The following is a 142,806-nucleotide window of genomic DNA, read 5'->3' as shown; positions in this document are numbered from 1 at the left end:
ACCCCCCCTCTCTCTAACGTCCCTCTCTCTTCTTCCCCTCTTTCCTTTTCCGTCCGGTCCAACACCAAAGATTTTCAAACATGATTGAAATTAATAAAGTTTGGCCTCAATTACAAAAGGGGTTTATTCAGACATACCTTTGGTTTGTCTGAAGATTAATAACCCCTCTTGTTAAAATAAAATATGTCCAACACAAGAGGCCCTCAGCTCTCATCTGTCTGCCTAGCTGTTGGACAGGACTGCCTAGCTGTTGGACAGGACAAGTTAAAAAAAAAAAAAATCTGTTCTATGTTTATTTATTGTCAAAGTTAGAATCTTGAACAGTTCTTCTTCCTCACATCCTGCACTTTAAAATGTGTCAATAAGCTACATTTAGTGTCAAACCTACATAAAATGTTGATTTTGCACAAATCGTTACAGCTTCAAGAAAAACTGCAGAACACGAAATGTCTGTGAAATTGTATCTATTTTTCAATCCAATAAACTTTTATCACCTTTCAGTCTTTTGTTTCCTATTCTTCCTCCACACGTTTCCTACTGACAGCTGCACATTATAGGAGACACCAGCATTGCATGTGTGGCCACACCTGATGGAAAATGTGTCCATGATGGAGGCCCTCTCTAAAATACAGAAGCTGCTGCTTCGGCTTTCTTCCTCTTCTGATGATGATGATGATGATGATAATGATGATGATGGCAGGAGCAACTTCTCTGACTTCAGCAAAGTCAAAGTGCTGTCCCACCTGAACAAAAGACAGTCCTTTAGCTGTAACAGAACAGCCCTCACCCACTTTTACTGCCAAAAAGACAACCTGGAGACACAAAAGATAAAAATAATATCAGGCTGTAGAAGCTCCTGCTGCTGGTGATTGTATCCTCTAGTTTAGTTGAAACAACTGAACATCAGTTCCCCAGCTCTGCCTCTGACGTCCACAAAGAACCAGGAACCAGTGAAACCTCAGGACCCCTCCTGAACATGTGGAGGAAACAGAGATGGCTGCAAACAGCCGCCACCAGGGGGCGCATCAGGCAGTTTGACGGACCTTAGTTGAGACAAGATTTAATTTCTGCACAGAAAAACTCCTTTCTGAGACAAAACAGAAGAAAACACCAGTGGAGGTTCCGGGTTATTGCAGTTCTTGTGCTTCATCATTCATGACAACTGTTCACAGCACAGAAAAATAAAGACTGTTGCTGATGTCGCCCATTCTTTTCTGTGTGGGGAAGAGGGGGAGAAGGTGTGGACGGTCGTGAGTTCGAGCCCCACCTTGGGCAATCAAAACAAAAAATAAAATTGTGATACTTTACAGACAAATCTGTAAAATAATCACAAAGGTGTTTGAAATGATTTCAGTGGTGAAAAAGGTGTCATTGTGTGAATTAAAGGGACACATGATGTAACTCTGAGGGTGACAGGTGTTGGATTGAGCTGCCTTGTCTGACCTAAGACACAATCAGAGCCTCAAAGTGATGTGAAGTCTTTGTGATAACAGTTTGTAATGTTTTGTGCTTCTTTTTCAGATTTATTCAGGGACCTGAAGCTCCCTGAAGGGATGCAGACTTTTAAAACGTGTACGCTTTGCGAGAAGATGGAGCTACAATTCATCAGGAAGACTCTTTTTGGTGTTTTTCAGATGTTTTCATCTCTGCTGGTGTTTTGCTTCAAAAATATCATGTACAGTTTGGAAATGCAGCTCATATGTCTAGTTTAATTGCAAAGATTTATGTTTATTCATTACATAAGTTAGAATGACTTCTGTAGAGTTCTTCTTCACATCCTGTTTTGTTTCAATAAACTATGTTGTGACAAACCTTCAACCTTATTTTTACCCAAATTTTTACCTGTTTAAATAAAAGTACACAAGCTTTGCAGCAACGTTTTCAACGTTTTCAAAAAAACGTTTTCAAAAAACTAAAATATATAATACATTTAAATATTTAAAATATATTTTTTAATAGTCTTTAATGGTCCTTGGATCTTTTCATTTCTTCCCTCCATTCCTCCACACTCTTCCCGTCTGCAGCTGCGCAGTTAGGCGTCCCAGAAATCCGTTTCTGCAGGTGGTCTGCACAACCTGTCGGCGGACTTCTGTCCCTGCTGGAAGGTCTTGCTCTGGTGCTGCAGCTGCTGCCTCCAACACTTTCCTCCTCCTGAAGGCGGTGGTCCTGGGCACACGCTCAGGAGGAGGAGGAGGTGATGGTGGTGGAGCCTCAGGGGCGGCTAGGATTCATCATTGGAACGTGTTGCTGCAGAGGCGTCTTCTCCTCTGGCATCTTGTCGTCGAAGGGCTGTCCCGCCTGAACCAAGGACAGCCCTTCAGCTGCAGGTATAGGCTGCAAGGAAACAGCTGGAGCAGCAGGAAGGAGTCCAGCTTCCTGCTCAATCACAGCCCTTTCCCACTTTTTCTGCCGGCTGGAGAACTTGAAGACACAGAGTATGCTGGTCCCAGGATGCTGGGATTTAGGAAAAGATACAACATCAGACCGAAGAAGTTAAAGGCTCTCACAACTGTGAGCAGAAAGTGAAAGTTTCAAAATTTAAAAGCGCATCTTTTAATAAAAACACAAACATTCAACATCGTTTCAGCACTTAAAACCATCGATTTCTCGTTAAATCAAAGGAAAAACAGCACTTACGTCCAACCAGGAAGACGGCAGTCATGACAGTAAAAGAAGGGGGGCGGGGGCGAGAAATTGGAACAAATCCAGCTCTCTGATTGGACCCCCAAAGTTTCAGAGTTGAAATTGGAACGAATCAGGCCATTTGATTGGTTGAGAAGTTGGAACATTTGGAACATGTAATGAAAACATGATGAGTTTGAACCAAAAATACGTCAGCTGCCCTGGACACGGCATCTCTGGTGCAGCAGTCGCGGTCCACATAGATCAGCTGGGGGGAGGAATCTTGGTGAATTGACACGGCCTCATAAGCACAGTCGCCATCCTAAACAGACCCTCGTGTTGTAGCCATAAACCGTGAGCAGTCAGAAAGGCAATGGAAGAACGGGCATAGGTGGAGGTGATAGAAATTGCTCCCTCTCATTGCTTCAAGCCAGGAACGACTCACAGTGAGTTAGTTAGTGAATCCTTCTTCCATCAGCAAGAGCACTAAAGATGAAAGGGGGCTGGGTCTTTTAGCATGACAACGATCCCAAACACACTGCCCGGATAAAAAAGGAGTAGCTTCTTAACAGCAGTTCAAGGTCCTGGTTTGGCCTAGCCTGTCAGATCGCAACCCCCATAGAAAATCTTTAAAGGGGAATGGGCTAAAATACCAACAACAGTTTGTGAAACCCTTGTGAAGACTTACAGAAAACGTTTGACTGCTGTCATTACCAAAAGAGGGTATGTAACAAAGCATTGAGTTGAACTTTCCTTAATTGTTTTTTCTCATTTAGTCTCTCATAGTTGAGGTATCCCTGTGATGAAAGTTACAGGTCTTTCTAATCTTTTTAAGTGGGAAAACTTGCACAAGTGGTGGCTGACTTTTTTGCCCCACTGTATCGGAATAAATTGATATAATATAGGCCCTTTTATGGGAAAGAAATGTCTAAATGTGGTGAAACTGAGACATAATTTTCCTGAGGTTAATTTTTACATTCGGCGCCCCATACCCTTTAAATGAATCCCAATAAAATCTAAAATTAGTACATACTATTCCTCGGACATAAATCAATTCTTTGTTTCCAAAATAATGCCAGTGTAACGTGAAAACATTTATATAACTTTAAAATTACATCTTTAAAAATTAAACAAAAAATTACAGTGCAATTTGAGTTTGTTGTTGAAGTTGTTGTTTTTTTGCTGTCATTTCTTTCATAAAAAACACAGGCCACGTTTTCCCGACTTTGTAGGTAACCCTTGAAGCCGCGAGGTGGCGGTAATGCGTTAGATCTTTTGTGCATTGCCCTCACTAGATTCCACGAAGAAGATGAAGCGCCCATCTCAGCTGGCCCTCTGCTAGTTTCTGACAACAACGCGTCTTGTCTGCCGACAATGTTCACACGTTCGTTCCATAGTGACAAAACGGCAATCTTTTTTAAAAGCGCTCCTTAAATTTACGTTTTCGAGTTGATTCATGATGGAGCCAACCGCGCCTAAAAGGTTTGTAAAGATTCCAATTGTTCAAACTTTAGCATAATCGGATGCTAGCTGAGCCCCTACTAGCTAATGCTAAGCTAACTCATTTAGTCGTTAAACTCCAGTGGTTTTGTTTGAAACTTTCTATTTACATGGATATAGGCCCTACTATTCTGTACTTCCTCACTTCAAAATTGACGTTGAAATTTCGAAACGGTGACACATTTTTAATCACAATTTTAAGGAACAACAAAAAAGTGTACATTTTATAAAACGTCTTGCCTTTTGTCCCTACAGGCAAATTTAATGTATTTAAAACGTGCGCGTACAGCAATTAAAATAACGAAAACAGTAGCAAATTTTATTTACAAAATGTAATTTAATTTATTGCGTTCTTCAAAACCAGTTAAGTATTATTTTGTTATGCAATTACATCATAAGCATATAATGTACTTTTCTGTTTGGCATTATATTTTAATTTTAAATACATTTGAAACTTTAACATGTTCATAACCTAATATTTATAGAAATATTTTCTATCTGCTGTTTTTATTAGAGCTATAGTAACAAGGTAATTTCCAATTTTTGTATCAATAAAGTTTAATTCAGTTGTATTTTGTTGTATCATATACAGTACAATACATAAATCAGACTTTGCACACACAATTGGCTTTTTTATTTGGTTGCTTTGTTGGTTTTCCTCATTTTATTGAATTTTATATTTGAAATTAAATGTGAATTTTACTAATACAGTATCATTGTGTTGACAAAATAAGTTAGGTTTTAATACTTTTTATGGTTGACAGTAATCCTGAGTGAGTGAAACTACATCTTCTTAAAACCTTTTCACATGACGAGCAAAAACCCACAGGGCCTTAATCAAGTAACATGAAGTCACTTCCTGGTCATTTTTGAAAGCCGTTTCATTGGAGGATTTCTAGTTGTGCTGTTTTTAAGCCTGTTATTGAAAAACTAAGAAAACACTTCAAGTCTTAACTATTGTGTTGAAATCCATACTGATAGCAATAAACAATTAACAAATCTGTCTTTTTTGGTAGACATTTTATTTGTTTCTTGCTCTCTGTTAAATATGGTAATCAAAGCAAAATTAATTAAAACGTATTTATATTAATTGAGTAAATAAATCTCATATTGTTCCCTCTGCATTACCTAAAACTATCTGGGCTATTTATTATTTATATTGTCTATTGATGTCAATAATAAGATGACTTTCTTTAAACTGCAGCAAGCTGAAAAAGCTGAGCGAGGACAGCTTGACAAAACAGCCAGAGGAAGTGTTTGATGTATTAGAAAAACTTGGTGAAGGGTAAGAACTTTGATTCCTTTTTTCTTTTCATCCTGTACTTTCCTTTTTTACAGTTGATTGTTGTGTTATACATTGGTTTTGCGCACCCTGGTGTGGTGTGTGACTAGCTTTGGTGTGTGCTTAGTTCCTATGGCAGTGTCTTTAAAGCCATTCATAAAGAGTCAGGACAGGTTGTGGCCATCAAGCAGGTTCCAGTGGAGTCAGATCTACAGGAAATCATCAAAGAGATCTCCATCATGCAGCAGTGTGACAGGTGAGAATTCCAGATGTCTCTGCAAATGCTTATCCGTGTCATGTGGAGTACATTAGATGATCAAAACTATCCAAAGAATTAGTCAAACTCAAGCTCCTCTGCACTCTGATGTTTGCAGGAATACTTCCCTTTTTTTGAGGTTTAAATACAAACTTTGCTCTGAACCTCTTTCCAGCCCTTATGTAGTGAAATACTATGGCAGCTACTTCAAAAACACAGACCTTTGGATTGTCATGGAGTACTGCGGAGCTGGATCCGTTTCTGACATAATCAGACTCCGCAACAAGACGGTGAGCCTTTTAAGTTTATGGTTAGAATGTGTTGTAAGATTGATCTGTTAGATTTCTTCCCTACTTGAAAAGAAACACTTAAAAGAAGCAGAAATAATCCAATTTTGACTACAGTTAGTCTATTTGGGCTGAAGAAATAATGTATTTATTTATGACTACCCTGATCTTTTATTAACACCAAGGTTTATCTCGCCCTGCCCTTTTTTGTTTTGTTTTTGCTTTGCTTTCATGGTCCAGCTGACAGAAGATGAGATTGCCACCATCCTTAAATCAACCCTGAAGGGTCTTGAATACCTTCACTTCATGAGGAAGATTCATCGTGACATCAAGGCTGGAAACATCCTTCTCAACACTGAGGGTCACGCGAAACTGGCAGATTTTGGAGTAGCAGGACAGTTGACGGTAAACAAGAAGAAATGATCCACTTATGTTTATTTGATTTGTGTAACTTGGTCTGGAATTTTTTTTTTTGATCCACACAAATCATACTTAGATCTATTTTAAACATGCTCCCAATAACGATAAAACTGTTTTCAGCCAGCCAAAATCCAAAAACCTGTGTCATTTCCTAGGACACAGGAAATTCACCTCTGAGTTGCAGCGTGGAGCAACGCCCCCATTCCCCATCACCCATATCTGAGAGCTGTTTGTACTCTCCCTTTTGCTTACACCTCCTCACACCCCTAACCTAACATTATCGCTGCAACAAAAATAGCGAGCAATATTGGAACAATCCAACCGGACCAGTTTTGATCTAGATGCCAGCTCAGACGAGGAATACGAAGACGTTCGTGGATGTAGTCGTCTACAAGTGGATGCATCAGAATTAAGCAGAGCAGGAAAAAAGCTAAAAGAAAAACCCACCCTTTTCATCAGAGCATGACTTTAAAGCCAAATGATGTTCTTGTTTACTTACTACTGAAGGATACCATGGCAAAGAGAAACACAGTGATTGGTACCCCGTTTTGGATGGCACCAGAGGTGATCCAAGAGATCGGCTACAACTGTGTTGCAGACATCTGGTCTCTGGGCATCACATCCATCGAGATGGCAGAAGGCAAACCTCCATATGCCGACATCCATCCTATGAGAGTGAGTGCTAAAATGTTTGTTCGTAATCTTCCTTTTCCTTTGTTTTTGTTTCTCATCATTTCCTGTAAAAAACGTTCCCCTGCAGGCCATTTTCATGATCCCCACCAACCCTCCTCCTACGTTCAGGAAGCCGGAGCTTTGGTCGGATGACTTCACAGACTTTGTCAAGAAGTGTTTGGTGAAGAATCCTGAGCAGAGAGCCACAGCCACTCAGCTGCTTCAGGTCAGAAGAAGGAAGATAAAGCCCACGTGTAACTTTGATTAAATTATGCAGAACAATTTGCTTTAAGCAATAATATGTTTTTTTGTTTCGTTCTCCAGCATCCATTTATCAGCCAAGCCAAGCCTGTCACAATCCTGAGAGATCTCATTACAGAAGCTATGGAGATGAAAGCTAAAAGACAGCAAGAGCAGCAGAGAGAGCTGGAGGAGGAAGAGGACAACTCTGTACGTTACCAAAAAAACCAAACAGTAGTGATGTAGTTAAACTTTCCCATAGAGAACCTTATATGGATGGTCTTTTTTTTTTTTTCTTTCCATCTAGGAAGAAGAGACAGAGGTGGACTCGCACACTATGGTTAAATCGGGCTCAGAGGGTGCAGGGACCATGCGAGCCACTGGCACGATGAGTGATGGTGCTCAGACCATGATCGAGCATGGCACCACCATCCTGGACGACCTGGGCACCATGGTCATCAACACGGATGATAAAGAGGAGCACGAGGACCACGGATCCATGAGAAGTAAGAAAACAGAATTAACAATTAGAATTAACATAGGACTAAAATAGGAGTGCGCAGAATATAATTTTGTCAAACGGATGTTTGTTTGATACTATTCAGTGTTTTAAAGAGAACTTTGAAGAGTTGATGGAGGGATGAGGTAAAAGCTATAGGCCCCTCCCTCCCCCCGTTTGGTTCTGGCTCCTGGTTCTAGAAGATGACTGTTTCTTCCAGATCCCAGTGGTCTCATTGGGGGGTTCTTGAATGTGCATTTAGCCCCTGGTGTTCACACTGGACAAGCAGGGAGGGGCTTCTTATTTATCTACTGTTTACTAACGCATCTCCGCCACCTACGGTGGGAAGAGGCTTGGTGTGAAATGTCAAAGGGTTGCAAATCGCGTGAATTTTGCTCCAGGCTTTTTCTCCTCCACAGCTCTACTCTGCTATATAAAGGACTTGGTGTCATAGAATTCTGGCCGTGCACAAACCGTAATTATTCATTCCTCCTCCATCATCAATTTTCAAACCGTTGGTCGCCATCACTGGCGAAGATAGAACCGGTTTAACTTTCAATGGGTGTTCCATGGCCGAATTGACATTTTTTCAGCTACTGTTACTTGTCATCTTTTTACACAATAAACATAATTCCGGTGGAGAAAAGCAGCCTTCCACTGATATGTAAAACTTTACAGTAGTGAAGTTCATCCGTAATCAATAAGCTGATTCAGGAAAACGCGGCTTTGTATCGATAATGTGTTGCATATCGGTGCAAACCTACTTTTCTCTACGTTAGAATCGGTTAAATCAGGGGTTTTTCATCCTTTTTTGAGCCAAGGTTCACTTTTTGCAGTACACCAGCAACTAAAACTCCTTTTTAAAAGAGAAACTCCTGTTGTCTCTATTGATCTACACCAATGGTCCCCAACATTTTTAACGCTGCGGAACGCTATGACAACATAGAAAGTTTTCACGAACCGGCCTTTTAAGACGATTATTGTAGCAATACTATGATGGAGGAACAGAGACATGACGAGATGAACTCTGAGCTTTTATTTTGAAAGGCATTTCATTGTACATCGCACAGGTGTCATCATCCTCTCCCCCTCCCACACTTATGGTGCAAAAAAGAAGTACTCTCTATTGGGAGTTTGCCTGAGTTTGATTTTAGAAATAATCTATCACGTGACCGAGAAGAGCGCCTTGTTCTGCGTCAAGAGTGACATAGACGGATGTAACAGAGAATCGGGAAATTTTTTCAAAATAAAACATCTTTCAGATTCCGAAATAAATCAAATTAAATAGTTTCATTTTGATTAAATGCGTCTGTGGGACACTTCACCTTAATGCTGATTCTTTGATTTTGTTATTACTTATATTTAGGCTTAACTTCAAGTTTTTCAAAAGTGAAAGTAAAGGATAAAACTGAATTTGTCCTCCAATCCAAACATAAGAAAGCCGCTGTTTCCTTTATAAAGCTGACTTGGACCAAACACTGGAATCTCTGACTGTAATTCTTCGGTTCTCAAAACAAACTTGAACTTTCCTGATTTCAGCAAGAACATTTACAAACTGTTAGAACAGATTCTTGCGGTTGTTGTGCTTCATGATAGCAGCGCAGTAAGAGAAACATTAACGCAATGCATCGTGGGAGTTGTAGTGAAAAGCAGTGGTTGTGATGCCGGACAGTCTTTGAGCTTCAGTATTTTATTTACTTTTTACACCGTCTGAGACGGGTCCCCACGGGTAGCTAATAGGGTTCCACAGATGATTCTTGATCCGTACGGATCACTAGTCCCGGTTCTGCACAGGCGTGTGCCGCGGACACCGCCCACTTCTTTTAAAACTGTTGTCTGTTTACATCGAACGTGAGTCACGCATCAAATTCGCGGCCTCCAAATTTGAGAATGCAAGTGGGAGGAGCTACCGTTTTTCTCAGCCTCCATATGAAAGACACAGACTCTAAACTGCCTTGCTGAGCACACATACCAGCGAAGAAGATAGACGCCAAGTAGCGTCTACACAGCCGCGAAGAAATAATGACGGACATTCTAAAATATCCCCGTGTTTTCTTTGTATGATTCTGACAAGCGTGTAAATACTTGCTCTCTTCTTCTGAGTGAAAAGCGACTTTAAGAATCGTAAAGTTGCGCAGCGCCACCTTGTGTACAGGAGTATTTCTGTTTTACATTAAGCGCCATCTAATGTCAGGGAATGAAATTGCATGTTCGCTCGGCTCATCGTCAGCGAAAATCGCCTGGGTGTGAACACAAAAAACGTGGCGAATAACGCCTGGCGAATATTCGTCCCGGTGTGTACGGGCCTTAACCCTCGCAGCGCACTGGTTGAAAATCACTGAGCTAAATCAGGTTGATAACGTGATCTGTCAAAGAGTGTTATTTAGGTGTCACCGGTGACGTTTGGTGGTAAAGGGTTAACAACTGCAGTTTTTAAAGAAAAGGTCCTGAGTACCATCAAATAATTTAAGAGAAAATATTTGGCAAAGTGTACAAATAGCAAATTGTTTGCAGTTATTTGTCTTCAATGTTTTAACTCTAGTTTCCATAAATGTTTATACTCTTTTTTTTTTTTTTTTTTTTTTTTTTTTTTTTTTTTTTTTTTTTGGTACAAAGCGTAAAAAATGGCCAAACCCGTTTTAGTAACAAAGGGCTTCTTCCAACTTCCCAGGGAATCCAACCGCCCAACAGCCCATCCGTCCAGCCTTCATGGACTACTTTGACAAGCAGGACTCCAACAAGGCAACCCAACAGCAAGAGAACTACAACCACAACCAGCTGCAGGAGCCGTCCGGCTACCACATCCAATCCAAAAACGTCTTTCCAGACAACTGGAAAGTTCCTCAGGATGGAGACTTTGACTTTGTGAGTTTCTCAGGTGTATTATTCCCCATTAAAAAAAACCTCATAAATATCGGGCTCCATGATTTTAAAAGGGCACAACAAGTCAAGTGTTCTTACAGTTTATTGCTGTTTTTTTGTTTTGTTTTTTTGGTCAACCAGTTGAAGAACCTGGACTTTGAAGAGCTGCAGCTGCGCCTGAGTGCCTTAGATCCCATGATGGAGCGAGAGATTGAGGAGCTGAGACAGCGCTACACTGCCAAACGCCAGCCTATCTTGGATGCAATGGATGCTAAAAAGAGAAGACAGCAGAACTTCTGAGGGTTTCTGGCCGTCGTGTGTTCCAAACCAGCATGAAACTTTAGATCCAGCGACAGTGGAGTCGAACTCCCTCTGCTGTCCAGACTAAATGCTAACTTGTCTTTGAATGAAGTTGGGATTCTTTCTGTCCATTTAGTTAACGAATTTCCCTTTCAGCAGGCGGATGTAGTTTGGAAAAAAGACAATTGTGTTCTGTGGAGCTGATTCTGGCTGAAAAGAGAAGTAACTCTAGGCCTCTTGACACCCGAGAGTCTTGAACAGAACTTCCTGTTTTCAGTTGCATGCCTAGTACAAAATGAAGTGATCCACTTATATGTCTATTTGATTTGTCAAATGTAAATATAGAGCCTTGCTTAAACGAACCTGCATTTAAAGCTGTGGAGCTTCGTCCATGACCAAAGATGAAACAAAATGAGGAAGCTGATAAAGCCTTAACATTTTTAAATTGAATCTGTCTTTAGTTTCACCAATTTGCTCTCTTGTAGATAAGTGGGAAGAAAACTGCTGAAGCAGCAAATCTTTATTAGGATGAACACAAATATAGAAGAATCATAAAAGTTTTTTTTGTTTTTGTTTTTTTTAGGTCTGAAAAAGACACCAAGTATGTCAGTGCCTCTTGAACCACTTTTCCCAGGTTACTATCAATCTTTAAAGTGACAACTTTAAAGACATGAAAATGAGAAGCAATGGTATGTACTATAGTTTCTAGGTAATCACATGATGGGATGATTTCAGTGTCATGTTTGAGCTTTTTCCTGTTGTGGGACTGGATCCTTCACATCAGGGCTGCTCAGCTGTGTTTCTAGACATCTACCACGAATTCTTCTCTATTCACTGCTGACTACCTGCGTTGAGGATTTGCAGGTTCTGATTGGCTGGATTCACCTGATCCAGATAATTGACAGTGGACACGAGCAGAGCCGTGGATCTCAAAGACCTGGATTGTTCAACCCTCCTTTACTTCAATAATGGGTTCAATGACCTAAACAGAGCTGTAGCAACGGTTCTATTACTGTGGTCGTAAACAAACAGGATACGAAAAAAAACATTGCTTTTGTTTTTATTTCTTTTTTTTTTTTTTCAGGATAACTTTAGATTTCAACAATAATACACAAGTGTGTTCTCGACTTGATGTGTTATCCATTGACTGAATTCCTGCTATGTATGTCTTGTGTGCTTTTAAATACATCTCTTATAACCTGAAAACTATATAGCTTTTTATTTGCTTCCTAGGAATTGTCAGGTAAGTTTATTTGAAGATTACATTTCTAATGACCAAGTAGACATTGGAAAGGCTTCATACAGACAACCTGGCGTGTGACTATTTTCATATCACGGAGCCATTGACCCATTCATTTTCACAGAAAATGCTTTCTAGTGTCTAATATTAAGGAATTATTTAATCTAATTTATGCTTTTTTTTATTCAAATCATAACTCGATTGAATGCACAGCATATCTGTCGTTTGTTGTTCCACATGAATGTGATGTGACTGTTTTTGAACTGTTACACGTCTCTCTGGCTTTCTGAAGCGGCTGTTTATGTACACAACCAATGCTGTAAAATAACCCCGTGTTCTTCGTTTTCATGACATAGAATACGACTACATTGGATTTGAAGTCTACTCACTATGTTTAGAGTGAAAGCATGTTGTACAGAAAGCATAGTAAGAAGTACTGCAATTACATTTTGTTTTTCTAATTAAAGGTTTGCTCCAAAATATTAAAAAAAGAAAATGATGTCCTAAAGTTTTGGCTGGGACGTACTGTTTAAAATTACTTTTTTTTTATTACCAAGCTTTATTAACGTTGTCATTTTCCTTTTGTGCTGATATAGGGGTGTAGAGCCTATGAAGAATTTACATTTCAACTGCTTATTTATTATATTTTGTTTGCAATAGCTTTATGATGTAATAAAAGTTAAAAAAAAAGTTTATGAAGAACTGTTTACTGAATTTAGGTTTTATACATTTTTTCAATTCTAATCAACATATTTGATACAGCCCAGTTTTCTTTTCTTTTTTAATGTAGATAAATCTGCAATAATTTAATTACAAAAAATCTATATTTACTTATGAAAGTTGCTATCTTTTGGAAATATAACATCTGAACATGGCTGCCTTTCTACAACAGAAATTAAACACATCAGCAATTTTTTCCCATGTCTGCAAAAGGTCCATATTTGAAGTGATTTTCCTCCTCTGTCCAGCTCATCTCAAACCATGGCTACTCCAGGTTTAATATCTTGTTTTTTCTTCTTCAGGTTATTAGAGATTAGTTCGGATTAGTGTTTTAGATCAATATTTTTCTATAGGATGAATCAAATTTCCCTGCAAATGCCCCATCAAACATGCAGCTTTAGGTCTCCTCTTGATTTGGGCTGACTGGTTACTACAACTTTTAAACTGTGCTTGAAGCAGTGATCCATGTGACGCCTATAATGCAAGCTGGTAACTTTATATTCCTCTGACTCATCTGTGGCTTTACATCTGACAGACCTCTTCCTGTTAAGAGTTTCGCCCCAGAGTCTGAGAACCTCACACTTTTGAAGCAAACTATGCTCACCAACAGTTTGAGTTCCTTTAGCAAAATGTAGTACACCATGTAGTAGACCATTTATGTAGTAAACACCATTTATGTGTTGTGCAGGAAGTACTAACCCAATACTTCTTCAGACTAAATTGGAAGTTTTTAGTTGACAATATATAAGATATATTAAAAGTAGACTTCTGGTATACTGCCTCACTTTTAATACATACTGAGTATACTTGAATAAACTACTTCTTGTTAAGGGTTTCTCTGAAGGAAATGTAAAGTTTTATAAATGCTATGGAGGTGTAAATTATTAATTGATTTATTGCAACACACTTCTCTAGGTCAGACAACAGCAGCCTACCGTTAAACCAAAGCTCACAGGTGTATTCCACCAAATTTGGACCAGACCTGCTTTTAAGCAGAGAAAAAGGGCACTAAGTGATCAAGAAATGTTATAGCACTAGTTTGAATTAGCTTTCAAGTCAGGAGCGATCTTTTTTTGCATCTAAATAAATAAACAAAAATAAATAATAATAATTAATAAAATATACACGCATATATTTCAGACTCAAAACTGGGAAAAGAAAAATGTGCAAGGATTAACCCTTGTGCTATCCTATGACCCCACTCTTGCATTGATGTGTTCTCCCTACCATGACAAAGGTGGATAAAGGTGGAGAGGATTTCATGTAATCCATGGACACCAGTGAAGATCACAAATCATTGAAGAAAAAAGGTTCAGAGCACTGTCTAGTGGGTCTAGATGACCCAACTCCCAACGATTAAGTGCCTGAGATAGCCCAAGGGTTACTCGACTGGGAGGAGATGCTATGAGCAAAAATCTGAACTATTTTTCTTTTACTTGAAAACACTTTTATTTGAACATAAAAATTGCAAGCAATGATTAAGGGTATGATAAAAATATTTCAATACTGTGTACATTCCATTACTAAACGGAAAGAGTTTTCTGACAATTTTTTCAAGTATTTATTCAAAAGGCATTTTTAAGGACATATAAAAACTGTGGAGATTTAAAGTGGTTTATTGCCAAAAAAAATAACAGAAATTAAAAAACAAAATATGTTAGGGAGAGAAATGTCTCTTCATGACAGCCTGCTGCAGCAATGACAACTACTAAAATGTGTTACATTATTCAAAAGCTCATCATTGCAGAGTCCAACTTTATTACCAATTGATCCAACAAAAATAGAAATAGGCCAAAGTTATTTTTCTTCTTCGTGCAACGCAAATCGCCGTATACGCTCACTCTTTCAGAAGGATTTTGTTTCCATTCCCTATGTAGTTCCTCATTGGAATAATTTAGTTTATCAATTAGAATGGAAAAATATCTGGAATTTAAAAGCAAAATACTTTTTAACCAATAAAGTGAAAGAAATCTCATTTAAACTAATCCATAAATTCTACCCATCCAAACTATATCTGCAAAGATTCAAAGAAGATACTGATCTAACCTGCTCTTTTTGTCAAGAACACCCTGAAGATGCTGTACATTTATTTTGGTTGTGTCCTTTTTCCACCACTCTCTGGTCTAAAGTTTGTCATTTCATTTCTGCCCACATTGACCCAGACTTTCGCCTGTACTTAGAACATGTTATGTTTGGCCTCCCCCACTCTCCATCTCATGAAAAAGAACAATTATAAATAATGAACCTTTTATTGTTTTTATGCAAATGGTACATTCGTAAACCCAAAGTTACAAATCATAACCCCTCATTTTTCATACATTTATCAATGAGTTCAAACATTACATGAACACAATAAGAAAATCTGACCTCAAAACATTTGATCTGTGCGTCAGTTTCAATGTATTTGTGTAAAATGTAATAATAACCCCCTGGCTTGTTCCTTCCTTGTTGCTGTTTTGCATTGTTGTGTATTGAATTGATACATTCAATAAAGTTTGGGGGCAAAAACAACTACTAAAGTTTTTTCGGAGATTTTTTTTAATTTAACCTTTATTTAACCAGGAAAGTCCCATTTTGATTTAAAACCTCTTTTCCAAGGGAATCCTGGCCAAAGACGAGCAGAAACGTTGAAATAACATACTATTCTTTAGATTTTTTCTAGCATTCAGAAAATGTATTTGAACAAATGCTGCCGAAACTTAGATTTCTATTTTCCCTGTGTTTTTGCTATGTATTTATTTTTTTCAAAGTTGTACCGTAAACCGTCAAATTTTGTCGAAAATCATGGAGGACTTTGAAACACACATTGCGCATGCGTCCGTGTACGTTTTTTACTACCACCTTTTCTCCAAAGTCCAATACTGCAGCTCTGTCAGCTCTTAAGCTATCAGCTTCCGTGCAGTTTTCACTGGAAAAGTAAAAAAGGAATATCTTCGCAATTCTGAACATGTCTGCACTTAACAGGAAATTCATTTACACCACTTCAGCTCCGGCAGCGATTGGCCCATACAGGTAAGAATGAAAGAGAAATGTGTGAGCATAGGCGGGCCTTTCTGTTCACTGAACTCATGTTGGCCTTGAACGCAGCATAAAGTACAGAAAGTTAACTTTTTACAGAGCAGTAGGAGCTCAGATTAGGTTGAAATGGCAACTATTAAACGACACATTATTTTCACGCCTAAAGCTCCTATCAGACAGGGGATATACAGGTAAGGATTTACCATCTGATTGATTCTCTGGTATTAAAAGAAGAAAACTTTAGTCATGTTTATAACAATAAAAATCACCAGCCAAAAACTCAATAGATCAAAGGAAAACTTAGGTGATAGGTGCAAAATAGGTTGATACATTTGTTTTTATTATTTGTTATTGACTTTAAGGCTCTGTTTATGTTACTTAAATTAATTAGATCAATTTGCTAAAAAAAAAGCATATTTGATTTAGAGCTGTTATGATTACTATTCAAATATATTTACATACAAAAAACATTGTCGATCTATTAAATCTACTCCTATATTTCTTGTATTATTTTAGGCAACTTACAATACAAGACAACATTTTTGTTGTTAGTTTTTAATGAAAAAATAAAAATAATTATACTAACAAAAGTAACACTGATATTTAGTCATGTCTTTATTTTTTTTTACAATAAAGATATTGTTTTAAAATGGAAAAAAAACAGTTTTGAGGAAGCAGCTGTAACATGTCCTGTTGTCTAATTTCATTTTTTATTACTAAACTTTATTGACAACATTGTCATTTTCCCTCAGTGCTGTAATTTACATTTCAGTTGCATATTTGTTATATTTTGATTGCAATAGCTTTATGATGTAATAAAAGTTAAATAAAGGTTATGAGGAACTGTGTACTAGACTTAAAGTTTATAAATATTTACAAGTCTAATCCACATATTTGTTCCAGCCCAATTTTCTTTTTGTTTAAGTTTTAGATGTATTTCAAATCATGATCAAATGAGTACTTCTACATTGCCCAACCTTACTCTCCTTGTATTTTTTTTGTGAGCTTGTGTTTCCCTGCATCCACAGCCAGGGGGTGCTGGTGGACAGAACCATGTACATATCTGGTCAGATTGGAATGGACGTGGTCACTGGTCAGCTAGTGGTGGGAGGAGTTCAAGCACAGGCCAAACAGGTAGGAGATGACCAGATTGAAAATACATTTTTTGTGTGAAATTTTATGCATTTATCAATGTTTTGCTTTAGATTATTTGCCAAAACTAGTGGAAAACTGAGAAACCGAGATTGTAATTGTAGATATATTTTTCTTTTTAGGATTTATGCAGTAGCATTAATCAGAGTTCCTAAAAAAAGTAATTTGAAATTTAACATGTTTAAAAATGTGTGATTAGGTTTTATTTGAGTTGAAAAAAAAAGAGATTTATTTGTGACTGAGTTTATATTTTCCTTCTTCATCAGGCTCTGACTAATATGGGAGAAATCCTCAAAGCTGGCGGCTGTACCTACAACAATGGTGAGATTTTTCTTTATTCATTTATTATTTATTACACTTACATTTTAAAACGTTCAAATTTTTTATTTTAGTTGTGAAGACCACTGTGCTGCTTAAGGACATCGATGACTTCAACAGTGTCAATGAGGTCTACTCTTCATGTAAGCCCTTTTCGTAACCCTTGTTCTATCCTAGGCACTTTCACATTGGGAGTGGGGTCATCTAGACCCACTAGACGGTGCTCTGAACCTTTTTTCTTCAATGATTTGTGATCTTCACTGGTGTCCATGGATTACATGAAATCTTTCCACCTTTATCCACCTTTGTCATGGTAGGAAGAACACGTCAATGCAAGGGGGGGGGGGTCTTCTAAGATAGCACAAGGGTTAATCTGCTTTATTATCGTTATAGTTGATTGTTCATCTAAAACTAACAACAGCTTGGCTTCCAGCTGTTATCTGTGCTGTTGAATGTTTTTTTTTTATCGCTTTAACTGATCTTAACATTCCTTTATTTTGATTTTATATTAATAGTAATAATAATCAACTTTATTTGTAGAGCACCATTCAAGATAAAAGTGAAAAAGTGCCTCACAGTAAAACACGGTAAAACACAGAATATAAAAAGAATTATAAAAAAGCCATTTAAAAAATATGTTTTTAGCTGCTTTTTAACCATGTCTCATCATTTTAGAAGTCAACATTGGACATGATATTGACACGGAGGCAACTTTTAGTCCAGATTTTGCACAGCTTAGATTATCCATTAAGCCAAATTTAAATTAAGAAAACTTCAGGTGTTTTTTTGACAGTTGTTTAATCAGAACCTACGGGACACAGGTTGTGATTTTTTCAGGCGCAAATCAATCAGATTATTTTCCCAAAAGCATCAGTGAAACCAACTTTAAGTGATCAGAAAAATCAAATAACAGCAGAGCCCAGTGATAGGCCTTATTACACAAAGCTTTGTGTGTGTAGCTATTGTAAAAAAAGTTACAATTACTTCGCTTAAAAATGTTATCTGGATTTACTTGATGAAAATTGTCTACGTTTCTTTAACAGTGAAGCGATATTCACTCATTCACTCATTTTTTTGGAAGTCAAACTAGTTTGGTTACTTCAGATTTCTCCTGACAGCAGTTCAAAATGTGTTTGTTTTTGTTACTGTATGAGTTGAGCAGTGAGTCCTGGCTTATCCTTCTTGATCACAGCAGTCAGCTGTAATGGATGCTGCACTGTCCAGTAGGTTGTAAGCAGACACCGCTGCACACTTAATGCACAGGTGGAACCTTAGCCTTCCCAGCAAGCACTGCTGCTCAGTGGAATAACTTTACACGCCTCGGCTCCTGCCTCCTTACAAGCGGGGGGAACTTTCTCTGACCCTGGAGACGGGATGGAGACCATCTGTTTGCTGTGACTTACGTGGTTTTAATTTTGAACGTAGATTTCAGTTTGAAATGTTTTTACATTTGTGTTAACTATCCACATTAATTTATATTGATAGGCACTAATGATATTAGTGACATTTCCTTTATAGGTACATTCAAAAACACCTTTTTATTAGTAAAAATATCTTTTTTTAACCATCAAATTAATATGATACATTTATGAAATACTAAAGTACATTTTTTTAAATAGAATTTAGTCATATGCTGTCAATGAGAATCACCCTTTTTTAAATTTAAAAGTTGTTGCTTTTGAGGCCTAGGCAGTTGTAGCAAACAAATTAATACGCGTTAAACCAAAAAATAAATTGACATAGAGGTTGAAATGTAATTGTTTGAGGAAACTCTTGATTAAAATATGCTGTAAAATAAATGTGTCATAAAAAATAAAAAGATAATCTAGATACACTTAAAATATAGAATGATACCTTTATTGGTTCTTTGTTTAGTAAAAAAAAAAGAAGCTTTTTTTGCTTGGAGTTGCTGCATCAATATAAAGTTAATAATATTAATTTAAAAACATTCTGTTGTAGTGAAAATATATGAATATATATTATATATTTTTAAAGACATACATAAATACCGGTAATTACTTTTTCTGCAGTTTTCAGCAGTAATTTTCCTGCCAGAGCTGCTTACCAAGTTGCTGCTTTACCCAGAGTAAGTACAAAAAACATCCGCATTATACACAGTTATTATTCATTTATTTTTGGGTTAGCTTGGTGTCCATCACTGAGCTGGGGGTCAGAAAATGAATTCATTTATAAAATAAAGTTCCTACATACAGTTTCACTATCTGGAATGTAGTCGTTTAAGTGTTTCATATGTTTTGCTCTGTGTTCAAAGTGACCTGCATGTGCGTAAGACAACATTAAACACAGCACACTATTTTCACTGAAGTAAACATGGATGTTCGTTTGGGAAGTTATCTTCTCCTCTCGGGACGGGGGGGGGGGGGGGGGGGGGGGGGGTAGATTTCATATGTGTCCAATTCAGGACCATATAAAAAATCATTTGTGTTGTTTAGATTGTTTTAAAATATAATATGAGTGGCTCAATCTCCCCAAATAAGAGCCAGTTTCAGTTTAGAAGACAAATTAGGTAGTCTGCTTGTTGATTTGATGTCAAAGTGAGATAAAAAAAAAACACTAGTTGGAAACAGAGCAAAAGTCATTTTGTTTTATATGATGGAAATACGCTGTTTTCTTTGTCGTTCAGGGCGCTCTGGTGGAAATTGAGGCAGTTGCAGTCCTGGGTCCTCTCTCTGACTCCTGACTAGGCGACCCCATCACCAACAAGCTGTAGCCTCACTTTTAGATGTGATTGAAAAAAAATAGTCTCCAACTTTAAGAACAGAACATTGTCTTCATGTGAAATTCTTACCAAGTAAGTAATAGCAAAGTAAACTAAGATTTGATGTGTCTAAGTTTACTCAAATCTGTCCCCAAAAGAAAAGCCCTCACTAAACATTGTTTGAGTGCTGCGCTTTATTGACTTTTCTGACGGCTCTTTGTGGATTCAAGGTTCATCAAAACCTTAAGAAATCATGAAATTTAGCAAATAAATGAAGCAGACAGCACTTTTACCTTTTTTTTGGAGTATCCTTATTACAAATACAATCATCAAATCAAAGCACACCACCTAAAACTAGCATAATGAAAATAAAAGTTGGCTTTGGTTTTTATTCAAATACAGTAAAAGTCAGAAATAACTCTTCAAGGAACCCTTTAAGTGACATACACCTTTGGATTTTAACATTCAGACAATAAATAGACATTTCTATTGATAATCCAATCTTTTGTTTTAGATGGTAATGTGCTATTATCAAAATAAACCCCCCACAATAGATCCATGTACAGCTTACTCCATTCAGGGGAAAAAGGCACAGTGGTGACTGAAGAACTGACTCGTGGTGCTCACCACAGAGTCAGCTTCTTGGCAACAAGACGGCGTCTATCACACACACACACACTCACATTCATGCACAGTCATGTATCGCTCACACACGCAGAAAGAGGGAGGGAGTTTTTCAGTGGAATGCCATGCTTCACTTGTTGGAATCTGGAAGCACAAAGAGAGAATAGGAGATCATATAAATGTTATTTTGAGGATCTGGTGGTGTTAAAAAATGAAGACCTGCTCACCTGCCGCCTCCTCTTTTGGCTCTGAATCCGCCGCAGCAGCTTCTACAGGGAGAATTGTACAGATGAGTTGTGGAAACATGGCGAACAAGTTTGAAGGGATTATCAGTGGCCGTATTCACAAAACTTTCTAAGATTAAAAGTTTCTCCAAGTGACTAAATGTAGACCTCAAACATATTAAAGACTCTGTTCACCTCAGAGTTGAATTTTTGATGAACTACTGCCGCTATGCAGAAATTATGTCCCTGAAAATGACACAGGCTTTTGATTTGAGCTAAAAACAGCAAATCACAATTAAAAGACCACCGGTAAAGCTTTGACAAAAGCTTTACGGAGTGGGACTTTTGCACCTGACCAGTTTTTTTACAGAAAGTCCCAACACAAATATTGAAGGTGAGATTCAGTTGTTTGAATCACATCTACAAAAACAGAAACCTTAAGACAATAAAAAGACCATTGTTTCAAGAAAAAAATTCTAATTTTATGTCTTGCAAGAAAAAATAATGTTATCTAGGAAGTTTTTAAAAGCAAAATAATCTTAGTTTAAGAAAACGTGTCTTAAAAAATCTTGGTAGACTATTTGTCTTGCTTTTTTAAAGAAAATCTGCCAGTCTGGGGTAAGAATTTGTTGACATATTTCTTAGGGGGCTGGTTTTGCAGTCTTTCTTAAATATCACGCATGGAAGATTTTCAATTGTGAATTTAAAAAAAAGGTATCTTTAAAGTAATAAAGGGATCAGATGCCGATTTAGCTCTGCTTGTGTGACACTCAATCCTCTGACTCCCTTGGCTGTTAAAAGGCGGCAATGCCCGACATGGTGGACGCCCAATGCTTTGGCGTCCTCCTGTTTCTCAGTGGACTCAGATTGCACCTCAATGAGACCACAGACAACAAAGACTTAGCAAGAAACGCAGAACAGCGAAGCAGGCCTGTGCTCAAGCTTGAGCTGAGGATGAGTACGGTTGGAGGCCACAGGGGTCAAAATCAAGAGGAGAGAAAGGATTTGGATTTTGTTACAAAACAGAGGAAGTGGAGCTAAAGCTGCAAATGACGTTTTACCACATTTAAAACATCTTACACAATGGGATGTTACTGAAAGTCATATGCATAATCAAATCAAAGTAAATTACTGAGGAAATCGAAAAGTAGAATTTGTGTATGTCCAGAATGGGAGGGAAAGGAGCGAGGCATAAGCAGCTATACGCAGAATAGTGATGAAGGGACCCCAGCTTTATCATTTTTAGTCTTTTATATGATGATAGGATCTAAATCAGTGATGTTATCCAAATTTGTCTGATTGATTTTCACCCATGAATCTTTTTTTTTTAATTGTTGACTGGTAGCATTTTATGTCTTAGACATATAAACACTGCATGGATAATTTAACCCTTGTGCTATCTTGTGGGGTCCAGATGACCCCACCCTTACACTGACGTGTTCTCCTACCATGACTAAGGTGGATAAAGGTGGAAAGATTTCATGTAATCTATGGACACCAGTGAAGATCACAAATCATTGAAGAAAGAAGGTTCAGAGCACTGTCTAGTGGGTCTAGATGACCCCACTCTCAATGTTAAAGTGCCTCTGAAGCAATTCATAACCACCAGGAGCAATGTGGGGCTCTGTGTCTTGCCCAAGGACACTTTGACACAGGAGTGAAAATGGCAGGAACTGAACCTGGGATATTATGATCAGAGGCCAACCACTCTACCTCTGCACCACGGCTCCCCAAAACAAAATGTATGTTTATGTCAGTTTTAAAGCTTTACATTGTTGTCGATGTAGAATTGCGTCCTTCTGCAACCTGCCCCCAGTGGTGTTTGAAAGAAACTGTAACTTTTGATCATTCCTGGTTTGCATCAAATTTGGGATTGTGTGGGCTTGGTTTGTGGGGAATAGTGTCTGTTTCTACTCTTCCTACATTATTGTTTTGTCTGCAGCTTCAAGGACAACACATCAAAACGGATTTCTTTTTTTTTTTTTTTTGCTTCAAAAGTGTTGTTGAAGAAACCATTTAAAAAATTGAAGAACACAATCTTTCTCTTCAAATTTAAACCATGAGAAAACATTCAGTTTTTTTCTAAACGAAATGTTTTGTTGTTGTTGTTAATGCTTAGAATTTTTCCCTATAACCCTTGCTCTATCCTACGGGGTCAAGATGACCGTTGACGTGTTATTCCTACCATGACAAAGGCGGATAAAGGTGGAGAGGATTTCATGTAATCCATGGACACCAGTGAAGATCACAAATCATTGAAGAAAAAAGGTTCAGAGCACTGTCTAGTGGGTCTAGATGACCCAACTCCCAATGGTAAAGTACCTAGGATAGCACAAGGGTTAACTCCAACAAAAAAAGCTGGTACGAAACCCCGCATTGTCGTGTCCTCTGTTTCGACTTACTGCCTTTGTTTGAACACAGTGACAGTCACTTTGCATTAGCAAAAAAGGTAAATTAGGATCTGACCTCACAGACATTTGGGTTAGTTGTCATTTGCATCACGAAGCACTAAATGAACAGATGGGAACGAAAGCCTTGACTGCACTGTTGGTGTATAACAGCTCCACATGCACCACACCTTTATGTGCCTTTAACGCTGCAAACAATGTGACCATTACGGTCAAAAGCATTAGTCTGTCTAAAAACTGTCGGTGAACTGGTATAAATCTCAGTGAGTTTTATATGAATTTAAACGAAAAGTCCAAACAACTCCATTTAAAACCTTTTTTTTTTACTCATCGGGATGATGATTCATAAAATGAAACACAATCCGATGACAGCTTTTCATATGATAACATAATTAGGAGTTGTGGCTTAGAAACACATTCCAGCGGACCCCCTGCTGTGTTCATTATGAGCTCGACTCAAACCATGTGTTGTTAGATACTGCCTGGTTACTGCAATGAGGAAAGGTCAAACGGAAGGCGGAAGGGACAATATGTAGCTGAGCAAAAGGAAGGATTGCTCAGGTTACCGTTGATCAGAGGAAAAAACCTCAAACGAGGATGTGTTCATGTTGACCAGTTTTACCAAAACCCGCAGAGAAACATGCATGTCCTCCACATCCTAATCTGCATTTATAACCCCCCGGGAAGTTGGTGGTTTGTCTTTGACGATTTGCATTCTGGGAGTAATTTGCGTTGAAAATATTGTGCATAATTAAGATGAGGCCTTCAGCTAACAGCTTTTATTTTTCAGTAAACTCACAGTACAGCAATGAAATTGTTAAGTTTTTAACAAAAACTGAAGAAAAAGTTTCTGCTTCTCACAGTGTAAACATTTTTGGCAAAAATGTGAAATGTATTGACCCTGTAAAGACATCAAATAATTGAAAAAAATAAACATTTTTACTGTCATTAAGATGTTTATAAACCCTTTGATAAAATCTACAAAAAAATACTATACAAATCTTTATTTGATAGATCAAATGAATTATTATACATTGGCTGATTTGGTAAGTTTTTGTTCATAATAATGTTAGTTACAGTTGCTAAAATACTGACACGAGTGTTCAGAAAGCGCCATATTTACCCACTCTCTTAAATTTGACACAATAATTTTTAATACAGTTTAATTGCATTATTATTAATTATTTATTGACAAATGTTGCATCTTTCTATACAGCAAGTAGTCATTTAAAAACATTGATAACAATATGTGAGCTATTCTTGGCATAACGATTTGAAAATAAGCAAAACTTTTCCTGGCAAAAGTGTTTTTGAGATTTCAAGGAACCTGCATTTTTAAAATGAGCAGGAAAAGCCCCTCTACTGCCCCTAGTGGAATGATAATGAACTACAGGGCAGAGTTTAAATGGAACGTTTTGAATACTAATGAGGCCAGGGTCTCAGAAATGTGTGTATCAAATTTGATACGAATGGTTAACTGAACGCACCTTGCTCGGGAGCTGGAGACTCTGAGGAGCTTGCTGGTGGTGCTTCTGCCGGTGGAATATCTGCTGAGGGCGGAGAATCCTCTCCTGCTGGTGGGCTAGCAGAAGTGCTGCCTGCAGTCGTGGCTATTGCAGCAGGCTCACTGTCCGGCTTCACATCACCGCCTTCTACAGGCGCCTGTTCTGGAAGAGTTTCGGCGTCTTCAGCTACTTTTCCATTCTCATTGGCTGCTCCTTTGGGGAACAAATTCATGACACAAATAAAAAGCAAACCCAACAACGATTTTCCACCAAAATGCTGGAAATATCACAATTTATCTAGGACGCAAGAAAAAAGTAAAAACTTTTGTCTTTTATACACTTTAAAGTCTGAATCAATAGTAAAATATCTAGGCTATGTCCGAATTCCCTCCCTACTCTAACTAGTAAAAAACTATATAGTGCAGGGACTATATAGTGCAATCCGGAAGTATGATGTCACCAATCTCCTGAAGTAAAAACTTAATAAATAGGAACATTTTGCGAAAACTATTTATGAATCCACTGTGTTCTGATGATGAAAACTTGAATGGTTTCTAAAAAAAAAATTAAAATAATTTCCCCCCACAAAATTCCTCAAACATTGTGGTTTATATTCGCCAGCCTGGAGAGCATTGATGCACACTGCCTCTATGCAGACTTCTGGGACATTTTTATGGCACTCAATAAGTACTCTTGTGGCTCGATTTTGGAGTAGATTTAGACAACACTACTAAATGGCACTACATAGAGAGTAGTGACGGAATTCGGACACAACCCTTTTTACTTTTTATTATCTGTCAAACAAAATGTTTAGTTTTTTATGGTTTTCCATGTTGAACCAGCATACCATTCAAATCATGGCAAAACAGGTGACTGCACAAACACAAAGCCAATGTGTGGGAAATAAATGCTTTAGTAAAATGTTTTAGTAATATTTCCTGCTTGATGTTCAAGTTTTTAGTGCCAACTTTATAAGAGGTTTGCATGCTTGAATAAATCGAAATTACCTGGAAGAGTTTGTTCATGGTTCATTCCCAATGGCTTATGATTGGCAGTCTAAACATAGATTTATAAAGAAAAATACCTGGATCCTTGGTTATAGTGTATTTGTTATTTAAATCTTCTATAGGTGGTAAAGCATGCAAAGAACACCCACACTTCTTAATAAATAATTTGAAAAATGCAAGCCTGAGAAGATTAACATCGCTAAGAAACAAAGATTTTTTTCTTCATCCATTACTTTACCATAATCAGTGAATTATATTTTGTTGCTGAGATTTTTTGTAGTTAAATAATAACACGTTCAGAAAAAAAGCTGTTTTTAACAAACATTAACCACCCGCTCATAGTTCACAGCTCTGTGAGCAAGTTGCTGTGTTTCTGGTTTCAAGTGGCATCACTTCCTTGAAGACGTTTTTGAAGGGAAACAATTTGCATTGAAGGGTATTTGCATGAATCGCAAAATTATTCCCTTGAAGGTTTCTAAAAAGCCAAAATTGTGTAAAACACACCACAAAAAGGCTTCAATGAAGTTGTTATTGACAATTGATGACTGGGAACTTGAATGTGCCAAATGCATTTTGAAGTGACTGAACTTTGTGTTAATACGTGTCTTTTGAAGAGGACACAATCTAGGGAAATTCACAGGACACATGTGCAAAAAAAGAAAAAAATATCCTGACAAATATCAGCTTGACCTCTAAGACAGTGATACCAGTGCGACAGGAATGCTGCTCATTGTCATTCAGCTGATAAAGTCAATGTGTGAAGCTTAAAGTTTAATTTTATTTGGTCACTTTTTGCAGGAAGATCTGAAGTATGCAGTTTCCTGTTGCATGAGCAGTCGAAATAGCAAATTAAAATAAAGAGCAAACATTTCTGAAAAAATGTTAAACTTTCCGGCAAAAAAAGTCTACCACACTACATCTTACCAACTCTAGGTCATCTCTGACCCCACTACAACAGAAAAAGTGTTCACAGGAGCTTCTCGATTTCCACCTGAAACTGTAGACTGACACCAAAGCTGCCCTCAAGTCCCACTTGGTGAAGGACACAGCCAGGAACCACGGTTAAATAATGACAGTAAACTTTCTAATCCGGTGGAAATGCTCAGGGAAACCCAATGACAAGTCTCCCAATGATCCTTATCTGAGAGGGATAATTACTGCCATAATAGAATGACAATGCAGCTCCCAAAAGGGAGACAGAGATACTTTCATGACTTGATGGAGGCTATTTATAGCATTTCTTCAACTTTAAGTAGCACCTATTAAAAATTGTCTTTTTGCATAATTGCATCAAGTGTTTTGTACATTCAACTGAAAGTACTTTTAATGAGCCAACATAACTGTAACACTGCTATAAATAAAGTTTGGTTCAAACATTTTATTTGTATACTTTTCTTTTTGAGGCACATCAAAGGGGGGTAAAAAGACTCACCAGTGGTGCTGGCACCGTTACTTTCCTCCGGTTTGGGTAGAGTAGTATCAACCGCTGTCGTTTGAGAGCTGGTGGAGCATCCCATCCTGCCTGATACCGCAGCGGAGTGCGGGAGCACGCAGGGGAACGCTGCCGCTCACTGCGCTGATGACGTCACGCACGCGGGTATCTGTAAGCAAGCAAGTCATTGACCTTTCTGGTGTTTCGACTTTCCAACTGTCCAACTGCTTTACCTTAAGAACAAAAATTAAATGCTGTAAAAATATGTCTCAGGTTGAGATTTTTTCACCCCAAATTACTTTTTTTTAAGTGTGTAATGTTTCTTCTTCTGTTTTTTATGTTAAAGTATATGTACTTTTGTCCATTATTAAAAGAGCTGAGGTGTACACAGATTTATAAATATTGGGTTTTGGGACTTTGAAGATTACGTTAGAAATTACTGAATTTACAGTTTCTTTTAACCGCATATTTACCTGGGAATTCTCTAAAAATGAACACAATTTCCCTTTGATAAATCAAGTGTTATAAAAACCAAACAACTTCGTTCAAAGAGTTCTTGTTGACTGGTAGATGGGGTTTTAACATAGACTGCCAATGTTTTTTTTTTCAAGTCTAAACACAGCTCAAACTTTCAAGAAAAATACACCCTACTTTGTAGCGAATTGCGCATGCTCAGGGAATGATGTTGACGCAAAGCACCATGGGACTTCCTTTCGCTGCGGGGCCATATTGGAGTTAACTTAACGTAAGTCGAGCTCTGGATTTTTCATTTAAACTTCATATTTAGCGGATATTTTCTCACAGTTTTAAACGTATTTGGTTCCCCTGACCTTCCTGTATCCGCAGGTTGACCGGTCCTGACTAAACCGCAAACATGGTGGCCGCAAAGAAGACGGTAAGTGGAAGTGGCTCGGGCCGAAGCGCACGCGCTTCAACGGGCTATGCGGCTTCACGTGGAGTCGTGTGTCTTCTAAGGCCTGCTAGTTAGCATCGTAGCTTTCCACATAAACACGTATTTTCCTATAGTTGTAGACAAACTTACGTGATCAGAATGTTTGCACGAATTCCTTTATGGTTTTCTACATTACAATTATTATTGGGTGGCTGTTGGTGGTGGCGTCTGCTTTTTCATAAACGTGCTAAGCTAGTTAGCTAAAAATCTGTGTTGGAACTAAAATAAGCGGTTTATAAACGTGGTTCTGGTTGTATGGTTGCTGTTGTTTTCATATTTAATGACTGGATGTTCGACATTTGTGATCGTTTAGAAAAAGTCCATGGAGTCCATCAACTCTCGCCTCCAGCTGGTGATGAAGAGTGGAAAGTACGTCCTTGGTTACAAACAGTCCCAAAAGATGATCCGTCAGGGAAAAGCTAAGCTGGTTATCCTGGCCAACAACTGCCCTGCTCTCAGGTACCCAAAGATTATTGATATTATTAATGCAACCCTAATTCAACTAATCTATGATCACAAACTTGGTGTAGGTTGCAGCTTGAATAGGGAATTCTGCACAAGGCTGGTTATGTGCAAACCTAAAATGTGGAACATGAACACAACACTTTGAATTAAGGATCTAACTTTGGAGAGTAAAAACAGAGCAAGGGAGCATTGAATTCTAGTAGGCATTGTCAAATTTCATCTACATTTAATCACAAATACCCTACAAAGTTTGAGTTTCAGGCTACACATGGAAAAAAATAAAGATTCTATATGATATTAAGTAGTATCTACATTATTTTGGATATAATCTGTTAAAATGTCATTTAAGGTAAAGTGTAATATGAAAAATTTAGTTAATAAGAATAAAATCTATTTAAAAATTGAACATCACTCTGCAAATCGATCATGCCATGTTGATTGATTACATTTGCATAGGATGCCAAGTGGCAAAGTCCTGCCATGTAAAATCACCTGCATTATTTGGTTGAAGAGTTTCTGGCCTTAACTAAAGCTGTGTAAAAGTGAATCATGTGTTTCAATTTAAAAATGAGCATTAATGCTTGCATGATGTGTTTATTGGGCTGCTTTTGGTTTTTAGTCTTCTTTTCTGTTGTTTTTGTGGATATAGACCCAACTTAAATAAATATGATCATTTTTTTATTTTCTGAATTTTAACATGAGATCAAAACTGATAAAAACGCAAAGATTTAACTTGTCACTTAAAACCCTTTTTTTCTGTCAACCTCATGGTTAAATTCAGCAGGAACATAAATGACATAAAAAACAAACATCATTGTTGTTTTGAATCATTGAAAACGTAAAATCCTGAAAATGTTCTGCAACATTTTTTGTTCTTAAACATTGTACAGTACAGTCCAAAAGTTTAGACCCACCTTCTCATTCAAATAAATGGGAAGGTGGGTCTAAACTTTTGGTCTGTACTGTATATTGCTGCAAATCCAGAACAAGACGCCGCTTCAGTCGGTTACCTTTTGAGTTGTGTTAATTCCGTCAACGGTTGAGAAGTTAGTGGAATCAGAAGAATGTAAACTCTGAAGCTAAAGCTCTGATAAACCAGATCAATATTTTTCAGAACTTCTGTCAGTAAATGGAACTTCAGGCTCACTTTTCAACTACAAAAAAAAAAAAAACCCACAAGGTTGTTTTACTTTGAAAATGGGAAACTTCACCAACACTTTATTTTTTAGTTTGTAAATTTAAAATCCAGCATTATTCTGTATTTTAGAACAATAAATATATTGTGCTTGAATTGTGTTTTTACTACACTCCATTGTGTTCATAAGGATCGCAAATCAACATTGTTGGACGTCAAAAATACTTATACTGGATTGTTCTGGAGCAGATCGCGATTATTTGAGTACTCGGATACTCGTTATAGCCGGCAGGTTTATCCTCCAGTTCTTTCTGATAAAAATCCACATGTTCCGCTGCTTCGTCAGCTTAAACTGAAGCTACCCAGAGGAACTAGCAGAAGTTACGGGGGGCGAGGGCTGCGCTTCGTACGCTTGTGTTTTCTTTCTCGGACTCTTGGAAGTTGCTCCTCTTTGCTTCCTGCTGCTGTTTTCACATCTGTGCTTTGAGAGAGACCAGCGGACTGACTTTACTCCCAACAACAGAAGACCAAGAGAGCAGAAAATAAAATCTCCTCTGTCCCAAAAATAGTCTAAAACAACAAATTCAAATTAATCTTTTTCTTCAATTAATCGCCCCAATTTTCAGAATTTTATCTTGTCATTTTGTTCTTTTTTTTTGGTTGCTTTTTACTGATCTGAAAATTGAACCGTTCCTCTAAAACTCCAAACCGTGAATTTTGTGATGCGTTGCACCCCTTTTAAAAGGTGTCAAAAGGCTAGCTTTTAAAAAATAAAATGTTATTTACATCTTTAAATCTGCTTTATTTGCACCAGAGATTTAGACTTTTATTTTGTCTGATCAGAAAATCTGAGATTGAGTACTACGCCATGCTGGCCAAGACTGGAGTCCACCACTACAGTGGAAACAACATTGAGCTGGGCACCGCCTGCGGCAAGTACTACAGGGTGTGCACACTGGCCATTATTGACCCTGGTGAGTACCTACGTCATCTCTACTCCACAGTGCAGATCAAATGTCTTTCAAGCTCATCGACAATCTTTTGAAATTATGATTATGTAAATTGGCTAATTATGATCCATCTCTTTGTTGACAATGTGTGATGTCTGCCCTGATTTGACTGTGTTCCACCTTACCGGATCATGCACCATTATACAGTCAAAACCAAGTCGGCCCAGCATAAAGAAAACATGTTTGACATAAAATGAATTACTTCATTTGAAAACTTTGACCATTGTTTTCTTTGCAAATTTTTGCGCCTGATGGACCCCCTCCCTGAAGTGGTCCAGTGCAGGACTAGTGGTTTGCTAGAGTGAAGCCAGTTGGAGCACGACGTTAAACTGCTGTCTAGACAGTTTATGATGCTCTGCCAGCGACATTTAACTTCCTGTTATAGACTTTTCCTTTTTTATTTTCATAACCAGTGGAAATGCATAATTTCTCACATAGTACTGACTGGTGTTTTTTGTTTTGTTCAGGTGATTCTGACATCATCAGGAGCATGCCCGATCAGCAGCCACAGCCTCAGTAGAGCTGTTTCCTCACAATGTTAATAAAAAAAAAAGTAAAAGAAGAGCAGCTTTTGTCATTTTCTTTGTTTCCTAACTGTCCAGAACTTTTCTTAGCTCTGTGAGAGATTCTGTCAGCTGTTATGAAAACTACAAATTTACCCTCCAGGAAATGTAATAGAGGAAGGATTTGCACCTCTAGTGTGAGACATCAGGAGCTGATGGATTTGCCTTTAAAGTTGTGCAACCGCTCAGCTCCTTTATTAATAGTCACATAAAGCTGGGGGGTGAGCCACAGCCGTGAGAACTGTAGCTTGTTTGAAACCTGTAAACAGTCTGAGGCATCAAAAGCTTTGAAAGGTGATGACGTATTACATTTTCAGCTCTAGACTAGAAGAGTTTGAACTGGATAATTCCATTTTGGTTAAAAGTTGTTTTCTGAAATCCCACTCAGGTCAGGTCGTTGCTACAAAAATATTCCACTGTCTGTTTTTATTTTTATTGTAGGCTGTTAGAATAAAAAGTTTAATTCGCAGAATCTCAGGAGTTCAGAGTTTGGTTTAATGACTAAAGGTGGCTCAACAGCTGCTCCTGTAAGTTTTCCGGCAGGTGGAGCTAAAGGGCAATGTGGCAACATTTAAATATCTACTGAAAAGAGAATTTATAACAAAATACATATTTGAATGTATTACTTTATAAACTGCATCATAAATTCTCTTTACTGGAAGTTTTAGATTTAAAATGTGTTGTGAAGGTTGGATGTTCAAAGCATGAAAGCAGTCTGGCTTCAATTCAATTCTCCCATCATCTGCGGGTCCCTTAAATTAGTCTTTTTTCAGATTAACCTATAGATAATCTGATCAAATGAAGTTTTGAACAGAAAATCCTCCTTTTGATGATGTGTTATGAGTGAGCCTGTTGCAGTCCCATTCCTGTTTTATGTAGCTGTTGGGATTAAAGGTTACTGACATTTTTCTTTAGGGAATTAAGGTTTGTCACCATTGAAACTTTTAACAAAATAGATACTCCACCTGAAAGCTTCCCGACATTTTGTGCAAAATTCCCAGGATAACTGATGTTCTGCTGAAATGTCAAAAAATAATCATTCAGATTTAATGTCAGCTCTCATCTCTGTAAGCGAGTCTTTTTTTACAAAGGTTTGTAGGGTTCGTCACCAACATCAGCAGGAAGAGACAGAATGTGACCTACATTTCTTTTCAAGCCCCAAGCGGGGCAGAATGCATCCGTCTGGTATCCTCATCAGGCTCAAGGTAAAGCCGCCGGCCTTCACTGGGATGCATTAATCCCTTCTCCCTGCAAACGCCCAGACAGTGAAGCAAATACCTTTATGCATTTTCTTGGGTGGTATTTTCAGAAGCAAATTCATTTTTATTGTTTTCTTCTAGCTCATCTTTCTTTGAGCCAGCCCTCTGTAATCAAATTCATTCAGAGGTGTTTTCCATTTTTCTGACTTTTGCATGTCTTTCTCCTCTCAAACCAGAGTTACAAAGAGCCTGACGATGGCATTTTTCTACTTTCTTTTGAGAGCACAATCATGAAACCGATTTATTTGTAACCAATACTTGAGCTTTTAGTTACAGCTGAAAAACAGTTGGATTAAAATAAATGACAAGGCTGAAGGAAATTGTAACTAAAGCTAAAAATGTATTTGAAATCTGGGCAGAAAAAACAATGGGTGAACAAAATCAATTTTTTGACTGATCAAACACATGAAACCATGCCAATGTAATAAAAAATGTTTTAATAAAATCAAATTTTAAACTGAACAATGGTGGAATTTACCAACAATATTTTAAAATCTTACATTTTTAATCACAAAAAGTTTTAAATTAAATAAAGTAGATATTTACTCAAAAAACTGACCACATAAATTCAAGGCCAGTCTTTTGGGAAACCAAACCCAACCCTTCAGTAAATAAAGTACCGTATACTTGGGAGTACAAGTTTTTTTTTTAATATAGTTTGGCCGGGGGTGCCACTTTCTTTTAACCCTTGTGCTATCCTAGGCACTTTAACATTGGGAGTGGGGTCATCTAGACCCACTAGACAGTGCTCTGAAACTTTTTTCTTCAATGATTTGTGATCTTCACTGGTGTCCATGGATTACATGAAATCTTTCCACCTTTATCCACCTTTGTCATGGTAGGGAGAACACGTCAATGGAAGGGAGGGGTCATCTAAGATAGCACAAGGGTTAAATATGACTTTTCCTTATTATCCATTTTTCGGCAACTGTGGCTTATACCTTGAAACGACTTAGTCCAAAAAAACCACAATATATGGGAATAGAAAAGGTGTGGGTTTTAGACTGTCACATAAAATAAAACAAAACTGAGACGAAACAAACTTGTCAATTTAGCGTTTTATTGTTCAGTTTAACAAATGAGCTCATGCAGATCCAACGACGGGGCAGAGGACAGGTTTCACATGAATTATGAACAAAAAAATGAAAGCCCAATACACTGATCCAATACAGGGAGAAAAATCAGTTGATCACATAAAAATCTGTTGATTTGTGTCATGATTGCCAACATGTCAGGATCCAGGCCTAGGTGGCTGCAGAAACTGCTGAACTACAGCCTGACATGGAAAATAGACGTGAATTCCCAGTGAGCCGACACTGATTGTAAAGTGCATGTTTACTCGGATCATTGAAAACACAGCAGACAGATTTCACACAGGAAAAAGAACAGCAGAGATGTCCGATGTGTTGTCAATGGAAATATTAGTAGAATAACATTTAAATCCATGGCATCTGTGTTTCCACAACAAATACATTGGAGAATGCACTGTTGCATAGCTGGAATGCTAAAAGCAGTCATCTATCCCATAATTTTCCTCATCCGATAACAGTGAGCAAGCATTGCTGAACTAGCTTCACGTATGGGTTGCTGAGGTCAATAAATGCAAAAGTAATAGGAAAAAGGAGTGGAAGAGTTGCATCATGTCACACAAACCCTGTGTGTGCAGTTTGTGGGTTTACAGCAGTCGAACAGTTTGCAGCGCGGCAAAAATCAGCTCAACTTCAACGGTCAGAGTGGGACTTCAGATCAAGAAGGACCGTGAAGACGCAGCTGTTGCTGCTGCAGGTTGGTGGGCGGAGTCAGAAACCTGTCACTGCTGCAGGGGAATTGACTGTAAGAGAACTGGATCGAGTGATTGACATCATCCATGGAAAACAAATCACTTCTGGCTCCAACAAAGTCAATCAAGGCGCCAGTTTTTTTGCGATACGGACGCCGTGGAGCCAGACGTCATCAGTAAGCAGCGGTTGGTCTGAGTCAGTCAACGTTTCTATGGAAACCACTGAGGAGCTTTGTTGGAAGTCCACACCCCTACCGCTAGAAAGCATTGAATTGAATCAGACGTTTCAAACATTCCCTTTGAGACCACATCCTTTTATTGAGGCATCTGATTGGTCAGTTTATAACGTGAATAACATGCAGCAGGTACTTCCTATTTAGAACGCCAAGTGGGAGGAGTCAGTCCAGCTCTCATATACTGGTAATGTGCAGGGGCTGAATATTTAAACACTGTACAGTTTTCATGAGCTCTTCACTGGTTAATAAAGGTTATAGATCAAGAAAAGGATCAGAAGGCAAGCTGGAATATAGCAATAAAAATGAATTCACTGGCAGTGGATGGGCTCTAAGTTTACAAACTGGACCAAACAGAAGGAAGACGGTCGTTTTTTATGCATAAAAAACAAAAACAAACAAGAAACATTAGCAGACGAGGTGTTACCGTATCACAGCCTTTCACTTTTCAAGTGTTTCCTCTCAGTTTTCACTTTTATATAAATGTTCATACAAAAATACCCAAACGTTACATTCAGTAAAAGAAATCTGTCAATTTCTGATAAAAAAGTGCTCCTGATAACCGTCGCTTTACTGGCTGTATTCCACCTCTAAAAATCACCACGATTCACAGTAATGGGGGTTAACAGTTGGTGGCCAAACAGCTGCACTTGTAGATTACAAATGTGCACGTGGATTTGGGGGGTAAAAGCACGTAAGGAAGTGCACGCTTGGAGAGGAAAACTGCACCAGGCCGGACAGAGGAAGTCACAGTTAACAGGGAGGGAGCCAGCATCTAACTTTGCATTCGAGTTTTTAATGTGTTACAGACAGAGTCGGGGTCCTACTGTGGGGAGGGAGATTATGTGGGGTCCATAATCTTGAAGTGAGGGTATCTCTTAAGCCTGGTTGTACTGAGGAGGAGTGTCCTTCGGCGGAATGGCTACGGCTTCCTCGTATGGTGGAAGCAGAACCTGCAACACACACATAAGAATCCCAAATCAGCTCCCTGTTTTCTGTGGATAAAAATACTACAGGTTCCCGTTTGTGAATCCTCTTCAGGGGGAGACTGGCTCCAAGGGCAACGCTGGCCGAGGCCAGCTTGTGCCGAGGCTGTCAGGAGTCTTTCTCCTCTAATGGTAAAAATGGTAAATGGCGTATACTTATATAGCGCTTTCTACCTTCTTACGAAGGCCCAAAGCGCTTTACAGTCACAGTCCCATTCACCCATGCACACACACATTCACACAGACATTCACACACTGATGGCGGCTCCGCTGCCGAACACTGGCGCCAACCTCCCACCAGAAGCAAGGTGGGGTTCAGTGTCTTGCCCAAGGACACTTCGACACATGGGCGTGCAAGGCGGGAATCGAACCTGCAATCTTATGATCATGGGTCGACCGCCCTACCGCTGCACCACGGCCGCCCGCATCTAATGATGTTATAAAACCAGCAGTGCTGCTAATTTAGCGAGGGAATCTGCTCAGAGGGGATGGAGACGGCCAGGGAGGCCCAGCAGGCACATCACAGGGGATTTGAAATGAAGCGGACAAGCAGACACTTATGTAACCTTCATGAAGAAGCCAGGATGGACAGAAGAGGGGGGGGGGGGGGGGGTGACCCTTGTGTGTTTTATTTAGCATTTACAGAAAAGAAGGACAGATCAGCAACAGCAGCTGGGTACTTGATGTTTTTCTATCCACTGCCGCTACTTTCAAAAGGAAAAAAGGGAAGCACTAAACATGCTGATGTCGTTTTTCCTTCAATGCAAGTTTTTGGTTTTTTCAGTCGTGTATTTTCTCAAAGACTTAAAAACAAGTGTAGCACATCTAAAAAAAACAATTCAAGCACACACTCTGATCATCGTTTGATTTTATTTTTTAAGCATTTGCAGTGGTCTTTTTTTCATTATTACGCCGTTTTTAGGCAAAATCCAAAAACTTGTGTCGTTTTCAAGGACACAGTTTCTGCAGAGCGGCAGGAGTTTATTCGAAATTCACCTCTGAGTTATGTTCCATAGCGTTCTACGTCACACCTACAAACTCTTTTAATCAGACTGGCTCTTTAAATCTAGAAAAAGGAATAAAATGGAAAAGTAACAAAAATGTTCTAGAAAATTCCAAAATAAAAACATTTCCATTGCTATATGCCTTAAAGCTGTATTCAAGTTTGATTGAATTTTATTTATTGTTTTATTTGGCAACACACAAAATGGCAATCATTCAAACCAAATCATCAATAAAAGGTTGGTTGATTATAAAAATGGATGAAGTTTGCACTGTTTATGAGTTTGTCCCTTTGTTTCACTTTTCTTTTTACTTTTTATTACTATTAAAAGTGTTGTTTTTCAAATCAGCTGAATTTTCTGTGGTTTTCAACATTGGATTTCCTTCATCCCGCCTGCGGCAGACGAAGCGCATGTCCAAAACGCTGAATGGCAACGCGTTTGAGTGACATCAGAGCTCGCTGGATTACCTCCAGGGTGTCGAGTCTTGTTTTCGTCCAGAGAAAATCGTCATCAGGGTGAGAGGCTATTACAGTACAAGGGCAAAGTGACAGATGGATGGAGTGTTGCATACTGGGGCGCCGGGTGTGAGGCTGATTAATGTCTTATCTATCAGGATGGAGGATTATACACAGGACGCAGCACACAGGCCTCTCAGTGACACTCATGGTCAACATGTAACAGGCAAAGTGGGATGAACGACATCCGGCTCTACTTGGAAAGTCGTTCACACCCACAGAGAACCCGCAGAGGCTCAACAGCTGTGGAACAGGCAGAAAAACCCAGCAGCAACAGCAGAATCTATTGGACAGGAACCACAGCCTGACACCTTCAAGGTTTGCTGATCAAATCAATTGAAAAATTATTATTTTTTGCCTAAAAAATACAAAATCCGAATACATTTGTTGAAATAACCAAATCTTCTGGACTTTTGAATTTATACCAGTAAAACATTTCACGCAATGAAGAACTAAACTCCCCAAGTTCAGCTCCAAATGGACCAAAGGCTGAATAAGATAAGAGTCTGAACAATGGAGATTGCTTGGCACTTCCTAAAGAAAATACTGGGTATTTCCCACTGGAAAACACCCCAAAAAAGCTTGTTTGGAAGAATTGGCCCATTTAAAAAAACAACTCTTTAAATGTCATAATGATTAATCAAATACATGAATCATTTAAAGCTTTCTTTTGGCTAAAAAAAGCTATTAAAATAGTATAAAGATGTATTAGTTGAACTGTGTTGAATAGTAAACGGAATGATCTTGTGAATAGAAATCAATTTGCAATGGGCACATCAAAGCATGATGATGGGACACGTGATCTGGAACACTAAAAGTCTCCCGTCTCACACAGAGTCAGGGATCATAGTTTAGAAAAAAAAGAGCAGAGGGGAAAACCTGAGGCTGGGGGATTAGGAGCTGCTGGGTGAAGGACAGGACTCACCGTGTTGTCGTTGGTCGTGACATAGACCAGGACTTCAGTGGTTCCCCTGCCGCTCACATATCTGTAGCAGTTCCACACACAGCCAATCATGTAGGCCTGTCCCAGATAAAAAAAAAAAGCAACCATTTTTAAAACAATTTTCATTCATAATAATTCTCCTTGTTGTGATTCATGCTTCAAGATGAGTGAGGATGACAGGAAAGGGCATTTTCCCAAACAACGCAGCTCCTCTGGTTCTGCTTCCACTATTTCACCAGAAGCAACTTAACAGGCATCTCTTGCTTCACTGAGCTTATGTTCTCACTGAGGGGAGGGGGAGGGGGGGGGGGGGTTGTCCGACTTGGCAGAAGAAAAGGAGGTTCTTTGTATGTTTGCGCATGTGTGCCTGTGGGTTTGTGTGTGAGTAGCTTGCTGAGTTGTTGCTTGTGCCAGCACGGAGGAAAAGAAATAAATATAAAACAGGAAGCCAAGCAGAATGCCAACCAATCACTTTACCATCTGCTGAGTTGACCTCATTCTTTGTGCGGCACAAGAAAAAGGTCAAATCATCCAGTGAGCATCTTTCTATCCACATTTGAAATCTTCATGTTTTGTTTTGGCTTTAATGTCTTTATCTTCAGAATTTTTATTAAAAAAAAATGTTTAATATCCAATTGACTGTTTTTGCTTTAAATATATGAATAAATGAATGACTATGATTTCATCTAACAGCCTTTTTACATCACAACAGTGGTGTCCTTGTCTAAAAAAACACACGTTATCATCTTTTTTTAGCACCTTCCTCTTTCTTCCTCCAAACCACTTCCTCACTGACATTTCCTTCCTCGTCGTCTTCAGTCTCTTCCAGCTTGCTCCTTCTCTTCCTGCCCGTCTGTGTCATGTACGCCAAGATCGGTCAAGTGAAGGATGTTGGCTTCAAATGCAATGGCAGCAGGTGTGTCTGCACCTCATCTCATATGCACTGCATATGAGATCCAGACTTAGCGACCCCTCCCCCTTCATATATTGCCAATAGGAAGTACCAACTGGCTCCAGGAAGCCAAAACCCCATAGACTTCAATAGAGAAATAAACAGCCGATACTCAGTTATTATATTTGTCTCTGCTAGGGTTTTTTTTTTAAAAACATGTTCTTGCATATTATTTTCATGGTATTTTTTTCTGTCATGTACGTTGTTCACGGTATAAAATAACCAGATACTCCAATAAAGTACCGTATATGATTTGAACTTCAAAACCTTTGACAGATTCTCCTCCTTTCAAGTGATAAGGGTGTATACTTCTAACAAGTTCACTTTTGACTGCTGAGAGTGGTTACCATAGAAACCTAGACTGGCCTGGACCAATCACTGCTACTGACATCGTGGCAGAATCCATACCACAAAGAAATGGTAAATGAATTGACTCCATCATGTTGGAGCCTGAGCGTAAGTATGAGTGACATCAATGTAATGCTTTTTTCCAAATCGAACATGTGATGCGTGTTCTAGAACGTGCTAAATGTACATCCTTGAACACCTGATGCTAACGCATGTCCGTCTCCAACAGTTGGAAGAGGTTTGGTTCGAAATTTGGAAGCCGCACAAATCTCACGAATCTTGCTTCAGACTTTTTCTTTTACAGTTTTTTACGATATATGAAAGACTTTGTGTTACTATATAATCCCAGCAAACCAGAACGCTTTAGTTCTCCTCCATGATCAATTTTACAAACGGTTGGCACTTCCGTGAATAAAAGGGGGCACCATCCATAGGTCACTACTAAATCCATGTGACTGATTGGTCAAAGTTCAAAATTCAATGCGTCTTTAATGGCCACGCGTTTTATAGTGCCCAAAAATAGTCGTAGAAACTTGGTTAGTGAGGCATGAATGAGACCGTTTTGAATGTGGAAGCCCAAAAAGCACATATACAGTCAGGACCATCAATATTTGGACTGAGACATTATTTCTAATTCAGTTTCTGTACATTACCACAGTGAATTTTAAATAAAACAACTCAGATGCCATTGAAGTGCAGACTTTCAGCTTTTATTCCATGGGTTGAATTAAAAGATTGCATATAAATGTGAAAAACTAAAGCATATTTTAAACACAATCCTGTGACTGACATCACAATGGACAGTTGTATTGTCGGCACAACACTGGTCAGCATAGCTTTACCTGAAGGATGGTTAACATCAGTCCCACAACTAAAATCTGTCACTCTGAACCTCACTTTGCCAAAATGACTTCCAGTATCAACCCAGAAGAAAAGCCACTTGATTTAATTGTACAGATGACTGCAGCTTTCTGCTCCATCTCCTTCAAGAAGCCGGGAGCAGCGCTGTGCCAGGAGGATCACCCATGCGTTAAGGCAGAGCTTGTTTGACAGGAGCTGTTCAGCTAACATCTCTGACAGGCTGCTTTCTGACTGTGCGCTCAACTCCCAATGAAAAAGGATATTCGGAGCAGTAGAAGCCATTGGAGATGCCATCTGCTTATTGCTGCTCTGAAGGTTAGGAGGCTAGATTGAATGTAAATTGCTCAGCTATGTAATGCATTTATTTTTGCATAAGCCTGTTAGATTAATACTGTCAGAGTGGTTGACAAACTAAAGACGTGCAAAACACAGAAGTCTTACCTTGAAGCAGAGAATGCCGCCAATAAAGAGAAGAACTGCAAGAACTAGGCACATGTTGTTGGTGGACATGATGTCCTCTTTGTATGGGAAGGTTCCCGGCTGATAGGAAACACAAAACATAATAAATTGAAAAATTTCAGGACTCAAAATAACACCTGATCTAATCATTGGTTTCTGGGTTTTATCCATGTCGGGCCCATAAATTAAGTGGTTAACTCAGAAAACGTCCGTTTTTATATCCTCCTCACCAGTTGATGGAGGTAGTCCTGCACTGTGTTGGGATAAACCACCACACTTATGGCTACCAGTGTGTTAAGGGCAAAGTCGAAGATTTGGTAGCAGAAGAATGGAATGATCCAAGCAGCGTGTTGCTACAAAGAGAGACAATAATTAGGTGAAAACTTCCTCAAATCTATAGGTTTGCTTTTGCCTCTCTGTTGCATCCTTACCTTAAAAGCACCGTAGGTTGCCATGCCACAGATGAGGATCATGAGAAGGGATATTGCAGTTGCAATGCAGATATCTGCAGGGAAAAAATGCAGAAAAGGGTATTTAAAATGACTTTTACGCATTTTTGTGAATACAAAGACATTTGTTTTAAAATATATATATATATATATGTATATTTTTAAAACCAATGTTTTAGGACGAGGTTGTTTATTAGAATACTCTTCAAATGTAAGTGTGTCCTGCAGAGACCATATTGTTTTTGCAATCCTTTCCTAGTGAAAGACCCCCCCCCCCCTTCCCCGCCAAAAAAAAAACAACAAAAAAAAAAAAAAAACTACTGTAAATAAAAGGATGACGTCAAAAAAAAAGGGAAAAAAAAAAAAAGAATGGGGTCAAAATCTCTTATGGGCCTCCACTACCCACTAATAAAAATAAAACCTCCAAAGGAAGCTTTAAAATTATTATGGGATGGTCACAGTACCTATGGCTTGGCTGCCATTTGTGGCAAAATTTGGTGATTTTCAGGCTTTCGGCACAACATGGAAAACTATAACATTTATTCAAACTTTACAACATTTCACACACAAGCCGCCAGCATAAGTCTACAACCACAACCGATAATTCTGTTGACCTTTGGCCTCAAAAAGAGGCTGCCATCTTGGATTTTCAAAAAGAAAAATCCCCTTTAGTACCAACTACAAATTTAAACTGCTCCTTGGGCTTTCCATCTATCACCTCCTAACTCCCCGAGCATCACTGGGCAGCAACCTGGGAAAATGTTGGGTTTAGAAGAAGATTTTAATGGGGTTCATGTGGCGAGATCGCAAAGGTGGCGTTCCTCTCTGGCTCGCGCTTTCTTTACTGAAACATTGTGACAATATATTACACAAATTGAGCTGATTGAAATGATATAACATAGGATATGAACATATTAGGAATGTGACCGTCGATAGCAATAAAACCTCTGTTGCTAAGGAAATAGAAAAGTTTACTTTAGCTGATTCTACTAAATCATCCACAGGGGACCCAAAATGAGGAGATAAAACCAACAGAAAAGCCACAATTATGATTTTTTTTTTCATGAATTTGCCTTCTGCAGCCCTGACCAGAAACTGAAGGGCCAGAAACAGCCGCTCTACTAGTGAATGCAGGCACAACTGGAGTACAACGCCGCTCACAGCTTGCATTTCATTTTAAGATTAACAATGACGCCATTTAAAAAAAAATGACATGTTGTTTTTGCAAAACAGATTCACACAATCAGTCAATGCCAAGTGCCAAATACACACAAAGCAACATCCGCATAACTGAGATGTATGAGATGTATGTTATCATAAAATAAAAATAAACAGCCGTAAACAATGCTCCTCTCATCAACTGTCCTCTAACTGATACAGCAGAGGCATAAAAGCCACAAGGGGATGAGCTAGTCAAGATGGCCGCTTTAATCTGACGAGAATTAGAGCAGTCATTTTTAATCATCTGACAGTGATGGTGTCTGAAGCTGTCCAGAGGCGACTGTGATGACGACAACAGCTGACTGAGGACGGAGCACCAAAAAACAAGAGCACAGCCAAAGAAAGCACCCCCACACGCAGTGATTTGTTGGGGGTTTTTCACTCACCACATCTGTGCAAAGACAAACATCCTCCGAAAAAGATTCCATAATCAAAACTTCCTATTTGGTAATATCTTAAAGTTCAACCATGATTTTAATATGTGTAAAGAAGGGAACAAAAGAGGACCCCTATAGATTTAGTTAGTCACACTTACTAGCATCATCCATGACATCAATGTCAGTCCCCAGCTCAGAGCTTGTGAGGTGGTAGCGGTACTGCACAGGGTCATTGAGAGCGGACAGCAGAATGAGTAGGACCACTGCATTGATGAGCTGGGGGGCAAAGAAGTCCACGTGAGTTAGGGCTGCACGATATGAAGAAAACTCGCGATATGCGATATCAGTGATTAATATTGCGATAACGATATAATTTGCGGTATATAAACAATTAGCAAAACAACCAAAAATATTATTCCTATTCCATTACAACAGCTTAAAAATTATACTACAAATGACCCTTGTTGACGCAGGAGGCGAACATACAACATAATAGGGCGCCATCCGATTAGTTAACAACGTGAAGGGGTCCATCTGATTGGTCAAATGCAGAAAGGGATTCTTTCAATCCATTAAACACTTCAAGCTGCTATAAGATTGTTTGGCCACATATAAGGTAACCAACTTATTGCAAATTTGCTGTCTTTTGCGATATGCATATTGCACAGCTTGATATTGCGATAACGATAAATTTGCGGTATATTGTGCAGGCCTAACGTGAGTATTGCATTACATCCCCAACCTGCACTCTTAAATGCTTCAAATTATACCTCATCTCGGTTTGGACTTCCAAGAAGTTAGATATATCTGCAAATCCTTTGCTAAATATTGATTCTAGCCTTTTGTTATCATTATGACAAATGTGTTTGTTATGAAGCAAAAAATCTAAAATACCCTCTCTGATAATAAAAAGAAATTGGTTATTTCAGTTACAGAGAATATAATAAGCAATTTGGAGAAACTCATGTTTCTGTATATGTTGGTAGCTTCTCATAACATCTGCAATAAAAACATGTAAACATTTCAAATCTTCATGCAATTCATTCATCTTCTGCCGTTTTATCCCTTTCGGGGTCACAAGGCTGCTGGAGCCTATCCTGGCCACACGTGGGCGAAGGCAGGGGACAACCTGGACGTTAGCCAGTCTGTCGCAGGGCCACAATCACACACCCATTCACACTCACACTCACACCTATGGACAATTTACATTAACCAATTAACCTATGAAGCATGTTACATCTTATTGTAATATGTTGCTAATTTGCAACTCCCCGTTTGATCAAAAACTCAACTAACTTAGCACCTTAAAAAGGTAAAAAAAACAAAACATGATACAATTATTTTTTAATATAATTGGAAATCGTTTTTTAGTTGGAATTGGAAAAAAGGAGACGTATGTATATAGATACTGTAGATGTATTAAACTTAAGATGATTAGTAGTGAAATAACTGAGGGGAAAAATAAGTGCATATATATATATATATATCTATATAGAATATAGATATATATATAGATGTGTGTGTGTGTATACATACACACACACCCACATGCCATTATATTAACTCTCAATAATAGATAGTCATATTTGTACTCATGCATACAATAAACGACACTTCGAATCATTAAATATTAATTTTGTCAAAAAGACTTTAAGTAATTGCTTAAAAGAGTGGGCATGAAAAGGTTTTGACATTATTTATAAGTAAATAGTTAATAGATAAAGGAATGGTTAGTTGTTAGTAAAACATAGTTGTGTGGGAACTTTAACAAATCTGAAGATAGCGTTTCGTGGATTCTGCCATCCATAATGAAAGCATGCAGTTTTTTTTAAACGTAAACACACAGGTGACCATCTTCATTAAGCTTTATAAAACCACATAAATAATCTATTTAGAAAAGAAATGTAAGGTTGTAATCTATTGTTTCGTTTCAGTCTCATGTTTTACACATCCTATTCAGATGATTCAAATGTTTATTTTAAAAATAAAAAAATAAAAATAACAATACAAATATTAAACTCTCAGTTATAAAACCATTAATGTAGAAATATGAAAATAAAAGGACATCATCACAGTTCTCAAAGCAGGAGCCACTTTTTAACCTGATTTGTGGGAAGGAAGTCATTAATGATTGTTTATTACAGCTTTGGCTGATGAATTGCACCGTTAATCACTAACACTTGGCGAAAGCTCAGAGATTTACTCGGATTAATAAACTATGTTTAAACTGCAGGAGCGAACTATTCTTGATCCCAATGACCAAAGTTCAAAGAAAATGGGCTGGAAATGTTACCTAACTAAAGATAGACTGCTAATATTAATAAAAAACTAAAAAGAAATCAACAAAAGAGGATTTGTTACAATAAGTAACAAACAGTATAAAAGTAACGCTGAGTAGTTGTGTAACGAAAAAAGGTTACGTGTTCAGCTTAGATACACAATGTATGCACTAAATAATAACGCATAAATATTTACATTTCGATCAGTATTTTTAACCTAGTTGATTCCACATTCCTTTACAGTCGACGTCAGAAAAAAAAGCCTTACCATATACCAAATACCCAGAATAATGGTGCCCGTCCGTACGTGGCAGCACAGGCAGCAACTCGTCGAGTACCACCGGTCCCACGGCGAAATCATCTTGAACGCCGCCGTTAGCAGGTTATTTCATGAAGGTTGCCCCAAAGAAGTCCGGTTTTTCGGTGCTACGACGTCCCGAAAAGATGGAGCGGTTGGCGCCACATCCAGCCTGAGTCTGCACGCGGGACTCGGAGAGAGCCGTTAATCTGCTTTCTGACCCAGTCACGTGACCACAGGATGGATTTCGGGTGTTTTTGGAGGAGGAGGGGGGGGGGGGTGATGATCAATCCTGAGCACTTTAAAAATCTAGAAGCCAGAATAAATGACTAAAAAATTAATAGTGTTACTAAGACCCGATTCTTGAGTCAGATTTAATTAGCCTATGAATGGTTTTGCTCTTTAACCCCTCCATTGTGGCTCTTTGCCTAAAAAAAAGCCAAAAATTTGAAAGAATCCAAGGTTAGTTAGTTATTTGATACTGGATGTCTTTTATTTTGAAAGGAACGTTTATGTTCTGGTGTCTAAAAGCAAATTAATCTAAATTTGACACATAAAAATTACCAACACTGCTATGATTCAAATATTGTACATTTTTTAAAGCAACATTTTACATATATATATATATATTTAGAAAAAGGCTTAATGGGCACAAAATTTTAAGGAGTGCTTTTTTTTTTCAAACGGTGAAGTGGGACCTTTGGCTTTCGTTGGGTTTGGTCAGAAAAAAAAATGACCCAAATGGCTCTTTTTCAGCGCTAAAGGTTGCAGACCCCTGGTTTTGATTTGCAATTTTTACAACTTAAAGTATTGTTTTATTTTATTTGATCAATTTCTTTTCATAAAATAATTGTGTTTTGTTACACGAGCTATTGATTTAATCTGACCAAAAGTGCAACTTTGAATAATAAAACTAGAATTTATTGTATTAAAAAAAAGGAAAGTAATTGTTACCTTTAAAAATACTGGAAATAACTTTCAAAGAAAATAATCCATTGGTTTGATGCATCTATCTTGCATTGAAAATGAACAGAGTTTGATTGGATTAATCAGTGTTTGAACCAAAGCCTAAAGCTATGTAAATGTGACGTTTTAATTCACAACATCAGGACCAAGTCTTTTATTTCCACATATAATGTACTAGCCTGTTAAGAGTGAGAAGTTTTCCCTTCTCTCTGATTAAAATCAATTGTTTTGTGGTTAACTGCACACACTCTGCCCGGACAAACTGCACGTCAGCTTGTTTCTCTCAGAAAAATCATGGAGCAGATGGGACGCCAGGGAACACGACCCTAAGCTCTGGCGGGTGGACCGCTTCAATCACATTGGGGATTTTCCTCCCTTGACATAATGACTATTTTTTTAAACTGCAGCAGGAATTCTCAAACACATCGTCTCGTGTTTAAATTTACAGCGTTCGATTATTCCAACGTAAATGTGACATCATGCAAAAACAGGGCTGCCACAAAACTTGAAAATTCAAGGACTTTAAAACTATCTTAAGATGATAATTATATACAACACATGAAGGGTGAAGAGTCACATTTTTTAAAAATAAAGTTTATTGACAATAATATGAAGAATGAGTGCTTGGCTACACAAAGGCCGGTTTATTAAATACCTATAAAGCAGGATTTTGACAAACCATTATAAGGCATTTTTTAAAGAGCGTACCCCACTTTAGTGCAAACAGATCCAGTTTTAAAATGCAGATGGGACAATGACGAAAAAAGAATGAAAATAGAAATCAATGTGATGCCCCACAGAAGTGTAGTTGAATATTTGCTGAGGCAGATTTGCAAAGATTAAAAGCTGGTAAATCCTAAATGGACAGAGATGAAGGATGGAATGAGATAGAGATCAGGCAAAGGAGGTCAGTCGCTGAAAGTCTGACAAACTAGCAGCAGCAGTTCAGCCTGTGGAGGCTCACTGCAAGCAAAAAACAAACAATTTCAAAGGCAACAGAAAAGACCTTCAAATAAACAATATTGATCTGACTGCTTGTGTTGACAACTTTGAATGTTTTTAATTTGCTAGGGGGGAAAAAAATCTACGCAATCAATGAAGGCCCTAAAAATGGTCTGAACCGGATCATTTGTGGTTCACTGATTTTTCTTTTTTTAACTACAAGAAAACAAAATTATAAAGAAGTTTTCATTTATCTGCAGTTTTTACCTACTCGACCGTAAAGATTAATTTCCTCAAAAAACATTTCTAAAAAAAAAATTAGAAAATGTCATTTTTATCGGTTCAAAGGAAACCAAAGGGCAACAGAACTTTAACTTGAAGTGCATCAAGACAGAACTCTGGGCTGGACTCAAATACAGAGTTTAGAGCTTTTAATCTCAGGTAAAGGCTTTTGCTGTGGCACGGGATAAGACCAGACACACTGGCACAGGACAAAGGGAGACTAGACTATTTCAGACATGAGGGAGGGAATCACAGGTGGAAAGAATCAGGGAGGATTAGACAGTCACACCTGAAGGGAATCACACCAAGGCAGGAAGTAATGAGGTCTGCAACAAGAGGAGACTTAAGTGTTTCAAAATAAACCAGGAAGTGCAACACGAGACAACACAGGTGGCAGACATTGACCAAACGTACACAACTCAGGACATAACATAAGACTGACGAGACACAACAGTGTGGTTGTTGGGGCCTGACAGGCTGGTTTGAGGATTTCACAAACTGCTGATCTACTGGGATTTTCACCCACAAGCATCTCTAGGGTTTACAGAGTCAGAAAAATAGAATATATCCAGTGAGTTGCAGTTCTGTGGACAGAAACGCCTTGTTGATTTCAGAGCAGAATGGACAGACTGGCTCCAGCTGACAGAAAGACAACAGTATTTCAAAGAACCACTGGTTCCAACCGAGGTCTGCAGAAGAGCATCTCTGAACACAACATGTCCAACATTGAGGCAGATGGTCTACAGCAGCAGAATACCACACCAGGGGCCACCCCTGTCAGCTAAGAACAGGAAACTGAGGCCACAACACACAGACTCACCAAAGGTGGACAATAGAAAAACGTTCTCTGGTCTGATGAGTCTCATTTCTGCTGCAACATTAAGATGGTCGGGTCAGAATATGGCCTCAAACACATGAAAGCCTGGATACATTCTGCCTTCTATCAGCAGTTTACATTGGTGTTTGTGTCATGGTGTGGGGGATGTTTTTTTTTTGCACACTTTGGGCCCCTTAGTACCAACTGAGCATGGTTACAACACCACAGCCTACCTGAGTATTGCTGCTGACCATGTGTATCCCAGATCTGAACCCAATTGATCACCTTTGGGATGTGGTGGAACGGGAGATTGGCATTATAGATGTGCAGCAGACAAATCTGCAGCAACGGTGTGATTCTGTCATGTCAAAATAGACCAAACTCTCTGAGGAATGTTTCCGGTACCTTGTTGAATCTCTGCCACCAAGGTTTAAGGTAGTTCTGAAGGCAAAAGGGGATCCAACCCGGTTCTAGCAAGGTGTTCCTAATAACAAAACAATTACAGACAGTAGCGGTTTTAGGCACGGGCCATACGGGCGATCGCCCGGGGCGGAAAATGACGGAGGGGCGGCGCCAGCGGCTCAGCTCTTGTAAAATACTTTATGCACCACTATTGGTTTACTTATATCACAGAGTTTGGCTACGTTCACACTGCAGGCTGAAACGACCCAATTCCGAATTTTTTGCCCCTAAGCGGCCCAATTCCGATCTTTTCATGACAGTCTGAATGACACAGATCCGATCTTTTCAATTGCGACCCAGGCCCCGTGGGTTTGCCGTCCTGATTCCGAATTGTAGCCGTTCTTTTCAATTGCGACCGCCGTCTGACCGGCCAGGCGACTTGATTCCGAACTGTACGTCATCGACACGCAACAAACGTCATCAATTTGCGTTGAAGTAGGCGGGAACGAGAACGTAAACATCAACCATGGTGGACGATGCTGCTGAGATCAGTCAGTGGAAGGGAAGGGAGGTCACTGATTGGATTAATATTTGGGCTGATCGCTCTTTCCAGGCCAAACTCCAGGGCTCTTATTGCAACTGGGCGGTTTTTGAAAAAATTTCCAGATAAATGGCTGAGCGTGGTGTTGAACCTTTCCCGCGATGACTTTTTTTTCTTTCTCCCCGGCCTTTCCGACCGTGCTCAGAAGCGCGGGGGACCCGAGGCGATCCTCCTCTCTGTTCTGATCCTTAGATTCTCCAGAATGGGTTAATAAAGAGTCCATACCATTTATTTTGGGGGAAACCTTCTTTTATTACCGTCATCCGTAACACACAACATGAATGCGCGCCCACACTGCCCCCCCCCCCCCTATTCTCTATCGCGGCACGCGCTTGCACACACACACACACACACACACGGGGGGGGCGCGGCCCCAACACATACACATTCCTCTTCCACTACAGTGGGTCCAGACGATCCCGACTCCATTACCTTCTTAAAATGAGAAGATTGTAATTGTGTTGCTCCTTCGTGAAAATAAATTTAATATTACAAAAAGAGCTCCGCTTTTGACAACACTGTTGTTGACATCCATTGTTAACGTTGGCTCCGCAAACAAGAAGTGACGTCGTTCACCGTTGAGTATTCTTCTGGCTTCTGCGCATGCGGGTCTCGTTTGGGTCGTGTCACGGTCACACTGGAGATCACAAAAGTTCGGATTTACTTGGAAATGTGAACGGTCTAGCAAACAATTCGGATTTTTTGAAAAAATCCGAATTGAGCATTAAGCCCTGCAGTGTGAACGTAGCCTTTGAGAAGTAGACGCAAATGTGTGTGAGAAGGAGATGGGAGGGGGCGCGAGGTGAAGAAGGAGAAGGGAGGGGGCGCGTGGTGAAGGGTGCAGGCTGAGAGGTGAGCACGGAGCGCAAAACGCATGCGCAAACCTGGCTGGATCTTCTTCCAGGGGGGCAACGGTCGCGGGCCGCGGCTCAGTGCTTGATGAAAAAATAAAAATAAAAATTGCGCCGCCATGTAGCGAATTGGCGCCCCTGGAAATGTTTGACGAACGGGTGGGGGGGGGGGTATGAAAAAGGTATAAAAAAAATCATGCTTTTTTGGTTATTTTTGTGTGAAATGCCCAAATAAAAAATGGGAAAACAAAAAAAAATTCTTCACTTAGATGACAGTTGGTTTAGTCGACAGACTTGATACCTATGTCAGGACATTTATGCTAAATGCAGAAACATCTGAAATATGGAGAAAAAAGGTCAAAGCTGGTGCCCAATTTAGAAAGAAAAGAGAAGAAGAGGAGAAAAGAGACAAAGAAAAGGGTATTATCGCATAGCTGTGATGGTAGCATGCTGCTGATGCTGCTGTTAACTTTTCAAAACTCCAGTTGATCAAGTCATACCTGAGATCACCAATGTCTCAGGAGCAACTCACTAACCTGCTGTTGTTAGTATCAATCATTCAGGGGGGGAGCAGATTTCATATGATGACGTTATTGACAAGCTTGCATCAGGAAGGCCACAAAGGTTAAGTTTTAGTTAGTGTTTTCTGTTCTTAGTGCTGCAGTTACATTTATTCTAGTGTGTTATTAGTGTGATTTGTAGTTTATAATATTTATTTCAGATTATTTGTGTTTATTAAATATTTCCTAACTGTATTTTCAGTTACAATAAATGGACAAAGTGACTCTATTGGGGGGGGGGGGGGGGGGCGCCAGAGGAGGGTCTCGCCCGGGGAGTAATTCAGGGTAGAACCGCCACTGATTACAGAACAGTAAAAGCCCTCACAATGTGTACATGTGGCCAATCTTTTTAAAAACATAATTTTACTACAAAGCCTAAAAAACCAAAAATTTGAAAACTCAGAGTTCTATAAAGAAGTCTTCAACATCAAAATAGTAAATAAAAAAGTACACAGCTTTATTTTCCGTCTGTTTCATCCTTGCTTCACTTTCTTTAAGTTAAAAAGAGCACAGTGCCCCCTGGTGGTTATACAGTGAGATTAACTCAATTCATCTGTCAAAAACTTCCAAAATAAGAGTTTGGACAAAACACATGAAATTAAATATTTAGAAACTAGCAATATTTTTGGAAGAAATGACACGTAATGGACTTTTGAGATTTGCACTTTGAAATTTTGTGTAGTTACATCAAAACAAGTAAAACTTTATGTCTGGAGAAACCCAAAAGTTAAAAATACTTGGAAATTCTTGTAAAATGGACATTCTTTTTATAAAACACACAAGTCGATGCTGTTAAGTGTACCAAATAAAGGGACCAGTGAGTGTGTACATGGTAAAAAGAAGAAGAAAATAAGCCAAAGTAAATAAAACTACAAATGTGCAAATACCCCAGTATATTTATGCATTTATTTATTTACATCATGTGATATATTTCTGAACAAAAAAACAAAAGTCATTTTGTTGATTTATTTTAAATTTATTTCAAAATAAAAGTAATCTGGGGGTGATGAATCTTTTACTTGGGGTTTTAAAGTTAGAAAACATTTAGGAAGCTTTGCTATGATGCACGTAATAAATAGAAAGAAAGGAATCAGTAAGCGCTGAAAAACTTTATTCTCTTAACACATAAAAATGTGTTTGACATTTTATTAACAGTGTAGTATGTCACTAACAAAAATAAACTGAAAACTCTGACTTTTGCAGTTGGAAAAGTTGAGTTGGGACTTGTTCACGAATGTTGAGGAACAAAAGCAACCCTTTTAAAATGAAGAAATACCTATTGAAGTGTCTTCTGTGTTTTAAAAGTCTGCATCAAGAGTGAATTCCCCGTCCAACATATTCGACATCACCCCAAATCTCTGATATTCTGCTACTCTTTTCTCAAAGAAGTTGGTTTTCCCTTCAAGCGAGATTGACTCCATAAAGTCAAATGGGTTTTCCACTTTGTAAACCTTGGAAGAAAACGGGGAAAAAAAGGTCAGGAAAGGGAGTTCTATGCGAATAAGACAATTATTGTAATTTGAATTACACATTTCTAAATTAAATTTACATTTTAAACTTTCAAATAAAGTCTATTCCTGTAACCTGTTTGTAAAAGTTCAGCTTTAACTGTTTTACTAACATTACCTTGTCCAGGTCAAGATCGGCGAGCAGCCGGTCAGCCACAAACTCAATGTACTGCTTCATGAGGCAGCAGTTCATTCCAATGAGATCGACCGGCAAGGCCTCCGTGAGAAACTCCTGCAGCATCAGATGGAGGCGATCCATGAACCGCTTTTACAGATCTAATTCTGAAACGTATTCTTTGACATCCATGTGGAGGGAGTAAAAAAACGGAAACTGACCTGTTCGATGCAGACGGCCTTAGTTATGATCCCCCTGACCCGGTCCTCTGACGGCTTTTTCACCAGGTAGCTGTACAGCAGGCAGGCAAAGTTACAGTGCAAACCCTGAAAAAACCCAGCACAAACACAAAAAAGATTATTTATGTATTTATGAAAACTATAATAACAGTTTGTTGTAAGGGGCTTTGTTACTTCTTGTAGATTTTTTTCCTCTGTTTTACTTCTGCAGATTAGTGAGCCGTCCTCTGATTTACAGTTGAAATATCAGAAATCTTTTATTTTTTAAAGAAGTTACAGGTTTCACTTGAGTAAATTATAAACAAATACTGATAGATAAAATATTTGAAAGATGAATAACCTGGAAATTTAAAATCTAAGGACACTGAAATAGGGAAAACTATGAGAAGTTCAGGACTAGCGGATCAATCTTTCCTCAGATTTTCTATAGTAAAATTCAGAAATTTGGGTAAAGAACTCAGTGTTATAATCTGTATTTCTTTGATAAGGAAGGAATCCTGCAAACAGTGACAGAAATGCTTGGAAATATTGTTTTATTCTGTAATCCTGGAGTTATTTTTCTATAAAGGTTTGAACATTGAGACGTTAAACAAGAGGTAGAACTGTGAAAATGTTCACGTCTGTCTGGGAAAAGTGTAAAAAGTGTTCAGTGCTTTACAACCTTAACACATCTGTAAGACTTGGCAGATTTGACCTATTGCAGCTTATTTAACCCCACAATAACCAAGGGAAAGCTGTTTTTAACTGAGCTACCATGAAAATAATCCTGCCTCTATACCAGTAACCTTACTTAAAACTACAGTGAAAAGTTCCTTTTCATAGAATAAGAACATTTTGTTGACCTCATCCCTGCTGATCAGCTCATTGGAGTAGGTTAGACCGGGCAGGAGTCCTCTCTTCTTGAGCCAGTAGATGGCAGCAAATGACCCAGAGAAGAAGATGCCCTCCACAGCCGCAAAAGCCACCAGTCGCTCTCCTACCATGACAGCAGTTAAACCCGACTCACCATGATAGAAAAGTGCCTTTAAGCTACAGAAGTTCTGGGTTTTTTCCTGGACGTCCTTACCGAATGTTGATTTGTTGTCGTTAATCCATTCGAGCGCCCAGTCAGCTTTTCTTTTCACGCAGGGCATGGTCTGAATGGCATTGAACAAATAGTCCCTGCAAAAGAAACAATTATTGGTGATAGATTACCGTAGAAGAAGATCTGAAAGAAGTAGATCTGTATTTCACATGTTAAAGACTCACTCAAATCAAAATTGGGTTTTTAACATGTACCTGTGGCATTTTTCCAATGATATTCATATATACATATAAATTAAGATTAAAATTGATTCTGATTGATTGATTATTGATTCATTCAAATTTTTATAAATAAGGAGCGAAAAAAAATGCAGTTTGACAAATATTATATATATTATATTATATTATATTATATTATATTATATTATATTATATTATATTATATTATATTGTATTTATGGTGCAGAAAATACACTGGACGGGCCACAAGCTCCCTGCTGCGAACCCCCCTTAACAGGGAAGGGGGGGGGGGGGGGGGCACCACGCCAACGACCCCGCTCACAACTCAGAGGGGAATTTCTGATTAACACTAGCTGCGTTTACATGGACAAAAGTAATCGGAAAGAACGCCCCTGTGACGCCTGGACCCTGCATGGCGCTTCATACTATTCATGACATTAATAAAAGAACGTTTGGAAGATCGTCTCGTATATTACAGAGCTGCTGCATAAATGTATGTGTCAGCAGTTTGTTTACAACGGGACTCATTTCCTCTTCCGGTATTTTCAACACTACTGCGCATGCCCAAATGATTTATTCCGACTGAAAGTGTGACCATGTGAACGTTTGTTCTAATCGGAAAAAGGTTTTCTGATCCCATGTGCACGGGTGAATTTTAATCCGACCATTGATCCAATCAGATATTTTACTAATGTAATAGTGTCACTCTGCAGAAAGTATGTCCTAGAAAGGCTTTCTGTGTGTGTGTGCCTAAAAACAGCATCATCGTAATTAAAAAACCACTGGGAATGCTTTTAGGGATACATCAAAAGATGATGGGAGTACAACTTTGAACATCCTGAATCGATCATGGAACATCTAAAGCTCATTCAGGTATTTCTAAATATTCCTGCTGCTGCAGATTTAGCTGTAAAAAAAAAAAACAACAACCGATAATGACTTGAAAGTCACGTGTGTGTGCTCTGAACTCCAAGGTTTTCGAGTGCAAGACATGACGGAAAAGTTATTCTGATTAAAGTAGACAAAGGATTCAACTGCTTTTTCATTTTCAGTGCCTTGTGAAAGTATTCTGCCCCCTTGAACTTTTCAACCTTTTGCCACATTTCAGGCTGCAGACATGAAGATATAAAACTGTAATTTTTTGTGAAGGATCAACAACAAGTGGGAGACAATCATGAAGTGGAACGGAATTTTTGGGATATTTCAAACTTGTTTAACAAACAAAAAAACTGAAGTATTGGCACTGTAATGGTTTTCACTTCAATGTGAAGCCATTTTTACAGCTGTGGAAATGTTTACCACTGGGAACCACATTAAATAGTATCATCTGTCAGTATAAAGATACGGTTTGTCAGCTGCACAGCAGACGAAAGGAAACAACTGAAGGGCTCAAACAGTCACACTCACAAATGTGCACTACTTACAGATTTTATCTCTTATAAAAAGACACAAATACAATATCAAATATTTTATTATGATCCCCAAATAAGTTTATTTTTATCTGAAATGCTTTTTGTGCCACTTTTGGAAAGTCTGTTTGGAGACTTTCAGTGTTTCTTTAACGAATAGCAGAAATCCTATTTAATTTCTGGCTGATTAGAGTAAAACACAGTTTACTACAAACAAGCTTAAAGTTTGAGCAGATGTGTTTGGCTTTATAGGTGTAACTGACTGCTGTGATAAGTAAAAGTAGGAATAAAAAGAGAATTACAGCTGCAATGGCAAACCAAAACAGAACAAACTTGTCCATATACTGTATGAAACGATGCAATAAGACTGACCTCTCCTTCAGGTCCCTGATGTAAGTGTTGATGAGCAAACTGTACATCTCTGAGTGAACGGTCTCGATGAGGATCTGGAAGCTGTAGAAGGAACGTGCTTCAGGGACCTGAACCTCCAGGCTAAACCGCTGCACCTGCAGCAAAAACAGTTAACCCACATTTGGTTAACCATGTTTCATTCCGCTGCACATCTTGCGCATTGAAAAAAAACAAAACAAACTTTTTCTCACTCAAACAAAACCGAGGAGCATCCTCGTCCCCAATCTCACCAGGTTCTCGTTGACTATGCCATCGCTTGCAGCAAAGAAGGCTAAAACATTGGAGATAAAGTGTTTTTCATCAGGCTTTAAGCGATCCCAGTGCACTAAGTCTTTGGATAAATCAACCTGAGAGAGGAAAGAAAAGAAGGTGCAAAGGACACTTGGATCACTGCTGTTATATCTCTTTAAGATGGTGAATTGTTGTCAGAAATAACACTAAAAACCACTTAGATAAAAATACATTAGAATCAGTGGTTAGAATGAATTAAAAAAAACAAACATCAGCATAAAAAAATGCATATGCAAAATCCCAGCAGCTGCTGTACCTCTTCCACCGTCCAGAAGGAAGCCTGGGCCTGTTTGTACATTTTCCAGATATCTGGGTACTGGATGGGGAAGATGACAAACCGTCTGGGGTTTTCTCTGAGCAAAGGTTCGTCCTCGGTTTCCGACCCATTCGGGCAGCCGGTATCGTTTTCTTTCAAACCGTTCTGGGGGAGAAAAAAAAGGAGTCTATTATAGAATCTACACTGCTGGGACCCTCCTTTTAAAACTAAGGTTTCGTTTAATTACAAAACAAACCACTGCGCGTGCGCACAAGTAGCTTTCATAACAAAACCTCCGAAGATTTTTTTTTAAACCTCATAAGAAATATATTTATAAAAAAAGGACATTTTACAAGATATTTTCTACTACAGAAAATAAACATATTACCGTTACAATATGCATTTAGCTCCTTATTTAAACAAAAGCCGTTTAAAGGCACAGCAACTCAAATTTTATTGTTTTCGACTACGCTATAGTTAACAAGTGTCGAATCTACAGTCAATAAACGGTTTCACTGAATAACCTTAAACACCACATATAAGATTAAAATAAAGAGGTTCAGCATAGAATTCGTGACGCATTATATACTAGAGGACGGATGTTATATATTCTACAATAATTGGGAAACGATTGAGAGATCGGCCAAATCAACACAGCGAAAACATTAAATTTACTCTTTTTTTGTTTAACTTTAAATAGTTGACTTACACTGATATGATGTGCATCTTGTGAGGATTTCTTAACGGTTGGCGTCATTTTCTTGTTTCTTCTCCGGCTAACTCCGTCCCATACCCATATTCCATTAGGCTCTGTGGTTTAAATTGGTGCTAAGCTGTCAACCACTGAGCGCCACAGCGCCCCCCAGCGGCCACACACAGAACAATTCCCTTAAACACTACCTAGATGGAACAACATTATAACCAGGATGACATGACACACACATATATAAATACCACCTTTCTAGCAATATTAATTTTTTTATTTTATTTTAACAGCTTCTATAATGACAAAAATTGCATAAAAGAACAACTCTGTGGAAAAATGAATGACACATTTGTTAGGTTTGGAATGGTGGATACAATACCATTAATTGAATTAACATTTTTTTTTGCCCTTTACACTCTTTACTTGATAAGCATTGAGAAACTTTACATTTTTTCCTCTTGAAAGGCAAGGATAACTAAAAAAAACAAACAATGCTGTCAATGACTGAACTAAATCCACATTGCTACACTGGAATGTTGTGAATCCCCAATCGAAACACGTCGTTTGTGCAGACCCATGCATTGTCCTGGAATTTCAGCATGAAAACCTGATGGAAGGCCATGGGTGGATCATCGTCCGCCTGTTGCAGAATAAGTTGAGTGAGATTCTGATTAAAAAGTTCCCTGCTCAAATCTAATCAGATTAAAGTGTTAAAATAACATTGAGATGAGGAGTAAACATTGGACAAGCTAGTTTGGATCAACAGGTTGTTTTCAGATTAAATGGACAAATCTGCTTACTTGTAATTGTCCGAAAGCCATAATGAGGATGCAGTTATCCATTGTGGGTTGGAAGTCTTGTTCGGTGATTACGTGTTTGATGCGTTTGAAAGGCAGGCCCTGTGGATTTGGTGAGAAATATGAAATAGAATGCATTACAATGCTGGGAATATAAAGGGGATCATCTTTTTATTTTTTAGTGAGCCATTTATTAAAGGATGCTTACTACTAGTTTTGCAGCGATTGCTTCCCTGCCTTGAACTGGAGATCCTTCCCAAGTCAAACATGCAACAGGAGACTACGGAATATACAAATAACAATAAATAAACTGAATTTGGTCCCCCATGACCAGATGCCAATGTAACAGTACTATACTTACATATAAGTTAGCAATGTCCATCCTGTTGGTGTTATCAAATTGGTTATAATACTCCTGGATAAAGCTCTCCCCAATCTTTTGCCATATTTGTTTTTCAGCCATGTTTGAATCTTTTTGAAAAGAAAAAAGTTATGAGAAAAGCAGTTTGACAAAAGAACTACAGATCTTATTCCTGTTACATTCTATTACACAAACTATACAGTAAAACGAGGTATAAATACAAGAAAAAGGATTTGAGGTCCAATAACCTGGCTCTCCTAGATTTTAGATTATTATACAGATTAAGTAGTAGAAAAAAACAAGATGGCACGTCGATAAAAATTAACCTCAATATTACATACAAATAAAGACATAGTTAACATTGTTTTTGTTTCTCTATTAGAGAAAACAGGATTATTATGGATTTTTTTAAATTAAATTAATTACTATTGTAAACTTAAAGTTTTAAATATAAAAAAATAATTTTATTATGATACAACTATTAATGACGTGTCAAAACTAGGATCTAAAAAACGATGATAGCATTATATTCAATGAAAAACAGTCGAAGCCCACTGAGAGGACTATTATTGGAATATTGGACTATATAAATAAAATTGAATAGAAACGAACAATCTAGAAAAACAAGGCATTCTAACCCTCCCAAAGTAGGGACAAACTGAGTATCACACATGACATATAAAATATTAAGTCATTACAAAGAAGAAGAAAAAAAGGGGTTTTGGAGAATCAAAACTGATCCCATAATCCAACATAAAGCCATTTTAGTGTTAAGTGGATGAAAGAGAACGAAGCAGATGTCTTTTATTTTGAAAATATTTCAAACGTTGTTGCATTCACGGACTAGGCAAGTTAACAAAGGACTAAAAAATGGAAAGTATTTATCTATCATTGTGTCCATCTCTAATATTGTATATGGTAATGTCAGAACCACTGAAAGGCTAAAATAATACAACCTGAGACTACGTCCAAACGTCTAATCCGTCCTAAAAAACAAATTATATTTTCAGAACTGTTCTTTCGCTGACATCCCATAACGGAACTTAAAGAAAATATTTTTCACTTTTAAGTCGATATTTATATTTTATAACTTGTGTATTTAGTGGATTAGAGTCGCACAATGAAGTAAACGCGTAGTTGTTAACATGAACATAACACGAAAAGGTGAGGTCAGTTGTTGTCTCGGAGTCATTCAAATCTCCGTTTAAACATAGCTTTCGTTACACTAATCTTAAGAATATAAAAGAAAATTAAACTATACAATAAGTTTCGAATATAGTAGTTACTTTAAACAGTTTAATATGTTTACTTACTTTTTCCAACGGTGGGAAAAAAAACGTGCCAGACCTGCACTATTTCCCGCTTCCTTTTCGGTCTTCTTCTGCTGCGAGACGGGCTGTTGGCAGAAAACATTCTATCTCAATACCGCCACCTACCGGTCAGAAGGGTTAAGGACAACTTCAGTCTGCTCCCCTTTTTCCGTTTGTGGCTGTTATTTATTTATTGAAAAACGGTAATGTCCTTTTTTAGGTGCTTGTTTCCACCTAAACTTTTTTTCTAAACGAGTGAAGATGTAGAACAGGGGTGTCAAACTCATTTTCACCGAGGGCCACATCAGCATAGTGGCTGTCCTCAAAGGGCCAGATAAAACTTATACATGTAACTAAATGTAAAGAAAAATAAATGTAACTACACCTTAATGTTAAAAAACTCATTTATTTGCTATAACCTTTTAAATTGACAGTTACAGTTGCATAGAAAACATATGTTTGCTTGTTACTCTAGTATAAATCCTTCTAAATTTTGTCCGCTTATTAAAACCCACGATCAAAGTGAACAAAGAAAAATTACATAAAACTAAGCTAGAAACAACATGTATTATAGTGTAACATTTTACGAAAAAAGGCTGCACACAGCCTTACATCCAACTGATGGTTTGATGACAACAATTTGTCTGCATACACACATAAGATCTGAAAACATTGAATAATCACAACAGCAGCTACACATAAATAATATGTTATCAACTAAAGAAAAATGTTATTTTAAGAAAAACTTTATGCTCTCGCGGGGCACATAAATTAACACGGCGGGCCACATTTGGCCCCCGAGCCTTGAGTTTGACACATGTGATATGGAACAATCAGAAGCAGTAGAATATTAAGATGGCTGATGGATTGTTCATAGCTTTTATTGTTCTTTATCCTAGTATTGCCTATTTAATATTGTGTCAATTATTAGCTGCATATCCCCCCCCCCCCTCCTAAGATTTCAAGATTTTACTATGACAACTCCTACTTTTTTCCTTTATATCATTACTTAATTAAAAACACATATGTATTACTTAGTTAAAAATATAGGTTTGGCTGTTTTTAACCCAACTGCTAGGTCAAGAAGGAACTAACTTTTTGCTCGTTAATTCTAACTCGAGAATAAAATAAAATTCAAGAAAAAAAGCATGAACTTGATAAAAAATTAGAATTGCTACAAAAAAGTAACCTAAAATATATCCTAACAAGAAATAAACAATGTTTCTATATTGTGTATTTTCCTAAAAAACCTGGTTTTGAAATTAAAGTAAAAAATAAACATTTTATCAAATCAAATTATGAACATTCGAGACAAAAATGGAATCAATTTTAACCAGAATACCCCCCTAATTTAAAAGAAAAAAGAAAAAGGACCAAGCAAAATTGAGTGAAAAATATTTATCTTTAAGGGGCAATTTTATAAAATATTTTTTTCCCTAACTTAGTTATAATTTGGCACATTATAAACACAAATATTCAAACTCACAATAGTATCTTAATATACATGCTGCCCGAATAATTAACGATTTTTTCAAACAGTGTTGGAAAACAGAGTAATAAGTAGAGATGAAACCAAAAAATGTCTTAAATTCATTTTTATTATCATTTTAAAAAAATGTAAATCAAAACTAACATAGAAATGAGAAAATTGTACCAGCTTTTTGGCAAATAATTAAAGTACCTTTGCTGCTTTGTTTGGTGTGAAAGAATGCAAAAAGATCTCACTATAGGTCCTCTGAAATAATAAAACAAAAGTCTTTGTGTCTGTGCTCATGGTTTTTTTCTTTTCTTGTAAAAGGTGCTATCAAAGTATTAGCCCAAAATAAGTGAGGCAGCCGTCAACCATTGAGATAAGGCTAGAAATAACATTTTAAAATGGAAGACTTGAATGCATCATCGGGCAAAACCCACCTTTTCTCTGTTGAGAGATGATCAGAAATTGAAATTAGGTCATAAAAGCGTGCAGGTCTTAAACACATGTATGCATTTTGGAAAAGGGCAACATCTACAGATCTTTACAGACTCTTCTTTTAGCATTTCTCCTCCACACACACTTAGGCACTTTTAAAACAAGTTCAGTGCTTGTTGCAGCCAGAAAAGAAATCAAAATAAAAAATTCAAAAGACACCCAAAAATGAAGCGTCCTCTCATTTCTGACATCCTGGGAAGTCTTTTATAAAGGCTACTATTGCTGCCTGGAGGCCACCGCACCATGTGATCTGGCAGTAAGAGTTGTCTGTACAGTTCCCGCCAAAAGCCTCTTTTGAAAAGAGCCAAGAAGTGTTACTTTAAAGTTCAGCTGTGTCCTTGTTCTGGCAGTGATGTGAAGTAATCATCTGTCCGGAACACGCTGGGGATTTCTTGATGCTGATGCGCTGCTGGTCTTCTTGGACTGGCTGGTTTCTGTGGGGGAGCAGAAAAAACACAAAGCCAATTTCTTAACAACAACAACAACAACAAAAGACACATATATATATATGTATATCAGTCCAAAATCTCCAAGCGTCATAAAGGAGCTCCTACGTTTAAAAAGCCCGGGGAAGTCACTGAACGGAGGATCTTCTTAAAAGTACTGGGTAGTGTTCCCAGTTCTCCCTCTGCCTGAACCACCTGCTCCTCCATGGCGCTGACATTGGCTCCCACCATCTTCACGAAGGCCTGCAGGCGAACCAGAGGAGTCACAGGCAGAGGACAGAAGATAGAATCAATATTCTCAAAAATGTTCATCACATAGGGCTGCTACTGCAGAAATACCAAACTCATACATTTAAAGTTCAACCTCCAATTAACAGATGTTGTTTTGATCACTGGTAACTTTAAGAGGCTGGATGGCTCAGCGTGTAGGATTGGCGCGTGGGAAACAAGGGTTCGATTCCCAGATGTGGCGATGAGCTTCATCCAGTGTGGGTTCTTGGGCAACCTAGCCTAACCATGTAGCAACAGGGGGGCCCCCCCCAAGTCTGGGTCCACCTGTGCCGGTCCCCAGCCAGGATAAATACAGGCTTGTGTCAGGAAGGATATCCAGCATAAAGCTTTCTGACAAAAGACTGAAAGCTGCTTCACTGTGGGACCCCTGAAGGGATATGCCGAAATGTAAACAACAATAAAAACAACTTTAACATAGACAGAGATTTAAATTGAATACATGAGGAGACTTCATTGATTAAATATGGCAAATTCCTCAAAAAAACCGAGGGGAAAAAGTGATAAACATCGATTTAAAGTATTATAATTAGTTTTCTTTAAAAAAAATAAAATAAAAACAACAACAAATTACTCTTAGATATGAATTCAAAGCCAAATTGATTTCTTCAATGAATACTTGAATTTCTAAATAAAGACAAAATCAATTCAAAATATTTGATTTTTTTTATGAATTCAATTAATTGCAATAATGAATCAGCACCCAATGATGTTTAGACGGAGAGCTTCTGCAATACAGTTCCTGCTTCAAGATGAAAGCTGCTATTTGTAACTGTTGCCTACAATAAAAAAGGCGTAACGAACGATGAACCAATTAAAAAAGTTGATTTTTTAAAAGGCGCCACGAATGTTTGGTCAAACTACTTGAAATGAGTGTTGCACTGAAAGTTTGCCATGGCCAATGTTTTATTCTCCTGCATTATGTTATCTTTAAAAACAACAACAGAAAGTTAACAATCCAGTGTATTAACACTGGATTGTTAACTTTCTGTTATTTTTGTTTTAGTATTCAAGTAATTTTCAAGTATTCAAGTATAGTATTCAAGTATTAGTATTTTATTTTAGTATTCAACAAGTACATCTACTTGACTGCTTTTTCCTGGTTTCAATGTGGAGTCTACTTGCTCTCATTTGGAGAGAATTAAAAAACTAACTCAATCCGCCCCCAGTGTCAAACACAGAGGAGGAGGGATGATGGTTGGGGCTCTTTTTGTTCTAAGCAGGACATCCGTCAGCCACTTTCTTTTGGCAAAAATGAATCAGCCATTCCATAATTCAAAGAATATTGTGAAATTAAAACAAATTAAAGACTTAAAAACACAAAGATGAACTAAAAATCAATTGAGGCAAACAGTGAAGTCTTTACATGCAGAAGTGTACACTTTTTTTCCCCTTGATAGAATAAAACTTTTATGGATTTGATACATTTACATATTTATAGACGTCAAGTTTCAGGATTTAGTAGGGGGGGGCATTTTAACACTACTCTTTTTAGATTTTTAAGGCCTCCAAATCCTTTCATGACTCAGACAATATCAAGTAAATGATGTGAATTAATCATATTTCCTAGTAGATCTGAACATTTCAGAACAAAAGTTCCATCTCAATGTCTGTTAGGGTTACATAATTGTCATTTGCTTACACGCTATAATCACCATGATATGATTGCTTCAGTTCTATCTTTCAGTAAGAAAACAATGACGTGAAAAGTGTTGTCTATACAAGATATGATGTATAAGTTGGAAGCCACACATCAGACACATACAAACTAAAGTCTCAAAAAGTATTTCAATCGTAAATAAATCTAAACATAAATTAGAATAAAATAATAGATATTTATTGTACTGTTCTTTAATATTACCATATTTCACCTACTGTATAGAAATTTGGGGGAATAATTATAAGAGCTCACTACATCCTCTCTTTTTACTTCAAAAACGAGCCGACAGAGTTGTTCATAAAGCCGGATATCTTGATCATACAAACAATCTATTTTATCAATCTAGACTTTTAAAACTGTATGACCTTGTGGATTTTTACACTGCGCAACTTTTATACAGAGCCAGTGGGAAATCGTTACCATTCAACATCCAAAAACAGTTCTAGGAAAATGAAGGAGGCTACAGACTGAGGGGATGTAGGAACTTCAAGATCAAACTGATAAGAACCACAAAGAAAGGTTTCTGTGTGTCGGTGTGTGGCACTAAACTTTGGAACAGTTTAAGTGATGTGCTCAAAAAATGTTCAAATATTCAAGAAAATGTATAAAGAAACTCTTATTTCAGGATATGAAGATAAGAAGATTTAAGGATCAACAGGTGTTTGAATAATTCCAAATCCATGTGTGAACTTGATTGTGGTGAAATAATCAAAGCTCTTTTAATTACAACCACTGAGTGTTACATTGTAATGTGCATTATTATTATGTGCATGATTACTGAAATGTTTGAATTACAATCAATAAGCTATTGATTTTCTTTACTTGATTGGCCATGTGTAGCAATAATTACTGGTTTAATGTGATCATGTGTTCTAATGATAATCAATTATTATTACATATCGGTATCGTTACTGTTTACTGAAATCATGAATGAATGTTTTCTGAAGTTCATCAATAATTTCTAGGCACTGGATTTTGTTAGTCAAGAGAATCTATCTGATCAGAACCGGATTTAAAACTCTGTAAAACTATCAAATGAATGAACTCACTAGGGGTGGGATTATATAAGCTTGCTTCGTCCCACTCCTTTTCAAGCAATATATCAAACTCTACTTATACTTCAGTTAATGATCACTGTATTTAATTAAGCAAATGTGATTTAAGTGACATTTTTGTTTTGTTTTCTGTCTTTTAAATCTATGCATTTCATCATTTCTGTAATGAGTTTGATAAATATGTGTAAATTCTTTATTGCTTTGACTACAATGCTTGAAATAAATCAATAAAATCAAAAATCAAATGTTCCTGTACTGCTTGACTGAATCACCCATTTTCATGTCATCAACCCCGGCCACCAACAAAACCAGACCGGAGGTCACTTAGAGGTAGGTTTTCTGCAATCACAAATGAATATTTAATGGCACTAGACGTTGAACTGATGACTTACCTCTAATTTGTCGATTCTTCTGTAAATTTGTCTCATCTCATCAGACTTCTGTTGGATTTGAGGTAGATTTTCGTTCACTATCTGGGAGGTATCATTACGGATCTGTGAACGCCCACAATGATTCGATTAAGGTGGTTAAAGTGATTCAAAAGTGTTCAAGCTTTATTGCCTCTTCAAATAAAGAGCCGTACCATATCCAGCATCCCAACGAACTCGTCCACTCTTGTCAGCATTTCTTCCAAGCTCTTCTCCAAGCACAAGATCTACAAGAGATGTTTTCAACGAGATCAAGTACGTTTAAGTTTGGTTGTGGGATCTTTTCATGTCTGCGTCAATGACGTCTGAGCCCAAACACACTCGCTTTTACGGACAATCTGGGCATTTAAGTGACGCCGACTAGTTGGGCAAAACCTAAAACAGTCCAGTCTTTGTCTTTTAATGAGCATGGTCTGGGGTCACGCCGCTTCACTTAAGCTTCATTCATGAGTGGCGGCGTGCTGGTTAGCCAGGTTTTCTATATGTGAGCTAAGAGGGACACAAGTCTTTTAACCCTTGTGCTATCTTGTGGGGTCCAGATGACCCCCCACTCCCAACCAAGGCACATTAACGTGACAGTGACAGGACAGTGCACTGAACAAGCCGATGCCCGTCTTGTGGGGTCCAGCGGTATCGGCTTGTTCGGCCCACTGTCTTGTGGGGTCCAGATGACCCCCGTGGGGTCATCTAGACCCACTAGACAGTGCTCTGAACCTTTTTTCTTCAATGATTTGTGATCTTCACTGGTGTCCATGGATCACATGAAATCCTCTCCACATTTTATCCATCTTTGTCATGGTAGGGAGAACACGTCAATGTGATGTAACATATCTTTGCGGATCCTGTTCATTCGGCTACACATTTTAATTACATTTCTTAAATAAAGGTTAAGCATCATTCTCACTGTAAATGCATTTTGATGGTTTAGAAAAAGTGGAAGTGAGACGCTGATGTCACTTCCTTTATGGCTGTCATAGTTAAATGCAATAGAGGCAACAAGCACAAAATCATTAAATATCTATTAAAAGTAAAGATTTATTGTTGTTTAACTGATTTATTACAATACAGTTTATTTACTAATATATCAAGGGGGGGGGGGCAGGGAGGTTATAGTGCTGCCCCCCGCCTCTGTAGACGCGCCCCTGTTTGTAGGTTGGAAAACAAAGCGAAGGTTTCAGCAGCGACTCTCCTCCCTCCCACTAACTAACCTCTTCTCCAGCTGTCACTCTGATATAGGAGGAGTAATCGAGCGCGGCTTGTCTCAGGACCCCTTCGTCCTCCTCGGGCTCGTCCCGTACGCTCGCCTCGTCCGCCGCTGCCTCGTTGGGGCTGGAGGAGCTCGGCGGGACGGCTGCCGCCGGGGCTCCAAAACTGGGGCTTTGCGACACGGTCCCGCTGCTCAGAATGTCGCTCAAAACCGACAAACTGCTCGCGCTTTGGGAGACGACGCCGCTGTCTCTGCTTATCTCCGCGCTGGACTCCTCCAGGGGGGACAGGAGGCCCACCCTGTCGACCCGCTGATGCTCCATGTCGGCGTTTTTCTTCTTATTGCTTTGTTTTTGCCCTGTCAAATGACTGGTCACGTGGAGCGCGCTGGAGACGGAAACCTCGGAGGGTCAAAAATATTAAAATGCAAAACTAAGCGATTTAAAACGTCGATGCGGGGGAAACAAATAGATACAGTTGTGCTTCCATACAATTACAAAATGTATTTCTTTATTTATTTACGGTGATAGCTCCAACCTAGGTCACACATTTTGTTCCGGAGGCTAACCTGAATGCAGTTCTTCCTCAAAAGTTTTCTGAATTGAGCAATTTGTCAAATAACACCAAAATCTACACAAAAAGACTTTTAAACTATACATTTTATTATGGTATGGATTTACGTGACATCTGCATTGGTGGATAATAACGGATATAATTTGGTTAGAAAGAGTATCATAGTAAAATGAGCCATGTTGTTCAGTGTTTTGCTCAATCTAAAACGTTCAAGTGCTATTTCAGATGAAAAATAGATCTTGGAGTTTACTTTATATTTCACCCTGATTATTAAAATGTACGAGATATTTTTACTTTTGATTACTCTCCATTTACCACAATTGACATACCTTTTTTATTTTTTTATTAACAAGTGATTTCAATTGTCTGTTATAATAATTTGTGCCAGCAGGTGGCAGCAGTTCTTATAAACACAGGAGACTTTGACAGAGACTTGAACTCAGTTCTTAAGCTTTGTTATCACATCATTCAGCACACAAATAATAGTTTGTACTTTGGAGCGTTTATTTGGAAAGATTTAGTGGATTAATTCCACTCAGCTCAACATATGCACACTTGAAGGAATGTTTAGGGGAGTGGGTGGCTTTGAAGCTAAACTGTATTTTCTTTGTTTTCAGCAATTTTTCCACTTAACCCATATGTTTTTTTTAATTAAAAAGTCAATTTGGGTCATGGTTATATAAAAATAGTTGCTTTGGTTTTAAATATATATTTTTACTGATTGACATCCTGTTCGTGCTTTTATTTTGGAGCTTTCTCAGAGTAAACGCAGAAAATCCAATAAAAATTAAATGCAATCCAAAATCATAGAAAAGTAGAACTCCCAAACTACAGGCAATCCTTCCAAAAACCGTCCAATTATACTTTCTGAAATCTGAGAGAAAAAAATATATGTATCATGGAATATTTGACAAACCACATAGATATTAAAAACGTAAGAGTTGATTAGAACGTTTAAGAGTTTAAACTCAAAAATCTTTTTTTCAAATTCAAATCTTTGGAGCAAAAATTGTCACATTTTGCATCTATAAATTTGCAGAATTTAACATAGATCGGTGACTTACTTGCATTTTCTTTGGGATTCGATGAAAAATAATAGATGAGGGAATTGTGTATCGTTTAAATATTTCATTTTAGCAGCTGTAAATGAAATACTTACTTCCCCAACAAAACTTGTGTGCGAGTGAGCTGATGGCATTCTGGGACAAATGCATTTGAAACAAAGACTTCCAAAGGTCAAATTGGACATTTAAATTGATGCAGACGCTAGAGTAGTGTTGCTTTTTTAAAGACTGCTTGGGTTTTCTATGACATTTGTCTTTCAGATAGAAAGCAAGCCTGTTTTTTTTTTCATTCATCTTTAATGATGAATGAAAATAGAAAGGCAAATATGTTCTAAATTGTCATAAAAATACCTCAAAGTGATGCGCTTTTCAAAGAAAATATTAAAAATCAAACATTTTATAACCAGAAACATCATATCCTCAAGCTTGCATAAAAGAGATAGAATAATTTATTGAAAAAGAAACATGATTTGATCACAATCATCGATGCATAACAGACATTAAAAACATAATCTACACAGCATTCATAAGAATATACATTTACTCTTAAAAAATAAAAAAGCCCACGTTGGTCCAAGAAATAGGAATTATAAAAGGATCCTGATCAGTGGTCACTCAGAGACGAGCTGTCAGTACATTCAGATCTGGAAGCTACAGTGGAATCCTCTAAAAACAGTTGTTTGTTCTGAAGCTTTAAGAAAATACAGGATCTTCTCTTGTTGGACTAAGAGTGTTTTTAAAATACAACACGTATTTACACTGTAGTTGCGGGAATCTTCCTATAATCTAGTACAAATCAACAGAAGTGTGTGTCTGAAGTGAAATGCTGGCGTTTCCAGTTGAGTCTGTGAGCAGCTTTGATGTTTCTGTCTGTTAGCGGGCATTATAGGGTAATGACGGTGCCATCCTCCTCCACCCCTCCCTTGGGGAGGGCGAAGCTGTGTCGTGGGTCCGTTTTCAGGGAGTTGAGGATTTTGTGCAGGCTGCCGTTGCTGTGTCGGAGGGCGGGGTTGCTGCTGTGGAGCTGCGGCTGACCGGGTTTCTGCTGCTGGCTGTGCTTCGGCTCTTTGTGGAGCTGCTGGTTGAGGCTGCCGTGGTGGTGGTGGTGGTGGTGGGGGGACCCTCCGTTCAGACTCGTCTGGGAGTGGAAGGACGCAGTGAGGACCATGGAGGAGGGCCGTGTGGGGGGGTTGCGGTGGGACGGCGGCAGCTGCTGCTGCTGCGTGCGTGATGCGCTCGACGCTAAAGAGGAGCTGGACCGCTGAGACGGCCGCTTTAGGCTGCTCTCGATGACGATATCCGTTTCCTCGTCGCTCTCCAGGTCGTCGTGGTAACCGTGCGCTCCCGGGGGCGTCTCCCGCGCTACGGCCATCGACAAACTCGGGTAACCGGTCGACCCGCTGCTGTCGGACGACTGGCCGGAGCTGCCGGAGATCCTGCTGCTGCGGACCACGTTGTTGCGCTGGTTCACCGGCTTGACGGTCACGATCAGATTGTGGCTGTTGGCGATCATCATATCCGTCACCTGATCCAGCGACTTCCCCGACACTTCGATGCCGTTCACCTCCAGCACCTCGTCGTTGATGGCCAGCAGCCCGGTGCTCTCGGCCAGACCCCCCGGCACCATGCGGGATATGAAGATGCCCGGCACTTTCTCCACGCCGTGAGGCGTCACGCGCATGCTGGTGCCGTCCCGGATGTAGAATCCCAGAGGCTTGTCCGAGCCGTGCCGGTACAGGCGGACGCGGCGGTGAGATTCAGGCAGGATGTCCACGTCGATGATGGAGGAAACGGGCCGGAAGTCGTGCGGCATGCCGATGTGGATGTTGGGGCGCCTGCGGCTGATGTCGCTGTTGCGCAGCGCCACGACAGCCTTCTTCTTACGCGTTATTGTGTTGGTGCCAAAAGTACTGTAGTCCACCTCTTCTGCAACAGAAACGAGAAAAACAACAATGGCGTTTGAAACGTTTCCACCAAAAAGGTCAAACAACAGTCCGTGCATGATTCCTTCATAAACCAAACCATCTGCCGTACCGCCAGAAACCTTTGGTCCAAACCTCACCCAGATGTGGCCGAAAATGACTTCCACATGAAAAGCGCGCTCTTCATTTCATCCCTTTCCATTCCAGATGTGAGCAATAAAAAACATTTTGAAAGTGGACAACAAACGGAGAATCACAGAAGGAGATGTCCGTTAACCTGAGCAGAGCATTCCTCTGCTCACTCAGCGCTGCGGCACGTCCAAACACACACCTGTGGCGTCCCGCACGCGTCTTCCTGAAGGGAATCCATCGTGATGAAGATCACCAATGGTTAAAACATTCTGACGTGTTCTGAAGAACATCACAAACCCATCCAGACTGATGCTGGGTTAAAAAAAAAGTCCCATCATTTTTGATCTATTGTAAATGTCGTCTTTTTTAAGAATTATACTTGTGTTGTATTCTAGGACATAGTTCCTGCAGAGCAGCAGAACGTCACCTCCGACTGTGACTGTTAGTGTGGGGCAACTCCGCCCCCTATTCCCTTCCCCTGTCGCTGGGGGCTTGTGGCCCCTTCAGTGTTTTTTTTTACGTCACACAAACTCTTTTTCAAACTGTATTTTTTCCTGTTTTACAATGATTTATATCTAGAAATATTCCATTTTTAGCTACATTTTCTTTATCTATGAAAACATTTTCATTGCAGTGGAGCTTTAAAAAATGCAGAATTAATCATTGGCTTTACACGTGTGAGTTTAAATAAAAAAAGCCCTCAGTGGCAGAAGAAACTTGAATCTGAGGCATCTTCCTCTCCTCAGGCGGACAGGAAATCTGCACACAGCGACGCCTGATCGGACAGGAAGTGAAGTTCCACAGCGGGACCATCAGCTGCTGCACATTCAGGTTTTCTCTTCTGTTTTTTAGGTTCCAAGGCTGGATTTCACCGTCGTGAACGGAGACTCCCTCCGGTTTGTCCTCACACCGTGAATACACTGAACTCCTTCTGAAAGCCGAGTGTCGACTCAGCAATAATTTCCTAATCCAGCAAATTTAAAATAACTAATTAGAGAAAGAAGAAGAAGAAAAAAAAAAACAAGAGGGATAAACTGGGTTTTAAAAGACCAACACTTTCTCCGGTGTCTAAATAAATGCTCCCTTTCACTCCCCTGAACGCCAGCGAGCGTGAAGTTTTCCAGTTTTCCAGTTTTCCATGCACGCTGTGGCAAAAGTTCACTTGATTAAATCCAGACCGGCATCTGCTCCACGGCTGGAATTTCTGCTACAAGTGCAACTCTCCTTTTCTCTGATGGGAACCATTCCCCGGCATGATGGCAGCGCGCCTTCATTACAGGGTTCTTCGGTGCAACACCCTGTGTCCACACCCTCCCTCTGGTCTGGTTCCGAGACCGCACCACCCCATCGGCAGGGGTTCCAACGGGACGGAGGATGTTTTGGTCAGAAATCCAGTCAGAATTGGGCTTTAATGGGCCCAAATGTCTCACAGCTGTTCTTCACAACTCACTAGAAGGCAGTTTTGACATTTTCATGACAAAAAATACATTTTTTTTAAGAAGTGTTGTGGATGAGGATTGTGTGAAAGTACTATGCATTACCCTGCATGTCTTTCTAGACAAGGAGCCCTGCCACATAGTTTGCCTGTACTAGAACAGACTCACACGACACTGGAAACAGCAGCAGGAACATCTGATCTACTCAACAGTTTCACGGTGAAAGAGAGGAGGAAGTGCAGAGCGCTCCTCCGTCCCGTTCAGACACAATGACATGCTTCACTCTTGATTGGCAGCTTCTCCAGCCCTGCTGTTGGCCGTTATGCAGATGCAATGTTGGATTATTCATCCAGATTTTTTAAAGTCCCCCTCCATTCATCTGTTGATCTATTTTCAAAGTGTTTCCAGTGGTCTTTTAATTCTCATGATGCTGTTTTATAAGCCAAAAACCTGTCTTTTTATAGGACACAGTGTCTTTATCTGCTCCTGAGTCACAACAATTTGAATAAAGAAATACGGTCATGCTTTATTTTCTTTATACATTCCTTTATAAATACCACTAAACATGTCAAAAACACACCAAAAAACCCACAGTTTTCATCAAAATGGGTCTTTCATTTGAGATGCTGAACACAGCAGTGACCTGTTGGAGGCACAGGTCGAGTGCACAAACTAAACAGAAAAGTTCTGCTTTGACAACAAATGAAACTGTGCTCTATTCATCCGAAAAATTACTTTGTTTTCCAACTCTTTAGCAGCAAATTTACTGAAAGCAACAAAAACTGAACTCACCCTAAAGGTTCAGCTTTCGTCAAAACTGCCCAAACCTGTATCGAGACCGTAGACGACTCGGTGATCCCGTCGTGAGAATAAAGTTCATGCAGGTTTTCTACAGGCGTGCAGCGGGCGACAGGACGTAGCAAACACTTAAACAACGCGTTAGGTGAGGGGTAAAGTTGGTGAGATGCAGGCATAACGTAGGCATTTTTTCAACCCTTTGCACGGTGCAAGCAGCCGGTTAGGGCTGTTCCAGTGATAAGTGTGGCTCCGTGCGTGCAGCTCGTCTGTTAGAAATGAGGTAATTAAACAGTGTAGTGTAGTTTGCGATCCCACAGGCTCTTGCGTATCACGTGGACACCCGGCGTGCAGCATTTGCAAGCCGTCTGTAGGAAGCCAGCACACACAACTTACTAACAACCACAGTGTGGCATGAGGGTACAACACCGTACGACGGCATCTCCCCAGCGAGCAACGTGCATTATCCTTCCTTCAACAATGGTACGTTCCATTTTCATGACTTCTCTTGAGGTGGCGGCATGTGAACCTGCCCTCCCCCTTAAGATGCGGCCCGTCCTGTCTACATGACTCTCAAGGGGGCCAGACGACCCAAAAACCTTAAGCACAGGTACAGGTGACTGAGGGGTTAACGGTTGGAGCTTCGATCAGAGAGCAGCACTGAAATCCAAACTGCCCTGCAACAGACAGGCGACCTGTAACCCCGCCTTCGTCCGATGGTAAGTTAGGCTGCGGCAACCCCGTGACCCTGAAAGGGATTAGGCCGCTCCTGATAAAAAAAACGGATGGATGGACGGAGAACCAAACTCAGCCATAAAAATCCTCATTTAATCCATTTTTGTCATAAACATCAAAGCTAAAATCAGCCCCACAGATGAGAAGGACACCACTTTAGCTCAGGGTCAGGTGATGAGGGGTCAAAGGTGAAAAGGCGATTTCTGGACGTCTTCGTTGGCTGTGCAGACTCACACTGCAGGAATGTGCTGCTAAAAAGAGCTGGAGATATCTCCGGGCAGGCCGAGGATCTGCACAGCTTCTCCAGACAAGTGGGAGCTGCTGCTGCTGCTGTACCCCCCCCCCCCCAAAGCAGCCTCACACCTGCAGCAAAACGGCAAGAAAAACTGTTTTTCTATCGATTTTAGTTGAAACATCCGTTTTCTTTAGTCATCAGGTAAACTAATTTGCTGCAAACACCCATCCTTACGAGCGTCTTCACTGCCGAACGCCCCATGCTGCTCATAGCTTTTACAGCTTCAAATGTTCAGTCTGCAGCCCATCTCTAGTGAAGCAAAGCTGTGACAACAAGGCGCTCCAGAAGCTTTCTCAGTCCCTCATAAAAACGAAGCGTCTAGGAGTTACAGGATCAGCTGGTGGGCCGTTTGGGGACACGAGATCTTTTTTGAAATTCACCACAACTAAAAACAGAATGACAGATCAAACAACAGCTGTTTCAAATGCTTTAGAAATAAAGTTTTATGATGTTTTGTTTGATTTACGCCCAAAAAAGGCAGCAGTGCAGATCAGTCGTTTATGGGAAATGCGTGCATCGAGAGGGTTTTTTTTTTTGTGAACACACGTTTTTTGATAGACCTTTATAGACATTCAAGTTTGTTGATTTACTGGAGTGAGTTTGTAATACAGCAGCTACGTCCTGCAGCGGCGCCACAAGCAGGAGTCCAGGTTAATGACGTGTTTGGGGCCCAGAGAATCGTGTGATATTTCACACGGGGCTTTGTGAAAACTGGCAAACTGGTTGAGAGCACAGACACTAAAGAAATGTTGGGATACACAAACAGTAAAAAAAAATCAAACAAGTTAAATGAAAAAAATGGCAGGGCTCGTGGAAAGTTATGTAGAACTAAGAGAAAGGATTAGTCTGGAATTTCAGAAAATCATTTGAATTAAATGCAAATACAAATGGAGGATTCTGTGGCAGCAAAATATGGTTTAAAAAAAGGTTAAAAAAAAAAATCTAAAAGCATTTCACACTATAGCCAAAAACAGGAAAGAGGCAACAATACAAAAGAAGAGAAGACCTGACAGCAGATCAGCAGCTGAGACACTAAAAGAGCCATTTTGACCAAACCCAGAGAGAGCCGCAAAACTCCACTTCACCATCTAGAAAACGAAAGACCCGGATACATACTTTACTGACCGTTAAGCAATTCTAGGTTTTTGATATTTAAAATTCCTTCCATTACTAAAGTGAACATATTTTTCTAAATATAAAGGTTTACATTATTTTACTTTTGACAGCAGCACATACTAGCTCCTTTCAAAATAAAGTACTCTGTCAAATCACATCCTCCTGCTGTTGCTGAACAGAAAAAAAATAACATGAACTGAACTTCAGACTACTTTTGGGAGAAACTGGAGCACTTTGGTCACATTTTCGAATGACATTCATGCCCTGTTGGCAAATAAAAGTGTAATTTATCCGTTATTTCTTTAGAAAAATAAAACAAATATTGAAAAGAGAGCCTCTTCCCGAAAAAGACTGACCAAATCTAATTTTCAGAAACAATGTTTACACTTTGAAAGTCTTATCTTGACCTTGGCCTTTCAGAGTAGCTCATTCATAAATGATTCGCCTTATCTCTTAGATAACTGAAAATAAGAGCATTGTGACACATTTATTGACAAATATGATTACTTAATAGCAAACATAAAACAGGCCCTTTTCAGTAACACAACTTCTATTTTTGGTATTCCCAGTTTTGCTAAATTACTTGTAATGGCAACAGATGCCAAAATGATTCCCTTTCATTGTATTTCTCTTTAAAACATTGCACTTTTGAAGAAGCATGTTAATAAAATGAGGGATTTTTTTCTATGCAAGAGTTCAATTTGAATCTGGGACCTGGAGTGAATTTACAGGTTTGGCTAAAGTAAAGCGGGTCACTTTTGTCCATGGAACAGTTTACCAGCAAAAATCTTGACCAAGCTCTCAAACTCCAATCTCTTCAAGAAGTCGTGAACTTACTCGACTTTATGTCAAATAGATGTCTATAAAACGAGGCGTTCGTGGGCAGCCCTTTTGCTACTTTCATTGGTACCATGAACGGCCTATAGTCACTGTCACCAAAGCAAAGGATGATTATAATGCTCACTGCTAAAACAGGCTCCATAGTAATGATTCAAATATTCTCAAAATGAAAAAAACGTTTTTTTAAATAGGCAAAAAAAATCTGCCACTAGGCCTAGAGATTTTTTGCTATTGAAACACTTTCTTGATAAGACCATTTTTCTTGAAACATGGGTCTTTTACCTTCTAAAGAATCAGTTTTTGTTGAAATGACACTTGTGGTGAATTGTCAAAGCCAGAAGGACTTTTTGTTCCAATGGAACCATTTTCATCTTTTAAATGTGAAAAACAGGGATTTAACAGCACAAACATTTGACTTTTTAAAAAGATTATTTTAGTACTTATGAATATTGCTGCCTTTAAACGGGGTCTTTTTTTTAAACCAACTTTGAGTTTTTGTCACTAAATACCAAATCCCACCAAAGTTTTGCTATTTTTAGCCAGTAAAATACTAACAGTTTAAATGCTCTTTAATTAAAAGTAGAATTTGTTTACTGAAGACGTTCCTAATTTCCTAAATGGGCTTGTGTATGAACAAGATATGTATAAGTAAGATGAACTTGACCATGGCGGCATTATGACTCACTAAGACATCCACCTATTTATGTGAAATGCTTCATAAAGCCTAAACTTGGAACACAATTTGGGGAAAACGTGTTGGTCCAAGGCAGAAACTTTCCTTAGATTTTTATGAAACAAACCCCAAAAAAAAATGTTAATCTCAAAAATAAAGCCCTACAGTTACAACATTGTCCTTTCCCTGCTTACTGGGGCTCAGGCCATAACAAAAATAGTCTTAAGACTTTAGCGGAGGGAGAGAACCCAAAGTCCACACAGAAATCCTTAGCTGATAATCTTGCTATCAGGTAACAGCACAGTTTAAATTCAAATATTCATTGAAAAAAAATGCAATTTTTACAATAGACATACTCACCATGCCCGTTGCAGGGTGTAGCATTCATTTTTTATGTTTTTATTAAAGCTTATTAAATGCCAGACAGCAACTTAATCATTCAATTCTTTAAGGACACAGATGGAATATTTTTAACACCATTTTTCAGTTTTGAGGCTGGTTTGAAAATAAAAGTAACCACTAGGTGGTCTGTTACTGGGGGGGTTTCATTTGTTTTAGGGTTTTATTAGTAAACAATCCTTTACCTTGAAACTTCCAGCCTGAAGTCAAAAAATTGTTTAATAGTCCAGTTCTTTGAAAAAACAGAGGGAAGGACGACCAGAGAAATAAAAGTTTACATGTTGCAATAGTTGTTTTTTTTTAAACGACTGGGTGTTGTGTATTTATATTACAAAAGAAAAGTGGAAGATTAAGGTATAGTGCATTAAAGCTTAAAACAGACTGACTGTAAAATTGACTGTATATGAGAAGTGGACCCTCCAGAAGTATATATATATTAAATACGGAAACCGACATGTTGGAGCCAGACGCTGTCAATAAGCAGTGATTGGTCCGTGTCAGTCAGAGTCAACGTTCCTACGGCAACCACTCACACCAATCAAGCTTGTTGCAAGTAAAACTATTGGACGTCTACACCTCTACCACTTAAAAGTGGGATGAACGTTCAACTTTGGGCCATCAGGCACCACCTACTTTTATTAAGGCATCTGATTGGCCACTTAAATAACGCTCGCTACAAAAAAAATTAGGATAAGTAAGAAAAAAAAGATGGCAGAGCAAGATTGGTTTTTCTATCAAATATGATGACTGAGTAACAATAGTTTATTTCTCAATAGAAGTCTATGGGATTTTGGCTTCTTGTACTTCCTTTTTAGAACATGAGGAGGGAAGAGTCGCTCAGTCCAGTTCTCATTTACAGTCAACGGTTCATGTATTTGCTGAAAACTGACACTGCATTGATTAGATCATGCATCTATCCGTGTTATGTTGATTGGTGGATTTCCTCTGAGACGTGCCCGCGTCACTGATCTTAAAGATTTCTATAAGTTATTAATAACATTTTTCATGTTGTGAGACACACAGTTTAAAACAGACTTGAATACAATCTTGTGTTGATAGTGACGTCTGCTGCGACCTTGGACTGGAACTCTGTGATGGTGTGGATGTGCGATATTGTGCAGCATGGAGATTCCAACATTACAAAACTAGCTAGTACCACCGACATATAAACACCCGCCAGAAGAAGAAAAAAATAAAGCCATGACCAGAATTATGGACAAATACGAGGTCTTTACTTCATTCTGTCAATCGTTTTGATTGACAGGTGACCATCATACCAGCAGCTCTACAGCTAAATTAAAGCACTCCAACAAATATCAAGCTTGTTTTGGTCGCCATTTTACCCTATATTTCTTTATTTGTTTATGTTTTGTTAAAGGAAGATTGGGTTTGGTTACATCATAACCGGTAAACATGGCAACAATTCCAACCCTTAAAATAAGTAAAAAACTAACTAGTGGATGATGCGTCTGTTCAACAGTCATTGGACTGTTTCTAATATATCAGAAGGTCGTCACAACAGTAAGAACACAGACCGTTAGAGCACTCTGGTATGAAGAAAGGCTCTGTAACCTCTGTCCTGCAACTTGGCCAAAAGCGTATGCAGCTACAGCCCATCAATGCATGTGACATTCCTGCTCCTCGACAACCCCCGAGCCCCCCCCCCCAATAATTGTCTTCGTCTAAGCATGACAAAGTGCTTAGTGACAGGACGGACCACAATCACGAGAGGGGAGAGAACAGTGAATAGTAGTGGAGTCTGCTGCCTTTAGCATTAGGTCACTGGATGCTGTGGCAGCAGGCCTCATCACAGAGACATGCACACAGAGCTGGAAGCTCCACACTCGCCATAACGTGGCATGAAACCCTCGCACGGCAGACCAAACAAGTCAAGGAAGTCCTGGGCAATGCAGCAGCTAAAAACTCACACACATCTGCTTTTTTCTGACATTTGGACTTTATCCTTTTTTTATGTTAGAAAATACCCCACAGTGGGTCACAATCCATGTGGCCCTGCTTTCCCCAGAATCTCAATCGGCCTACTTTAGAATAAACCGAGCAGGAAGTGTCTTAAACCAAAAAACTACAGTCTCGGTGTTCGGAGGTTGCCAATATTTTCAGTGAACACAGAGAAAGAATCCAGACAAAATAAAAAAACTTTTTTTTTTTTTCAGACATCCAAGCATACTTCACATTCCTGTAGGGGAGGTGGAGGCAGAGCCCGAGTGGAAATTTGGAAGACTCAAACAAACGCACAACAAAAAAGAAACAGACAGAAGAGTTGAAGGTTGAAATACTTTCTGTGCTGCATTTTGCACAGAAAAGAACACGAATAAAAGGAGAGAACTGAAAGAATTGTATATAATTCAAAAGAATAAAAATTCATTAATCTTCTGCTGTTTTATCCCTTTCAAGGTCACGGGGCTGCTGGAGCCTATCCTGGCTACTTGTGGGCGAAACCAGGGGACAGCCTGGACAGGTCGCCAGTCTGTCGCAGGGCCACACATATCACACAATGTGAGTGTGAATCTCCCCTATGGACAATTTAGAGTAACCAATTAACCTATGAAGTATGTTTTTGGACATTGGGAGGAAGCTGGAGAGAACCCACGCATGCACAGGGAGAACATGTAAAGTCCACACAGAAAAGTCCCCCATTGTTGTTCTGTTTTAGGTCCCCCAGGCGGGACTTGAACCGGGGGCTGTGAGGCAAGAGCGCTAACCACTGCGCCACCATACAGCCTAAAGGCCTGTTCACACCGGGACGAATTTCGCCGGCGATTTTCGCCGACGTTTAACGCCTCGTGACTAAACAAAGGGCACCAACGAGAGTGTGCACACCGACGCGAAAAAACGCCACGCGTTAAAGCGTCAAAAAAAAAAACGCCTCGGGTTCGTTTTTTTTTTTTCGACGCGTCGCGTCGAAATCTACTCGACCAATGAGAACGGCGCTTTTGCTCACGTGTCTGGAGCTTCTGAAGTTACAGTAAAACACAACTTGGGGGCGCTCAAACACAAAACTGCCTTGCTGAGCACACATACCAGCGAAGAAGATAGACGCCAAGTAGCGTCTACACTGCCGCGAAGAAATAATGACGGACATTCTAAAACATCCCCGAACCAAGCACCAGTTGGAGCTACTGGTGCTTGAAATATTCATGTTTTCTTTGTTTGATTCTGACAAGCATGTAAATACTTGCTCTCTTCTTCTGAGTGAAAAGCGACTTTAAGAAGCGTAAAGTTGCGCAGCGCCACCTTGTGTACAGGAGTATTTCTGTTTACATTAAGCGCCATCTAATGTCAGGGAATGAAATTGCATGTTCGCTCGGCTCATCGTCAGCGAAAATCGCCTGGGTGTGAACACAAAAAACGTGGCGAAAAACGCTGGCGAATAACGCCTGGCGAATATTCGTCCCGGTGTGAACGGGCCTTTAAACATAAAAAACTGATAAATGATTTGAAATGATGTGAAATAAACTCAAATTCATATTTTTTTTGTTGTGAAAATTCTACTTGGGAATCCATTTCAAATTTTAGGACATTGATTAATGATAAAAAACTACCTTTACAAATGTATTTATTGGAAAGTCAAGTCAATCAATAGGATTTTGCTGGTCACTCTGGTCTAAACATCAGCTGATCGGTGGCGTAGAGGTCACAACATTGGATTTTTTTGATGTTCTAATGGAGCAAACCATGATTCAGGTTCAAACTGTGAACCACCAGTCATTTTGTTGATCCATTTGACATGTGGTTGCCTTCTAAGATGACCAGCTTTGGTATTCAAATGAGGCAGATACCGCCCCACAGCATCACACTGCTTCTCCCTATGAATGTTACTGCATGGTTGCAGGAATCTGCGTTTACCGTGTATTCTCCACGTCTATGACCAGGTCAAACATGCTGCATAGAAGGGCTATGTTTGTGCATTCATACATTCAAATTTTAGGGGAAAAAAATTCCAAAATTTCCTGTTTGGGCGAATTCCTTTTACTAAAACACATTCAGGTGATACCAAAGTATTAACCCCTTGATGTCTGAATTTTTTTCCAGCTACAAAAAAAATTAAACAATAAATACAAATAATTGATGTTTATACTTTCAAGTAGATGCTAAATAAGGTAATTTTGGAGCTACTGTGGTTTGATGCACATTTGTATCAAAAAGCATCAAAGGGTTAAAGACAAACTGATGAAAATTGTGTTTTTGGTGTTTTTAAAATGTCCTTCGAGGCATTTTTTGTGCATGTGCATTTTTCTTATTATGAAGGACATACATAAAAGATTAAGCTCAAAATTGCATTTTTTTATTCAGTTGTTGTGAATCAGGAGCAGACAAAATGCTCTTGGAAAAAGCTTGTAGGTGTAAGGTAGAAGCTACTACGGCGGGCCACACGCTCCCTGCTCTGCTTCATTCTGATGCATCCACTCGCAGTCAAATAGATCCATGTACGTCTTTGTTTTTTCCCCGTCTGAGCTAACATCTAGCTCCAAAATGTACAGCTTGATATTGCTTGTCATTTTGGCTGCCCCACCCATAACTGAGGTGAGTTTTTAAAGAGCTCTTGCTGTTCTGCAGACACTACGTCCTAGAAAACGACAAAAGTTTTTTTATTTTTGGCTAAAAACAGCATAACCCTGAATAAAAGACCACTGGGAACGCTTTAAAAATAGATCAAAAGATGATTGGAGGGGGACTTTAAAGCTTCAATACAGCTTTCACTTGAAACTGGAACCGCATTAATCTACTCATTCCACAAGAAAGGAAAAGAGCTTAAAATCTTAACCATCACAAATTTGAATTGGCTGAAAACTAAGTTAAAAAAAAAGAAATCCTAGGATTACATGGGCTAGATAAGTCTGGCAAAAACAGCAAATTGATCTTGTGATGAAACCAGACCAGAGTCAGACGTCCTCTCCTGCAGTTTCAGCATAAACGGGGCAGCATTGTACATGCACTTCTCTCTGTTCTCTCATTAAACCAGCAGTTGCTGCTGCACATCTGGGATACGTTCAACAGAGCTGCCGTCTCTGCACCACTGGTCTGCATGTTGGGGTGCAGTTCAAGCTTTACTGCAGGTATCAAACCCTCTTCCCTATTACAAGCATCACAACCCCGCAAGCCCCCAATGTGTAGATTCTGTTCAAGATCAAAAATGAGGTAAAGGTTGAGGGGGGGCATAAGGAAATCAATCTGTTGGAAAACATGGAGAGGGTGGAGGGCAGACCTGCTGCAGAGAGAAGGTGGAAGATCAAAGGGAGAGGGAAAGGAGAGCGATGGAGCAGGCAGCGCTTGAGAATTCCTTCGGCAGGGAACGAAATACACCCCATTAAGTGTTCCTGCTCATAAAGTGCTCCTGGGGTTTCAAAAACTTTCCTACTTCCACCTTTCTCTGCTCTTAAAGCAATGGCCTCTCTGCAGGATTCCTGGCCTTCAAACAAATCCTGCTAATTTAAGCTTCACCCCGATCTCCTGCACCATATGACCTACAGGTACTCCAACCGTGTTTACTTTGGCTTTCGTTCATTAGAAATACATATACACTACTCACAAGTCAGGGACTTAGTGTAAAACTCAGTGGATGTTGTACACACAGATTTTCGGGATAGGAGTCAATTGTACTGGGATGATAGAATCCTTTTGTGTTTTCCATTGTGACTTAATTGATTTCTTAGCGAGAGGCAAACAATTCTAAAGGAAAACTCTTTTCAATGCAGCATCAATTTCAACATTCTGCGGGTATAAAAAGCTGATTTTGCTAGTAAGTCATTAGAAGTTCATCAGTCAAACAGCCATGAACACACAACGTCGCTTAAGATGATCAGCACCACCTTGACCATAGCTTACCTTTGGGTTGGTAGTAGGCAGTCATATTTGGCATATTTGTCTGAAACTAGACCTCCACAATAAATCGCGAATTTATCGTTATCGCGATATCAAGCTGTGGAATACGCATAATATTGCAAAAGACGATGAAAATTGTTATCTTAAATGCACTAAAACAATCTTATGGCAGTTTGAAGTATTTAACAAATCAAATTTGACCAATCCGATGGAGCCCTTCATGTTGTTGACCAATCGGATGGAGCCCTTGTATGTTCGATGCTCGCCTCCTTTGTAGACTAGGGCAGTGTTTTTCAACCTTTTTTGAGCCACGGCACACTTTAACCTTGACAAAAATCCTGCGGCACACCAGCATCCAAAATTGTAAAAAAAAAAAGAAAAAAAAAAGGAGAAACTCAGTCTGTATTGATCTACAGTCCCTCTGCAATCTCACATGCATTTTTGTGATAATTGTGGTAGAAAAAGCTGGAAGCTGCAGCTGTTTTTTCTAAAAGATGTAATAAAAGTTAAGTTAGAAGATTTAAAAACTGTTTGTGTGTTCGTTGTAGTTTCAAGATGTTTAACAAGGAAGACTCATTGTGTGCTGAGACGCTGTCACTTTAACCCAATGCATCATGGGAGACGTAGTGCAAACAACCGCCAAACACAGACAGACTAGCGTCTCTGAGTTTCATTGTTTTGTTCACTTGTTCCACGGTCTGATACCGGATTCTGTGGAAAGCTACACCGCTAAAGACGAGCTTTAGCTGGTATTTTTGTTGGAACTGAGCGACTTTATCAGCAGAATTAAGAACAAGGAAGTGAAGACTTGAACCACTTCTGATTGGTCAGACTGATGACGTGTGATTCAGCCTCCAAGAATGATTGGTGGAGACAGTTAAAGGGGCGGGACTTTTCCGAAAACAGCTGAAGCTACGGCTAAATCGCTGTACCGTCATTCTTATCAAAATGTCTTTAATAGAATCAACTCGACACAAAGAAATAAGTATTTTATGATCTTTTATATTCCTAACTACTCAGTGTTTTATTAGGGCCTGTTTGGATGAACAAAGAGCTGATATCCTGGAGATGGTAAATGTTTTAGATGAGTTAATGAGGGCAATTCGTGTGCCGCGGGAAAAACACTGGACTAGGGTTGTTTAGAGTCAAATTTAAGTTGTGTTGACTCTTATTTAAATTAAACTGTTGCAGTGAAATGGAAATGTTTTTGGTTGTTTTGTTGTTTGTTCATGTATCGCAAGTTATATCGTCATCGCAATATTGATCACTAATATCACAAATCGCGAGTTTTCCTCATATTGTGCAGCCCTTTCTGAAAGTGTCATCGGCAGACTTGCATCAAGACACAGAACTACTGGCAGAGTTTGTGACAGACCAGGAGTGGAGCCACAACCATTACCAGTACCCAGAACCTTTGATTTAGCAATCGCCACATAGCTGTAGCCCCTTTACCAGATGCGAGGGGTAGTAGAGTTTCCAGACAATCCCTTCACAACTGACTCCACTCTGCCTTGAATGAAAGACAACTGACACAATGTTCACCGCCATGAACGTTTGCAGTGGGCATCGATTTCAAATGCCGCCAAGATGATATTTATTTAATTATTTATGAGCGTCCTTCAGCGTCTGACTCTTGTTTTCCACTTAAACCCCCGACTGCTAGTTGGGAGCACCGCACACTGAGCCTCTTTGAGCAGCTCTACACCGCGCCAAAACAACAAGATCTTGTGAGAATCGGCTTGTGTTGAATGCTAAATGTTCAGTCAGCCTTGCAGTTTTTGTTTTTTTGTGAACAACTTTTTATTGAACCATTTCAAATGATAGTTCAAGACATAACTTAAACGATCCAAAAAAACCTCCCCCACCCTCCCATGGCATCAGCCCCCCTAAGGGATTTCCTACAATAGAAATCAGTCAAAACAAAAGAAATGACAATGTTTTATACGTACACATATAAATACACACTCATATTACTAATAATAGTTAACTGTGGAGGGGAAATAAATAAATAAATGAATAAATAAAAAGTAAAGGTTTGTGATATGTAGCCAAATAAAAGCCAACAAAAAATAGATATATGACAATATAAATGACTTCATCAAGACAACAGTGCTTATGAGTCCAAACAGTTCGGATGGTCCTACTTCAGCAGCAAGGCTTGAGGCAGCTGTTCATTTGAAGCAGCTTGTTGGGACAAACAGGGGGACAAGCTTTCTCAAGTTGTGTTATTTATGGTTCTTCAATAAAATGAAAAACAACGAGAGAAAACACAGAAGGAAATGCTAAAGTGAAAAGGGTGGGTTCCAGAGAGAATAAATCCACATTTCAAAAGAATGCTGTGGTTGCTGTGGAGGGTGGGAAGGCTTGAGAGATCGTCTACAGTAAAAGCCACCTCGATTTAACAAAACCACCAAGACTTGCTGAAATGCATTTTTGTCTTTTGCATCTGGCGCCCCGACTCCAAAACATCTCAACAATATCTGGAAGCCAGACATCGGGAATGATGGTGACTGTTATTAATAAACTGCTGGGCTTTTCTGCTGTAATGGCTTGTTATGGTGTGATTCTGGATTTAAGCATAAATCTAACCAAGTCCAACATCTTTATGAGACAGCAGCAGCAATAAAAGGGCATCAGCAAAAGCGATGTTATCCATGGGTGCACTGGATTGACTACCAAATGAACCCTGGAGCAGATCGAACCTGCAGCTGTGAATGCACCCTAAGGGTTCTGGATCAATTACAAATGTGTTCTCTGGTGCGGCTGACTCCACAGATGAGCTCTATGTGAACCACAGGGAATAAATGATGTAAGTGCCATTAATTACAAACAGGTCACAGCTCATTCAAACAACTGTGAATCATGAAAATGTTTCATAAATCTGTCCCTCCAGGATCTTGCACGACTGTTTTTTATATAATTGTTGCACCACAAAAATATTTTTCTAAAAAGTTGCAATAAAAGATTCAATCATAGTTTTCAACTAAAAGCTTTAAAGTGATTGTATTTTTCCTGTTTTATCAAAGTACAATTGTATGTACGGTCAGAAGAAATGCACAGCAATCAGGAGACTCCCTTTTAAATAGTTTTCTATTAATGTAAAGCATTAATTTCTCTGTTTGTGCAAGAGAAACTGTACAACTAGAACAGGGATCGGCAACCGGTGGCTCCGGGGCCACATGCGGCTCTTTCCTATAAAAATAAATAATTCATTCATTCATCTTCTTAACCGTTTATTCCCTTTCGGGGTCACGGGGTTGCCGGAGCCTATCCCGGCCACTTGGGCGTAGGCAAGGGATACCCTGGACTGGTCGGTCAATAAATAATTCAAATATCCTGACAGCATTGTGAAACAATACAAGTATTGCCAAATGACCTGTCGCGATGTATCAGCAAAAACATTTTTTCGAACACATCTAGAGTTGTGACTCCCTGTGCTTTCATCTCAGTGGGAAACTGATCCAAATGGATCTTTGAGAGGTTCAGGTTGACGACTAGAAGTAGAACAATTACATAAAAACAGCAGTTTTGTAAATCTATCACATCAACGATAAACATTATATGCATGCAGAACAGTTTCTCTTTTTCAGTTTTCCTTGTTTACATCAAAAAATTTAGCTACAAAAAAATGTTTATTTTTATGGAAAAAAAATAGTGTTAGCTTTAGTTTTTGGTGGTTGCTAATGGAAGCAATTCTGTAGCATAATTAAAAAATAAAAGTCAATTAAAGAAATGCTTTTTCATTTTCAAAATGAACACTGCTTATTCTGTCACTTAATAAATGATAAAGAAAACGGTATTTGACATTTCATTTTCAAAAAGTTCCTTGCAGCGAAGAAAAAAGCACTGACCGCACGGATTTTAAAAAGTATGAGCGAGCAGGCCCTTAATCATAATCATAAAAGTAATAAAAGCACATTTAGAAGATAGTCTCCTGCACCTTCGCCCTGATTTTGCTGTTCGATGACAGCTGGAGCCCCATCAACAGCTATAGCAGATTTCGCCATGCTAAACGTTTGCTGGTTGGGCCAACACGCTTTTTTCTTTGCTGCAAGGACCCGAAAGACGGGTTAGCATTTGGCAAATATGTGCTAAAAACATTAGCCGTGAAGGTACTTGAAACTCCATGCAGGCAATGCCGCAATGAGCATCTTGGATGTAAATATGTGGGAATTACATCATCCCTTATTTTGTTCTGGACACCACTGGAAACACAAATTCATATGATGGTTTCTCAGATCGTAGCAGCACTTCCGCCTTCGGCGATCTGGAGCTTCGGATCGCGTGGCTTCGCGCTCCGCTATGTGAAGGTGGCTGCTGGTCCGAAGACAAAGCTATTCCGGGGGGGAAGTTTCGACGAACCGCGGTGCATCCGAAGGAGGACCGCGGAAGGCGGAAATGCTGCTACGAAGTCCCGAGAAGCTGTGTACAATCATCAGGAGAGCACAACCATCACAAAGCCCTCTCCTCTGCCGCTAACACAAAGCTACAAGCCTGGCTGCACTGCTCCTAGCATGGGTCTCTTAGCAGCCAGACACACGGAGAAAGCATTGATGTCATCGCCCCGCCTCCCCTCTGGAAACGCTAAGTCGAATTGAATTATGCAACACTTCGCAGGGTGGATGTGAAAATGAAAAAGCATTTCTGGTATTGACTTTTATTTTTAATTATGCTAGAATCGCTTCCATAGTTGTTGGTTACTCAGGGTGTATTCAGACTGGAAACATTTGTTGTTCTGCTTAATTTGTTTCGGATGGAGTCCCAAACCTTGTGTTTGGTCAGTATTCCGACTGGCATCAAGTGGACCTTTCTGTTATGGACCAAAGCTTGTAAACAAAACCACATGACTAAAGATCTCTTCTGTCATTGGCCAGGAACAACAACGGCGGATAAAAAAACCCCAGACTGACTGACAAGCTGCGCTTTACAATTCTTAACGGGACTGTTAACTTATTAAAACTTTATATTTCAAATTACCAGTTTTGAACGTCAGGAACAAAACTTTTTACTTAATGCTTTGGTGCGGCAGAGGTATGCTTCAAAACGGTTACTAGCAAGGAGACGTGCCGTGTGCGCTCTAACGCAGAGGATGCTAGCAACTGCAATGATGAGGGGACGTCGGGTATGAAGGTACGCTGACAGTGTTTATGACATGCAGATTGTCTGGGGAACAGTGAGAGAAGCGATGTGTGTCACGTTTTTTCATGAACCTGCATTCATGCGATCACATTTCAATGAGTTGCCATGTCTCATCGTTGTGGTTTTGTCAAGTAAACTGCAAAATAGCATTTAGGGTGACGTCACATCAGCATGTGACAGAATGAGACAGAAAAGAATGTAAGAAGTTGTTTTTAGCTGTGTTAAAATAAATGTTCTAACAAATAAGGAGTCGGACCCTTTATTCCTATTTGATAAAATGACAATCGTTGCTTTACATTTGTCTGTGGCTCATCGGTTGCTACATTCCGACTGTTTTTAGATCACGTGACCAACAGCTACGGTGGCTGTTTTGGTCCGGTTGTTACGAGGGCAGATTGTATTCAGACTGAAGAATCTCAGAGCGAACCAAAGCTCAGTCCGACTGGAAACGAACCGAGACCACCTTGAAAGATGGCTTCAAGAGTGGTTCCTAGTCCCGGACCAGGGGCTGGTTGGATGTTTTCAGACGGAAAATTCCGGTTTTCTAGGAAAACGAACTCTTGTTCACTTTAAGCGGACCAAATGTGTTCAGTCTATATACACCCGTAGTAATATTTAATCTTAACTTTCATTTTTCTATAAGGTACTAAAAGTATGAAATTAATTTAGTCGTTTACCACAAATATTTGAAAACAGCTGTTTCCGTTAGAATTATCACTTGGTTCTATGCCTGTTAATCAAACCATTTTTTAAACATTAAACGTGCACAAATTATATATTTAATGCTTGTGTTACAAAATGTTTGCCATTAGCTTTTCTATGAAATTGTTTGACTCGGTGTTAAAGAAAACAACAGTTTCTAAAAACAACTATCCAAAATGAACAGAATTTCAAATTACTATATTTTACCAGTAGCTCATAAGTTGCATCACTGGCCAGACTATGAAAAAAACACAACTTAAACTGTGGAAAATTTTCCCATAACTATAAAATCCTCTCAGTCGACACATCCAAGTGCCGCCTCACAATGATATGAAAAGCTGTAAGAATTATGTTTCTTTTCAATTATTTGATAAACCTAAAATAGTTTTTAATAATGCATATAAAGTGGCCAAAAAGAGAATAATAAAAAAAAAGTAACTAATAGAAGCAACTTGTGCCTAAAATGGACCCTATACTATAGCTATCCAAAAAACGATCTGTTATACATGAGGATCTTTAGTAGATTCTTTCCGTGTTTTAAATTTTGCTTTCAATTCTTTGAGGTCAACTTCACCATTAGTCTCCAAATTAGGTTAACACTAAATCTGCTTGTTTACACCACTGGTAGTTTCCTAAAGATTACTGCAGGGCAAGGTGACACTCAGTTAGCTGTCATGAAAAGTAAAAAAGAGATTTTACAGACATTTTCTACTTGATTACAATGAACTGAAATTAAGTCAGGTGTGTCAATAGTTACTTCTTAGTTTCATTTCTATTTAAAACCGGGTTTGACGGTTGAAAACCTTCCAGTCAGTAACCTTCAGCGTCATTTGCCTCCTAACACAGACTGCAGCTGAAATCACATTCTAATCTTATCAGCTGCAAGTTACAGACAACAAGCAGACTAGAAGGATTATGGCGTCTTCTGGTGTCTTCTCATACACCCCCACAAACATTTTGTAACCCAAAAGGTAACAAATGACAGTACAGGAAGTAAACAAATGGTATTAGTTTTTGTAGGGTATTTCACTTTTGTCTAGGCCTGCACAATATACCGCAAATTTATCGTTATCGCAATATCCAGCTCTGCAATAGGCATATCGCAAAAGACTGCGAATATCGCAATAAATCGTAAACCCAAAATGTGTTAAAACAATCTTACGGCAGCTTGACGCTTTTAACGAATCAAATAAATCCCTTTATGCTTTGACCAATCAGATGGACGCCTTCCCATTGTTTACCAATCAGATGGAGGCCTATTATGTTAGATGTTTGTCACCTATGTCGATGAAGGTCATTTGGAGTATAATTTTAAACTGTTGCAATGAAATGGGAATGATGTTTTTGGCATTTTTCAATTTTTTTATATACCGCAAATTATATCGTTATCGCAATATTAATCTCTAATATCGCATATCGCAAGTTTTCCTCATATCGTGCAGCCCTACTTTTGTCTAATAGAAGTTGTAGCAAAAAATGCAGAGACAGAGGGTGTGGCTTCAAAAAAAATCCACTGTGATGTTTCCACCAAGAACTAAAAAATAAATCATTAAATTAGACCCACATTATTCCAGTGTTATGATAAAATATGACTTCATTAGCAAATGTAAACCATCTATTGAACTATTTTAAAAGTGTTTGGTTTTTAGTCAAAATTGAAAAACCTGTGTTGTTTTTTAGGACATAGTTTCTGCAGAGCGGCAGGAGTTTATCAAGTTGTGGGGGGGACTGTTGGCCGTGTGTAAGCCTACCTTCATTTCCCATCAACCCTTTGTTTACACTAGCCTACAGCCCCTCACAAGCCCAACCTAACATTACTGGTGCAACAAAAATGGCGAGCAATATCAAAGATATCCAGACGTACAGTTTAGAGCCAAATGCTAGTTCGGACAAGGAAAACCAAGACGTACATGGATCTATTTGTCTGTAGTAGATGCATCAGAATGGAGCAGTGCAGAAAGTTTGCGACCAAGTGCTTGTAGTTTTTTCAAAGAACATTTTTTTCATCTGCTCCCAAATCAGGATTTAAAGTAATATACAGAAATGCAATTTTTATCTAAATTCTCTTTATTATGATAAGAAAAAAAAATTCTACAAAAACACAATTTTCGTTGGAAAAAAATCGTATTCATCTTTAATGTACCGTTTCTAGATAAGAAAGGCTAGATCAGACATTCCTGTTGCACCAAAATCAAGGAAGAGGAAAGCTTACGCAAGCTACAAGAACAGGTTACAGCAAGCTAGAAACATTTGAGTGTTTCGTAGAGCGTGACTATCATAGCATGTGATCAAAATTCTGTAAGCCTTCAAGACCTGCCCAAAGGTGTTACCATGACACACCAATATGAGAACTGCTCATTCCCAAACGGAGCACAGATGGGAAAGTGTCGAGCAGGAGTTTTTATCCGGGTTTAAAATTTGTGCAGGTGAGCACAAAACCAGGGTCAATAAAACAGCTTCTCTCTAGCCTCCGGGTGTTGGCCCATGTTGACTCGGAATTGGCAGGATTTGAAATCCTTTGCAAGCTCGAACATGCCCATATTCCCTCACACCTGAAACATCAACTCCCCCGTCTTGCACAACCACGAAGTCGAACACCTCTTCCTGTGTGTGGTGACACATATCCTTGGATCTTCCTGCTCCTGCGATGCTCCACTGACTCCCTTCGCGGTCAAGCTTGCACTCTGTGTGTCTTTAGCACACACGCGTGGTTAGGATTGCCTGTGGGAGTACTTCCACATGAGCTGTCAGTGTCCATTGTTTTAAAGGAGCCTCGTATCAGGACAAGAGTCACAGCTCATTCCTCGTTCTTCCCCTCCTCCATTCTTTTCCTTCCTTTCCTATCCTGAACTGCTGAGTTGGCCTTATTCAACCTCCAACTTGCAGTACACATGTTTGGGGGAGAAGGAGGGTGAATGGGAATGAGGGATGTTTTCCATGGTGGATCTTTCTGCAACTTCTAGCAATCCAGAAGTGGATCAAAAACATAAGGAAAGCTTCAGTTATAAAGCCTTATAAAAATGTAAATAAGAAGTTATGGTGACCAGGCAAAAACACACTGTATGCAAGATATTGATCAATGCACTTGCTTAGGGGCCCAATATGTCAATTGCAATAAATAGGTTAATCGCAAACCAAGTGTGGGTAGATTGCGGGACAAGAGCTAGATATCTCAAATACTTTCCAGAGTCGATTTGATTAGATTCACCAGAGCCTGGATCAATTTTTGATTCATTCGATCCACCCGATTAAATTAAATTTTAAATTTGCACGGTTTACACATTTAGACATATTTGTATAGAAATAAAATAATCTATTATGTTTTGAAGATGTTCATATTAATCTGATATGGTTCACATACTGTCAAATTGTACAAAAGGAAAAGCTCCAAAAAACAAAAGTACATCATTAACACTGTAAAGGCTCTAAACTTGCTTATATTACAAATTAATGTTCTGCTTCTCCTGGAGGGTGTTCCAGTTTGGGTCCTAGGTAGAGCCGGTGCAATAGCATTATACTTTATTCCAGAAGATTTGAAACGGCGTTTTAGACCACAAATGGTTACTTTTTAAAAATGTTTCCTTAAAAGAGTTTGGAAAATTCATGCCTGTGAGTAGGCTTGCACAATATACCGCAAATTTATCGTTATCGCAATATCCAGCTCTGCAATATGCATATCGCAAAAGACGGCGAATATCGCAATAAATCGCAAACCCAAAATGTGTTAAAACAATCTTCTAGCAGCTTGAAGCATTTAACACATCAAATAAATCCCTTTATGCTTTGACCAATCAGATGGACGCCTTCCCATTGTTGACCAATCAGATGGAGTCCTATTATGTTAACCCTGGTCCTGAAGAGCCTCAACCCTGCCTGTTTTCCAGCTCTCCTTAACCAGCTTGCTGTTGATTGGCTGACTCAAGTGATTTCACATCCTGATTGACTGAACACACCTGATTTTGGTTATCATTATCGAGCAGTCTAGGGAGAATTGGAAAACAGACAGGGTTGAGGCTCTTGAGGACCAGGGTTAGCCACCCTGAGGTTTGTCCCCCATGTCGATGAGGGTCATTTGGAGTATAAATTTTAAACTGTTGCAATGAAATGGGAATGATGTTTTTGTTTATTTTTCTATTTGTTTATTTACCGCAAATATATCGTTATCGCAATATTGATCACTAATATCGCATATCGCAAGTTTTCCTCATATCATGCAGCCCTACCTGTGAGTATACATATAAAGCTGTTCAGTAAGTCAGCAATGTTAGCATGTTAGCATTCGTTAGCATCAAGCTAGCGGACTTTCGCTTAACTGCTGTTTTGAGTTAGGTCACCAGAAAAGGAAAGGCATGAAAGATCGATCTCCACTTTTATGGAGCACATCTTGCCAATCGAACACCTTCTGATACATACATCAGTGCACATGTGCATTCCCACTCAACTGAGGGCCACACCCCGTTAGCAGATATGGAGTTTTTCTACCTCCTAAACTTAAGCGTCAGACTCCTAACCGTAAATGTGGCTACTAAAGCGCCCTATCCTTTCCTCGACTGGCCCGAGGTCATTCACTCAAAAAGAACCTTAAACAGAATGCACATGGAACGTTTCTGTTGTTGGTAAACCGTGTGCTGCGCCACCATTGACATGACAACTACCAACTCAACACGCTGTTGTGATCTTACATATTCATCTAAATACATCAATTTAATTCAGAATAACTGTCTGATTGACTTTAAAATCTGGGGTATATGGGACAGCCGTGGTGCAGTGGTAGGGCGACCGACCCCTGATAAGAAGAAAAAAGGCTCAATTCCCACCCATGTAATGTCCTAGGGCAAGACACTGAACCCCACCTTGCCTCTGGTAGAAGGCTGGTGCCAGTGTTCAGTCAAGGTGATGAGGAGACTTTAAGCGTTTATTTTAGACTGGATGATTAGTTCAAGAGGGGATGGCTTTGGAATAGCCCAAAGTGGTATTTATTCTCTTCAACATGACTGCTATACTCTATGTAGAGTTGACAAACCAAAAAAGGGGGTTGCTAACTTGCAAATCTTGTTCTGAAAGCATCTTGCACTGGCTAACGTTTGGCTCATTGCCTTCACTTTGCAGTCAATCTTAGCCAATCAGAGAGCTCCAGGGCCTTTCATGGCTGAACAGCTTTCAGAGGGCTGGAGGGCTTGACAGCCTGTCTTATTGTTTTACCCACATGACCTACATCAGGCCGTCCACTGAACTCTCTGCTGGTTGTTACGTTCCAGCAATTTGCAGATGTCTCATAAATCGATACTAACAAACTATGCTTAGAAAAGTCAAATATATACACGGTGTGTGTACTTTTAAATCAATTTTTATCTTAGAAATGCATGACTTCAAAGGATCTTTTATGGTTTTCATTAACGGTTTTTGGATAGTGGGACTGATCTGTCAATGCAGACTGTTTTGCCAATTACTTTCAAAGAATTATGATGACAGATGCATACAAAATATTAACATTTGCTTAAAAAAGTAATTTTAAAAACAGCAGTGCTTTTTTCTCTCACTGTGCTGCATGGTAAAGTGCTTAAAAGGTCAAGAATGCTGTACAACAGAGGAATAATGCTGGAGGAAAGAAACACCTAAAAACTACAATCATCAATCAAAATTTTCTTTCCCCCTCCCTCATCCCCTGCTGATCCCTGATCTCCAGCATACTTTTACACATGGATCAGTCAAAGCACAAATGTTAGTTGGGATGATATCAACCAATCAGTTAACGTCCTTTGAAGTGTCTGCTAGGATTTCCATTACAAAGTTGTCGTTCACATTTGAAATGTATTCAGTTATTTTTAGTTGCTTATTGTTGGAACACTTACTGCATTTTGCAATGGCTGCATGTGTTCACATTTCTTTTATTTTATTCTTTTACTTTTCAGTTTGCTCATGCTAAAGCCTAGTTTAATAATAAAACACTAAATACAAAACGCTTCTTAAATTTAACCCAATTCTTCGATACTGTCAACATAAACATGCTTGTGTGCAGTAGGGATGCAACAATTCACTTTCCACGCGATGCGGTTTCATGATGTACCACAGTTTGATAGATTTTAAATCCAGAGTGATGGTATCCCCTTTGGATACCATGGAGATGATTAAATGCCAAAAGATCAGACTATTGTTCGTGTTTCTCAAGAATGGTTCACATTTCAGACCCTTGAAAAAACACTAGCTGTATCAAAACTAACCATTTGTCTATGTACAGCGGTATTACATAGGTATAAATGGCAGGTGTTTTACATTTCTTGGTCTGAAATGTCAGTAAGTAAACCTGTTAGGATGTTGACACAGCCACAGTGAGGAGAGGCATGCCAGCAGAGAGTGCATGAGTTCCCTGTGGCTGAACCATCGAGAAAGCAGAGTCTGTCCCTCCTTTGTAATTACGGACGCTCAAAATAACCAAAAGTAAAAAGCTTCATGAAGTGATGTGGATGTAAAAGGGCTGCATGCTGTGCGTCAGATTTAACTTGTAAGCCTGCAGCAGTGCTTCTCTGTAAGAAGAGGTTGTAATGTTTAAATACAAGAAAAGAAAAACGCTAAAGGCTACAAACATCGCCGTCAAGACAAAACAAATGTTCTGAAACGGCCTGTCTGCTCAGATTTATCAGATCAGCAACAACACCAACAAACCGATGAATTTAGATTGTTCAATTTGATTAAAAATCCTCAGATTCCTGAAAAGATAAACACTTGTTCAAGTTTGCACTTGAGTTCATAACACTTACTTTTTTTTAAAAAATCAAACGAGTTTTGTTTATCCTGCCACACACTCAGCATGCCTGGCCGTGTCCATTGGGATAAGGGTAATACACAAAAAAAACATGGAAAAGTCTCTAACCAAGTTGTCCATCCCTCAAAAAATCCACAAAAAATCCCAACTTCACGTCTTTCTCCATTTTGCCCACAACTCAAACTAAAATTAGCCTGGGAAAGTTCTTGTGCCGTCACCTTAGAATAGTCGCGGTCTATATTTGCACTCCTTAGTTTTACTGGGAGCTTTCTTTAACCCTTTAACATCTGAGTTGTAGCGACAGTGTTGATGCTCTTTGAACTACCGTAACTCATCAACTGTTTACGCAATTTACATAATTCCAACAGAGTCCGAAGTTGAAGCTGCTTTTTTCTATTTCGGAACATGCCAAATTACGTTAATTGCAGACACGGCGTGTTATTTCTTGTCAACGACAATAACTGTGGTATTAAAGGGTAAATACAGTAAGTACAGGCTTTCTCTGGCTTTTAGAAGAAGAATTACATTAGTACGTACAATGCAGTAATTTTCTTTGCTGTTCAGAATCACACACCGCCTGATGGGTTGTTGTAGCAGTATGGGTACCGTAGTCAGAACCCTCGTGGAATGATTTGTACTGTGCTTCAACACAAATTCGTATGCAATAACAGAAACACTCAATGATTGAGTCCTGAACTGTTTTTTTAAAAACTCAAGTCAGGCGCACAAATACAAATCTGGTACCACAATCTGAAAGAAAGAGGTCCATGTGGTTTATAGGGGGATTTTGGTACTGACGGGAGGTTTGGACATCTCAAAGGCAAGCTCAGGAATAAATGTTTCAATAATCACTATGTCACTGGGTTGGCTGCACGTTGACGCAGCAGTTAGCGCTCTTGCCTCACAGCAAGAAGGATTCGGAAGACCTCAAACAGAATCACCAATGGGGAATCTTTCTGTGTGGAGTTTGCTTGTTCTCCCCTGCATGCGTGGGTTTTCTCAGGAGACTCTGGCTTCCTCCCACCATCCAAAAACATGCTTCATTGGTTAGTCTAAATAATCCCTAGGTGTGAATGCAAGTGTGTATGGGTCTGTCCTAGGGGAACACCTACACATCAGCCTTGAATGGCCTTTTAAAGACAATGAGTTGTCAAACACCAGCCCAAGGTTTCTGCCTCATGACTGAAGGTGGAGCTGAGAGACTCGAGGTGTTTTATCTGAGGAATTTTGCCTTTAAAGTCTCAGTTTTCATAGGGTTTAGCTGTATACAGTAATTAGAAAAGCATTTATTTCTGCTTAACAGTTAGTCAGTCTTATTTATCGATGTGTGACTCTACAAAATAGCAGTAAATATGAATATAATCTGAATACAAAAGAGATATGACTAAATTAGCCAGAAAAATAAAATAAAATTCCAGGAAGTATCACACATAATTTATATAAAGAGAGGACCAGAGTCAGAGCCCTGAGGAGCATCACTACTAAATTCTCTTGGTTCTGACATTTTGTTGCCTATGGGAATACTAAAAGTTATGCCTATTAGATATTACATTCAACTATTTAGTGATAAAGTAAAAGCTACAATAAAAAAAGAATAGATATTTCTAGATTATCAGGAGGCTGAAAGGCAGAAGGATTCATGGGAAGGCTTTCATTCTTCAGAAAATTCCCAGGTTTTCAAGGTGTATTGGATCGAGTCCTTGAGTAGATGGTGATGGTAAAAAAAAAAAAAAAAAAAATAGACTGGATACATAAACAACTCTCTGTATGAACAAATGAATGTCCACAGAAAATCCAAATTTTGCTGATTTGTCAGTTGCTTTGTGGCAACATACAATCAAACTCAAGAAAGGAAGAAAGGAAACCCACAGAGAGCTTAAAATTCTAAGACAAACACACAACAGGATCTCATTCCAGTTCCAAGGAGAGTAAACAAAGCCAAGAAAGAAACTTGTTTGTTGTCTCTTTGAAGGCTCAGGCAGATGAGGAAACAGTTTGTTTGTCCACGAAAGACCTGCTTTTTTCATCAGATTATTATTTGAAGTCCAGATTTGGGCTAATCTATAGTCAGCCAAAGAATTGTTGAGATCTCCAACTATCAACACCATAAAAATATGCAATTTCTGAAACCAAACTCAAAACAGTAAGTTGTGTTACTATCATAAAAGGCAAATCACTTGAGACTTTCAATAGGACAAAACAACAACTATCCGGTTCTTCTGATTACAAGATATTAAAAAGTCAGTGTGTTTGAAGAAAAGGATCTAAAAGTGTAGCTGCAGGGGCTCCAATGCAGACACTTGTCCCACAGTGTCTGGAAACTTCCCCGCGGGAGAGCGGGGGTGGGTGGGGTCGCGGTTCAAAGTAGGGTCATAAACCATAATGAAAGCCGCGACTTAGGAGAACACAAACACTAATATAGTTTTGGCAAACACAACAGAAGTTTAATTAAAAAAAAGAAAAAAATGAGCTCCCTCCATCCCTGTACGGAATCGTAGACATGACATCAAACCTTTCAGGTAAATCAAGAACCCAATTATGCTACAACCCCACAAACGTGACTCATCGCGGGTTGTCTCAATGGGATGGGTTGCTTTTCGTGCCAGCTGACATGATTTGCACCATGACTCAAGCTGGCTTTTTAGTGGAGCAGCAGCCAGGGCCATAGCTCCCAGTTAGACATGGCTGATGCCGTTCTGTCCTCTGGCAGCAACCAGACATCTCCATCACACTTGAACAACAGCAGGCATTGTCTGAAGACACGGCCACACACAGGTTTTACTGAGGAGCCCACACACACTACTTAAAAAGGTTTAATGGCTTACAAAACATTCCACGGGGGCATATTTCCACTCAATTCCGACACCGGCTGGTCTTTTTTTTTTTTTTTTTTAAATAGCCCACTTGTCGGAAATAAAAGAAATTGCAATTTCCCATGCTGTCTCCTTCTAAATGTGTTGCCAAAGCTGAAAAAAAGCCTGTGTGAAAATGTGCTTGTAGTTTTTTTTTTTTTGCACCAAAGCAGTAAAAATCACAAAAACAGCTTCCTTCTACCAAATATTTTGTCGACCCTACTATCAACCCGTCAGAACCAATGTTTGCTTCGGGATTTTTTTATACTTGAGTTTCATTTGCAAAGAATTTGGATCCATTGAGTCAGAAGGCATATATACATATAAACAAAGACAGTAAAAGAGTAAGAGGAAGAAGAGAATGTCATCTGCATGAATGGGAACTGCTGTGACCTTTGTGAAGCAGCAGTTTTTCAATGAAATGCCCAAGGTTGCTTGAAACACAAAACCAGCCATGAAAGGATCAGTCCGTGCACAGATTGAAGCAAAAGGTGGCTTAAACAGCTCACCAGTGCCTATACAGACACAAATATACGACAGAATTTCCCATTTGTCTTAAAGCATCTTTACCACACAGTTACCATGCCTACAAACAGGAATGCTGACACATCAGCACAACTATTCAAAAGGGCACGAGGACTGAAGCGAACACATGCTTGAACACGCATGTTCTCGGGAGCTGTTGATAACACCAGCAACCAGATGTGCTCACAGGAACCCTCCTGTTAGCCACCGAAAGAGCGCACACACACACGCACAGACTCGTAATAAAATCCACCTGCCGGAAAACCCACAGCAGCAGAACTTTCTAGACTCATTTTTGGGCTGTTTTTATCAGTTTTTACCAATCATCCCAATGAAATGAGCTAAAGCTTTTCTCAGTCTGTCAATTAAAGCAACGGCACCTAAGGAATATCAAAACTAACAATCAAGATTGGCCAGCAGACTTTTTTTTTAATTTCTTTTAAAAGGTTTGTATTACGACAGAGTTTTAGGGCCACCAAAAAATAAAAAAATAAAAAAAGCAAAATTACGAGATTTTAAGTCGGAAATTTACGCAACAAAATCTCGTACGTTTACAAGATTAAAGTCGAAGTGAGCATAAACTACAGTGCAGCAGCAGGTGAACGCCGCGCAGCAAGCAGCAGAGCAGACCGACTAAGCTGAATTGAACAGGTAAGCTGAATGTTTATTGATAACGTTCCAAATGATTGGAAGCTCATTTGTTTGATTTATGATTTATTAAGGTTTTATTTATTGTTGGGTGGCTTGCAGGATCTCTGCAGCCGTTGATGAAGTTCCCCGTAAGCCTGCAGATGTCCACTTCCCTCCTTTCTTCCTCCACCAAAGACAAGATCTCTACGTTTGTGTGACGCTTCCGTCTGAAGAGGAGCACTTTTTGGCATTTTCAACGTACTAGTGCTAATATAACAGACCATTTCCATTCCTCTTAATTGTTTTATGTTGAAACGGTACATTTCATCTGGAGGAGGGGGCGTATGTAACACTTTTTACTTCCGCATTGGCGTTCTGACTTCAAAATGATTGCTGAAACAATCAGTGAAAATTCCATTCAATCCATCCCAACAGGCTCATCAGTCACACTTTTTTTTAACAGTTAAAAAACCCATTGATGAAAATTGGCGTTAATGCCTTAGTCACCTTAATGCTCCTGTACAGGTGCTGCAGGTTTTTGGGTAGTTGTTGGATTGTTTTTGGTATTATTTAAGAGCTTGCTGCGATCTGGCGCCTCCAGCATGCCATAGAAAACATATACATAACATTTTTGCCGTACAGGTTCACCCTGTGGTCTACGATCTTGAAATTGCATGCGACCACCTGTGTTTGCCCATTTTTTTGCCTTCAGAAAGCCTGATCTACCTGTGAGGGCAATTGCAACAAAGGCTTAATATGTTTTTGTGGCATTTTCCTGGTGATGCAGGAAATTTATTAAAAACATTAAGTTTAAAATTGAGTATTTCTTTGTTCAAATCATTTTGAATCAGGAGCCAAAGAAAAAATGTTTGAAAAAAAGAGCTTATTTGTGACATAGAAAATATGCCGGACGGGCCACAAGCTCCCCGCTACGCACTCTAAGCAACGTAAAGGGGAAGAGGGGACGGGGTAGGGTTGATCCACGCCAACATCCACAACTCAGAGGCAAATTTCTAATGAACTCCTGCCGCTCTGCAGAAACTCTGTCTAAGAAAACAAAACCGGTCTTTTAAATTTGGCTAAAAATGTCATCATCATAATAATAAAGGCCACTGGGAATGCCTTAAAAATAGATCAAAAGATGATCGGAGTGGGACTTTAACGCTGAGTTAAAATGATACGGCCATTGCTTGGTTTTCTGTTCGCAAAGAAGAAATAACTTCATGTGGCAACATCTGCGCAATGTAGCTTTAGTGCTCTTTTTTTTATTTTATTTTTAAACCATGTCCTTCTTTGGCTATGCTGAAGTTCGTTTCTGATCCAGGCTTTTCCAGGTGTGGATAGAAGTCGGGCTGCTGGAACTACAAACCCTGATACTCAACGTGTAGACATACAACCACCCAGATCCGACCTTGACAGTGTTTGAGTGCTGTATTTATTTAAACTTTTAGCCCTTTGCAGAACAGCGGACTCTTTTTTTCTTTGCTCGGAGTTTAGTCTGTGTGCCGTTTATTGGCACAGGCTGCAAAAACAGAAGCATTTTCTTCAGGAAAATGAAGCTTGGAGTTGAAGGTTGGCTCAACTTTGTCAAGATAGAAGATGATAAGAGATAAAACAATAACAGCCATTAATGTATCACACCAGCTAATCGTGTCAAAATGTACCACAAAAAACAACAACTTTCTTTTAGCCCTACTGGGATATAATCTAAAGTTTCCCTGCAATCAAATGTGTTCTTTTTAGATGCCAGAAAAAGAAGCAAGTGAGAAAAGCAACTCAGCATTCCTGTGAGCAGCTATTTTCTCCCCTAAAAGTTACATTGTAGGCTTTGCACACTATTTGCATCCGTTTCAAGGAGAATATGAAAAAAGCACATTCTTGCAGGTTTCCTGAGATGAAAATATTACACCAGACTCTGCAAGAAAGTATAAAACCAAAACACAGATTTTATCCAGAAGTAAACACCTGAATTTAACTTTAGATTGAAGTAACTTCCATGTCTAAGATCCATTTAATCCAATTCAAAACAAATACACAAAGGTAACAATCCCATTGTTACCAGGAAACATGTCGTTATTCTAAGTGGAAACAAGTGCAATGTAATTATCTTTACTGAGAGGTTACTATGTATTCTTAAATTTAAGCTATGAAGTACAAACATGTATTTTCTGGGTGACGGCCGTCAGCCAACAAAAGCAAAAAAAAAAAAAAAAGTGTACCCACCGGGGAGAAACTTATCATTGTATCTCCACAAAGGGATGGCACGTGCTTAAGAGATTTTACCTACAAAGGAAATCTAAGCCTGGAAGGGAGTGTCAGGTAGATAAAAGAGATGAGCACATGTTGAAGTAGCCATTGTTAATGGGGGCATAAGCTGAAAAGGATGCGTACACACACACACACACACAGGAAGCTAAATGGTATTCTGGCGTTACAGTAGAGAATGGGTTTGCTTCTCAGCTCATTAAAATTCAAAGACCAGAGTTTTAGCTCCAATGTTGAGATTCTTAGGACTACCATAACTCTTCAACCATTTACAAGTATTCTCAACTGGAGAAAAGCAGCCTTGTAATGATATGAAGCTCTTTACAATAGCGAGGTACTGATGCAATCAATGCAAATCAGATGATTCTGGTGCGGAGAAAAACAGCTTTACGCCGTTGCGGGTGTGGATTAAATCAACCACAGTGATAGTGCACAACTAAAAAAGAAGTTCCGGTCACATAACCTATCACTGCGCTGGCTTCTTTGAAAGAAACTTTAGCTTCATCATCTGGACTAAAACAAGCGGTAAGAGGTGAACTTTCTGAACTGATGCTTTATTTAAGCCATCGTGACGATCAGCATGTATATCGCTTTCCTTTGCCACTGCAGTCGAGGTGCCGGCTCAGCCATTTCCACACATCGCACCACATATCAAATAGTCCACTTTTTGTGAAAAAGCGATTTAAAATGAAAGAATAACTACAATAGAGCACAAAAAATGGACTGAATATTTATTCCTTTTATAAGTGACCATAATCTGGGAATAGAAGTAAGCAGCCTTTTTTAGATGTGCATGGGAATTATTTACTAATTTTACCCTCATCCCCATTAAATGCTTAACTTTTTGGGAGCCATTTTTTGATTTTTAGTAATCACTAATTTTACAATCTCTCAATTTCAAGGGGAAAAGCATTCTACTAAGCTGATAGCAGTAGTTTTATTTTGAAGTCTTAGTGACATGTGCAGTCACTGTTTTCTCATTTGTGACGAAAGCCTTTCTTCTCCTACTGGGGTGACGATGGGACAAAGAAGTCCCCACTGACGACCCGCACTGGCACCGTCTGTTACAGTCTTCATCACAAACGCACACATTTGCTTATGTTGTGAGCTGCAGGGGTGAAGGGCATGTCACGAGGTCCTCCGGGCTTCACTCATCTCTCTGTTGAACAACTAACAAAATAATCTGCAGACTAACAATACATCAACATCCTATTCCTCAAAACTACACAGCAGTGTAAAGGTTAAACCAGAAAAACACTAAATAGAATTCAAGGGATTCGAGGATATCTTTATTGACATTTCACCAGAGGGATAAAACGAAATTTGTGACTCTGGTCCCGGACCAGCCATTTCCAGAAAGTCGCATTAGCAGGAAACATTTGCTCATGCGTTAGTGAAATAGCTCTGATGTTGAAAAGAACACATTAGTCAGCTATTTAAAACACAATGTCAAGTAAGAATTGATAAAGTGATACAAGTCAAAAGTCTTTAAATAATATAAATCTTAATTTGAATGATACTGACCCGAACCGTCAAGTAATTCAATGGTTTAAAAAAAAAAAAGAAAAAACTAATGTTCTTACAAAACTGAACAGCAATTAGAACAAATCTTATCTAAATTTAGATTGATTTGAAATTATTTCTGCATTGATGGGGGGAGGGGCTTTCAATAGTTCAGTGGTCTCATGAAGGGACCCCAACAAAGTCCAAACTTGACTTTCTTCTTTGACTTTTGGTAGCTCCTTCAAAGCCTTGTTTCCACTGAGCAGTATGGTATGGTCCAGTTTAGAATGGTCCGAGCCATTCAGGAAAGCGTTTTCACTCAAAGCTGGACCGTTCCGGCGCAGGTGGAGCTAACAACAACAACAGTCATCCAGCGGCACATTTTTTCTGCTTGGCTTTTGCCATTTTGTATATACAAAGCATTTAATGTTGTTTGAGAGAAGATTGCGGGCAACAAAAGCGCTTTCTTGGTTCAACAGTAGCAACGTTCCATTTTTCTATGGACCTACAACTACCGGGGGCCAAAAAGTGGTATGGTTTGATCTGGCTTAATTGGTCCATTTTAGAACAGAAATGCTCAAAATACCGTACCGTCCTGCTCAGTGGAAACGAGGTCATAGAGGTCCCCACAGCAAATCACAATTTGCATATCTGATTTGGCTTTGGTTTTATGTCAGATGCCGTTTTTTACACAACCCTCTATATTCACCTGGCTTGGGACCAGCACATGAATGCATTGGATCAGTTACTTTTGCTAAAAACGTTACTTTTTCCCATCCAATTAGAGTTTTGGGGAAATTGTTGAGGTGCTCGGGGTAAACTCCAGTCAATAACCCATGTTGGGCTTCATTTTTGAAGTGATGTCAAAGATTATGGGTCCAGTGTAAGCATGTTTACCTTTAAACTCCTAATTCATAATAGAAAAAGGATTTTATTTGTAGTGGTAGTAAATTACTACTCAAATTTTAATAAGTAAGTTCAGCTTTGACCATTTGGGGTCTAAAGAGTAAATGGGTCTCAATTGGGCCCCTTCTGTATAATTTCCTAATTTCATGATGGAAATCTACTACAAACTTGTTCAATTCACTCAGGATGTCTTTTGTTCTCAAACCCCTGGACGGTAATTAAAACAAAACCCTGGAGTGTACATGTTCATCCCACCACCAAGAATGAATCTGAATGTTGAAGGATTCATTTGTGTGCTTGCTGGATCGTTGGCGAGCAGTCAAGACTCGCTCCATAGCAGGGATCGGTAAAAGAGACAGAGAACGGACTCCGTCTACATATTTAAACAAATACATGCTCGCATGTAGACGCACAGAAGCTCCCAAAGGCAGAGCACTCAGTCAGGAGTCTCCTTTTCATGCAGATCTTTTGTCTCCCAGTAATGTCTGGTATGCCAGGATTCAGGCTTTGCTCAATGACCTGATTTCTATGGGGCTGCCAAGGCACCGATGTCTGTGTGTACATTTGTGTGTGTGTTTATCTGCCTGCAAGCCCTTCCTTTGACCGAGGCACAGGGTTTAGCTGGGTAGACAGACAACAACTCAGACTGGGAGTGATCCAGCGAATAAGAGTGCAGGAAACATGTAAGTAGACACACGAATAAAGTCTTGCCAGAAGACAACAAAAAGCCTCAAGGCAGGAATTACCAGATGAAGAAATACTCTGTGGGGAAAGGTGGTTTAATCACAAAGATTGCTGCAGATGATGCAGCTACAAAGAAGCTGCGGGCACGGTAATTGCAGAGGATTTTGAGACAGTTGTAAAGATAGGCCTAATGAATGTCGATTGCCTTAAAACCGGATTAAACAAGGTGATAGTTAAGAAAGTGTACCTTGTCTCTGTATGAATATCCTGAGGAGTGGATGAGCAGTCGACACCGCTTTGCAAAAGTTGTCGTCGTTGTTTATCGGCAGCAGGTCCCCATGGACATCGGCATAGCCAATCATCATCTCCATATTAGCAATGCGGTGAATGTGCAAAAGGAGCTTGTAGAACTCCTCGAACCTTCCAGGTTTGACCCGGTCCACTGAGAACCGGCGAAACTCTGCTCCATACTAAACAGAGAAAGGGAAAAAAAGGCAGGATAAGGATGGAGGACATCAAAGAGGATACATTACAAGCACGAGAGTGAGAATCGGGGTGAGAGGGTACATGTTCATTGAGCATGTGGAACTCAAATATTATAGAACCGGCAAGTTTCCATCAAAAGACCAAATCTTACAGTTTGCAAAACTACGTTGAGCAAAGCTTAAGCATTTTCTAATAAATCCACAACACAATACCAGGGAATGTCATCCTCAGGGTGAAAAAGGAAGTGTTTCGTTACAAGCACCAGCAGGACCAGTATGACCGTTTTGAAACAAGGAAGCAGTATTACATGTTCACAGGAGTTATATAGTTGATGATTCTCCTTCCACTCAACCAGTACCTGATAAAAGAAAAAGGACTAAAAATCAACTGCAGGATTAAGAATACATTTAAAGTTACTTCAAGGCATAAAATAGTTCTATGGATTCTTTTAAAACCCTATAAATCTTTCAGTTTATATATAGTGTTCCCTCCCTATATTGTGGCTCACCTTTTGCAGTATGGCCGTTTTGCAAAATGAATTTCCGTGCATGCTTCTTTTTTTGTTTTAAAGAGCATACAGTATTCTGCGTCCTGATTGGCTGTTAACTTTGTCAACCTCTTTTGCTTGCCATGTCTGCTGTACAGAATGCGTCGAGTTTGCCTGATCTACATAAATGTTCTATCGCGATCAAAGCTTTGTTTTCATTCTATTTTACTGGACTTATATTTCTATGAAGGTTTGAACCTTGAGAGTTTAAGCAAGAGAAAAGTGTGAAAATGTTCACGTATGTGTATATATATATAAAAAACCCAGGAGCTCTGGGACGGCTTGTTTTGCAGAAAAAAAGAAAAGTTGGTTGATTGCAATACAATAGACAGTAGTCGCTCTACTCTCTTTGAACATTAGATACAGGCCTCCAACAATTGTGTGTGAGCTTTCCTGTCGAGGTCACTGACATACAAATGACTAGAGGTCATGGTGGTCATCAACAGCTTAGGTACAAAACCGCAGCCCTGCCGACTCCAGTCTGAGTCCCAGTGGTTATGTATGGCCTCAAACTGTCGCTTGGTAGAGTAATCATAAAGTCACACAACAGGAAGCTCACATAAAGAGAGCCGAGTTGCGATTCATGACAGAAAAGAGGAATCCTCAGAGCCGAGGAAAGATATGGAACAGTGATTGACAAAAAGGATGGGGAGGAGGACAAAGTCTTTACTTAGACGATGACTTAAATTTAAGGAGAGATGTGCTGGAAGATGGCAGGTGGGCAGAAGCCCTCAACAGGGGCAGGAGGTGGAACGGTTGGCGCCCCAGCAGGTACAAAAACATCAATGGAAAATGACACAACACCCTTCCAAACAGGTTTCATCCGTGCTTAAAAGAGGTTTTTAGCTATTTGAAAAACTAATTTCACGATTAGCCTATAATTACCTCAGTGACACCCGAGCAAATGGCTTCAAAACTACCAGCTAACCCATTCAAGCATCAGTAGCTTTAGTCAGTCCTCTGATTGCAGAAGTTCTCGTACTGTACTTGACGATAAGTGTGAACAATCTGTTTTTACATGCAGAACTCAGCCGCTGGGTATAAGCAAGTCTGAACATGGGCGGAATAGTGGCAGGCTTCAATGCCAAGAATAAATCGCTACAAAGCTGACATCACTCGTCCTCCCGGCCTATTAGGGCAAAGTGACTTCTGACAGGCTGAAACACGTTGGAAGCCTTAAAACTGAACAAAAGGAAAGAAGGAAGAAGCAGCCTTATCTCTGGGGCTGACACTGCCTTTTCCTCTTCCTACAGAATCGAGTTCAGAACATCAGCAGAAAGATTTTTGAGAAAACTAAACTTGATTTGCTCCAAAGGTTTTAAAATTTAAAGACTCATTCCAATGAAAATTCTTTTTTTTGGTGTTTTTAACAAGTTCTTGTGGCATTTTTCTGAAAATGGAGAAAATTTAACCTAAAATTGTCCTTCTGAGTATTTTATTCAAAACGTGACCAGATACAGATGAAAAAACGCCATTTGAAAAAGATTGTTTTTGTGACATAGAAAATACGCCAAGCTCCCTGCTCTGCTCCATTCTGATGCATCCACTCATAGACGACTTGATCCATAAACGTCGTTGTTATCCTTGTCTGATCTAGCATCCGGCTCAAAACTGAACGACTGGGTTGCTTTTATACTGCTCCCTATTTTTTTTCACCACTCATGTTACGTTGAGGTTGTGAGAGGCTCTAATAAGCTAACGTGTAAACAGATGAGTGACGGGAAGTGGGGGCAGGCTTACGCCACGCCAACAGTCCTGCCCACGACTCAGAGGTGAATTTCTAATTAACTACTGCCGATCTGCAGAAACTATGTCCTAGAAAAAGGACACAAGTTTTTCAAATGTTGGGTAAAAATGGCCAGTAAATAAATAAATAAATAAATTCACTGCTTTTTTAATAGATCAAATGATGACTAGAGTGGGACTTCAACAGAAAAGGATAATGGCTAAATAAAGATAGGTTAACAGAATGTGTGGTGTCAGGGGTGGGACTTCCATCCAATCCCTGACATCCCAGGGTACTTTGTGATAAGAGCCCTTGTGAGAGAAACCAGCACCTGTCTTGGCTGAGGCTCCACAACAGGCAGCCAGACACCTCCAATGTTATCCTTGATAAGCTTATCACTGAGAGTTTCCTTTAAGGAAAAGCAAACGTTAACCACCGAGAGGGAGCATCAAGAGAACAAAGCCACCCACGAAAAAATAACGAAAAATAATGCAGGGAAAAAAATATTTTTCAATGGACAAATTAACAAAATCTTTGTGATCAAATGGGTTTTGTGCATTTCTAACTGTATTTTCTAACTGTATTTTCTAACATTCTAACTGTATGACCCTGTATTTAACCAAACCCCACCATGACTTAATTGGAAACCTGCAGCAAAATTTATCCATTCCATTCCAAGCTGGACTACAAATGTCCTTCAAAGAGTGACTGATCTTACTCCAACGTGGGACTTTAGTCCATAAGATTAAAAAAATATGACTTTTTAATCAAAATTCCTTCTTCATTGGTCTCATTAAAGTTATTTTGACCATCCTCCACTGGGAAAAGGCTTGATCATGGAAGAGTCAGGACTCATAGAGCAGATTATATCTCCTCTTTTCTTTTTTTTCAGAATCGCCTTAATGTCCTCCCAGAAGAGCTGCAGGAGGTTGCAAGGAAATGTGAGGTCGAGGGATGTCCCTGTAATCTACTCCCACAGAGAATTCATGTATAATTAAGAAAAACAGAGCTTCCACTTTTATTTGCTTTCTCTTAAACTAACAAAAAGAGCCAAGTGTTGCCCAGGTTTTCGGCAAATTAGCTCAGATTAGACTGAAATTTATTTAATCTGAGCTGGTTAGGCAAGTATAAAAAAGTTTGGCCACACTGAGGTGGTATTCAAAAGAATAAATTGTCATGCTTTAAGATTCTTACTTATGGAAGTTCCCCTAAAATAAAGCATATTCTAGCTGTTTGAGGGTTATTTTACACCACCAATGAAGTCTATCAGATAAATACAGTGACTGTGATAGAAAAATAAGATATCCGCTTGAAGCCTGCTTAGAAAAATGTTACATATATTTATAGAAACATACGACGGAGTTTTAGGGCCACGGTGAGGAAAAAAAATTCTGGCCAACGTGGCGAGATTAAAGTCGTCATGTCGACTTTAATCTCGTCATGACGAGAAAAAACTCGACACAAAGTTTCGAGAAAAAACTCGTCTTGTCGAGATTAAAGTCGAAATAAAGTTTCGAGATTAAAGTCGCAATGTTGCGCGCGAGCGAAAAAAACTCATAAATTTACGAGATTATTGTGGAAGTGAGCAGCATGCAGAGCAGCAGGTGAACGCCGTGCAGCCGCAGAGCAGACCGACTAAACTTTGTTGAACAGGTGAGCTGAATGTTTATTGATAACGTTCCAAATGTCTGGAAGCTCATTTGTTTGATTTACAAGTTATTAAAGTTTTATTTATTGATGGTTGGTTTGCAGGATCACTGCAGCCCGATGAAGCCGTCATCGGGTGTCCCTGCAGCTGTTTGCTTGAATCCTTTCTTCCTCCACCAAAGACCAGATCTCTACGTTTGTGTGATGCTTCCGTCTGAGGAGGAGAAGCACTTTTTGCCTTTTTCAACGTTGTAATGCTAATAATAGACTATTTTCATTCATCTTTGTTTTTAATGATCAAACGGGTCGCTTCATCTGCAGGAGGGGGCGTATGTAACACTGTTTACTTCCGCATTGGTGATCGGATGACAGGTTCATGACGTAATGTGACAGATGAACTTCAGGTTATGTGAATGAAAAGGAGAATAAAGGCTGCAGCGGTCCTCTACACCCAAACGTGTCTCTGAGCTCCTTATTTTACATATGAAAGTCCGCTTTACTGACACCGAACCCCGGAAAGACTGCTACACGGAAAATAATCTGATTTTGAGTCGCCAAAAGACTCAGAATCTCTTTGTTTTAAACCTATAATCCTGAAATAAAGCTTCACAAAAGGCTCCACATATTTCCTCTTCAAGCTAGGCTCCGATAAACAGACAACTTCGGGGTTTTCTCCTTGTTAATCTATGACTTTTTTCCCGTAAATTTACGAGTTTTTTATCTCCTAATAAAATTTCTTTTTTTTGGTGGCCATAAAACTCTGTCGTAAACTCTTAAATACAAAGCCACTAGCTCACTAACATTAGCCATAACACAGAATATTCCTGAAAGACTCAACTTCACTGCTCGCGCGCAACATTGCGACTTTAATCTCGAAACTTTATTTCGACTTTTATCTCGACAGGACGAGTTTTTTCTCGAAACTTTGTGTCGAGTTTTTTCTCGTCATGACGAGATTAAAGTCGACATGACGACTTTAATCTCGTCATGTTGGCCAGAATTTTTTTTCCTCCCCGTGGCCCTAAAACTCCGTCGTAGAAACAAGACGTTTGTTTGTATAGCAAATTTAACACACCACAAAAACTCTAAATTTTAAAGAATGTTTCTTATCCCTGCATTTTTAGTTCTAAAATAATTATAGGGATTCTACTTCTGTTGACAAAGATATTTAAACAGAAAAGCCAATCATAACAAAACCACGTGGCAGACATGTTTATTTTTATGCTGCTTTAGCAAATGGATTCATGCCACTTATTTCCTTTCATGATCCTGCATGCTGTTCCTGGGACGGAATTTGGTTTGATGGCATAAAATAAAAATTGAGAATCTGAACCAAAAATTACAAAAAGTAATCGTGAAGGTTGAGTTTTGTCCGAACGAAAAAAGAAAAAAAAGGGGGGGGGGCAAAACTTGTGACGCAGTGAGTGAGTAATCCCAGCAATAATGCAAACATTTAAAACCACAAACAAATCATGGGCAGGTACACTCCCAGACAAGATATCAAAAGTCAGTTTGAAAAGATGTCATCCCAGGTTGTTTTTAGGGTCAATCCTGCAATAGCGGCCTGCTATCCGCCACCTATCAGAGGATCTGCTAACCATCTCACAGCAGGTCAGGTCGTGACCCCAGCACCCCACTAAAACTGTCTGGACAAAGATGAAAAAGTAAAAGCTTCTCTTAATAGAATAGGATTTTTCAGACATCCCAATTAGCTGTCAAAGCAGATCTACGGTCCTTGAAAATAAAAATAAAAATCAATAACGACTCCTGGTTAAATTCTACATTAGAAATTACTAAAAACAACATTTATTCAGAAAAGTAATACTTTTTTGGTAGTAATTAAATAAAAAGTCACACTTTTTATTTGCTTTTTTCAAAGGGGGAGGAAAACAAGTTTTCTTCCATCAGTTCCCCATTTAAAAAAAAAAAAATACAATTATTTTGATAGGGAAACCCCATATATAAACTAGCTAAGCTAATATCAAAGTGGAGCTTTCATAAACGACTGCAGCCAATTACATAACTGGGATTATTACACAGCCTGGATTATTACACACTGCGGACAATGCGGACTGCTAACACTAATTTGAGTGAACCAACTTGATTAAACTAGTTTAAATCGTAACTGTAGGGTTAGCATGTAAAATTACCGTATGGCTAAAGCCAGGATTTGCTGCAAAACTGTCAAACAAGTTTTTTTTTTCACTCTGGAGCTACACAATGACAATCTGCCAGCAAGATAGTTTTTTTTAAATCATCACATAATACTAAAAAACCAAAACTCTAAAAACTTGTGACTAAAACAAAACAAAACAAAACCAAAAACGATGTCCGTGTCCATAAAGAAAAATGTACGACAGCGAGTACAGCTCCCGAAGATCCGTTACAGGACAAACAAGAACTTGTATTTTCGCTCCCAATCCCATTTTTCCTGTGAGTTCCCGTTCTCTCTCCCACTCACCTTGCTTTTCACTTCCACGGCGTTACAGTCGATGTGTCGCAAAGGCTGTGATTTATTAAAACTCCGATTCATTTTCTTGTGGTTGTAGTTTAAAGAGAATCCACACACACCAAAAAAAAAAAAAAAAGTTCAGCCGCCTCTGCCCGTAATGAGTGGGGCTCCGTTTCTCTGGCTTCTGCCGAAAATATCAGTCTTCTACTACCGCCTGCAGATATGAGGGTTTTTGTCTAAAGCTTCTCGTTCAAAAGCCGTTATTAAAACCAACTCTGCCCCGTCAAACGCGAGGGAGGACTGCGCCGTGGAAAAGATGGGAAGCGACTGACCGCGCTAAGTTGAGAATGCAAGTTTTGAAATGACATCAGCCCTCAGAAAAAAAAGCATCATGTTGCATTCAAGACCTGCTCGTAAATCATAGCTTCCTCGCAGCCACACCAATGATGTTCAAGTACTGCTAGTTAGAATAAATATGTACAGAAAGCGAATAGCAATGTAAATATAGCTTACCTGAAGTACACTATAGAATCTTAGTGCAATAATTATTCTAAATCCAGACAAAAATTGCGTAAAATGGACTAACAACGTCATGACGTACTTTTGCTATGACGCAGGAGCTACACAGATTAGCAATTAGGTTTTTTTTTTAAAAGAAAAACGAACATGCACAAAGGGACACAAAATACTAAATAATATTTTAGTTATTTTCCTTTTTAAGCACAATTTAGGTTCTAAACATTTATAGAAGACTAGTAGAATCAAACATGCAGAAGGCCTATGGCTTGATTTTGCTAAGTATATTTCATTTAAACATACCATTTCATTTGTCTTTGCAGCTGTGTTCATGGTTTGGTAGTGAACTTCTAAATCTCATTATGAATGAATGAGACTGCAAAAAAAAAAAACAAAAAGATAAAAAAAATATTGATGCTTCAAAACTATCTAACCGCCCAAGAAACTTCTATCTCTTGTTATCTTCATTCCATAACATTGAGGTGAACACAACCTGCAACCTAAAAAATATCACACCTTGTAGAACTTTACTAACAATCATCTTAATATTTTAAACATGGCAAAAAAAAAAAACATTCAAGTGAAACCAGAACTTTTAGACTGCTTGAACCATGCAATGGTGGATGTTTTTTTTATTTATCGTCCTGTGGTCATGTGGCGTTTTCTTTAATTGTGTATATGTTTTTTTTTTTTTTTACCTAGCAACAACTTATTTATAATTTTCTGTTTTTAGTAATGCACTTTTGGGGTATATTTTTTGTATGTATTATTTAATGTTGTTTTAGTCGTACATGTTATAATGGCAAATTGTTGTTTTAATGTATAAAAGCACTCTAAATGTCATTGTACCAGACATAATGACAAAAAAGATCTATCTATCTATCTATCTATCTATCTATCTATCTATCTATCTATCTATCTATCTATCTATCTATCTATCTATCTATCTATCTATCTATCTATCTATCTATCTATCTATCTATCTATCTATCTATCTATCTATCTATCTATCTATCTATCTATCTATCTATCTATCTATCTATCTATCTATCTATCTATCTATCTATCTATCTATCTATCTATCTATCTATCTATCTATCTATCTCTATCTCTGAGGCTCTGAGGCTCTCTGGGAGGCTGTTCCACAGGCGAGGTCCATAAAAACTGAATGAGGCCTCGCGTATGTTTTTGTTCTCACTTTTGGAATAACCAAAAGGCCTGTATCAGAGGACTTCAGGGCTCATACTTTAAAATCATATCAGATAAATATGAAGGCCCAAGACCATAAAAACATTTGAAAACCAATAAAATAACTTTAAAATCAATTCTGAATTGCACAGGGAGCCAAATTCAGCGATTTTAAAATGGGTGTAATGTGTTCCCGCCCCCTGGTCCTCGTCAGCACACATGCGGTTGAATTTTGCAGAAGTTGAAGGTTTGATATCCTTCTTCTAGGAAGACCAGAGAGCAGGGCATTACAATAATCTATTCTGCTGGAAATAAAAGCATGCATTAGCACCTCTGTGCTGGCCAGAGAGAGGAATGGGCGGACACTGGCAATGTTTTTAAGATGATAAAATCCTGTTTTTGTTATATTATTACAGTTTTTCTCAGTGACTTTAGTACAATTCTCAGATCAGAATGAAATTCCCAAAACTATTTGTTCAGTCTTCACATCATGATGTCACTTGTGCACATCATATAAGCAGTTTCTCACTTCTTTGAACAAGTTGCAATTGCTTTGGTACATCCATGCAAATGATTATGTACAATTCTCTGCTCTTTGCTACATTTTCAATTGTTTATGTCATGTTGATCAAAATGTATTCTATAGTTCACTGTGCAATAGTCTTACTCCTCAAAACACCTAGTCATTAGTTCATCGTATAAGTCATTAACTGCAAAATGGTTGACCAAGTTGTCATAATGTGACAAACATATTTCGCTGCATTGCAAGAGAGGATATTCGCTGTGATGTGGATGAGAATTTGTGGCCTAACATACAGGAACGACAAGAGGTGTAGGAAGACCACACCAATTCCTACTGCACTGCCTGTACTGTTGGACAGAATATTGTCCTATCTTTTTTTCCCTTTGTGTTACTGTTTGCAGTGGGTTTTTTCTATGTTGGTATGACATGGTCTGTCAACAAATTACAATATGAACAATAAAAGTGTAAATGTGAATCTTGTCCAGTCTCTTGCAATCAAACAAAAAAGGTGTAACTTACATTTTACAATAATTGTCATCCAAACTTTAGCCATAGTTTCCATCAGAACCTCCCTCTAAAGTACACAGTTATATTGACAACATGACTAAGTCATTTGACTGTCTTGTTCGTAGACAATGACACAAGGACTTGACATTCTGATGGCACTGACATGTTCAATGACATAAAGACTTAGTTTTGAGAGATGAACTAAAGATTTTGAGGAAGTTACAGGCTTTTGCCAGAAATCCATAGTGTTTTGCTGAAATTGTTTTGAGAAATGCACACACGTATTTGCAAACTTCAATTCTGATCTGAGAATTGTAACAAAGCGACTGAGAAAAACTGTAATCTAGTTAATGGTAACACAATACAATAACAACAACAATAAATGGATTTAGTTAGCAGTGATGAAATGTCAGAGACACGCTTTGGTCAAAACACTATTAGGATAAAGAACAAAAGCTCTTCTTTCACTTTGCAGCTTCATTTTCAGTCTCAGGGTGGAGTTTGTGTCACCCACTTTTGATGTCAAGCTATTGCAGCATGATACTAGATGATAGCCCAAATTATATAGTTTCTAAACTAAGTAAAAGCTGTGCTTGGAAAATAAGAAGATATAATTACTTGAATGTTGGGTTGTGTGGCTTATAGCGCCCACAATGGTTTAAAACTTGAATTGCAGCCAGACAAAATCCTCTCAGCTGAAATATTTACAAAAAATCAAGACTATAAAATAGTTATAAATGTTTAGCACAAGTATGTAAATTGAATTTAAAAAAACTGGAGCATTATATAGTTGGATGTGCAGATTCTGAGTTAAGAATTTGTCACTTCTCCAAAAAAGGCCGATTGAATCTCTCCTGTTGATCTGTTCTAACCATATGTTCTAACACACATCGCACTGTATATCAGCAATTCAAAGTACATTTTGCAGCATTGATATCTTTTAATAGAGGGCTGGTCACAGTCAAAAAAATGTAAATAAATAGAAAACTAATCTAGAATAGAACAGAACTTTGTTCATTCAACAAGCGGGGGACTACTTTGTTACCATAGTTCTATTTCAAACAGCAGATAAAAAATAATAATAATATTATTTATTATATTAATATGATTATTATTCAGTGTCTGCAAGGTTTTGTAAGAAAGGTCTGCGAAAGCGCTCCTTCCTGCAGCGAGGCGTTAAAGTCCCTGACTGAAGGAGCTCATCAGTGGAACCATGGTCATCTGCAGAGGATGATGATGAATAGGATTGTCCATGATGGACTCCAGTTTCCGTAACATCCTCCTGTCACACACCACAGGCACAAACTCTAGGACACATCCCAGAAAGGAGCTGGATCTCTGCTCCAGTTTTTCGATCCTCTTTCTGTTACTGTCAGTGCTTCACACACTCTGTAGAAGAGGGAAGATGCACAACATTATCATTAAAACCTACATCTAAGTATCGCGCTAACATATGGATTTTTTTCACGTCATGAACTCTTGTAATTTTCTATCCAACCACCAGGGAGCAGCAACCCCCCAAAAGTCACGTAGCATCAGTTTCCTTCTTGAAGAGAGCTTTGTCACTCAAAGAGCTATAAAATAATTCTGTCACTATTAAATACAATGGGTCTTGTAAAATGTAACTTGAAAGGAACTTAATGCGATTAGGAGCAGCTGTGGGCTGCACAGTGGTGCAGTGGATGGCGCTCTCACCTCACAGCAAGAAGGCCTAGCCCAAATCCCAACTGGAACCTTTCTGTGTGGAGTTTGCGTGATTTCCTTGTGCATGAATGGGTTTTGTTCAGGTACTCTGGCTTCCTTCCACAGTCCAAAAACATGCTTCACAGGTTGAATGATACCTCCAAATTGCCCTATTTGTGAAAGTGTGGACATGTTCAGCCTTGCTCAACAGTAGCTGGGTTGGCTTTAGCAGATATGACCCATGATTTAAATATAAATGTATATAATATATACATTATATTTATGTATATATGTATACATGCACACCTATCTCTATCTATCTATCTATCTATCTATCTATCTATCTATCTATCTATCTATCTATCTATCTATCTATCTATCTATCTATCTATCTATCTATCTATCTATCTATCTGTCTGTCTGTCTGTCTGTCTGTCTGTCTGTCTGTCTGTCTGTCTGTCTGTCTGTCTGTCTGTCTGTCTGTCTGTCTGTCTGTCTGTCTGTCTGTCTGTCTGTCCGTCCGTCTGTCTATAGTGGTAAGCCTATCCATTCAGGATTTGGAAACTCCATTCTTTTATAAGAGATGACAATTTTTAAGAGATTACACACGGTTTTTGAAAAACGTGCTTTTTGAACTAGTATTATGTCATTTTTTCGATATTTTCCCCTAGAAGTCAAACAAAAAGATTTTAGAGACAGCTGCCAAAGCAAAACAAGAGATTTTGGCTCAGTACTTCATTCATTTTTGTAGCCTAAAACTAGATATCGAAAGGAGGTTTCTGATTTGTAAGAGTTTTTATAACAATAGTAGGTAGCAATAATTCCTAAAAAGACTAAAAAAGTGGAAGAAAGGAGGAAGAAAATGAAGAGACTTGATGTGGAAATAAAAAAAGAGAAAATACATGGGAAGACAACAGTGGAAAATGAAGAAAAAAAATAATTCAATTTAGTCAGGCAAGAAACAACTTCCCTTCAGGCATCAAGATGGTTTGTGTTGAAGGGCACAACGTGGCCTCACTTTACACACATGGCTTATTGTGGTAAGCGATTTAATTCAACTACAAGTCTAAATCCAGCTCCACTGGAGGTGGTCCGTTTACGGCATAGAGAGAGGAGATGACTACAAGGAGATGAAGGCGTCTTCTCAGTGATCCAACATCTTAACAGGAACAGACAAACATCCGGGGACGGTTACTCAGATGGCATGAGTGCCACGTTTGAGGCAGGAAGAACAGCACAAAAGCCGGCTGATTCATCTATTTGCACTGTTCTGCTCCACTCACTCTGTGATTAAAGAGAAGGAACACACACACACACACACACGCACACACACACACACACACGCACACACACACACACACCCACACACACACTGAAGTCCTGGAATTCAGGTCGTATTAAACAGACATCACGGTGGTACTTTGGCATAAGCAGAGATGAAGGGTTGCCCTTGGATCACACTGAGTCATGAAACACAATCAGACTGAACAAAATGAAACACAGGCTCAGTGGAAGTTTCAAATTAGGACATTTTAAACCATTCTAGACCACTATTCTTGCAGGAAACTTCTATTGAAGTCACTATTTATATTTGTGCTACAGTTTAAAGACCCACTCTGATGTGAAGTGGTTGTGAATCTGGAAAAACTGCCATTGGAAAAAGCTTGTAGTTGTGACGTTGAAACTGGAACGGGTAACCACACGCTCCCTGCTGTGCTCCATTCTGATGCATCCACTTGCAGACGACTAGATCCGTGTACGTCTTTGTTTTCCTTGTCTGAGCTGGCATATTGCTCAAAACTGTACGACTGTATAGCTCCAATATTACTCACCATTTTTGTTGCACTGCTAATGTTACATTGGGTTTTCCACAGCTTTAAGCTAGCAGGGAAGTGTGTAAACTAAGGGATGATGGGACGTGGCACAACTCGGAACCTAAGTCTAATGAACTCCTGCCACTCTGCAGAAACTATGTCCTGGAAAATGACAGGTTTTTGGATTTTGGCTAAAAATGGTATAAAAGTCCACTGGGAACAATTTCAAAACAGATCAAAAGGTGATCAGAGTAGGACTTGAAAGTTAAAAAAAAAGTAGAAGAGAACTTTAAAATGATGCTCTTGAGTTCAGACACGTTCTAGTTGGCCTTTAAAAACTAACAACATGGAGGCTCACAATTTCGTATAAAATCAATAACCTACAAGGGAGAAGCTCAGTCAAGGAGGAAACCTAAACCGCTCACTGACAGACCTCAGTCCAAATTTGAACCTGGGTTGTTGGAGTTGTACAAATATTGTGTGTCTTGGAGTGAAATAAATGACTTTATAAAAAGGTGTTTTTGTTTCTGCTATTCTGCTATATGTTTCTGTTTCTGTATTTTTGAGTATTTGTCATAAAGGCAAACTGAATTTTTCTCCTCTATTGTTTCAAACTTCTGACTTCTTATATATATATATATATATATATATATATATATATATATATATATATATATATATATATATATATATATATATATATATATATATATATATATATAACTTCCCTTTTTAGATGTTTTAATAAAAAAAAACAAGTTAGCTGTAAGTTAAAGGACTTAAGCTGTGCATTTTCATGTTTTATTCATAGCTGTTTTTTTTTTAGATCTTTTTGGGTTTAATGTTTACATTTATTTTAACTTACTCCTACTTTTCATTTGCATTTATGTGGATTTCTTTAAAGTTCGACTCCGATCATCTTTTTATCTATTTTAAAAGCGTTCCCAGTGGTTTCTTAATTATCAGAGTGGGTCTGTAAGTATTTTCCTTCTGTTTAAGTCCTCTTATTTAAGTGCCAAGGTGATTTTAAGGTGCAGCACTAAGGGTCAAAAACACAATCTAACTAAAATAGATTAGGTGTCATTATTATCCAATGCAGTTGAGATCATTCCAAGATGGCCACTTTGTTTTAACTGTATTTTTGTATACAAAAAATCGACTTATATTGAAGAGTTGTGGGTGTAATCTCTGTACTGAGCAAGCAAAACGTGACAGTGAAGAGAAAAAGTTCCTCTAAATAAAGAAGGACAAGAGAAACCTCTAGCAGAACCAGATGTGAGCTGTTGGCAGTTTGAGAGGACATCTTTTTTAAAACAAGAAGTAGACACACCTTTAATCACATTTTATTGGGTCGAAAAAAAAAAAAATCCAACACACACATAATAGAGTTGCCACCACCTGAGGGTGCCATCGTCATACCAGCCCTCGCAGATGGACATGTGCTCAGGCACGTACACAGGCCTGCATTAACTCATTGTCTGGATCTCTCTTTTACTGCGCCACTTCTCAGACTAGCGGCCTGCTTACTTTCCGTCTTGCGTGAGTTGCAAAGACTTTGTGATTTGTGAGAATCTTTTGATGTGCAAAGTGGGAGAGGCCTGCAGCCTGATCTGGCCTTTGTCCCGGTGTCACCAAAGCTTACAGGGCAGTGGAGGAAAGTGAGAGAAGCGCTTCTGCAAAAGCAGATCATTTTTAATGGAGCTTGGATTCACTATAAAAGGTGAACGCCTGGAAAAAAAAAAGACTTTTGGAGGCAGAAAATGCTTTTTGCGGCATTGTTGTTTATTTTCATGAGTTCTATCCTACAAGATTTTCAGTAATCTTCCTGATAAATAGAAGATTCCCGTGTTCCTGCCTGATTCAGCATCTGTTCTGATCCTTCAAACACCTCCTCCGTCCTCCAACGCACTTTTCTTCTCAAGAGAAATGTAGAGCCACTACTCATTTGCTTCTTCTGCCTTCAGACTGAAAACATCAGCCATCTGGTCGAGGGGTGAAAGGTCAAACCTCAGGCTGGTAATGAGGGTGGCGTCGCTAGGGGGATGTAGAAGTGGTTTTGTGTGTGCGGGCCTCACTGAGCGTGCCTGCTTCCTGAGAGAGCGCATTAAACATTAACAAGTCCGCTCTGCACGTCCTGAGGAAAGACAGAAGAGAGAGAGACGGTGTTTTCACACAGTGACTTTAGGCGCAAACATATGCAGGTGGATGCAAGAATGCAGACATGTCGCACAAGCACGGAATCCTGGAATGAATGTGGAAACACATTTGCCTCCAGTCACTGTGGCTGCAAAAAGCTTTTCTTGTTTATTGATTTGGCCTTCCTACATCCCATCTATCAATAGCTTTGGTCAATGCAGGGAAGGAAAAAAATGCATAAAGACAGCTGGTGTGACAAAGGAGCATGAGTGTGTGTGTTCTCCAGCATTTTCTTTCACCGGAAACACTTGATCCAACACATTTAGTACATTTGGTTCAGTTGTTTTTCACTAGGCTAAATGAGCTCCTCCTGACTTATACTGCAGCATTTGTGGCTCTAAAGCAGGGGTGTCAAACCCATTTTCACAGAGGGCCACATCAGCATAGTGGCTGTCCTCAAAGGGCCAGATATAACATATACATGTACCTAAATGTAATGAAAAATAAACGTAACTTTCTTAATGTTATATAACTCATTATCTATTTATTATAACTTTTTAAGAGACAATTAAAGTTGCATAGAAAACATAAGTTTGCTTGTTACTCTAGCATAAATCCTTTTAAATTTGATTCTGTCAGGTTAGGTTATATGGACAGTGTTTAAGTCCTAATGTATAGTTGCCCAATCTGATATTTCAAGTCTGATTCCCCCTACATATAAATAAATACATACCAATTTTTATTTTAAGAAATTAAAAACCTTTATGCTCTCGCGGGCCACATGAAATGACATGGAGGGCCACATTTGGTCCCCGGGCCTTGAGTTTGACACATGTGCTGTATAGGAACTTCAGCTGTTAGAGTTGTCAACCCAGCCCCCCCTTTCTCTTGTTGATGTGGGTCATAAACTCTTTCACCAAACATCAAGTGCATATTTTATTCATTTTCTGTTGTTGCAGATTAGTTGACATGGTTGATAAGGTGTGGATATTTCTGGTTTGATTAATGACGTGTTAAGGGACTTTCTTCATCATTTTGTATTCGTCCATTTGGACGACATTTTGATTTTTTCCAGAGACCTGGACAAACATAGGCGACATGTTTGTCTGGTTCTCCAGTGGTTGCTAGAGAATAAACTATATGTCAAGGCAGAGAAGTGCCAGTTTCACTCCCCCTCTGTTTCTTTCCTGGGCTTTGTGATTGCAGGCGGGGAGGTGAGGCCAGATCCGGCCAAGGTGAGTGCAGAAGCTAATTGGCATGTCCCCACTTATCGTAAACAGCGTTTCTTGGGTTGTGTTTCCTTCCTTCGTCACTTCGTCTGTAAGATAAGATAAGATAAAACTTTATTCATCCCACAATGGGGAAATTCTTTAAACAATGGGGAAATTCTCTGTAACTTCAGCGCTCCTCCGCCGGCATCATAGATGGTCAGCCAACCTACACTGGTCGATGCCTGCTGGATGCCAGACGGCGGGGCAGGGGTCTTCCATACTTTGTGGACTGAGAGGGTTATGGCCCTGAGGAGAGGTCATGGACCCAGCCCTCATTCGTGAGTTTCACCGCCGCCACCTGGGCAAGCCTGGCGGTGCACCCAGAGGTGCCTCTTGAGGAGGGGGTACTGTCATCTTAATGGGTGCACCTGTACTTAATTGTCTCATCCTTCCATGATCCCAGTGTTCCCTCCACTTGTTTGCCAGATCATGTTGTTTCCAGTGTTCTGTTCAGAACAGAGGAGAGGTATCTGCATTTGGAACTTGCCAGTTTGTGTCCAATTTATGTGGAACTTTAGGAAAATATATGGACCACAAAGCTCCATTCTGTCTAAATTAAATAGATTGAATGCAATTACAAAATAGAATAAAATAGATTTAGTTTTTGCATTAATGCATAATACAAAAGATCTATATTAAATGTAAATATTACAGCTGTCTGGGATCTTTTTAGGGTTAGAAATGAATCTTAAAGTAACTTTAAAGCTCCACTATGATACAAATTGTTTATTGGGTGTTCTGGACATGTTCTTGTGGTATCTTTCTCATGATGTAGGAGATATATAAAGAAAATTTTAATTGCATTTCTGAGTATTTCTATATTCAAATTATGATGAATCATGAGCAGACGAAAGAAACATTATTTGAAAAAGAGCTTATTTGTGATGTAGAAAAAAAACTTTTCACTTTGAGAAAAAAACTTTTAGAAACAAACCACTCTTTGTCTCTTGGATGAAGTTGTTTTTGCTGCATCACTCACTGTTTTGTAGCCTGTACCAAGCTGAGCCATCGCTGTCTCTAATGTCTGACACCATTTGTTTTTTTTTTCTTGTCAGACAGACTGTGTGTTGTGACTCAATGTGACAAGGAGAAAGCAGTTTGTGAGACACGCAGAGGAGCAGAATCAGCATCTCAGCTTCTGAGTCACTTTCGAGCACAGTAAAGGTAGCTCAACTTATTGTTGCTCACATAGGAAAAAAGTTGCAAGAATAGTTTAAACAACTCTAACCTTTTTGTTGGTTTTTTTTTGCTAAAATTATGTTCCACTGGCGTGACAATTTTTTTTTTTCAGTCACTGATTCCTTCATAACCAGTTATGTTCAGTCCCAAGTAGTTTGGGGTGGGATATATTGAGAGGTGAAATTTAGGCTTATTAAACATTTTCTGTCAAAGTTTTAAATTGGAATAAAAAAGGGGTGGAACCAAGTGACAATCACAATGCCATAAAAGCACCGTATGTTCCGCACATTTGGGAGCAACGGATTTTAAGATGTACCATCAATGAATGAATGGTCTAATTTTGAACTAACGTCATATATAAGGCACACCGACCTAAAAGATGCATTAAGCGAGACAAACAAGTCAGAGATAAGTTGGTCAGTAAGGCTTTCACTCCCGAACTTGTTGGTAACTCGCTACACGTTAGTCATGTGAGAAGCATTAGCTGCATAAGTACATTCAAAACCTTGTTTTTTCAACACGTAAAAAAACATCTCAATACTGCTAAAATCTACATTACTGTGACCACGCTAACTCCCAACCTAGTTAGTAACACCTAGAAAACCCCACAATCCAATACTACTACACATTAGCCACATTAGCATTTTACAATAACACCCAGCCTATTTTTTTTTTTACAAGTTTTTTAACTTGTCCTGTCCAACAGCTGAGCAAACAGATGAGAGCTGAAGGCCTCTTGTGTTGGACATATTTTACTTTTCCTACAAGGGGTTATTAATCTTCTGACACGCAAGGTGTATATTTGAATAAACCCCTTTTGTAATTTAATTTTATTTGTATCTGTTTTTTGTTGAATCCATTTACAAGACGTTCCTCATTATAAGACGCTCTGTTGTTTCATGAAAAAAAAAATGTGCGTGCTTCTTTAAGGCTTTTAAGTGCGGCCTGTGGTGCGGAAAGTACGGAATATATGGCATCATTTTTTTTGTTACACTAGCTCTAAGACCTTTGATCAGAATAGATGTATGGAACCTCAAGTTGCACATTTAGACCTTTTTTACCCATAGAAGCTAATCTGGTTTGTTTCCTGTCAAAATCAGAGCCTGATTCATGCATAGGAAAGCTAAACCACTCTTTGATGTCCTAACTCTATTGTTTCTTCATTAGTATTTTCCGTACAAAAAAATAGGGACTTGAGACTGTATTGATTTCGGCTCTAAAGAAAATATAAGCTAAAGTCTTTCATTTGCAGCGTTTTGGGCCTGATTTCGGCCTTGGAGGATGGATGTGTGCATTTTGTTGGATTCCCTCTCATAGCTTGGAGAAATACCAGATGCAGCAGTCCTGTGGGGAAGTCTATTTTGAGAAAAGATGCATTCTTTTTAAGTTTATCGGCCTGACAGAAGCGCTCCATGAGAGTGAACGATTTTGCCTGCAGTCAGGCTTCTTATGGCTTTCACCTGAATATGTGAGTTTAGGATTTCACACTTTGTTTCTGGGTCAATATGTTCAAATGTCAATATGTACAAACACTACCGTGGTTTAGCAGGTGATTTTTCTACAGGTTCACCCAATGTGTGACATTTCAGAACAGGGAGTTTAGCTTGATGGGTAAAGCTGAACTTAAAAAAAAGACTGAATTGCTCTTGTGGCTTTTACGATTCCCTTCTGTTGTTCAGCTAAATCCTGAAGCACTAAATGTTGCAGTTCCTCAAAAGACCACTGGGGCCGGTTTCAACAAAACTAACGATAGAAAATCAAGATTGTTGTATAAAAAAAAATAAATCTATGATTTCAAAAGTTTCTTTGAGGTTTATTAAGAGGTTTAGGAAGATGTTTTTATGATTTTATTAAAACTTAAACTTTGATTGGGGCCTGCGGTTTTGTGATTTTTATTTTTTTCATTTTTATTTCAAACACAAATAGAAAATAAACAAAAGAGTCAAAAATAAACAATGTGCCTGAAAATGAGAGGGAAGAAGAAAAATCTTGAATGATCCCACATTATTTTACAACACCAGCCACCTGACAGCTTTCTGGACTCATAGATGAATGCTGAAGTAAACCACCTTACTTTTTCTAGGTTTCGGGTCAACGCCAACAGTTGCACAGTTTCTGAAAGCAATTAATAAGCACCTTATTTTGATACTTGACCTGTGATACGAGCGATTTCTAAAAATTAGAAGTTATGAATTATGGGAACTATGTAAAAGAAATTAGTAAAATAGTTGAATGAAACCTTCAAGGAGGTGGGAATATAAAAGTTTGCCTCCTCCCCCTCCCATTCAAGCAATGAATCAAGATAATAGTAGGAATAAGATTGCCTTCCACTCCTTTCTTCTTTAGTATTTTTTTGTTTTGAATGCTTGAAATAAACCAATTCCAAATGCGACTGTCCTTTTTCCTGTTGAAGTGGGCGGAACAAAGTTCCCCCATCACGTCTGATGCACTTTAGGCCTCATTTTCATGCAGCATTGTGCAAATGATGTCAGAGATTGTTGGTCCAAACCTCCATGAGTTTTATGTAAATACAAAACTTTCTTTTGAAGTATAAAATAGGTAAAGCAGACCCCTCTTTTATTGCTGCACAGTTAGGGCATGCGTTGCACAGACTTAATTTTTGGTAAGAACTTTTTATGCCATGCAAATCAAACTGTCTTTTGCATCAATCTTTGACCTTAAATGTTACTGTTTTCCATCTGCTGAGGGAACAAACATTTGCAATGTTTTTTTTTCAAAAAAAAAAGAAAGTTTTAGATAAGAGGCCAGTGGGAAAAGTGAGACAGGCAGACACAGAGTCTGTCTTCCTACTTAGAAGAGCAGTAAAGGTTGTTTATGTGTGCAGACTGCAGACTGCAGCGTGAGCGCGTCCCGCACGGCTGCTTGATTGAAAGAAAACAACATCAATCTAGCGCAGGCCCCAAGGCCTTTAAATAACCAGCAGGCAGTTTAGAGTAGAAATTCCCACTCCCTCCTTGCTGCCACTGCTGGGGCTGATTTCGGACACAAATGGGAACATACTGATGCAGGAACATGAACTGTTTTTTTATGCAATCCATATTTATGATTATGATTGTGTTGTGTTTGGTTACTTCCAGTTCCTCCATCCATAGGCTTGCTTTGTTGTCACTTTTCATTAATCTCCAGCATAATCCCTAAAATGTCAAGAACGCATGAGGTCACAGGAGACGGAGGGGCAAGAACTGAATGCAAGAATTAGTCAAGCTTGCAATTTATATTCTCCCTCTCCTTTTGCTGTTGCCCTCTCGCTCCTCTGCTGCCTCCTCTCTTTATCTGGGTTGCCCTTTGGTGTGTGTGTGAGCATGTGTGTATGCATTTTAGAGGGAGTAAGGAGCTGCAGGGAGCTGGGCTTTCAGAGGTGTGGGTCGAGGTCTTAAAGGAAGTCTTTTTTTTATTTTTTATTCGGGCTCTGCTGAGTTTGGGTGTTTCTGTGGAGCAAAACAAAACGACAGAACATGGCAGTCGCTGACCTCTTTGAACCGCACAAGCTCGTGCATCTTTTCCTGTTTGTTTTTTTCAGATTTTACTGCATGTGAAAATAATCTAAAGACGAATATTTAAATTCTATTTGATTTAAATACATGGATACGTTTTGTGTTTTCAGAGAATATGTGCATTTATGATTGTTAAATAAGCCACAAAAAAAAAGAAAGATCTGATTTGGATTTGAGTAGTTTTTCTCATATTTTCTTGATTGTCACTGCAGGAGAGAACCTGCAGAACACAATGCAGTGTAGGGTTAATCTCTCCACCCCCACGTATCTGCTTTTTTTAACCCCATATTCTCTGCAACTCCGCCAGCCCTACGTAAAAGATCTGCCCCCTTCTCCCTGCATTGCCCTGAAGCAGTGCCCCAGGAGAACAGCCGCCTCTTGATTCCTTTACCTCACTGTGATCCCAAAGCTCCAACCTCCAACCTCTCCTCTCTGCTATCTAAGTTTGTTTGCCGGCATCCTGCTCCCTGGACTTGTTTGGCTTTAAGCTTGGAGCGCACTTTGAAGACGCTGCAGAAAAGAGGAGGCAGTGAAACAAATCAATTCAAAGGGTTACGGTGCTGTCTGCTTTTCGTTTCTTTGTGCATGCACCGATCATTTGGATGGGAGCCTGAATAGCATATGTGCAGGTCCCAGTCTGTTAATATTTATGTTAAAGAGATGTGAAAAAACACAGAAGTGCTGCCTTTTAAACAATGTGACAAGTATGGGGTTGTGTTTCCTTGTTAAAAGTTTAGCTGCTGTCGTTTGTCACCTCAAGCTTAACAGAGAGTGGGGGAAAAACCTGTCTGGTGTAAAAGTTGCACATAGATGTGGCGCTTGTAGTTGAAATAGTAACTGACTGTTTTTTTTTTAAAATCTTTGCTGTCGATGCAGATGTCTCCTCATAAATTAATTTTTCTTCTGTCTGTTGCAGTGAAAACTCTGCATTGGCGTCTTCTCATACAAGTTTGTTTTTGTTTCTTTCAAATGTAATTTTTTGCTGCATATGAAAAAGAAAACAGCTTGAGATGGCTTTCTGGGCTGCACCACGTCAATAAAACCAAAGTCACATGCTGTGACTAAGGTGATTTTTTTTGGGTTGTCTGGGCCCATAGAGGGTTGTAGACAGAAGTTAATGTCTATCTTGAAATTTGCTCCCTGGGGAGCAGTGAGCTGCAGACACGTGCTTGGGAACCATTTGGTGGTTTAAAGCCCCAAATCCAACCCTGAGTGTCAAGCAGGGAGGCATTGGGTCCCATTTCTGGAGTGTTTAGTATGACTCAGCCTGGATTTGAATTCACAACCTTCCATGGCAGACACTTTACCACAAGGCCACTGAGCTTGGCTTCAGAGGGATCTGCATCTTAAAAGGTGCAGGTGCGTCTTTCAGTTCTACAGCTCGTGTGACCACCCGCACCTCAAGGGACGTCACGAAAATGGAAAGTACCATTGTGTGGCAGGTGTATGGTAAAGTATTCCGGAGGCAAATTTAAGTTGCACAAATTTATGACGTACTAGTGATGCTGTCGTCCAGTTTCCTTATGCCACACTTTGTTTTAAGACAATATTTCTTGAATATATTGTTGAGTAATTTGATTTTGAAAAAAGTCGTATTTTAAGCAAAATCTCTATTGAAAGTAGTTTTTTGACTCATGATTTATTTACATATCATTTTTACAACTTTATCTGAAAATGGGAAATTGTAGTTTTGTTCTTATTAGTCTAGAAAAAAGGATATTTGGACTGTTGTAACACTTAAAACAGGATTGTTTGGCAGGAAAAAGTAAAAACATTCAAATATGCATACTTTAAAGATGTTTCAAACAATAAATGCTTATTGTAAGACATACTATATCCAATAACCTGAGCAATAGAGCTAAATATGAATGTTTAAAGCTGATTTCAAAATTAAATTTTATCTCAGCAGGTCAAGACATCAAGTGTTATGTGAAAATATCTTACTAAGATAAATTCTACATGTTCAAATGGCAGATTTTTTTTCACTTTTTAATAGGTAAAAACATTTTTTGATTTATATTTTGACCTGTCTGGAGAAGAACATTTCGTATCACGTGAACAGCACTAACGGGCGCCATGCTCACAGTTTGGGGGTCTTGAAAAAGTAGAAAAATATGATTGACGCGTCTGCGTCTTGTCTCACTTACCCTCACGTGTTGCTTGAGTGTTCACTGCAACCTGTAATCTGCAGTAGTCCCGTCAAAAAATGTGCATTTTTTGAAAAATGTGCATTACATTTTTGCCCTACGGGCTCACCAAGTGGTCTAGGGCTGATATTACCTGTGGGCCACCTGCATGCCCCATACAGGTTTGCCAATTTTTCACCTGCAGACAGCTTGGATGAGGGCAGTTGTGACTAAGATGACAAAAACTCCAGGACTTCACAGCAGGTGGGATCTGGCCCTGCTTTGCGCTCTGAACTGCAGATGTGAAGATGGAGGAACTTTCCCCTTTGCACGTCTGTCACCTGGTAAAAAAGCCATATGGTGGCGGTTTTGACAAAGAACACGCGTAAGCACTTTCACACACTGTGTACAGGCAAGCCCCCTGTATGTAGAAGTGACAGATAGAGGTTGCAGACTCTGCAAAAAAACCCACTAAAGTTGTTACACAAAGCAAAAACTGTCTCTGACACACATGCACCTCAGTGTCACAAGGTGGTGCTGGCTGATGATAGACAAAGCCGGTCTGGTTAGGATTAGTTCCTCATAATGGAGTAACCTCTGTCTGACAGTCTAGACTGACGTTTTGGTTGTAGTATCTTTTCCCTGCACCTGTTCCCTCCCTGGTTTGTGGGATAGGCCTCTCAGTTCATGCCTATTGCATTACCTTTGAAGGGTTATTTTTATTTCATGTGTGGGTATACGGTGGCAGCTGATACTCAGCTGAGATTCATGATGACAGAACTTATCTGGTGCATAAAAGTTATAGTACCTCCAAGGAAATGCCCCATGAAAAGGCTGATAGTTGTTTTCACTCAGCGCCAAAAACACTGTGACCCATAGCAGGAATATGTTGTTGTTGTTTTTTTTACAGTCTTTTAGCATCAAAGAAGGAATCGGCCTTGGATGGATCATTTAGAGCAGATTGAACAAGGTGACAATGAAATTATGATGTGGGAAGGGCTATTGAAGGAACGCTTACAAGGTGTTTTGGCTCAACTTGTGACCCGCCATAAGAGCTGAGGAATGGTGGGAATAAAAATATGGATAAAGAAGGCAGCTTGATGCCATTGTACTCTAAAATTCAATAGACGTGTGGCATCAAGTAGACAAAAGTTTGTTTTTTTGACAAAAGTGTTTGCTGAGTTCAATATTTAAACACCCAAAATGGTGTTTTTGGTATATTTACCATGTTCTTGTGGCATTTTTCTGATAATGGAAGACATATATATCGTAAAGAAAGTTAAGCTTAAAATTGCATGTCTGAGTATTACTTTATTCAAATCACTGTGAATTAGGAGCAGATGAAAAAAATGCTGTCAGTAATCGTTATCATTTATCTCTTCAATTTTTTGGGGGGCTTTCTGTCTGACATAATTTGGCACAACTTTTTGCTTTAAAATCGTTCAAGTTTTGAGGTTTCTAAACATATTTACCACCTGCTTCATCACTTAATATTACTTGGTATAAAAAGCGCAATATAAATAAAGATCGATTTTGATCTCAAGCTCACATGAGGACTGGGGACCAAAGTCGCTTCTGTTCGAATTCCCCCACTACTTACTACACAGAGCACTCATTTGAAATTTTGCAGAGCTGTACGAATCTGCCATTCCTAAATCCAGTGCCCCAGAAACTTCCCAGAAGTCTGCCAAAAAACCAGTGCACATTAGATATACAGACCACAGCAAATACAGACCACAATCCATCGGGTTTGAAGGATTTTCCGTGTGAAAAAAAATCATTATGAATTTATTTTTTATAAACCATCCAAGTTTTCATCATCAGAACACAGTGAATTCATAAATTGTATTTGTAAAATTTTCATATTTGTTTGGTTACTTCAGGAAATCATATTTGTCATTGAAAAAAGTAGTGAACATGGTGTCGATTTTAAAATCCAGGGCGTATAGATAGCTCCGCACTATATCGTTTTTTAGTACATAGTTAAGGAGTCAGGAGGGAATTCGTACATAGCCAAACTTTATTTAGCATGCGTGATTTTGGCCTGCAGCAAAAGGCACCAGGAGAAAACCCACACAAATCAGGAATACTTCAGCTGCGAGGCAACACTCCTAAGAACTAAAACGTGCTGCTGGAGGCTGAAAATGACATTTTATTGTTGCTGGATGTTCTTATTTTAGGAAACGGTTTGACTCTAACATGTAATCTAATACATCGTTGGAAGATTCAAAACCACTTAAATGCAAGCAAATCAATTTTTCGGCTGACTAAACTCTTAAAAAAATCTTAAAAGGGTTTGTGCTCACTCGTGTGTGCATCTGCATGCTGCAGTCTGCTCTTTTCCATGCATGACTTTGTGTAGTTTCTGTTGCACCTCACCACATACACCCTAGCTGCCCTTTGAGGAAGTGGTTACCTTTCAGGCTTTCTGGTTTCACATATCTAGCTGTGCTGTGAGGGTGTGTGTGTGTGTGCATGAATATGTGCGTGAGATGGAGAGGCCTCGCACAGCGGGGATTAAGAGAGGCCCAGTTCAAGGTAAAAAGGGAGACGTGGTCACTCCCTCCTTTGTCTCACTCCTCCAGTCTCTCTCGCCCCCCCCCCCCTGCGCCCATCCTCGCCCTCCATGGTGGTGGCAGACTGCAGGGGTGAACATGGAGGAGCATGTGATCAGCAGTCTGATTCGGGGTGTTTGTGTGAAGCTCTTTCCAGGAATGTAAAACCTGTAAGCCTGTGATGACTCACTAATAACAATGATTTGATAATCGAGGGGGGGGGGGGCAGCTTTTAAACAACAGAAGCACACATAAGTGTCCTCGCATGATTCTACACACACATGTGCTGACATTAAAATTAATTCCCTGAGCCTCTTTAATGGTCCGAGGGTTTATGTCGTCACGTGTCACCATAACTTGCAATGGAAATAAAACCCAGGCACATTATGCTTTAATTAGCCGTTTAATACTCTCCATTAAAAGACTCCTGTTTCAACTGCCCAATGATAACAGTTTGAAAAGTAATATTAGCCTTTATGGCCTTTGCTCACTAAATCTGGATGATAAAGAGGTTAAGATGGCATCAATGTGGCGTTAGCGTACTCCAACGGGGGTTTTAGGGCTTTAATTCAGTCAGGTGGCAAACAGAGTTGATTTGGGTCAATTTCAGGGCTCATTGGTACGGTGACCCTGACGTGCAAATCGCATCAACAAATCGCTAAGCTCAAAAACATATTAAAGATTATAATGGGTAATAAATAGGTAAATAAATAAATAAATAACATTGTTTTAGAAATCAAAACAAAATTCCAGAAATCATGATGTAAAAGAAAAAAAGATTTCAGAAAAAAAGTCAATTATTTTGATGAAGCATAAGAGCCACCAAAAAAAAAAAACCTATACAAAAATTAAGTTCAGACTGAGGAATCTCAGAGCAAACTGAAAATTATCTCTCTTTTATCTTTAGAAGCAATCACTTAAACCTCTGCTTTGTCCTGGTTGAGCTGTAAGAAGTTCCATGATTTTATGTCTATGTCTCTTCTTCATCAGGAGACACAGCGATGTAAAATTGTGTGTCATCGGCGTAGCTACCAAAACAAATGTCTTCTGATGACGTCCCTTAGCAACATAGATTTTTTATAGATAAAAAATAGTGGTGGATCCTTGGGAAAACATTCAGTTCGTATTTGTATGAACAGATTTTTTGTTAAACTCCCCAAAATTGCTTATGCATACTTTTATTATTATAGGTTGTTTGACATAAATAAATCTTCACACAAAAAATTCGAATGAAATGAAAAGGACTGAATTGAAAAGATCGTCTCTGTAGTGGTTGAAAAAACATGTGATGAGCCCATTTTGGAACAAGTCCGCTTTCTGCTGTTGACCTGGTTCATCTAAAGAAAATATTAACCGTCATCTTTGAAACATTTAAACTGGGTCATAAATTCACAATGTTTTGCTTAAACTTTCATCCCCATTCCACGTTTCTGTCACCTGCAAACATGTTTATTTAAAGCATACAAACACCACCTCATCTTACACAGCCTGCACCTTACATCCTGTCTGTCTGTGATCACAGAGGAGAATATGTCAAGCCACCGCTGTGCTTCAACCACACCTCCACGCACATCTTTGCAGTTGCACAAGTAAGCAGCAGCTCCTAAAAGAAAAAAAAAAAGAGAAAAACAAAACAAGGTGGATTTATTTTAACTGCATGCTAAACATGCAGCTCTGTGATCAGGCTTTGACGAGGAGCAAACGCTCTTTTCAAATGCAGAGCGGAAAGGAAGCAGCTGAGTACTTGTTAGCAGTGTCACCTGGCTCTAAAACGCTCTCTTTGGTCTGTTTCATCGCCCTGATGTCTGGATGCTAAAAGCTGAAAACAACTGGAAGCTTTATTCCAACCAGAAAAACACCAAGATGGATCAATTTAACTTGTGATCTGATAAAATGTCTAGAACAGATCGTAGATCATTTTTCAGCATGTGCTTTTGTTTCTGCACCTTCGTCTTCAATTCTGCAGTCTTGAGTGTACATTATGTGTGACATATTAACCACGAAGGCTGTAAGGAAAGTGTGATCAATCAGTGCTTGCCTGGAGCCCGTTTCTATTAACATCCCCATCTTCCGGTAATGAAACGCAACTCACATTCTCAGGCACATGTGCACTTTTCAGAGAAAAACAAGAATGACTGATTGTGATAGTGTGAAGATGAAAAAGCTTCGTTATCTGACTTCCTTATCTAGAATCACTATATATTGAATGTGCAAATTAGAATGTGCACTTTCTGCTCCCAATACGAGGCGTTATTCCAGTTGCATTGACACATGTTGAATCAGTTTGGCAACTTCTGGCTAATGATACTGTTATTGGTGCTTAGAGTGTGTCGGCTTAGTTCCCATCATCTAGGATGATAAAATAAGACGTATCTACTTCACTATTTGTCTAACTGAGTGGCTGTTGCTGGTTTATACGGTACATTTAACAGAGGTAGCACCTTTGATACGATCTCAGGAAAAACCTAGCCAAAAAGAGACTGATTTGGAGCTCACATATTTTATGTTTAATTTCAAAAAGAGTCCCATTTTGAGTCAAAATCTTGATAAGGTTTTGATTGTTTTGAAGAGTATAACAATTTTAAGTGTATTTCAGCAAAGATGACTGTAAAACTCAGTTTAGATGACCTATTTTTCTGTTATTTGTTGAGCATCTTTTTGAATAAAACAATAAACTCAAACCGAGACTAAAAGAAAATGCATCAACTGAAGGAAAGCAAAGACCCTAGAGCTGTTGTCAAGAATTAAAAATGAATATTTTAAATACAGAGCATTTACCCAGATAAGGGAGGACGTTTCAAGGGCTACATGAGTTTTTCCCAGGACTGTAGGAACCGTGACTCACGATAAACAGCTTGGAGCAATTTTCTGCAAAGTGGTGCGTCTTCACAACCTGAGTGGAGTGCTGCCCTCACACTCATTCTACTCAACCTACATGGCATTTCTGCAAGACTTTGGTCTTCTTTGTCTCTGCTTTAACAAAGAAAAAAGCTGTCTAACATTCAGATACATCATAGGTTGCAATTTGAATAGGCCTGATGATTTTAAAGGGTATTTATGTAATGGTGTTATGCTGTCTGTTGTGAAAAAAAAGACTTTTTTTGGTTTGTAATTTAGTGCAGAATTCCCTGCTTTAACAAAATATCATGAACTTCTCCAATGACAATTGTTTTTTGGTGCTTTTAACATGTTCATGTAGCAGTTTTCTCATGATGGAGGATATTCAAAAAGAAAATTGAGCTCAAAAAAGGCTTTTCTGAGAATTTCTTTATTCAAATCATTGGGATTTAGGGCTCGCACTAACAGGCCCGCCCACAACCTCTCTGCAGAAATTATGTGCTCAGTTTTTATTGATTTTGGCTAAAAATGGCATAATCATAGTTGAAAGACCATTGAGAATGATTTTAAAATAGATCAAGAGATGATCAGAGTGAAAAAGATGTGCTCTGTTACCCCTTAACATCTTCTAACGATGTGCTGCTGCTTCTACTGATTCATGTGAGCTGATCCAGTCCATCTGGGTTCTTCTGTGCACCTGTGAAAGCTAAGTGTCGCATTTTTATTTTATGCTTTATTTTTTTGGGATTTAGATTTTTTTGAAAACAAACTGTGCTTATTTTACATATTCAGCCTCCAAAATCTATTTCCTTGTAAAAAAAAATGTAATCAAAAGTCCAGTTAAATGCAGTTGAAGTCTTTCTACTGCCCCAAAACTGTTCTAAACACTGCACAATTCTCCGAAAACAAGACACACGACCCCAGGTCTATTTTTGCCTCTTGAGCGTCAAATGGTTTAGCTAGTAGTTATTACTTTGTCTGAATTTATTTGTTAAAAAGATCACATTTTTGAGTCTTAATAAAAGTTTTCAAAATTAGGATCTTTTGGCTGATACCCGCAGGAATTATCCAGGACCGGATACAAACGGTCTTTTGATTGTGCTTTGGCCATCACTGTTTTAAGGCATTTCATTTTTGCACCTAATTTCAAATTCAAGACTTTTTTTGTTTAACAAAATAAACATATCTATTGTTTGTCTTAAATATATTGGCTAAATGTATCATTTTTTAACTGCGGTGGTTTATTGTGTTTTGGTGTACCCTTTATTTTGTGCAGTAATTAATGTCGGTATTACCAATGATTTACTTTTATCATAAGTAATAAAAAATAATGTCAGCGTTGTTAGATCTAGAGTTGATTGACAGATGCTAATGAGTCAAGAACCAGTAGTGTGGAACCTAAAACTGCAGGGTTGTGTCAGGAGCCTAATAGTTTTATACATAAGCATATAAATAAGACCAAAAAAATTAAAAACATTAAAACTCAAACACAGGTTTATGAAAAAATAAAAGAAATAAAAAGATTGACAAAGCAGACAGACAAACTGAAACATTTAAATGACCTATCATTAACGTAAATTAAGACAGCTGTGGACGATTATCAATGAGAACCAGGTGTGACCTTGACAGGTATTACACACTCAACATGATGAAAACAAGAATGAAAACATTTTCATATAATCAAATGACTATTATTTACATAAAACCTTTGCAACATGCTTCTTTGGAACTTGGGTTTCAACGTTTGCAGCAGCAGACGGGATCTGACTGAAAACCTGCAGACAGTAGCAGAGCAGAAGGAGCTTGTTGGTGAGTTCTTGAGAAAAGGGAATCACTAAATATTTACTTTTAAAGTAGAATAATTGAAATGCAAAAAATGGGCATTGAAAGGGGTCACTTTTCTAAAAATTCTGCCTTAAATTCAGTTATTTATTTCGTTTTCAGGAAGCTTCTTTTAGCCAGCTGTTACATAACAGTGAGTACTATGTGTTGTTGTTTTTTTCTGTTACACAGCTCTCTGCTGTCACACACTGTAATTGTCAGATATAAAAATGTAGTTTTCTCACACTGCTGGTGTCAGATGTGATCTGGGCTGGCCTGTATTCTGGATGAAAAGCCAAAGCTGGCGGCGTGGAGTAATCTAATTCCTGCTTGAATTGAAGGGACTGTCAGAGCAAAGCAGAGCTGACACAGAGGCAGGAAGAAACCTATCAGATGTCCTTAATAGCAAAGAGACTGAACCGGATATGTCTGTCTATTTAACAGAGCTGCAGGAGTAAAGTTTAGTCAATAAAAACCCAAGAAACAACCAAACATGCACTTTAGTGGCACTGTGCAAGTTTTTTTTCAAACTGCAGATGTTAAATGTCTTAAAAATTATGCATGAGAACGGGTGCAGTAAACAAACAAACAAACCCATATTCTCCATGTAATTCTGTATTCTTACATTTCTTCTTGAAATACCTGACATTCCTCTAAAGAAAGCAGTTTCTACACCTTCCTGTCTGTGTTTTAGAAGGATGAAGGCAAGTGTCGCAGCTTTAAAGACCCCCTCTGGTGAAAATCATGGTTTTTTGTTCATGTGGCATTTTTCTTGTGAAGGAAGACAAATGTAATTAAAAAAAAAAAATCATTTCTCCTTTTTAAGTTGCTGCCAATCAAACTGCCGCAAAGACGCTCTGTTTGAATTAATGAACTTTGATTTTTCTCACTCCCTGCTTTGCCCTGTCCAGCCTGCACAATACAGGGGGTGAGAGAAGTGAAGATTTCACATTGCTGCATTGCCCGCATGGGTTTTTAGTGCGTCCAAGGCTGGACTTGGTTGTTGGCCACACATATTGAAAATGAAACTTAAAGTCCCACATGCATTTGTGTTCTCTCTCTGACAGAGTTTGAAGGCTTGTTCTCCTGCATTAACCAGAGAGGGTAAAGATAAAAACAAGAATAACATTAGGGGACTTTTTTTTAATTTTTTATTATTGCCTTGATTATTAAAAAAAAAAAAAATCTTTAAGTTCAGGAGGCCAGAGCAGGCTGGCTCCTCATCCTGTAGGGGGTCTCTGTCTGGTCTCTGTCTGGCCAACAGATCGCCTCTCGGAAGCCGGCATAATGATCATGATCACTCCATCTCCATGTTTCCTGCTTCAGACTGTCCAGGTTGAGCCCGCCTTCGCCCAGCAGTTCCCGGTATGAGTACTGCTGGGCAAAACCAAATTGCACCACGCTGCTGCTCCTCAGATCGCGTCTGTACTGTTGACGTACTGGCTTTTTACAGAGATATTCTCCTTTCTAGCAAACTACCAGGGATTTTGTTTAAATTCTATCAAACATCCAGTTCACATTTGTCCTATTTGTACCTGATCCATAAAAACGTTTGCACAGAGGAAGAACTGTGCATCATTGTACATGTTTCTGATGTCAGATAAGCTGTGGCTTTTCTCTTTTTAAAGATAACATGCATAACAACTTGAAAGTAATTAAAAAAAGAAACGCTCCTCCGTCATAGCATCACCTACAAATCACATTCGTAACACCTGTGCATCCTTTCTGTCTCTTTTCCTGAACACAATGTCACCTTTGTCGCCCAGGTTGCTCCATGCATCGTGCCACTGTCACCAGAGTGACACCTCAGTTTCACCTGTTTGTCTGACACATTTTGGTGGCACAGCTTGGTGCCTTGTGCTGCTGAGAAAAGAAGGAGATAAGACAGAAAAGTCCTTCCTCCTCTCCTTTGTTTCTCTGTGCCTTGCTAGACTTGATCCTCCCCCCCAACTGTGTCCATCTGTTCATCTCTCAGAGGAGCAGGGTGAGGAGGTGGGACATGCAGGCACTCCGAGACACACACTGGCTGTAAACAAGCACTCTGCACCCACACAGCAACCACACAACAAGCTTCAGCTACATGGTTGGAGATTGTCATAAATGTAGTTTACAGTTCAAAACAAAAGTTAGAAATGTGGAACTTTTTAAAGTTGAGATTTAAAGCTAATTCAGAGAATTTGACCGAATTTGGATAAATTTTGTACTTTAAATTTTTACCTCTAAAGTTGTATTTTTGTGTATCGTTTATATTATGAATGAATTTATTGATTAAAAAATATTCATTCGGTTTAAAGTGATGCAAAATTAGGTGGAGTCATGGCTGAGCTGGAATACTTTATATGGGAGACTTGAAGGGGGGCAGAAAACTTTGGAAGTGCAGCAAATGAACATGTTTTCATTTAGTGTCAACTTAATTAATTAGTTACTCTTATTTAATTTTTGTTTGTTTTGCTTAAAGACGCTTCTATTGATTTCTAAATTTTTGTCAATAATGATACTAATATTGGCTTTAAAAAATTAGGGACCAAGGCTGTTTGCCCCTCCTGGGTGGAGTCCTGGAATAAATGGTATGCTGCACATTCAAAAGGCTTGAAACTTTTTTTTTTTTTTGTTTCTATCTTAAAGGTGTGAAAATAGTTCTGAGTCCAATTCAACCAAACTGCATTGTAAGAGGATTTAAAAAAATAAAATAAAGCTCAAGTCGAAGTAGGTGACTGTAAAGGAAAAGTTACTCTTTGTGTTTGTTTGAATGCAAAAGTTTGTCAGTGGTTAGATTTCTAAACCTGATACTGCTGAACTTGTTCCCTTAAAAAACAATGTTACCATGGTGATAAGGGCATGCCCTCTGAATTCTGGCCTCTGGCCTTTGCCTCTCTGGAGGACAAACCCGGTAGTGTGTTTGTGGCGGTTGTTCCGATGAAAACTGATGATGCTGCGAGTACTGTTTTAGATTTATTGCATAGATTGCAGGACTCTTAGATTTTTCTTTTTAAAAGGACTTTAACTGTAGATTTATATTAGACATATAAAAAATGAGTCTTTTGTGGTTCCACAAATGACGGTCAGTGATCAAAAGTAAAAGCATATGGAAATTCCCCTCAATGGAGTTCAAAAGAGCAACCTTTAGTGTTTTCTGAAGTTGTGTGGGTTCTGGTAGGCTGCAAAAAGAGGTGGCCTAAAATTAGCAAAGGAACACAAATCTCAAGTTGAAATTCACCACAATCTTTCTGTGCAGCGAGTCACTTTTACTCAACGAAAACTTTTATTAAGAAATTAAAATGTTTAAACAAAAAGGGGGGAAAAAGAGGCCAAAAAGCTGTTAGAATTACTTCAAACTGAATGTTATACAGCCCAATAAGTAATATTCGCTATTTCTAAGCAAATGGTTTCTATTTTTTATGTACCTATTTGTAGCTTATTTTGATTAAAGTGACAAACTATTGTAATAAGAGGAAATGACCCCTTTTTAGGACAAAACGTGAACAAAATAAGAATATAATCTTAGTACAAGTTTTTCCCTCTTAATAAATCTTCATACAATCTAAAACTAACACTTAGTCTTAGAACATAGATCTAAATTTTTGTTTCCAAAATAATGAAAATGAATGGCAGTCCAACGGAGTCAAGAATTATTCAACTTCAAAATAGCATTCCAGCAAAAACTACAGTGAAATCTGAATATTTTTAAGTCTTAAATCAAGCTTTTTTTAAGATAGATAGATATAAACTTTATTAATCTCCCAAAGGAGAAATTCAGGTGTCCGGGAGCAAAACACACAACCACACACAACAAACAACAGTAAAAAGACAGTTCACAAAAAAAAGAGTATGGAGCAAAAGGATTTTAACTCATTTTATAAATTTCTTTATTTCTGGCTCTTAACAAGACAACATATTATTGACAGCTTATTTTGAGAAACGCTTAAATAGGTGTGGAAAAAAAAAAGTTTGAAATATTTGCAAGTTTGCAGTGAAGCTTTTACATTGTAGTTGTAGATCCAGGCGTCAAACTCAATTTTTAATGCAGTTTTTTTCAACAATGTACAAAAATGATACAAAATACACCTGAGGTCTGCAAAAGTTTGACTTCAGGGCATTCAAGTGATGCAGAAGCATGTTTTCACACAACAAAAAGTTTGAATCTGTGTCTGTTTACGCCCATATTTTTCAATTTATGGTTCATAGTTAGCACAAGACCAATTTGACAGGGTGTAGAATGTAGCTTCTGTGTGTTTGCATATGTTTATTTGTGCATCTGCTCATAAACAACCCCAGTCTGCTCCTGATTTTGTTGTCAAACACACTCTCAGAAAGGAAGCCTTTCTGAGAGCACAATGATCACACATCACTCGGCTGCTGCTATTATGCCACTATCTGTGTGTGTGTATGTGTGGGGGGTGGGGGGGGGGGTCTGTATAATAAGTGTGAAAAATCTCATTAATGCAGTGTGGCTGCTGGGACACGGCTGCTGCTAAGTCTCTTGTATTGTCACTTTTCTCCAGGGCCCTTCAGTTCAAGCTAGCTAACTAGCATCATCGCCATGGAGACCTCAGCCACTATGCTCTCCCTCTCATCCTTGGGACTCTCATTCTTATGTAGCAAACACACACACATGGAGAGGAACACATGCACCTTCATTCTCTTCCTCCCTCCCAGCCTGGTTCTTTTCTTTTTGTCCTCTGACAAAGCTTGACAAACTGCATGTGACTCAGAGGGCTTAGCACCTAGGAATTGTCGGGGTCCCCCTCTGCAATTCATACAAACTAGAAATAAGCAACCATGGTGATTTTTAATGATGGCAGGCAAAGGAGAAACCTTGCTGCTCTGCATTTCCTACAGTGCAGGAATTTTGGCCGACAATGACAAAAGTCCCCTGTCCTTATTGGTTTTTATTCATAATTATTTTATGAGATATAGACAATATCAATTATGACACAGGGTGATTTGGTACTTTTTTGCTCACAAATATGTTATTTTAAGATGCTAAAATATTGACATGAGTTGTTTAGGAGAAAAAGCACTTTATTTACCCACTGACCCAAATAAAAAACCCCACATTTTTCAAACATTGGTTTAACTATAATTAATTAATACATTTGGCATTCTTTCAATACAGCTAGTACTCATTTAAAGAAATTGATTACAATAGATGAGCAATTCTTTACAAACATTTTGAAAACTAAAATAACTTTTTCCAGCCAAAAGTGCTTTTGAGATTTCATTTTTAAATAAGCAGGAAAAGCCCTTCTGCTGCCCCTAGTGGAATGATGATGCACTGCAGGGCAGAAAACATGACGGATTAGTTTTTCTCAGTGGCTTTAGTACAATTCTCAGATCAGAATGAAATTCACCAAACTATTTGTTCAATCTTCACATCATGATGTCACTTGTGCACATCATATAAGCAGTTTCTCACTTCTTTGAACAAGTTGCAATTGCTTTGGTACATCCATGCAAATGATTATGTACAATTCTCTGCTCTTTGCTACATTATCAATTGTTTATGTCATGTTGATCAAAATGTATTATATAGTTCACTGTGCAATAGTCTTACTCCTCAAAACACTTAGTCGTTGGTTCATCGTATGAGTCATTAACTGCAAAATGGTTGACCAAGTTGTCATAATGTGACAAACATATTTCGCTGCATTGCAAGAGAGGATATTCGCTGTGATGTGGATGAGAATTTGTGGCCTAACATACAGGAACGACAAGAGGTGTAGGAAGACCACACCAATTCCTACTGCACTGCCTGGACTGTTGGACAGAATATTGTCCTATCTTTTTTTCCCTTTGTGTTACTGTTTGCAGTGGGTTTCTTCTATGTTGGTATGACATGGTCTGTCAACAAATTACAATACGAACAATAAAAGTGTAAATGTGAATCTTGTCCAGTCTCTTGCAATCAAACAAAAAAGGTGTAACTTCCATTTTACAATAATTGTCATCCAAACTTTAGCCATAGTTTCCATCAGAACCTCCCTCTAAAGTACACAGTTATATTGACAACATGACTAAGTCATTTGACTGTCTTGTTCGTAGACAATGACACAAGGACTTGACATTCTGATGGCACTGACATGTTCAATGACATAAAGACTTAGTTTTGAGAGATGAACTAAAGATTTTGAGCACGTTACAGGCTTTTGCAAGAAATCCATAGTGTTTGCTGTTTGTACAAATTGTTTTGAGAAATTCACACACGTATTTGCAAACTTCAATTCTGATCTGAGAATTGTACTAAAGCGACTGAGAAAAACTGGATTAAGGGAAAATTGTAATTGTGCTGATGGAATAGGGGTCTCAGGAATTAGTGTATAAAATATGATGCAAATAGATGGAGTTAAACAGCTAGTAAGATCAAAACAAATGTCTTTCTCTGCTGACAGATTTGCTTTGCCCTTATTTTTTATTAAATGAAAATGTCCTCCATTTAGCATGAATTGGCCATTAGATGTTGTTAATGTGTTACCTAATTAAGTCATTGCATTTTATTCAAAGTAAAATTAATTTCTGAATAAACATTTCAAAATATGCTTTGTAGAAATTATGGGGCGGCCAAGGTGCAGTGACAGCGCGGTCGACCTCTATTCAAAATATTGCAGACTCGATTCCCGCTCTGCCCACCCATGCCTCAAAGCGCCCCTGGGCAAGACACCGAACCCCATCTCGCCCCGGCGGAAGGACAGCGCCGGCGCCCGGCATTGGAGCAGCCATCAGCGTGCGAATGTGTGGGTGAACGGGTGAATGGGACTGTGACTGTACAGCACCTTGGGCCTTTGAGGAAGGTAGAAAAGCGCTTTACAAGTAAGTGCCATTTACATCCTGATTACATTTACTTGTTTTTCCAGAGAAGAACTATCTTTCACATCTCTGTTTTGGTTTAAAAATAATGCTTGGAAAGAACCGTTGAGAAGTGCCAAATGAGTGGGGGGAGGCAGGGGGGAACATGTGGTTCAACCAGTAGCTTTTGCAATGGACGATGCTACAAACGGCTCCTTCGGATGTGATCTGTTCTCTTCTGTTTTAGCTGATTTGACGTCTTTGTGCGTGCAGCAGCTCAACTGCTAAAGACAGCTTGCAGTCCACCAGCAGGAAACACACACAGACACTTTATGCTTCTGCAGACCACAGATATGTGTCATCCTGAACCACAGCAGCCTGGTCTCACTTTGAGCCTATCACACTCATGCAGTGTGCTGCTTACTGGTTTTGGTGCCACAAATACAAGTAAATTGCAGATAAAAAGAACCGGCAGCACAAGAAAAAAAAATACACCTGGGAAGGAATCTGAACAGAAATCAGGCCTTTAAAACAAAGAGACGCCAATCACTATTTACATTTTAGCAGTTGTAACAATTATGTTGTCAAAACGAATAAGTACTTAAATTTCAGTTGATTTAATTCTGCTTATGCTCACAGGCAGTTGGTGATGGTTAAGCAAGGCCAAACTGTGTAGAGATGTGACCCTTTGCTTTATTAAACCCATCTGAGGTCAGTTTTTAGCTCTGAAGGCATCGCCAAAACCGACGCTTTTCAAAAATAAATGGATACACAAAACAAAAGAACCTGGAATTTGTTGGTACCCGCCCAGTAAAGGTGTCATTTTTTTTAAATCAAAATGCCACGCTCCTGTTTGTACTGTTTTTTAGTAAAAAAAAAATTAATAATAAAGAAGGCTCATAAAACTCACTCCTAGCTTGTTGGGGGTTAAAATTTTTTCTACAGATGTAAAACTATGCTTTGGGGGGAAACTGAGTTCATTTCTGTTTTATTTCAGATTGGAATAACTAGAGGATGACAAAGGGAAGTTTATTTTGTATTGCACTTTTCAAATTAATGTTAAAGGTATGATCAATAAAATAAAAATGTAAATGATGTTAACAAGAATATAATTTAAAATAAGCTTAAAGTGATGCTGAGAACACTGGATTTAAACAAAGTGTTT

General features: G+C 38.9%; 9 protein-coding genes across 11 annotated transcripts; 3 read left to right on the top strand and 6 right to left on the bottom strand.

Moving 5' to 3' along the window:
• Window positions 1–3,918: 3,918 nt before the first annotated feature.
• Window positions 3,919–12,870, top strand: LOC101155570 (serine/threonine-protein kinase 3). The gene is made up of 11 exons (XM_004085225.4): window positions 3,919–4,104; window positions 5,327–5,407; window positions 5,532–5,660; window positions 5,836–5,950; window positions 6,188–6,352; window positions 6,875–7,042; window positions 7,128–7,265; window positions 7,364–7,489; window positions 7,587–7,785; window positions 10,450–10,643; window positions 10,782–12,870. The coding sequence occupies exons 1-11, from the start codon at window positions 4,079–4,081 to the stop codon at window positions 10,938–10,940; spliced, it is 1,500 nt and encodes a 499-aa protein (XP_004085273.1). The 5' UTR covers window positions 3,919–4,078; the 3' UTR covers window positions 10,941–12,870.
• Window positions 12,871–15,718: 2,848 nt separating this feature from the next.
• LOC101155823 (2-iminobutanoate/2-iminopropanoate deaminase) lies at window positions 15,719–20,404 on the top strand. 2 transcript variants are annotated; one of them, XM_023960191.1, is made up of 6 exons: window positions 15,719–15,912; window positions 16,947–17,052; window positions 17,337–17,391; window positions 17,463–17,531; window positions 19,419–19,474; window positions 20,033–20,404. In XM_023960191.1, the coding sequence occupies exons 1-6, from the start codon at window positions 15,848–15,850 to the stop codon at window positions 20,087–20,089; spliced, it is 408 nt and encodes a 135-aa protein (XP_023815959.1). In that variant the 5' UTR covers window positions 15,719–15,847; the 3' UTR covers window positions 20,090–20,404. The 2 variants fall into 2 exon arrangements, with proteins under 2 accessions (XP_023815959.1, XP_023815958.1); XM_023960190.1 differs by lacking the exon at window positions 15,719–15,912 and adding an exon at window positions 15,968–16,109.
• On the bottom strand, window positions 20,395–27,411 carry LOC101170691 (brain acid soluble protein 1-like). Its single transcript, XM_023960192.1, has 4 exons — window positions 27,308–27,411; window positions 24,851–25,081; window positions 20,959–21,000; window positions 20,395–20,875 (listed from the first exon to the last, which is right to left on the bottom strand). Exons 1-4 carry the CDS (start codon window positions 27,390–27,392, stop codon window positions 20,862–20,864), a joined length of 372 nt encoding a protein of 123 aa, XP_023815960.1. The 5' UTR covers window positions 27,393–27,411; the 3' UTR covers window positions 20,395–20,861.
• A 560-nt stretch (window positions 27,412–27,971) lies between these two features.
• Window positions 27,972–31,433, top strand: rpl30 (ribosomal protein L30). The gene is made up of 5 exons (XM_004074245.4): window positions 27,972–28,052; window positions 28,154–28,202; window positions 28,573–28,718; window positions 30,703–30,833; window positions 31,337–31,433. Exons 2-5 carry the CDS (start codon window positions 28,182–28,184, stop codon window positions 31,387–31,389), a joined length of 351 nt encoding a protein of 116 aa, XP_004074293.1. The 5' UTR covers window positions 27,972–28,052; window positions 28,154–28,181; the 3' UTR covers window positions 31,390–31,433.
• Window positions 31,434–33,730: 2,297 nt separating this feature from the next.
• Window positions 33,731–45,631, bottom strand: LOC101170198 (lysosomal-associated transmembrane protein 4B). Its single transcript, XM_004074244.4, has 7 exons — window positions 45,367–45,631; window positions 42,978–43,095; window positions 41,204–41,277; window positions 41,003–41,125; window positions 40,755–40,853; window positions 38,135–38,230; window positions 33,731–35,657 (listed from the first exon to the last, which is right to left on the bottom strand). Exons 1-7 carry the CDS (start codon window positions 45,457–45,459, stop codon window positions 35,583–35,585), a joined length of 678 nt encoding a protein of 225 aa, XP_004074292.1. The 5' UTR covers window positions 45,460–45,631; the 3' UTR covers window positions 33,731–35,582.
• Window positions 45,632–51,910: 6,279 nt separating this feature from the next.
• Window positions 51,911–57,175, bottom strand: LOC101164326 (ribonucleoside-diphosphate reductase subunit M2 B). The gene is made up of 9 exons (XM_023960188.1): window positions 57,019–57,175; window positions 56,310–56,474; window positions 55,993–56,109; window positions 55,724–55,857; window positions 53,746–53,840; window positions 53,522–53,655; window positions 52,662–52,766; window positions 52,444–52,557; window positions 51,911–52,268 (listed from the first exon to the last, which is right to left on the bottom strand). Exons 1-9 carry the CDS (start codon window positions 57,064–57,066, stop codon window positions 52,116–52,118), a joined length of 1,065 nt encoding a protein of 354 aa, XP_023815956.1. The 5' UTR covers window positions 57,067–57,175; the 3' UTR covers window positions 51,911–52,115.
• Window positions 57,176–57,273: 98 nt separating this feature from the next.
• Window positions 57,274–59,655, bottom strand: LOC110015983 (nuclear transport factor 2). The gene is made up of 5 exons (XM_020707357.1): window positions 59,487–59,655; window positions 58,174–58,283; window positions 58,021–58,092; window positions 57,816–57,914; window positions 57,274–57,655 (listed from the first exon to the last, which is right to left on the bottom strand). The coding sequence occupies exons 1-5, from the start codon at window positions 59,584–59,586 to the stop codon at window positions 57,539–57,541; spliced, it is 498 nt and encodes a 165-aa protein (XP_020563016.1). The 5' UTR covers window positions 59,587–59,655; the 3' UTR covers window positions 57,274–57,538.
• A 1,408-nt stretch (window positions 59,656–61,063) lies between these two features.
• On the bottom strand, window positions 61,064–66,879 carry LOC101169713 (biogenesis of lysosome-related organelles complex 1 subunit 4). The gene is made up of 5 exons (XM_004074242.4): window positions 66,538–66,879; window positions 65,485–65,556; window positions 65,294–65,395; window positions 62,007–62,141; window positions 61,064–61,886 (listed from the first exon to the last, which is right to left on the bottom strand). The coding sequence occupies exons 1-5, from the start codon at window positions 66,856–66,858 to the stop codon at window positions 61,779–61,781; spliced, it is 738 nt and encodes a 245-aa protein (XP_004074290.1). The 5' UTR covers window positions 66,859–66,879; the 3' UTR covers window positions 61,064–61,778.
• Window positions 66,880–68,603: 1,724 nt separating this feature from the next.
• LOC101169467 (partitioning defective 6 homolog gamma) lies at window positions 68,604–111,563 on the bottom strand. Of its 2 annotated transcripts, none has more exons than XM_011481296.3 (3): window positions 111,196–111,563; window positions 104,576–104,798; window positions 68,604–70,095 (listed from the first exon to the last, which is right to left on the bottom strand). In XM_011481296.3, the coding sequence occupies exons 1-3, from the start codon at window positions 111,265–111,267 to the stop codon at window positions 69,056–69,058; spliced, it is 1,335 nt and encodes a 444-aa protein (XP_011479598.1). In that variant the 5' UTR covers window positions 111,268–111,563; the 3' UTR covers window positions 68,604–69,055. The 2 variants fall into 2 exon arrangements, with proteins under 2 accessions (XP_011479598.1, XP_004074289.1); XM_004074241.4 differs by having other exon boundaries at window positions 68,604–70,098; window positions 111,196–111,562.
• Window positions 111,564–142,806: the final 31,243 nt, after the last annotated feature.

Source organism: Oryzias latipes, chromosome 11 (genome assembly GCF_002234675.1).
Source record: "Oryzias latipes chromosome 11, ASM223467v1".
In the NCBI taxonomy this organism is placed as follows: domain Eukaryota; kingdom Metazoa; phylum Chordata; class Actinopteri; order Beloniformes; family Adrianichthyidae; genus Oryzias; species Oryzias latipes.
This window is presented reverse-complemented; position numbering and strand designations above follow the sequence as displayed.

Excerpts from the sequence above, each read along its gene's own strand:
- LOC101169713 (XM_004074242.4), bottom strand. The coding sequence starts at position 66,858 with ATGGAGCATCAGCGGGTCGACAGGGTGGGCCTCCTGTCCCCCCTGGAG. Across the intron at positions 65,557-66,537 it reads GAGTGACAGCTGGAGAAGAG|ATCTTGTGCTTGGAGAAGAG; the intron begins GTTAGTTAGTGG and ends CATCTCTTGTAG. Across the intron at positions 62,142-65,293 it reads GAAGAATCGACAAATTAGAG|GCCTTCGTGAAGATGGTGGG; the intron begins GTAAGTCATCAG and ends GTTCGCCTGCAG.
- LOC101155570 (XM_004085225.4), top strand. The coding sequence starts at position 4,079 with ATGATGGAGCCAACCGCGCCTAAAAG. Across the intron at positions 6,353-6,874 it reads GAGTAGCAGGACAGTTGACG|GATACCATGGCAAAGAGAAA; the intron begins GTAAACAAGAAG and ends TTACTACTGAAG. Across the intron at positions 10,644-10,781 it reads AGGATGGAGACTTTGACTTT|TTGAAGAACCTGGACTTTGA; the intron begins GTGAGTTTCTCA and ends TTGGTCAACCAG.
- LOC101164326 (XM_023960188.1), bottom strand. The coding sequence starts at position 57,066 with ATGACGCCAACCGTTAAGAAATCCTCACAAGATGCACATCATATCAGT. Across the intron at positions 56,110-56,309 it reads CCTTCTGGACGGTGGAAGAG|GTTGATTTATCCAAAGACTT; the intron begins GTACAGCAGCTG and ends TTCCTCTCTCAG. Across the intron at positions 52,558-52,661 it reads AGGCCGTCTGCATCGAACAG|GAGTTTCTCACGGAGGCCTT; the intron begins GTCAGTTTCCGT and ends CTGATGCTGCAG.
- LOC101170198 (XM_004074244.4), bottom strand. The coding sequence starts at position 45,459 with ATGATTTCGCCGTGGGACCGGTGGTACTCGACGAGTTGCTGCCTGTGC. Across the intron at positions 41,278-42,977 it reads TGATGTCATGGATGATGCTA|ATATCTGCATTGCAACTGCA; the intron begins GTAAGTGTGACT and ends TTTTCCCTGCAG. Across the intron at positions 35,658-38,134 it reads TCACGACCAACGACAACACG|GTTCTGCTTCCACCATACGA; the intron begins GTGAGTCCTGTC and ends TGTGTGTTGCAG.
- LOC101169467 (XM_004074241.4), bottom strand. The coding sequence starts at position 111,267 with ATGAATCGGAGTTTTAATAAATCACAGCCTTTGCGACACATCGACTGT. Across the intron at positions 104,799-111,195 it reads CCGTGGAAGTGAAAAGCAAG|TATGGAGCAGAGTTTCGCCG; the intron begins GTGAGTGGGAGA and ends TTCTCTGTTTAG. Across the intron at positions 70,099-104,575 it reads GATATTCATACAGAGACAAG|AAGAGGTGGACTACAGTACT; the intron begins GTACACTTTCTT and ends TTTCTGTTGCAG.
- LOC101170691 (XM_023960192.1), bottom strand. The coding sequence starts at position 27,392 with ATGGGATGCTCCACCAGCTCTCAAACGACAGCGGTTGATACTACTCTA. Across the intron at positions 25,082-27,307 it reads TAACGGTGCCAGCACCACTG|GAGCAGCCAATGAGAATGGA; the intron begins GTGAGTCTTTTT and ends TGTTCCCCAAAG. Across the intron at positions 21,001-24,850 it reads GTCTCCAGCTCCCGAGCAAG|AAGCTGCTGCGGCGGATTCA; the intron begins GTGCGTTCAGTT and ends TTCTCCCTGTAG.
- rpl30 (XM_004074245.4), top strand. The coding sequence starts at position 28,182 with ATGGTGGCCGCAAAGAAGACG. Across the intron at positions 28,719-30,702 it reads AACAACTGCCCTGCTCTCAG|AAAATCTGAGATTGAGTACT; the intron begins GTACCCAAAGAT and ends TTGTCTGATCAG. Across the intron at positions 30,834-31,336 it reads ACTGGCCATTATTGACCCTG|GTGATTCTGACATCATCAGG; the intron begins GTGAGTACCTAC and ends TGTTTTGTTCAG.
- LOC110015983 (XM_020707357.1), bottom strand. The coding sequence starts at position 59,586 with ATGTTTTCTGCCAACAGCCCGTCTCGCAGCAGAAGAAGACCGAAAAGG. Across the intron at positions 58,093-58,173 it reads TGGACATTGCTAACTTATAT|TCTCCTGTTGCATGTTTGAC; the intron begins GTAAGTATAGTA and ends TATATTCCGTAG. Across the intron at positions 57,656-57,815 it reads TGGCTTTCGGACAATTACAA|GCGGACGATGATCCACCCAT; the intron begins GTAAGCAGATTT and ends ATTCTGCAACAG.
- LOC101155823 (XM_023960191.1), top strand. The coding sequence starts at position 15,848 with ATGTCTGCACTTAACAGGAAATTCATTTACACCACTTCAGCTCCGGCA. Across the intron at positions 17,053-17,336 it reads TTCAAGCACAGGCCAAACAG|GCTCTGACTAATATGGGAGA; the intron begins GTAGGAGATGAC and ends CTTCTTCATCAG. Across the intron at positions 17,532-19,418 it reads CAATGAGGTCTACTCTTCAT|TTTTCAGCAGTAATTTTCCT; the intron begins GTAAGCCCTTTT and ends CTTTTTCTGCAG.